The following is a 121,896-nucleotide window of genomic DNA, read 5'->3' on the forward strand; positions in this document are numbered from 1 at the left end:
TCCATCGCTCGACCACGACCACCCATCACTCCAGGGTGGGGCACTCGCCGGCGGAAGGGGGGGGATATTGTCGTGAGACGAGGCTGGACGAGGGGGGAGGGGGGCGGGGGGGGGGGCTGTCGCGACGGAGCTGTTAAACATTTCACGAGGCCGCGACTCATCGTCTTGGGCGCTTAATAATTCACAAACTCCCCTAATATCTCGTTTACAGCCCGGACCCAACCCCGTCTTTTAGAATCATTGTATTAATATTTTATCAGCCCCCCCCTCCCGCCCTCGCTCCGCCCTGCCGCGGCACAGCTTCCATCATCGCCGACTCCCGTGGGCGGAGGTGCGGGCGGGGTGGGGGCGGGGGTGGAGGGCCGAGAGGCGTGTTTTTATCTAACTTGTGTCAAAGTCGATGGAGTAACAAATGAGACTCATTTCATAAATCCCGCCCGCCTTCATATTTAATACCGCGCTTCCGCACGCAGCGCCCGCCGCCAGAGAGCGCTCGACACAGGTTGAGATTACTGATTGCCTGGGCGCGAGGTCACCTCGCCAAGGGTTGCCGCACTGCAACCCTGAGTGCAGGTTTGCAAAATCTCGAGTAATTTTATAAAACGAAATCTCACGTTTCGAAATTTTTTGATGGTAAGGGACCATGCCATGACCTTTTTCAGAATTGGGAAGTTTGAAAATTGAAAAATTTTGAAGAGAAAATACATAGTTACCTACACAAATTTCAACTTTCTTAGACGTATATTCTCAATTGATTGTTGTAGTTTGTACACGGACCCGAAGTTTAGGTCATATGGATCTCTGAAGTTTTCGGATTGAGCATCTGAGCACTTTAAGTCTAGCTGTCGAGGTTCGGATCACACATCTGAAACTTCAGTTCTTACATCTGAAATGCTTCAGATGTGAGAACCGAAGATTTTCGGTTGTGAGAACCGAAGTTTTTCGGTTGTGAAAACCGAAGTACTTCAGATGTAGGAACTGAAGTTTCAGATGCGTGATCCAAACCGCAGCAGCTGGACCAAAAGTGTTCAGACGCTCAATCCGAAAACTTCAGAGATCCATATGACCTAAACTTCGGATCCCACGCACGAAGTTTTTTTCTCCGTGTATGCTTAGCGCCCAAGTATATACTATGAGATTTTAAAAGACTTTTTATGACATAAAGACACGTATTTTTTATCTCTCTCCAACTGATGTTCCTTAGCAGGAAAATAATAGTATTGTCAGGAGCCACTCATCATTGAATCTCGGTTATAAACAGTTTAGCGTATTTCAATTACGTAGAGTCGAGTCGGCGACTGGCGACTTTGCAACGCGACTGGCATTGTAGCCGGAAGAGAGCTAATTTGCCCAATCATGTAGAACCTCTTGACTCCAGGTCTTCCGCTCCACAAGAAACGTATGGCGACATGCTTGTCGCAAATATAATTCACCAATGCTTTTAAGAAATGTAAAAATTTAAAGGAATCAAATTCCGCACTCAATTTTGGAGAACAATACATTCAATTACACTCTGGGAGCGGGCAATAGCTAAATATTCTAAAAAAAAAAAACGATTTGACGTTCCTTTTGGGCGTCAGGGCCGCCCAAAATGGGCGTGGCAAAATGGGCGTTAATGGGGTGGCCACATGGGCCGCGGCGCATGGCGGCAAATTTAGGGGGCGGCAAATTTTGCATTTTTTTTAAAAAGTGGGTATAAAAAAAATCGGATTCAGAAAAAAAAATTATCAATGAGAAAAGGGAATAAAATCTCTCTTTCCTGAGAGTATAGTAATTTCTAATTTTGTCGTTTTTTGGTGATACAAGAGACAGTATCTTCAATTAATCGAGTTAAGAGAGGAATTAAAAACGCAATTTGTCCTGAAGCTCAGCACAGAGAGTAATGATGACGAGGACTTGAGATGAAAAGGACAAGCCCTCGGCGCGGCGTGGCAGTCGGTATGTAACACATATTAGCGCCTACAAGACTGCATGAATACTTTACCCATTGCGCCAAACACAGTGCGGTCAGGAGCGGTTGGCGTGAAACGCATAGCGCCTACAAGACTCCAGGAATACTTCACGCATTGCGCCAAACACAGTGCGATCAGCGCGGCGCAGTGGCTGAAGTTAAAATAACCACATTTATGCTTGTTCGTTCTTTACATAATCTGTTCTTTCATAATTTTTTGGTTCATCTCTTATAAATGGAGGACCTTATCCACACAGAGTTAGGTTTATGGAACTTAACTTTCGTGTCAAGTTCCGTGAAATTTTGCTAGTAGTGTTGAAAAGGCTTTCGCAAAAAATGTATTCAACCCGAGTAGGTAAATGTGTCTTATGCACCCTCCCCCTCCGGCACGTTCACTTGATAGTTTTTATTGATGTTTCAAAACGAATGAGAAGGGGGCGGCAAAATACAGGCGATGGGCGGCAAGTAGGTAAATCCGGCCCTGTTGGGCGTGTGTGAAAATTGTTCGGAGAAAATATAGTTGGTTTTTCGAAAGGAAAAAAAAAAGCTACAGAGAGTCAGAAAAGTTGAAAATGGGAAGCATTTGACTAGGCCAGGTCATTCATTTGCTATGCTTTTATAACACCATTGATTTAAAAATATTTTCAATAGACCCGTGAAAGGAAGCTTGGCAAAATCAAAGTATGTTCTCTTGCGTAATATGTAAAATGTGTTTCTATATTTTTCGTAAGTGCATTCCACATTATCCACAATTTCTTTGAAGGTAATAGAAAAACTGCCACTGCATCGGAGCTGAAGATGCTTAAATCAAAAGCAACTTTTTTCCATTCAAAAGGACGCATCGTTCAAATAAACGAACACTTCCTCCTTTGGTTTGAAAACAGATTTTCTTTCATTGTAGCATTCCTCTACATCCTTAAAAGTTTTTGCGACTGCTTTTATGCCTATCCCAGATAGACGCGTAAAGGGGTACCAGACGACATTTCCAGAAATTCTTGATAACATTTGAACTGAAACAACAGAGCGCACAGACTAAACATAATTACGAAATCATATCAATTCACATTTTATTTCCCGCGTCGAGAGGTGTCACTATCAGTCGGCACAAGTGCACACGTCGCCCTCAACAATTGGACGTATTTCTGCCAAACGGAACCATGTGCATTCAGACATGAGCCCTGAGACTCATAAGACTATATGCATAATAGGGTCCACGTCATAATGCACATAGTTCCGTTCGGCAGGAATACGTCCATTCGTCTGCGTGTGATGAATACCAAGGAACTTCTTCAAGATACGCCTTGAAGTTTGGCCTCTCAAATTTTGATAATATTTGCCGAAAATGCTTGATCCTACCAAGTTCGACAGGAGAGCTTTGTCTCCTGTATCCGTTCCTGGGAGCGGTGCGTTACGACTTCCTGCTTTACGACCACATCCGTCGCGATTCCTTCAGGATATCGAGGTCGGGAGAGAGGTGTCGCTTTGTTCGTGCTCCGAACTCAGTTTACGAGTCGCTGACGTCTCCCGAGAAGTCGTGATAGAACATCCATAGTCGGTGATATGGGAGCCCAAAACGAGCTGAGCGCGGATCACGGATTTGAGTTCATGCTAAGAGCAGGGCTGCTGTATCGGGCGTATTTTGAAATTCAGTTGAAAAAGAGGCGAGTACTCGAACGTTACGGCTGTAATTTGACGTTGATATTCGGTAATCCGTTTCTTCTGATTGCGTATAAGCTTACTCCTATCGAGCTCAGATAGGAAGTTTTTGTTGCAGCTTTGAACTCGTTAAATTGAACCGCGTTAAGCAGAAAGGAACCAAGCCACATCAGGTATTGCCACGTTTAATTGGGCACTTTGGGCACCAGGTAGGCGACGGAGAGGGCGTCCAGCCAAATAGTGGGTAGAGGGCATCCGTGAAGAGATGGAGAGATGCCAGCTTCCGGAGGATCTCTACCATGACAGATTCCTGTGGCGAGTAGGCGCCGCAGAGCGCCCTAGCGCGCCGTAAAAGCGGCTTATACATACATATTCATAATTGGGCACTTTAATTTTTTACGTGAAAACGGCTGTGCGTATTTTGGTGGATTATTTCAATGAATTTTTTGCAGTGTGCGAGGCAGATTCCTCAAAATTTTCAAAAAAATCCGCACCAACATTCTCTTGTAAAAAATTCGATTTCCCGGTTATTTTTGGCAATGACTGATGTGACTTGGTTTCTTTCAGCCCAACGCGGTCCAATGGACCAATAGACAAGGTACGAATTTAAGCATTCTAATACATGTTTCTTGACCAGAATTTCACTTAGAATACGATTCGCGCAACGAAAATTACCAAAATCAACTCCTAACAAAGATATTAACGTTTATATTTCACATTGGTTACGAGGAGTTTGAACTGCCCGCTCACAAGAAACTCAAAGCTTTATGTGAGTCAAATCGTGCACTACAACGGTTTCAGCAAACTTCTCAATCAAGCGATGTTCATTTCCCATCATGTGCTGTTCAAACCATAAACAACTTGCAATAGCTGAGCTAAAGCGTCAAGATTAAGGTTGCCAGATTTTTATATCGCAGAGACTGTCATGATAACGTTTAGCGCGCGATGTGAGTCACGTAGAGCATTGAGTTTTCATGAGCGGGTGGTTTGAATTCACGCATCAAGAAACATTAAATATCTTCATACCGAGTTGATTTCGGTAATTTTCGTTGTGCGCATCGTGTTCTACGTGAAATTTTGGTTATGAAACGTGTATCAGAATGCTGAAATTCGTGCCTTGTCTACTGGTCCAATTGACCTCTACACCTCTTGACAGCACACAGTATATATTAGTACGCGTTAAAATCAGTAGATTTAATTTCATGCTTCGGGGAAGATCAAAATCAACGTAAGTCAAATCGGCCACCAAAAGCAAGCATATCATTTGACAAAACATTAATGCTTGGCAACACGCAAAGTTCATTCCCATACTCTGATAAAAGGCACAAGGAGAATTGTCGAGGAAAAGCATGGTGAGAAAATAATTCCATCGTGATTAAGGACACAGGAGGACACAGGAGGGGAAAGTTTCAATCGACAAACGCACAGTGCTAATTCGTAATTTTTCCAGAGCTGAATGTGGAGCTCGTATTTTTACGTGTATCCACCACCACCTTGTTCTACGTGAAATATTAACTAGAAAGCAAGTCCCTTGATCCTCAATTTCTGACTTCCTTGTCCGGTACCCCATTATGGATAACACAGAGGTTTAATTTTTTGTACGGGCTCATTATGGGGTGACAAAAATTCGGAACCTCTTTAATTTCTGGTATGTCAGTCGTGATTTTTAAAAAGAAGTCTTGTTAGTTCCAAAACGGGTGGTATCTCAATTACAACGCCATCCCTAAAAAAGCGATTCGCATCGTTGCCAAGTTGACTTTGGTTAAAAATGTCCCATTTGCACCGCGTTTACCTTCGCGACTGCGTACCTGTTCAAAATTAAGGGTCTCAGCGACGTTTGGCCACTCCTGAGCGGTGAAATTAAAATGAGAGCCAATTAGAGAGCCCAAAACGGAGGGGTGAGCGGAAAGCAACTTACGAGACAAAAGGATGTACCGAGCTGTGCATCCCTGTGACAAGCTGACAACTCACCCTGACGCCTGTCTCTCACCTCACGCTCGGCCCCAAGTGGGCGTGAACTTTGCGAGCCGAATCGATATGTTCGATACATCGATAGTCTCCACGGCTTTGCTCCGAGCTTCCAGGAATGAGATTCCCTGGAGAAATCGGTTGAAGGTCGCCGAGAATAGGTTATTATCGAACGTGGAGGCGTGGCTCCGGGTTCGAGTGAGTCGGTGCCGTTCGGTTGTGTGGTTACTGTGATATGATGAGAAATTTCTCCTCAGACAGTCACTTGATCTTGTTTGTTGAAAGTGTCTAAAAATTTTCGAGACAGCACGTGGGGTATTCTGGAGAAATTAGCCTCAGTCACCTGGAGACCGCATTACTGCCGTGCTGAGGAAAAACGCCGCGTGAACCTTCAGGCGTTGCCAAGTTTTCTCTCATAAATTCCAAATTTTCTGATAAACTCATGGATATTTTTCGTCCAATTCTTCAGATAATTTTGCTCGCGATTTCACGCAAAGTTCCTGAGAATTTCAAGGAAAAATATTCACAATTTTCCTCATAAATAAACTTTTTATCGAAGGAAATTTGACAACTCTTGAATGCTCATACGGCATTCTTCCTTAGCATGGCAAACTAGGTATTTTACCAAGTCGTTCGCCGTCAGAAGAATCCGAACCGTAACCACAAAAGACACTTAAAATTTAGTGAAAGAGCAGTCGTTCTGAGAATTTTTAGTTTTATCACTATGTTGTAGCATACTGCACAATTTTTCCAACTTTTAATCGGCTCTATGAACACTTCTTCACTATTTGGCACTAATTATGATCAATTTTTGAAAAAAAATTAATTTGTTTAGAAAAAAGTCTTAGTTTTATTTTGAGCTTGAGTGACGCCCATGCATATGATTTACTGTTTATTGAACGGAAAAATTCACTTTTACTGTTCAGAACAATTAATTTTATGGACGAAAGGTGTACCTAAAATTGTTAAAGAAATATTAAAGTAAATTGTTCATTTATTTTTAATTGAGGCATGTAAATGGCCAAAGTGCAAAACCACGTATCTGCGTTTGTAACGTGGCGGACTTCCTGTCATGCTTTCATTTTTCTCTGGAAAACCGATCAAGTTAATGTCTTGAAAACTTCTTTGATTCTTCTTCTCTATTAGCAGAATATTCTGTAAAAATGTCGTTCCATTATTTACTTGCGTCTTTTCAAAAAATAAAATAGGAGCAGAGATTCTGAAACATTGCTATGGAGATACGTGGTGTCGCACTTTAGCCATCGATATATTTTCGTGCCAATCGAAAAAATGTTCTTATAATATGGATTCACGACACTTTTTTTGAGAAATCTTTAAAAAATGGTTTAAAATACACTGGAAAAACAAGTTACGGGCTGTACAGGCATACCGTCCGTTCTGGGCTCAGAGGCCGGAAGTTCCGAGTGCTGGCACCGTAGCTTCAATTGCTCCGAAACTTTCGGCCTCTAAGCCCGGAAGCGGACGGTATGTCTATGTAATCCGTAAGTACGGCTTCCACGGCCGGAGTTTTTTTCTTCTTTTTTTAGGTGTAAGTTGGTCTCAGTGCAGTGCTCCAAGCATCACACATTAAGCATCGTTATGTTTGATATTTGTAGATCTTTGAGATAAACGGGAGAGGCGAACGGAAGGAAATCTTCTTCTAAACCTGGGATAAAACACGACTAAACGAGGACTAATATTTGTCTGATTAATCCGCTCGGAACAGACCTCGGGGGCGGGATTGGAACTGACGAGTGATTTGGATGTTTAGGAAGTGTGAAAAAGTGACAGATATGCCGTCAAGCTGAAAGCAATTACCAACTCAAGTGCATCCGAGGTGACGTGCTCCGTTGTCAAATCATATTCACAAGCTTACTGAAAAAAAACTATGATTTAAATTGCCAGTTTAGTGATTTTTCATACTAACTCTTAAGGCGATTCGTCAAGCTCAAGTGACGTGGTCGAACTGGCATGCGATATATCGCATCTTTTAGGTAAAAAATCTCGACAGATTTTGAATTTTCAGCAAAAAAACGGGCGATAGCCCCTGCGCATGAGCCTGAAGAATCACTCTAAACCCAAAAATCGGCAAAATTCAGAGAAATGAAAGCAGGATAGTGTTTGGAAAAAAACCTCGCATTCGATACAGAAATCGATAGCTGAATCGAATGCGAGGTTTTTCTCCGATCACTATCCTGATTTCATTTCTCTGAATTTTGCCGATTTTTGGGTTTAGAATGATTCTTCAGGCTCATGCGCAGGGGCTATCGTCCTTTTTTTTTGCTGAAAATTCAAAATCTGTCGAGATTTTTAACCTAAAAGATGTGATATATCACATGCCAGTTTGACCACGTCACTTGAGCTTGACGAATCACCTTAATTAATAGCAGCCAGAACCAATAATGGTGGTATTTTCCCAATCAAATAAATACTGTACAATTGTTGTGGTGGAATAGCCAACTCAGTGCTAAAATGATCACTTGAGGATAAAATTGGTTGTAGCCACTACCAACTGAACCGAGTTTATCAGAAAGGAACCGGACCATATTTTCGAAAAAATTGAGTTAAGAATGTTTTTGAGTTTCACTAGACGTAAATTTTCTCCTGCCAAAAACTGAAAGTCTAAAAACAAAAATTTGTTTGTGATAAGAAAATTTAAAGTTTATTTTTTACAATGAGCCTCAGGTATGCAGGAATAAAACTTCTCCCTCCTTTTCTCAATTTCATCTTAATGGGGGTTGGTTTCTTTCTGATGAACTCGGTCTTATTCAGAGTTCGTATGTGACACAACTGATTCGGTGATTTTAATCGTAGTTTTCTTCTCAGTCCATGAGTGTATTGATGTAAAACTACACAAACATATGGTTCAGCTAAAAGTCCTGTCTCCGGAGGAGAAGGATGTAATATAGATTCGATCTCTGTGATACTTCAAATTTTGCCCTCCTAGTCGACGATTAGAGATCAAATTTAAGAAATTTGAAAACCTCTAGGGCTTGGAATAGGATTTTAGAAAGGCGTTAAGTCTGAAATTCAGGGCTCCTGTCAGAATTTTAAGATCAGTTGATCAAAATCAGAGCAACTTTAACGGAAAAGCTAATTTTTACAAACAAAAGGAAGCCTGAAATATATCCTGTCATTTGGATCCATCCCTGATTAAAAAAGCTCTGTTCCCTTGTAGCTCACGAGATATTTTACATATCTATACACCGTGTCACAACGCTGTAAAGAATCGTGATATTGCCATGCTATTTATGTATCTGTAATTTTATTAATATTTTGTGAGGAAGCATTGGTCATCAGGCTGATTAACGTTTATTTGCAATAATATACGCCTTCATTATTTTAATGGGCAAATCCTGTGATTTCTTATGAATACATGCAATTTAAATTGCAGCGATTTCTAGTTGTAAATATCCACGGATTTTCTCGGGAATAGCGACGTTCGGGTTAAATTTCTCACGCTTTTACGGTCACCCTGGCTATCTGGATCAATCTGTGCTCACAACAGCTACTTTATTGTAAAATAATCTTGTAAACTCGAAAGACACTTTTGTTGACATTTTCGTATGGTCCCTTCATATTCACACCCACATAAGGTACAACATTAAAAACAACATTTTCGTTTTCTTTTGCACTATATTTTGAAAGGTAAGCCGCTAACGTCAAATAAAATGTGTTGAAAAACTCCGAGAAGTTGCGAATTTTCAATATGTAGAACGGCAGAGTTGCTATTTATCTTGATTCTTGTACCCACTCTCGTTACGCGTATTTTGTTAGGTACAGGGAAAAAGGAACTTGAAATGCCGCTTATGTCAAAAATTTTCTCGGTCCTCAAACAATTCAAAATAGCGAGCTTTCACCACACTATCTCTTAACCTTGTAAATCATAATTTTTATTAGTTTTCGAGACGAATACGTTTTACGTTACGACGAATACGTTTTACGCTAAACGAATACGTATACCCTATCTACTTGCGTCTGAAGATGAAGGAATCACACCGTATTTTTTAACTTTTCATGTTCGTTGGTCATGGAAAAAGATCATTTGAACACTGGGACTTTGCCAAGCCTCATTCAAGAAAATGCGAGTTTTTGAGAAAAAAACAAAACAAAAACCTTGCACTCAATTTTCTAATTTCTTCATAGATCTTTTAATATTCAAGAATATATACCCGTGAATCGTGAATCAATTCAAAAATGAACTTTTTTTGAGAGAAAGTCAAAGATCTAATGTTTATACTGTGTTCAATTTCCATAGCACGGCGGTATAATACAACTATTTTAACTTCAGAGTAAGGCAAGGCTGCAGCTGACAATAATGCAGGCGATATTTTAAGTTGAAAAGAGTTGCAATCTACCTTTGCCTGAAATGATAGGATACGTTGATCCTGTTGGTAACAATCATATTTGAACGTCCCTTTCTGTATAGGTTAGCCAAAACTTTGAAACTAATGATGCATCTGTCTAATCGCCTTTTGTGACAAGTTGCCGACCGTTGTGTTTTTTTTCAAACGGTGGTTTCTTGGTTAATCTGAGAAAATTATTATTGGAGTTTGATTATTATTCTTGTTCAGAAGTTGATGTCCAAACCTCTCGTTGTTTGAATCACATTCTATTTGGATTTTGAAAAGAAAATATGTCGTCACCCTCCGGCAAAATTATCACAAGCGCCATGCGACGTTTCAAAATTTCCGTCACCATTTTATTTTTTTACAGAGAAATTGTTCGTTGAATCTGATTGAAATTTTCACTAAATTTTATCGACAGCACAAAGAAATTTTAGTACAGCTTCGTCGGACAGCTTCGTAGAACAATTTCTCTGTAGAAAAATAAATTTGCGGCTGAAATTTTTAGACGTCGCATGGTTCTTGTAATAATTTGACCGGAAGATGACGATGTGACGTTATTTCCTAGATCAGACCTTGTCTACTGCCCCATAGTTCGAGTTACTTTTTCAAACTTGGAATGAAATGACGCTCCTTCTTGAGGAGAACGACGAATGAACAACGTTTCATCCGTCGACTTTTTCTGACTTTCATCAGTCCGCTACTTTCGTGAAAATTAGATATAAATCGCTACTACTTTGTTTGCATACGGACACTCTCGAATGTCCGAGCTAAGCTACCTCTGCTGAGGCGGCACTTTAAATTTCGGAAAATACTTGCAAATCTCTTTAGGATGAATAAATTACACCTTTCGGGACTCTTTAACTAATTTTACGAGTCAAAGTGAGCGGGTGATGAGACAGGAGACTCCACGGTCGCGGTCGAGCAGAAGGCGCGCAAGATTAAAAGAAAAGCAAATTAAGCGGGCGATGGAGCCGGCGCGGTGGGGAGGGGGGGGGGGGCACGAGACGACAAAAGACAATTTGTCGCGCAAACCCCGCCTCATAATAAGTTCTCGTTTTATTAGGCATTTCTCAATTGTACATATGTACAGTGATGACAAATTAACGGCGCCCAATTCCGCCCGCGTGTTATCTTTGCCCGCCACTGGCGCGCCGCCAACCTAACCACCGCGCGCAGGATGAGTCCACTGTTGCCAACTGAGCATGTAAATGAGAGAGGAGCGTGAGAGGCAAAATTATAAGTCGAAAAAATGTGTTCGGTGGTTTTAATCGTTGTACAGAGGATACCACGACTCAATATCCCGGGAAACTGAAGTGCTGTGAACGTGAATCGGGAAGATACCAAAAATTATCTGGAAAGTTATTGGCGGAAGGGAGGGGGCTTGTAGAGGGCGTAACCCCCCCCCCTCCCCCCTGTTCGTCCGAAAAAAAGAGGAAGAAAAAGGGAAGAAGAAAAAAGGAAGGAACGGAGGTCCCGCTTCCGCACCCCCCCCCCCCCCTCCGTTCGAATTGTCTGGATCCGCCTATGTGGAAAGTTCTCGGAGGCTGTTAAGAAATAATGTGATTACCATGATGATTGTGCATGGTAACAGGTGGTAGCAGAAAATGACCGATATCAAGTTGCCAAAAAAGTTTTAGGAGTAGGTCCCTCCGGGTATGCGTCGTGGAGGGCGTCCAACAAAAAGGCACATGGATGACACATCCATCTTACAATTAGCAGTACTGTATGATGTATCCCGATTCTTAGTTCATAGTTCTCTAACATTTTTCTATTCCAGGGTCGGACTGGCTTGCATCTGAAGGCGTAGACCCTTGGCTGGTCAAAGGGGCGTATTGTAGTGCTGCGGTTTACACAAGCTTAAAATGTAGTTCTGCAAATTCATCCTAAAAAAGATTCACACATTAACCTGAAAAAAGAAGAAAACAATCTAGTATTAACACAGCCGAAGACAGGAGAGAAGATTGCATACAGCGAAGCACTGAGAGATCTCGCTTCGCGTCATCGCGCCTTCAATTTTTCAAATGCAGCACGGTCGTCCATCAAGTACGAATAGTTGTATCTCTACGCCGTCATAAACGCGCATCCTTTCCCTCGCTCTGTTTCCATAATTATTGTGTTTGTTTCCGATTGTTTTATTCGTAGTGGTGCTTCAAACACTACGTAAGTAACACAGCTGAAGATAGGAGAGACGTATTCGGGCCTCCTTTTTGAATTTTCTCCCGACTCTGAGCGACACCTTATTGACAGTATATAGCGGAGCATTGAGAATTCACGCTTGGCGTCATCGCGCCTTCAATTTTTCAGATGCAGCACGGACGTCCATCAAGTACGAATAGTTGTATCTCTGCGCCGTCGTATACGTGCATCTTTTCCCTCGCTCTATCTCCACATTGTGTTTGCTTCCATTTGTCTTATTCGTAGTGGTACTTTAAACACTACGTGAGTAACATAATAAGATAGGAGAAACGTATTCAGGCCTCGTTTTTCAACTTTTCTCCCAAATTTCACTAGCAGCGCCTTAAATTTTTCATATGCAATGTGAACATCCATTTTGCGCGAATAGTTTTATCGCGTTTAGACGTCTCTTATGTTTTCGAACCCACCGTCGCTTCTAAGGGAATTACACATAGCAGATGCAGGAGGGGGGATAATAAAGCGCCTGTGGGTCAAGAAAAAGGTGGAAATTTCACAGAAAAGTGTTTCCGCTTCAGAAAGTAGTTCCTGAACCTCTGTTTACCACTTTCTTGCGTATGAGTACCTTTCTTTACTCCGTATTCTCTCTTTCTCTCTCTTTCCGTTCATTTAAGAAATTTTCCGCATATTATCTAGGTCCTAATTTTTATTTCTCTTCTTTTTCTGCTGTCTGTCAGGTGGGCTCGTTTTTGGCGCGCCAAGGGGGCTTAGATACCAATGGCAGATTGGCCGTATGGCCAATCCGAGCCTATTCTATTCCATCTGCGTACTGAGACGCGTACGAACAAAGCATTTCACCCTTCTGAGACCAGGAACCCCAGAAAAAAACGAAAAGAAAGAAAATTGGAAAGTCTAACCCTCTCGAGGGCAATTTATCCGGAATTTACTTAGCGTCTGCATTTCCGATGGTTAAGTAGAAAAACAATCAAAACGAGTTTTCCCCAGAAGGAAATTTTCAGATGAGCCCTAGCCCTGAAATATTTCTGCGCAATCCAAGGTTCATCTGAGAAATGGGCTTGCTCCTTTTTGGAGACAATCCGCTCACTCGAGGTCGAACACTCTAAACAGCGTGGCAAATAGGGGAAAGAGAGGGGAAGGGACGCTGAAGCGTGATAAAATTACCTGAAGCTAAATTTAAGCCACTTACAAAACCAATTAAAAAAGCGTCCATAAAAATCCGCGATTAGGCCGGGCGCGGGCGGTGTGAAAATTACCCTGAAAAGCGGGTAGCATCCCGAACGGGGGAAGGAGGGGGGGAGAAGACGTCGGGGGAGAAGGAGGTGGATCGGTGGACACACTAAGAGGGAAACGGGCCGTGCCAGGGGAGACAAAGAGGGCGAGGCGCAAAAAAAAGGCAGAGGAAGGAGGGGGTGGTGTCTTATCATCTGGGTCCGTCTTACAGATGATTGCTTTTTATAGGACACGCTTCAGGGAGAACCCCCGAGCCGGAGGATCTGCCCGTCTGCCCCTTAAGAGTTCGGTGGGAAATCCCGTGGATCGTGTTCGATACAGTTTAACTCGTTTGCTATCGCCTTTTTACGCGGGAAAGTTACTTTACTAAATACTGAAAACTGTGCGTAAATGACGAAAAACACTAAAGAATGACCAGAACTGTATGTAACCTCAGTCTTGTACTATGATGTGCTGCTGCTCATCACATTGGCGGATCCAGAAAATTGGCCGCATCGTTTTTTCTCCATTTAAACCCAATGAAATATATCCAAATTTTCTAATTCTGATCGGTCACACACTGGTAAAAAAAAACCTCTTGGACCAATGCCGTATTGCATTGACTTAAGAGTGCAGTTTCTTGTCGCCGGATTTAAGACTCTTGAACTCTTGTTTCAAGCGGACTTTGCATTGAAACAAGAGTCCAGACTCTTAAATTCGGCGACAAGAAACTGCACTCTTGAACCAAGAGGTTTTTTTTACCAGTGCATTCTCGGGAACCTATCGCAATAGAGTCAGGTTGGGTTAAGTTAGGTCACGCAACTAAATGAACTCTCCGGCAAAGTTGGAAGTATCAATTGAATTGAAGGCGCCCAAATTTTGAATTTATACACACTACTTCTACAACCTCGATCAATATAGCGTGCTAGGCTCTTCATTTTTTGCAGTACATTACAGACAACTGGCAGCCAGCTGCAAAAAAACCGCGTATGGATAATTTGATGTTGCCAAATTTATAATTCAAAATCTCGGATTTGGACCGCAGTCCACTTTCAGATGCGCTACAAAAGATGATTCAAATCAATCTCCACATATTAGAAACAATCATATTTTCCTGTGCTCTTTTCTCACTTGCAGAGAGGATGGTGCACTTCGTATCAATTATCGGGAACTTGCATTTTTGGCAGCTGCATTAAGATCGTTTGCCTACGCATCCTCGATACGCGATCCCGCAATCCTTGCAGAGGAGAAAAAATTGTCTGCTCTCTGATCATCGGCAACATTGTCTATTATCCATGTAAACCTATGGAAATGTGTCTGTTCTTGGAAGGACCTGGTGCTCCGACTAGAATCGATTATTTAACATAGGTTTAAATGGAGGAAATTGCCGGTGTTGCAAAATTGCTGGATCCGCCTCTGACTCAGTAGAGCTCGAAAATTTTGACTCTAATTGGAATTTTTGGAACTTTATGGCTCTGTTCCCCCGCGAGGTGTGGATCCAGCACCATTTTACCACCTTGCCAAAGACTTCACCAAGGTAAAAAATAACTTGTCTTTCTCATCTATTTTGTCACGGGGGAAAAATCCCGAACGTTGGGACAAGACTCCGTTCCGAGATCGCAAAATTGGACGAATTCGGACGAAAATTTAGACGAAATTTGGAATTCTATCAAACGGAACTAAGCGCCATCGGGGGAGGAATAAGGTAGAGGGGAAATTAGATTGATGAGTGTCGTGGAACGCGATACTCGTTCCGTCCTACTCTTTTCTATGGCGCTTAGTTCCGTTTAACAGAACGCGCTATCCGGGATTCTAAAATCCTTAAAAGGAACTAAATTTGGCGCTTAGTTCCGTTTAGCAGAAATACGTCCGATTGACTCAAACAATTTAATTGTTTAAAAAATTACACCTGCACACTTTTTGTCCAAAACTTTGCTGACTTGTGCATTAGATCGGACGAAAAATTGGTGACATTTGCTGTTAATGCATAGGATTCTCCTGGCAGAAATTCAATTTGCGAGGGGTTTGGCAACATTGAAATGCAGATAAGTTCTTTTGTGGCGGAGACAACGAAATGTAAACAAAAAGTGTCCATTACATGCGTTGTATTTTGCGATTTTAAGAATGATTACTGATTCGCCGATTAACGGAAACTGGATTCGCCTTCAATCAACAAAATAGGCAACACACGCTCCGGAGAGCTAGTTTAGTGGTATCTAAAATATCAACAGACTTTCTTCACTTGCGAATACGTTAAGGTGGAAACTTTTTCTCTCCGCAGCGGCAGAATGCTAAAACAAGTACATTAATAACAATTGATAGCTACGAGGAGGGGAATGTAATGACAACAAAACACTCGGAACATTGCAGTCAAATATGACTGCATATTTTTTACTTCCCCGAACAACGTAAACGTCATAGCGGTAATGTGCCATCAGGAATAATATAATGTTAGGCATTATGCATTTTTCCCAGTTGCATACTTCACTGCTGTGCTGAGGAGAAACGCCTGATAAACATTCGAGAGTTGCCGAATTTCCTCAGAAAAAATATTTATTTTTGAGGAATGTTATGAAGATTTCCTCTTAAAGTTTTTCGGTAATTTAGATATATGATTACGCATAAAATTTTCTGAAAATTCGAGGGAAACTATTGCAAATATCCCTAAAAGTCTGTATTTTTTATGGATATTTGGAAAAGTCTAGAGGATCCTATGACGTCCTTACCACGGCAGTTTAATGGTGACATTTTTGGAGTATGGAAAATCTGAAATACTTTCAATTTAGACACTATACAATCTGCAAATGTGCGGGACTCAGAATGCTAATCCAGCCCTGCGAATTGATGATTTTACTGATCTTAGCGATAAACAGAAAGGAGTGTAAGGGTAAAGGAGTCAATGAGAAATTCAGTTTCATGTAAAGGTATAGAATGTCATTGTCGCACATCCGCGATCGGTCAGTGGGTCAGGTGGTGACGAGTGACAGTGTTCAATCGTAAAAAGCCGTGGCGTGGCGTGTGGCGTGTCCTGATTTTGGTCGTTGCAGTTGTTGCAGGTGAAATGCCTTCAATTTTGAGAGTATGCAACCCGCAAATGTGCGTGCCCCTGCCCGCCAGCACTTCGGACCCCTAGGCGCTAATCCAGCCCTGCTTATGATACTTATGACAAATCACGGAGAGTCTGGCCAAATTTGAAAAATCTCTTTCTTATAGTAGGTTTTTTAGATTTGATTACCGAAATTTCAATCAGAGTATGTTTCCATCCAAACTTTTTCGACAAATTTCATTTTACTCTCAGTTTATAAAGACTCGCTGGTTTTCGAAATCTTCTTACCTTTATCAGCGAATATTGCGCCCTTAAATTTTAGAATTTTTCTTAGCCAATCGCCTCCTGTCTCTTCCTTTTTTAAATATCTTGATGATGAGAACATTTTCCATTGTTACTCTAAAATTCTGTTAACCACTGATGACTTCTCTAATGGACCTGCGATAATTCCATAAGCCGGATCTTCAAAAACAGAGAACTGTCGTGACGACACCCGTGAAGTTTCCACCGAACGGCGGCAACAAAACAAAAGCTCGGATGAAATCAGATGAAAATCAAATGGCATTTTGTTGCTGAGGAGGAACGACCTAGAAAATCGTGACAATCGGTGCAAGTGACTCACACCGAGTCGCCTTTTATTTAAATACAAACAGAGTCGGGGGCGCCATGGGAGGGGCGGGAGGGGTGGCGGGAGCTGAAGATGGAATATTGACGAAGGATTTTTGTCTATAGTCTCTCGGATGGAGGCTTTACATTCAGTCACTTTCCATAATTCCCCTTTGTTCAGGCGCTTTTTGTCTCGCGGATTTCGCCGAGCGTAAAAAAGCGAAGAAAAGGGGATTTATACCGCCAACCCCCCTCCTCTGCCCCCTGCCCCCGCCCCCTCTCCCCGGGCGAGAATCGACTTGGAGACTTCGTTTCTCAGGTGTGACTCCGGATTAAAAAACGGGATCGGAATCGAGGAAGTTGGCGGATTTAAAGTTTGCGGAATTAATTTATTTTTAATTTCCGACGGGCGCGACTCTGATCGTAACTAGGCTTATCGGTGCAGCGGAACCGGATCGCTCATTCTCGATATCACAGGGTGCTCAATAATCATATGGGCGGAGTTTTGCCACACTGGAAAAAAAACACATTGGATCTAGAGTCCAGACTCTTAAAAACATCGACAAGAAAAAATACTCTTGATTCGATCGGATTTTTGCCTAAATCAAGAACCAAGCCTCTTAATTTGAGCGGATTTCCTATTGATTTAAACAAAAATCTGATTGAATCAAGGGTATTTTTTCTTGTCAATGTTTTCAAGAGTCTGGACTCTAAGTCCAATGTGTTTTTTTTCCAGTGCACGGTCAGGGAACTAGCGCACTCTCTGGCTAAAGTAGAGAGACCATTCATTACATTTTTTACTCACGCAAAAAAGCAATAAGTGGACGTTCACTTGAAACACGGAAAAATTGGATGGTGCTCTAGCATGTATAATGTTAAAAAAATGTGTGACAAGTATAAATGCTGATTTTACCATAAACAAAATGCTACGTTAACTACGTCCACGGGTAAATGAGAAAATTCATTGTTGAGTTGACTTTTTTTTTAAATGTAAGATCAGCATTTGATACTCTTCGCACTTTTTTAACAGTATGAATGCTAAATCAACATTCAATTTTTTCCGTAAAAGTCTCAAAGGCAGAATGTTTGCGTTGAAAATGCATTCAATCGTGATGACAACGTTAACAAGAACTTAACAAACGTGTCATAAACAAAGAGAGACACTGCCTCTAGCATTTTGGAGATCTAACCCTCTATTGGAGAATTTTTTTCAACTTTAACGGAGCTTTAGAGATTTCAAGAAGTTTTACCCTCCTCTCTCCGGGGCAAAACCGCTTTTCCCTAACAAAATTTGCCCCTCCTTTGAAATAAACACCTCAGTTTTTTACACTTCAGTAGAGCCAATGCATTTTTTTTATGCTATTACAGCATTGGTCGTGACGTCAACATAGAGATTCTTTGGATTATTGAATCGGACCCAAAACAATGAAATTATATCACTTCTTGCTAACAAAAATAAATCTGTGTTGATTATTTACCTGCAAAATAGTCCCTTTTAGCATTAATACAAATCTACGTAAGGTCAAGCATAGTCCAAAAATACCAAACCATATCGAGATGATTTTGGCAGATTGGCGATTTTTTTCAAAGAATGCACAGAAAAATAAAATGTAGAAAATGTAATTTGGGGTACCAGGGTAAGAAATTTTCGGCATCAAATACATTTGTTGGCAAAGTTATGAACCTTGTCGCTTCCATTTTATTCTTGAGGGGACTAGGAAGAACTCTCCTTTGAAAAATCAAGCTAGAATTTTTGGACCCAATTTAACAAAATTGCGCTGAGAGGGTCTCTAGCTGTAGGTCTCTTTTTCCATGAGCGGTCATATTCTGCAAAGACTTGTAGGTCTAGATCCACTTAAAACTCTAGCCAGTTCAAAGAATGACCGTGCAGCCTTCGAGGCGTAAATTTACCCTCTTCCCTTGATCCTCGTCGTATTCTGCCATGCTAAAGAAGATCGCCGTATGAACATTCGAGAATTGTCAAATTTCCTACGATAAAATATTTATTTTTGAAGAAAATTTTGAATATTTGTCCTTGAGGTTTTCAAGAGCTTTAGGTGACATTGCAAACAAAATGATGTAAACAATTATAATAAAAATCATCATATTTTTACTATGAAATTCTTGTTCTATCGGAGGAAATTTGCCAAGGCCTGAAGGTTCATACGGCGTTCTTCCTTAGCACGGCAGTATTGACCCTGGATTTCTGATCCTACGATAAGTTGATCGTTTGCTATCTGTTGGGCTGTATCCTATCGGGAGGTTGACTCGGGGACGGGTTTGGAGGACATCCAGTGGGATCGAAATATCGGATGGTGAATGAAAGTCTAAACCTCTTTGACTCGGCGTCGAACTCTTGGCTCTTCGGGTGCGGGCGAAGGCTGAGTGGAGGCGGAGGGTGGCGGATTAGGGGGAGGTTGTGGAGGGTTAATAGATCTATCAGTGCGGCAATTGGCCGGCACCCGAGCGGAAAATCACTTGAGAGTGTTGCGGCGTTTCCGGGTTCCACTACCGTCCCGCGTTGTCTCATCGCGGCCGCAGTTAGGAATTTTCCGCCGTCCCGTCGGTCCTGTACCTTCTCATCAGTAATTGAACCGATTATTTTCTAAAGAACTTAAGCGCCAAAATGTCGAATGCACTGGAAAAAAAACACGTTGGATCTAGAGTCCAGACTCTTGAAAACATCGACAAGAGAAAATACTCTTGATTCCGGTGAAATTCGCTCAAATTAAGAGGCTTGGTTCTTAATTTAAGCAAAAATCCGATTGAATCAAGAGTATTTTTTCTTGTCGATGTGTTTAAGAATCTGGACTCTAGATGAAGTCATCGACAAGAAAAAATACTCTTGATTCGATCAGATTCTTACTTAAATCAAAAGGAAATCCGCTCAAATTAAGAGGCTTGACTCTTAATTTAAGCTTAAATTTCTTTTTTTCTACAAAAATTCCATAATTTGACCATTAGCCACCCTACTTGTATTTGCCAACGTCTATTCTTCACTGGAATAAAAACACATTGGATCTAGAGTCTAGACTCTTGAAAACATTGACAAGAAAAAATACTCATAATTCAATCGGATTTTTGCTTGAATCAAAACGAAATCCGCTCAAATTAAGAGGCTTCTTGATTTGAGCAAAAATCCGATTGAATCAAGAGTATTTTTTCTTGACGATGTTTTTAAGAGTCTGGACTCTAGATCCAATGTGTTTTTTTTTCCAGTGTGCAAGAAAAACCGTTTTATTAGCTTCGTTGACAATCTTCGAATCCCAAAAAATGTATGTTCCATTTAGGGGCTATTTTGAAATCAGACATGATTGATTAAACCAGAGAAAACAAAGAAAACACAACCCCTAGCAACCTGCATTGGAGAAAAGGTAACTTGGATCTAGAGGCCAGACTCTGAAAAGCATTGGCAAGAAAAAGTACTCTTGATTCAATCGGATTTTTCCTTGAATCGAAGAGCCAAGCCTTTTGATTTAAGCGAATTTCCTCTTAATTCAAGTAAAAATCCGATGAAATCAAGAGTATTTTTTTCTTGTCAATGCTTTTAAGAGTCTAGACTCTAAATTCAAGCGACTTATTATTGATTTGGACACATTGTAGCATATTTTGAACAAACTTAATAACCTTAAATTTTCCTAAATTTCAATAATAAGACACCTCAACGCGCGTTGACGACGGCACAGAGATACAACTATTCGTACACGATGGATGTCCGTGCTGCATCTGCAAAATTGAAGGCGCGATGACACGAGGCGTGAACTAGGAATGCTCCGCTCCCTCTACTACCAAACTAGAGATTAGTGCTTACGTATAATTTGGAAAATAATCGGTTCAATTTATTATGACCATACAGAGGAAAATGGATCAGTGGACCACTATTCCAAGGAAAATTGTCACTATCGGAAAAGAGTAGAGTGAGAACCCATGATAAAATTTCATCACCTAAACAATAACTTGTCTTGTATAGATGATGATAACTTTTTTTTTTTTTTTGACAAGAAAAAGAGTTCTTGAGACGTTTTTTTCCGTGTTACTGCAAAAAATGATTACCCAAAGAAAAATTGTTGTTGAAGTAGTGATATTTTATTACTGGTTCATACGTTATCATGACAAGGACGTTTTTCTTTGCGGTAGTGATTTATTTCATTTCGTGGGAAAAAATTTATTTCATAGATCCCACGATAGCGATTGCAACTAATCGGGTGAGTGGAATATTAAATTTGGGAGTCGACGCTATTTTTCGCCGGATAATGGTTAATGAAAACATAAAGACCATTTAAAAATCGCCTAATCATAAGCGATTACTGTTGGGATGAGCACTTCACTAGGCGAGTTTCTTGAAAATTAGGTTAGGATTGATGATCCATTTGCTCAGCTTTTTCGTTACCAGTCATCCTTATCCAGCGTGAATCCGAGCGTTGACTTCCGAAAGTAACTTGTATACCATAGGCGAATTCTCACGACCGGGTTTGGTTTACTCTCTGATCGACTCCTTGAACCGAATTTTTTTTTCCAAACCAATCTACTAGTCTGTTCAGCAACCGGTGTCCGAACCAAATCAAAAGGCGCATTTTCGAGGGTGGATTTGGCTAATTTTTCTACCTAATACCAACCTTCGTAATAACTAAACAAAACTACCTCCCGACAACGGTATGCCTACAAAATTTAGTTTTCATGCTGGTGGCAATGACAACCACATCCAGAATTCTCGACCCACTCCTGAGGTGCGTCGCAAAGACGATGGATCTCTCCAAACTCTTCATGCAAAGATAGAGAGCAAATACATGGACAGGGCTGGCACTTTATTTGGGGACTCTAAAACTGAAAACACGGCATCACTGCTAATGTATTTGCTCCCTATCTTTGCATGGAGAGTTTGTCTTGATGTAGACGTGGACTCTCAGGATAGTGTGGGATATCCCCTCCATTTTGGCCTCAACTTGAGAGCTTTTTTGAGCTTGGGAGTTGATTTCAGAGAAAACCAGTGGCACCATCGTGTTTCTTGCGAACTTTTGCATAAGAATCAACAGTCAAATCGCAAATTTTTCACACATACAACATCTTCATGGCAGCCTAGATTGGAGCATCGCGAGCTCACGCCTCATGTCATAGCGCCTTCAATTTTGCAGATGCAACACGGACATCCATCAAGCACGAATAGTTGTATCCCTGCACCGCGCGCCATCATCAACGCGCGACCTTCCCTTGCCCCATTACCATATTGTGTTGGTCCCATCTGTCTTATTTGTAGTGTGTAATGCGCTTGTACGTTAAAAAAACAGCCGAAAATAGGAAAGATGTAACCGGGCCTTGATTTTTACCTTCTCTCCTGAATCTAAGCGACTTATCATTGACAGCATAGAGCGGAACATTTCATCAGTTCACGCATCGCGCCTTCAATTTTTTAGATACAACACAAACATCCATCAAGCACGAATAGTTGTATCTCTGCGCCGTCATCAAAGCGAGTCCTTCCTTTTACTCTATTTCCATGTTGTGTCGGCTTCGTTTGCCTCATTTGTAGCGGTGCTTAAAAGGCTACGTGAGCAACACAGCCAAAATATAACTTGGTTTCTTGTTGGCCAAATTACGTATCTGGTAACAAAACTTATAGGTAAAGCGTCTAGCTACTGGAAAAATTCCAGCTCAATCTACAACTACTGTTGCACCGAACAGCAATGTCTCTACGTGAGAAAATTGTGCTCAAATGTGCTTTCAGTTTTAGTACGTACTTACAAAAATAAGTCTGGCCACGACTTCTTCGCTCCTAGCTATACGCATGTAATGTACTCTACTCAAGTGAAAACGATCGTCAAAACGCACTTGTCAAAATATTTTTATAAATTCAGTGGTAAGAAGCCTTTTTGATGGATTTTTTTAAAGTATTTATATCCGGTAAAATATACTGAAAAAGTTCTCTAAAAAAAACTGCTGTTTATCTTAAAGTTGTTAAAAAACTATTTAATTAAAAAACTACCTACTTTACTTTTAAAAATACTCGAAAATAGTTACCTACAAAGCATAAATTTAAAACATTTATTTTAATCTTTTAGAGCTTACGAGTTGTTTTAAGTAAAGTTATGTCTGGTAAAATTTACTTAAAACCTCTCTAAAAAAAACTGCTGTTGATCTAAAATTTGACAAAAAAAAAACCATTTTATTTAAAGACTACTTTACTTTAAAAAATACTTGCAAGGGGTTACCCGTTACCTACCTATATAACATAAATTTTAAAATATTTTGTTAATATTTTTAAAGCTTTCTGGTTGTTTTAAAGTATGTTTCACAGGAGATGAGGAAAAATCTGTGAAATTGATGGGGAAGCGGCAACGGGCGAAGTTTGTCTGGTTGCGGCGGGTCTCACTCGCCCCTCGGGTCCTTTCGTTCCGACTCGTTCCTCCAATTTTCTTATTAACATTTTTATTAAAACCTCTTTACAATACAATAATAGACAGCATAATCGTCCGCTCGTGACTTCAAGGATTCCGCCACCTAATTCCTTGAGCCTTCCTCGTGACAGTGACGAGCTCAGCTCCATTTCGACAGGAGTTCATGGCTCTCGTTCACAGAATCCTTTTTCCCAAAGAATTCCCGTTGAGTATCTGTCACTTTCTTCAAGACTTCTTTACTTCTCTCGAATATACCATAATAACTATGCACTCTTCCAATCGTTACGTCATACAACCAAGAGTACCTATATAAGGGTGCAGTTCTTATTCGACAAATAAGTCATTTTTGGTTCTAAACAAAGATAACCTGATGTACAAAGAGGTTTTTTTTTTTTTTTTTTTTTTTTTTTTTGAAGTGTGTTAGACTTCACGTGGTGTGTCTGAGGATTCCGGAAGGAAATCCCTCTGGGCGAGCTGAAGGGTATACTAAGGCCAATGCTAGACCACGGTAAATACGACTACAATACGGTAAGTACGTCCATAAAACGATAAATTCGACTAAGGCTCGTTAAATTCGACTATAATTCCTAAGTATACTACTTGACAGATGTTAACAACCCCGCAAGACGCCAAAAATTTCTGCGGATATACCCAGGTCTCCCTTAAAACGCTGAAAAGATCACACAGGGCCCGAAACGTCCTAGAATCCTTCCGGACAGTACAAACAGATTGACGTATACGAGTCGTTTGGACAGGCGAGTTGGTGATTTTGCCAACCTTACATTAAAATTCAATATAAAACTAAAATATTCATTGGAAAGGGAAGTAGCTCATTTGAGCATAATTTTCCCACGTAGAGAGATTGCTGTTTGGTGCAACACCAGTTGTTGTAGATTGAGCTGGAATTTTTCCGGTAGCTGGACACTTCACCCATTTTTTTTTACCCGATACCTAATTTTGCCAAAAAAGTTAATCAAAGTTATATTTTGGCTGTGTTGCTCACGTGACCCTTTAAGCAACGCTACAAATCAAGACAAACGGAGCCGACACGACATGGAAATGGAGTGGAAAAATTGACTCACTTTGATGATGGCGCAGAGCTACAACTATTCGTGCTTGATGGATGTTTGTGTTGTATCTGAAAAATTGAAGGCGCGATGCGTGTACTGATGAAATGTTCCGCTCTATGCTGTCAATGATGTGTCGCTTAGATTCAGGAGAGAAGGTAAAAATCAAGGCCCGGTTACATCTTTCCTATCTTCGGCTGTTTTTTTAACGTACAAGCGCATTTCACACTACAAATAAGACAGATGGGACTAACACAATATGGTAATGGGGCAAGAGAAGGTCGCGCGTTGATGATGGCGCGCTGTGCAGGGATACAACTATTCGTGCTTGATGGATGTCCGTGTTGCATCTACAAAATTGAAGGCGCTATGGCGTGAGGCGTGAGCTCGCAATGCTCCACTCTAGGCTGCTATTGATCTGTCGCTCTGGTTCGGGGAAAATTTTAAAAAACCAGACCCAAAAGGTCTCCCCTATCTTTGGCTGTGTTGATATCTAATTTTTTATTTTTTTTTCAATTTGATGTCTTATTCTTTTTTAAAGATGTATTTGTAGACATACATATAAAGTTCGAATGTACCGGCCCCATAGAACCCGCAGGGCGCGTATTTTCAGCTATCCTCGGGTCAGTTTGACCCGAGTTGGGCAATAGGGCATGTAAGGGTTAGTTCCATAATTTGGCGAAATCTCAGCACCCATCTCATTGCTTGAAACTTGACTAAGTAAACTATTGATTCGTAAAACATTGCACAAAAAAACCATTGGACAAACTTTATAAATGGACCATAAAAACTTTGGACCAAACAAAATTGGGTAAAGTGTCTGCGGCTCCCATTTTTCCCTACGCAATGAAAATTTCAGTTTTATACTGAATTTTAACGCACGTTGGAAAAATCATGAACTCTCCTGTCTAACATGCGGGATGATCGTTAAAATTGACATACAAAGCATATAGACAAAGAAGATGAAAGTGATATGGAGGGATCCCATTGGTGAAAGCGAGTGACTGCAATGGACGAAAAAGGTAAGTAATAGATTGACTAAAGGAACCCACGAGAGACCCTATAGTTAGTCCATCGTTTATCCCTTTTTAGTCTATAAAAATTATCCATTTCAACCAATAGGATCTCTCTACAATAGATATGTCTTCGTTGTCTACCGCTTCGTCTGTCAATCATACCGCTGATATCTTTTTTGCTCTCACTTGGGAAAATGAGACCTTAGTCCACTGAGGAATAACTTCCGATATGGCAGTGAACGCATCTCAATAAAAAGGAACTCTATCCATTTTGACAGGAGCTCTGACATACACATACTTTTATGGATCTCAGGGCTCGTATGAGAATGGATATACTCGTAGTTCCTTTTGATTTAAACACGTCCAACTGTGTTGGTCACAGAATCGCGTTTTGATGATTCCAGATATAAATCAGCAAAAAATAATGAGATCCGTCCAAACACCAAGTTTCTAGGTTGAATATACATTAATTGCACACCATGGTTTCTTCCACCTTGGTTTCATCCTCATTTCAAGTCGAGTAACCAGTGCAAATGTGTGTATATTGAGAGGATATAATCTCCAAGGACGGACACATTTCTCTGAGCCATTAATTATAATAAAATTATAAGCGGGAAGAATCGAAAAAAATCACCGTATTACTCGCCACCTGGCAACAAAGGAACTTTTCAGAGCTAAGCGACGGGGAGTTTTCGGGAGTCTTTAAAGGTTCCTTTTCGAGGCGTTTTTAATCTGCTCGCTGTGCTTTTACTCGGGCTCTTCTCACTAATTTGAGGGTGTTTTCCTTATTTCCTTATCTCGCGCTTGGAGCGAACGACTCAAATTGTTCCGCCCGTCTTTGTTCCCCGAAAGCTGGATGCTCAGGCTACAGATTACGCCGATTAAAGGATTAGCTGGCTACATCCCTACACCCGAAACAAGTCGTCAAACTTATGCTCCTGACCCCTGAATTTTCGCAACTTTTTAGCGTAATTGCTCGCCAGACTCCCGAGGCTGAAACTCCCGCAGCAATTCGAGTTTATTCCAGTTTGGAGAAAGCAGCAAACGCTTACGAAAGCTCCTGGAGAGGGTTCAGGATAAAACAGATGAATTCGTGTTTTGTCAGTAAGTTGATTCACTTGTCAGAGTCTCAGAAGTACAGAAAATAAAGAGGAAAGGAATTTTTTTGTAAGGAGTTTTTGTGGCGATTAGGCGTCGCAGAGCGCTATGATAGCGAATCTTATGTATGTATGTGTTAATTTATTTATTTTATTTTAGCTTTTTTATAACTGTTCATACGGGACGGGGCCCTATTTTACGGTGGGGGGGGGGGGGTTCCAGTGGTGGAGTGATTTTCGTTTCGTTAGCTCGAAAAATTTAACTTTGAGATCTCGACGAAAATTTTAAGAACTAGTGAATTAGTTGATTAGCATAAACTAGAGGCATTAAAAAATGAACTGAAGGCTGCATCTAATGGTTGATCTTCCATGGGATTAATTTTTCGTTTTTAATATCGATTTTAATAAGTTTTCATTTACGGAGATTTTTAAAGGTTTTGACCTCCACTTCCCCTTGAGCAAAGTTTCAAAGTTTTGAGCAAAGTTGAGCACTTCTGACAACTTTTACGTTTTACCCAACTTTTACTCTCTTCAGCTACCAATAATGCCCATACATATTCGGCTCCAATGACGCTCTTGCTGAAATTAGACTTCATTTTGCAATAAGGAACCAATATTTTTAGCTCACCCATAAACGCACCTAGGCCAAAAATAGATGCTCTTAATTTTAAAATAGAGTTTCTTTTCAAAGAAAAGCATACACTGGAAAAAAACACATTGTGTCTAGAGTCTAGACTCTCGAAGACATTGACAAGAAAACATACTCTTGATTCAATCAGATTTCAGCTTAAATCAAGAGGAAACCGATGCATTAAATCTTCGGCTGTGTTGTTCGTGTAGTCCTTGAAGCACCACTACAAATAAGACCAACGAAACTGATACAATATGGATTTAGAGCGTTCTTCTCGTTCTAATTCCGGACGCGCGGTGATGACGGCGCAGAGATACAACTATTCGTGCTTCATGGATGCCGTGTGGTATCCGCAAAATTGAAGGCGCGATGGCGCGAGGCATGAATGCGCGCAGTGCTCTGCTTCCTATCTTCGGCTGTGTTGACACTCGATGTTTTTCTTTCTTTTTTTCAATTTAATGTGTGATTCTTTTTCTTATACGTATTTGTAGACATTCTGCACTGGAAAAAAAACACATTGGATCTAGAGACCAGACTCTTGAAAACATTGACAAGAAAACATACTCTTGATTCAATCAGATTTAAGCTTAAATCAAAAGGGAATCCGCTCAAATTCAGAGGCTTGGTTCTTGATTTAAGCAAAAATCCGATTGAATCAAGAGTATTTTTTCTTGTCGATGTTTTTAAGAGTCTGGACTCTAGATCCAATGTGTTTTTTTTCCAGTGCAAATGAATTCAAAGATCACCCACTAAAAATCTTGGCCATGTAATCCAGAGAGGCAAAAGTCTATTCGGATATCAACACCATTTTTCGCTTAATGATGGTTGGTGAGCAATTGTCGAGCAAAAAAATCGAATAAAATTTACGTAATGGTGAGTGTCGAGGTGCAGGCACTTCAACAGACGAGTTTTTGAAAATAAGGGTGGGATTCCTAAACCAATCGCTTAGTCATGAGTCATCGAAAGTCGAATCTGAGCGAAATGCTTCCGGGAGTAACTTGTGCAATGCGCACCGTAAGGAAAATACTCGTAACAGTGGGGAGATCTATAAGATATCAACGGCTAAAGTGCGAGCACACGTATACCACGTTTGCAACGTTTTAGACTTCCAGTCATAGTTCATTTTTCTCCTTGGAAAATTAGTAAACGTAATTTTTTTAAAAAATTCTTGCTTTTTCTGCTCTGTCATTAGAATATTCTGTATAGATTTCAGTCATGAAGTCAACTTGTTCCTCTTTGAAATGTTAACTTAGGAGTGGAGATTTTGAAACACTGCTATAGAGATAGGTGCTTGGTGTTACACTTTAGTCACACTAAAAAAAAAAAAAGAAAAAAAACAAATCCAGCCGAGGAGCCGTACTTCCAGGCTATATAGACATAACGTTCGATTTCCGGGCGGAGAGGCCGAAAGGTTCGGGCGTAGTTCCCGGAGCAGTCAAAGCTACAGCTCCGGCACCCGGAACTTTCGGAGTGGACGTCATATCTGTAAAGTCAGTAACTTCTTGTCTCAGTGATCGGTATATTGGTACATATCGACGGTGTAAGTCGGCAATCACATAACTCGTTTGCGGTGTCTGAAAATCTCCGCCTCTATGTTATTTTTTTAAAGGAGAACAAAATGACATAATCTCTTGAAGTTTTTGCAGAATTTTCTTGGCATGGAGAAGAAACATCATGACAGTTTTAAAGAATTGCCGTTAAGCGGTTTCCCATTTAAAAAATGGAGTATGACAGGAAGTCTGCGACGTCGCAAACCGAGTTATGTGATTGCCGACTTACACCGTCGATATATAGATTATTCAGGAAATGCCGCTTTGCATTTGACATTCGGCAACTCCAAATGCAGATACGACGTTATTTCTGTAGGGAGGCTGAACTCGGGAGAAGAAACCGGGAGCCGGGGAGGCGGGATCTCGAGCGGTGGTTGACCGGTCCGTGAAAATCGGAGTCGACAGACAGGCAATTAAAAGGCACAAAATGCGCATAATTGCGTGAAGCGCGTCGCGTTGCGTCGAGCATCACGCTTCACGGTAGTCGCCTCCCTCATTAATCTTTTCAACCCTTGCTCCGGCTCCTGCGCGCCCATCCCCCCCCCCCCCGCCGCCCTTCCGCTCGACTCGGATCAACCAATGCACAATCCGGGAGTCCTTACTCCGCGTCAACTTGAGCCACACCGAAGCGGCATTCTGCCCCCAGGCAATTACCCGAGGCTGGACAGTAATTGTTTTATTTCGGAACCTATGAAACAGAAGAAAACTGCCGTGCTAAGGAAAAACGCCGTATGAACCTTCTGGCGTTGCCAAATTCCCTTTGATAAAACGCTAATTTCCCGGTAAATTTACGAATATTTACCTTTCGATTTTTCACATTATTTTGTCCGTAATTTTACCCAAGGTTCCTGAAAATTTCGAAGGAACCTATTCATAACTTTCCTAAAAAATAAACGTTTTATAGAGAGAAATGTGGCAACTTTCGAATGTTCATACGGCGTTCCTCCTTATAGCACGGCAGAAAAGTCTACCGCACCAGGGAAGAACGCCGTATGAGCCCTCAGACGTTGTCAAATTTGCTTTGATAAAATACGAATTTTCCGGGCAATCTGGGAGCATCTTTCTTTCAATTTTTCGTAGAGTATCATAAGCGATAAGCCGTAAATCTGGTACACGGACTTTATGTCCACTATTTTTTACGTCCACAGACTTTTCGTCCACAATTTTTACGTCCACAGTTCTAAAGCCCACACTATTATTAAGTCCATTACTTACACGTCCACTAAATTAAGTCCACAAATGTAAAGTCCACTAAAATCAAATTCAAGCGTCATATTTTAGTCCGTGTGTAAAATTATATTGACAATATCGAAATGAGAAAATTAAGAGAGAATGAGGTGTTGTTATCGTAACTCATATTTTAAATGAAATGTTAATTTCTTCTTTTGATTCATCTTTTCAAATTGTCTTTGGTAAATACTTGGTTTCATTTCTATTCTTAAAATTTCCGATATAAAATATGCCTTAAATGTACATTCTTTTTTTTTTAATGAAATTGATTACTTCATTTTAAAAACATTTACATTTTTAAAACTTGGTAGATATTTTTAAAACCTTTTCCAAGCAATGGCATCGATATGAATCTCGCAATGAGCCGTAGTTGTGATGAAAGAAACTATACAAAAATTAATAAAAGAGGAAAAGAACTAAGAAGCACGCAATTTTTTGTTTTTAACTTATTTGTACATCGACCTCCTTGAGTCAAATACGTCTAATTTTGAGGGTTTAGTTGCGCTTGCACCACGCTACAGCACAGTAAAAGCCCAAAACATAAAAGAATAAATTTCAATGCTTTGGAAACCATTAAATTTCACACGGAACCACTACTATATCTACAAAAAAACACATTATATTTTCCAGTAGTACATATTTCTTTTTCATCAGTTTAAAAGGGAATAATCAATGCAGAGAGTGCAAACATTTCAAAATCATGAGTTGAAAAACGCTGACTCTGCGAGTTAAAATATTAGAGCCTAACACAGAGCGGAGCGGCGTGTTGGCAGCGCAGAACGCGCACTGGTGCCTACAAACCTAACGGGATACTTCACGCATTGCGCAACGCGTGAAGTATCCCGTTAGGTTTGTAGGCGCCTATGCGCGTATCACGCTGGCTGCCTGCCACGTCGCAACGCTTTAAGCAACTTTTTCGCGTCAGAGGCCTTGCACAATATCCAACAAGATTGAAGGCGCACGAAATAACTAGTTAAAGAGGACTTTCAATTTTGACTGCATCTGTTACTGGCATTGGAGCGTTTCCTAGGCTCCCGCTTTGGTCTTCATCTTGTCATATCCGTACAGTGTACAACTGAACATACGTTTTTATCTGCTCTTAGAGTCTGTTCTCTTTCATGACTTGATTCATAAATGAAATGTTTTTAAGAATGAAGGTAGTGGTGTATGCATTTATTTTTGAGGTGGTTCCTGTCATTTAAATGAGAAGAAAAAAATGTGGACATAACATTTCCACAATTTTGACAATTTTGGACATATTCATTGTTGGACATTAAATTATGTGGACTTAATAAAGACTGGACTTAACGTTTAGTGAACATTAATAGCGGCGGACATTTATTTAATGGACGAGAGGTCGGTGGACATAAAGTCCTGGAATCGTACATTTTCTTAAAATTTCAATAGAAAATATTCGTAAACTCTCCTTAAAAATGAAGAATTTAGTGAGGGAAATTTGGCAACTCTCGAATGTTCTTACGGCGTTTTCCCTAAGCACGGCAGAAGTGATCAAAGTATTTGCTACGATTTTACGATTTTTTAGTTTAAGTTACTTTGCGTCATAAGTATATACTCTCTCGTTGAGAATAATCATTGAAATCCCAGCACAAACGATCTTGTTGGTAAGTGGTGCATAGTACCTCGTTGACGCCTACATGATACCGACATGGTATCTGCATAGTACCGTTATTCTAATTCTTGAGAGCACATATTGCCTACCCTCTTAAATGAAGGGAAATTTAATGCAAGAAGCTCCATCAGAAACACGATTTTCTAGGGCACTATCCACAGCATTTCATAATCCGAACCGTAAAGAATTGGAATCACCATAATTTGATGGTTAAATTTTTCTTTAAATACATTTTTCTTTTCTACCTCTGTTTTTGAAACTATCCTCCTTTCCCCGAAATAGGCTTCGAATTCAAAGTATGGAAGGCGTAAAGCAGGTACGGTAGTGAATCTTCATCTACCATCTGATTCATATAGATTTCATTTAAATTCACATTCTTTTTGCAAGTTTGCATTTGCTTTTTGTCACGTGCATTTTTATATCAGTTTGCGGTTCAGCTGTATACACTAAGAATGTTTATAGTTAGCATTTCCAAAAAATCAGAGCCTTTTTTTAACATTATAGAAACGGAACGCCCTTTCAACTCAAAACAAGTCAAAGAACAATGGTAGAATACACGAAGTTGGGTTCGGACCCGACATACAACTATTTTAACTCCCCGGTGGGCCGGGTTGCATACGCTAGATTTTGCGGGCGAAATCTAAAATTTGCTCAAGGCGCGTACGCACTTCAGCGAGTTTCGGCTCTCACCGGATGTGTTCCTCTTATGAAATCACTATCTCGTTGACATTTCCTTCAAATTTAAAATTCTAAAGCTCATTTTTAGAGGAAGATTTGCTCAATAATGAATTCCTTAGCCGAACCCTGTTTGCTGCTTGGGCATCGAGACACACAGCTTTGAAAATTTTAACCGCGATCATCTCAAACGCGACATCCGCTGTTTTTACATAAAAGACTTCATACACAATCATCGAAAGGAGCCAGTGGCGTGGCGTGCTTTTCGATTTATCGATTGATCTGTCATTCAAACCTATGGAAAAGGATCGATAAACAGGTTGTTCGCAGCGAACACCTTGATAATCGATTCTTTTCCATATCTTCAAATGGAGAAATATCGATAATCGATCATCCTTGCCACGCCACTGGGAGGAGCACTGTGCATCAGTGAGACTTTAAATAGAAGAAAGTCAAAAGCGAGATGAAGGAAGGTTAAGAGGAATCATCTACGGCAAGATTGTGCTTCCTCTTTCCTCCTCGCTTTTCTTCCGTGTCTGAAAAAAGACACTGACACAGGTCTTTTAAGTGTTGCCATCCACGTCAAAACCAAGATCCAACGATGGGTGCGAGAGAGACGAGAGACGAGAGACGAGACGGCGGAAGGAAGCGTGGAAAGCCGGCAGCCAGGACAGCGGAGAGACGGGAATCGCGGGAAAGAGGGGCTGAAAGAGAGCGAGAGAGAACGGGGTGGGGAGAGGAAGGGATCGCGGTATCGACAATGGAGAAGTGTCAATATTGATACACCAAACCTCTCGTTTAAAAAGCTTTGGTCCTCCCCTCCCTCCCCCGACCCTGTGCACACAATCCGGGAGTCCTGTTCAATGATTTTATAAAACGATAAATGTACCATTTAGCCGTGTTCCAGTTTGTCGAGTAATTTAAAATCACTGTAGAAGGTAAACATGGGAGCGCGAGCGGCTCAGCTTGGGCGGGCGGGGAGGGGCGGGCGGTCGGTCTGTCTGAGCTGCGAGGTGTAGCGTGTGGTATTTTGTTTATCCAAGGGGTAGCAAGTTGAGCACCGGGGTTTAGACTCTTGTATTTAATAAACGGTTCAATTATCATTATTAATTCATTTAGTAATTAGGATTCGACTAACCTGATTGGTTTAGCGCGGATCGCTCCCCCTCCCCCCCTCCCCCCTTTCGCGCCGCCGCACCGACACCGCCCTGGGCCCGGACGATATTACGTCGATGTTTTCGTGTTTGCTCTCGTCCTGGTGAGGTTGCCAATTCCCGATTAAAAATTGGCGGAGTGAGCGTTGTGGAAAAAATCGAGGATTTTACCTCCTCAAGTGACATCGTTTGCTGGATCTCCGCGAGAGGCTGCTGTTCCTCGAGAAGTGCTTCGTGCCGTTTTGGAGTAAGGAGCGATGCCTCTTGGTGGAAGACTGCGTCTAGTCAGCACGCCGAAGAATAAAGATGCTGATTTAACATTCTGGATGTAAAAAAGTGTGTGAGAACTCACGAAACGCTGAATAAACCGTCACTAAATTAGTTTTACATCTTGACATTGCTAAAAGTAACTGTTTTTGCAGTTAATTCAGCGTTTTGTAAGTATCACACACTTTTTTACATTAAAACAGCATCACTTTTTTGTGATATCTACGGATATAGAGGCTTTAATCTACAACGATTCAAAATTGAGTGATTAATGCCAGTGTGCAGAACCGCGTTCTAAGAACACTTTATGACAAAAAAAAAAACTCCCAAGGACATAAAGAAATGCGAAGGAGGCCGGTCTAAGGTTTATTTTGGAAAAAGTACAGTTCAAAAAGGACTACTCGAAGTGATGAGTTATCTTATTTGCGACGAAATTTTCAAATGAATATAGAAAAAACTTTATGCCCTCTGTGGGTATAGATATCGACGAGACTGTTTGAATTTTATTTTTAAGAACACAAGAAACAGTTATTCGTAAACGTCTTAAAATACAAATCGGCAGTGAAACTCCAAAACCACGTATCTATTGAATTCACCGGCTGTTTCTTCCACCACGGAAAAAAGAGGTAGGCAGGGGCAATCCCCTAAAATTGTGGCACTGCCCCATTTTGTTGGATGATATGGTCATTTCCAATTCATTTTGATGGCACCGCAACTTTAAGTTGTGTGTAGTCCCGCAACAGTTGGGTCAGTAACCTAGCTTATTGAGATGCTACCACAATTTTAAGCTCCCCACGCTGAAAAAAATAATACGCTGTCTTAGCATCTAGGATGTAAAAAATGTGTCTGGTGATCCTAATATGCTGCCCTGATTGCCCACGCAGTTGAATTTGCATTTACAAGATGTAAAATTAACTACGGGGGCTGTAAAGGGAGCATCTTGGGACCACTAGACACATTTTTGACATCCTAGGTGCTAAAACAGCATATTATTTTTTTCGGTGCAGTTTGATCTTGACTTCTGCCTCTTTTTTTTGACAGTTGATTTCAGTGAGGAGACGTCCCCAAACCACTTCATTTTTTTTATTCGCGAATAAAAAGCAGGTAAGGTCATGGGAATTTTACGATGAAATGAAAAAGGAAACTGGCAAATCCAAAATGCAACTTCGTCTTAGGACTAAATATTTCATTCAAAGTCCTGTGCTGCCGTGCTAAGGAAGAACGCCGTATGAACCTTTAGGCGTTGCCAAATTTCCATTGATGAAACGCGAATTTCCTGGTAAACTTGTGTATTTTTTTCTTCCAATTTTTCACATTATTTTGTCCGTAATTTTACCTGAAGTTCCTGCAAATGTCAAAGAAAAACATTCATAACTTTCCTCAAAAATGAACATTTTATCGGAAGAAATATGACAACTCTCGAATGTTCATGCGGCGTTCTTCCTTAGCACATCAGAGTGGGTCTCGACGAAAAAGCGACAGGTATGGGCTTACATGCACTAAAAGTGATCAATGCTAGTACTATCTTAAAATTCATTACGATCCGCACAGAGATTTCAGATTGTCATTGTAGATGACTTCATTAACAAGGATGAAAGGGGTGATAAGTAGGAAAATGTTTAAGGATTCACATCAAATAAGTGACGTGGAAAAATGCTCGTGATTTCATATGAAAGAACTTTTCGGGAAAGAAAAAATTGATGCACTTTATCATTGATTTACACCTCTCTTTACTGTAACATTCTTATACTCAACAGTGCATTTTAGAAGAGATTTAAGGAATAAAATGCGCAAAAAATCTTAAAATTAAAAACTAACAACAGTGAAGCATATCGACAGTGTAAGTCCGCAATCACATATCTCGTTTGCGATCCTTGAATATCTCCGCTCCTATTTTGTTTTTTTCAAATTAGAAAAATTCGACATCATTCCAGGAAATTCTAGAAGAATTGTTTTTGCACAAAGTAGAAAATTACGGTAATTTTTAAGAATTGCCGTTGAGTAGTTTCCCATTTGAAAAATAAAGTATAACAGGAAGTCTGCCTAGTCGCAAACCGAGATACGTGGTTGCAAACTTACATGAGAATGGTTGTATGCGCAATCTTATAACGCCACTATTCTTTTTTGTTGAGATCAATGCTGGAGTGCACGAACAAATGCAAGATAAAATTATTTTAACGCCAAAGTAGCATAAATTGCATAGCTGCTAATTTGAAGGACACTCAATTTTTCAGCATCGGAAACAGATTGCATTTCACATCAACACCATTTGCTTTCCTTAAATCCACCCTAAAAAAGAATTAGACATCAAATCCAAAATTGGAAAAAAAAAAAAAATCGATTTTCAGCAGTCGGTAGGTAATAGGAGCAAAGTAACCGGACCATGTTTTTCAAATTTTCTACCGAATCTAAGCGACCCTTCATTGGCAGCACACCATTGAGCGGAGCATTGCGAGTTCACGCCTAGCGCCATCGCGCCTTCAATTTTGCTGATACAACACGGACATCCATCAAGTACGAATAGTTGTATCTCTGCGCCGTCGTCAACGCGCGCCCGTTCCCTAGCTCTGTTTCTATGTTGCATAGGTTCTGTTTGTCTTATGTTTATTTACAATGTTTGACTTTGTATTATTATTATTATTATTATTATTATTATTTTTCATATTCACTGCTGTCACCAGCTTTGCTGGGTTGCTTTAAGCCCTCACACAGGGGCAAACAATGCTCCTAGGTATGAGGGCTGTTTGTGGTTTGGGTGGCCGGGTGGTGGTTATTTCACTCCCCCTTGGGGGGTGGCTCGTCACGGACTAGGATACCTGTTTTAGGAACCGAGGCAGGGTAGGTGTCTGGAGGACGCCTGCCTAAAGATTTCTTTATTATTATTATTATTATTTATTTTTTTTTAATTTTTTTTTACTTCTTTCTCGATCGCCAGGGACATACCCATCAGAAAATACATTGATGAGATTCATCGAACAATTCTTACAAGAATAAGTTGAGTTTTAACAAATTTTTCAGGTAAAATCTTTAAAAATTAACCTAGCGAGGTGATCGAGTTACAAGTTTTTGAACAATCGTTAGAGATAGTAAATACTGATTTCGTTCAACTGTGATGTAGTCGTTTGGTATTTTGGACAAATGGCAATCTGTACTTTTTACTAACGTGCGTAATCACCTTCTAAACATGTTCCTCCCGCGAGTGCTACTAAGTCCTTATTGTGTTATTTTTATAGTATATGAGGACTTATATGTAACAATGGCGGATGTGAAAAATTACCTTTTTGAAACACGCTCAAAAAACTGTTTTGGCATCGAGAAAATCTTGAAAAAATACTTGTGATGTGGTCTTCGAGATCTGTACATCACGCCAGAGGCAAACATATTAAATTTTTGTGTGGCCGAAACAGTTTTTTAAGCGTATTTCAAAAAGGTAATTTTTTACATTCGCCATTGTTACATATACGGCCTCATATACTCCGTGTCCCCAACTTGTTAGGTTTCGAAGAAAATTATTTAAAGATCATAACTTAATGTGCCAATAAAACCGTTTTGGTCACTATACCTCTTCGCAGTGGCGTGAAAAAGGGGCTTCCAAACCTAATTTGTATCCCGCAACCTCTTTCCTTCTCGATTGTATTAATATTTTATCCATCCCGCTCTCTGTCGACTCTTGTGCATTATTCAGAGTGGACGGTTCCTTCAATATCAATCACCCTTTGTGTTTGCTCGCTCCTTCCTCGTGGGCTAATAATCAACTCTTAGGCAAATAACCCGATGATGAGCTCTTCAAGGATGATTATTTAATCACTGGAAAACGCGTCGTGGAGTTATTGAAAAGCCAGAGACGCAATACACGCGGGTCAGAACTTGCATCGTTTCAGCCAAAATGTTGAATCGAAATTTCACTCTCTAGAGCCCCCCTTTGAAATTCCAACAATGTTGCTGGTTTTGAAACTGAAAGTACCAAAATCATTATTCCTAATCCTCGACAAAATTTCGCTAAAACTGGTCCGGCTGACGTGTCCAAAATTTTACACCCAAGTTCAAAAAGTGATCCTTAAATGAAACCATCCGTGTCACCATGCGTTTTCCATGCAGAGTTCCATTTTACTAAGAGTTGGTTGCGCCTACCTTTGTTGTTATAAGGCTCACAGGACTGGTTATAATAATAAGATATGTACACATATCAAGTTTCTTTTTCTTCATTTTCTTTGACGACACGCGGGCGACTCGTGGGTTTTCGTCGACGTGTGACTGAAATGAAACCGTGCAATAATAAATGTCTTGGTAAAAGCTTTAGCTTGAGTTCAAACTCGAAACACCACTACAACAAATAAGACAAATGAAACCAACATAATAAGGAAATAAAGCAAGGAAAGGGAAGCATGTTGCGGACGGCGCAGAGATACAACTATTCGTGCTTGATGGATGTCCGTGTTGCATCTGAAAAATTGAAGGCGCGATAGCGCAAGGCATTAACTAGATTTTATAGTGGCACAGTATTGCAAATTTTACACTATTCAGCATTAACATATACTTGAACCGATGTCCATAAATTTGTATTAAAGGCATTTACACTACGAGTTTTCATTCTAATCACATTTCAACTTCTCAAACTCAGAAGAATAGCAAATTTCTGGAAGGTTCTTAATCGAAGAAATGATATCAAAGCAGAAAAAGAAATAATAAGCCACTGGAGAGGGTCTGAACAAGGAAAATATTTACATGTTTCATCTTAAGGCGAAAAATATTCACTGAACAGGGAGTACGGAAATCAACTCCTGAACGAAATAATAACATTTATTTTTAACAGGAATCAAATGGAGGTTAGATGGTATGAAAAAAGCGTAATTAGTATTTTTTCCGTTTGTCCAATGTTAATATTAAACGCTTTTACCTTGTTTAAGGGTTAAATTCTAGACGTATCGATACAGAATTTGTTCTTCTCCTGAAATTCTCAACAGAAAATATGTTGCTTATGGTGCTTAAAGCCCATGAATTAATAAAGTGCCATTACTTATTTCAAGATAGATTCTCAGACGAATTTAGCTCAGACCATAATTTAGGCTGTGCATAATGGTCTGATAACACCAGCAGATATGCTCCCTAAACATAAATATAACAGTAGAAAAAATAACATTGACAACATAAAAATTTCGTTAAAAATTTCAGAATCCAGTATTACATATTCAAGTATTCAAACTACCTATTAAAAACTTGTTTAGTTAGTGAAGTTTTTTTAGTTAGTTTAGAAGTTTAGTGCTAAACTGAAATTCATGTCATCGTACACTCCTATTTGTATTGCTCAACTCGACCTGTACCGCATAGGCGGAGCCTTTCGACTACCTGTGTATCAATATTGAAATACTAGGGGGCTACGCCCCCTGGCCGCTACGCGGCCCAACCCCCTGAAGGCGCTCCGCGCCATCAATGGGCCGCTTCGCGGCCCTATTTTTACCCTCCTATCAGTGTTAGTTTTATTTTTCCCCTAAAAAAATATGATATGAGGTATACTTTAATTTTAAACTTTACTTAAAATTACTTTAAAATTAGAAGGACGCGTTTTGGAATGACTGCTTGATGAAATATTGCATTTAAAACAGTGAACAATGATAGTCAGGTAATAATTAAGGTTTCATGAGTCGGGGATCGAACCCACACTGTGATCAATGCGGACGCATTAGACGTCTTAGACAACTCGGCCACCTCTCGACATGAAGTTGCAGGTGCGAATCTTGTGTAGATAAGTGTAGAGCTGATGCGCAGGCTACCCAGCTACTGCGCAACCTCCTCGACCATTGCGCATCCTCCCGCGCATAGCGGTAGCAGTACCGGAGCATTCTGTAAACTCACTCACTTTTATAACGTGATTTTAAAAAAACCTGGGTCCTTTTTCCAAAATCTGATTGCAGCGGGCTCATCTAGGGCCAATTACCTGTCGATTTACGCAAAAATAATGGAAATCGGCCCGATAGAACGCTCAAACGAACTATGACAAAAAGTATAAATTTACATTGTTTAAATGGGAGAATTCGCAACTTTACCACGTAATATAAAAAAACCTGGGCCATATTTTGAAAATCTGAAAAGAGTTGGCTTATCTAGAGGCAATTGCCCGTCGATAGCCGCAAAAATCATGAAAATCGGCCCGGTAGAACGCTGGAACTAAGCGTCACCAGTTTCGCAAAATTAGGAGGTCTTGGAGCTTATAGTATAGAAAGTAGAAGTAGAATAAATTTCCTAATTTTTCCCGATGTACCTCCCAGGCTTTCCAGATCCTAGACACCACGGTCGCCGCCCCCTGCGCGGCGGGAAAAAAGTATCAGAAAAAGGAGGCGAGCTAAATGAAAGTTTTAATTAAGTGATAAGCAAGGTAAATATCGAGGGATCCAACCCCTTGCCACCGGGGCTGGGATCTTGACGCGGTAATTAAGCGGGAAGATTATTTTTTCCACTCGGAGGAAACATAAAGAAAACAAACAGAGGGATGGCCGGGGGGTGGGGTCGGGGAGGCGAACGTAAGTGATGGATGATCGAGGTTGCCGAACGGACCGCATCGATGCCGCAGCGTGAACCATCAGCTCTCGATATATTCTCATTTAAATTTGTGATAAATAATCGATTATTAAAGCATACTTTGAAAATCGATAATTTATCGTAGATTTAATTGGAGTTCAATCGATTCATCGCAAAGCACAATCGCCGCTGCCGCGGAGGATGCGTTCGGCCATCTCGCGAGGAAGCGAGCGCCGTGAATTGGCGTGGCGGCAACCCGCGTCTCATCGCTGCTCTCGCCGCGGCGAGATAGGGATTGAGTGGAGACGCACTGTGCTGTGGTCCTCGCAGATATGATTGATTTTGAATGTGGCCTTTTTATTGCAATGCTGGGAGTTACCTCATTTAGGAAGTGGCTTGGGGACGAAGCGTTCATGGGGCCGTAATCGCAGTCGCCCTTAAACAATTTAACGTCTCATCAAAATCCAGTATTTATCGCCGTTTCTGAATCACACAGAAAAAGAAGAATCTTTGTTCTTACACGATATCTTTTAGACTCCTGGTTCTACCTACTTCTCTAGTAACGATATTGATTTTGTGATAGAAGGTAGTTTTGACGATCCGATAAAGACTTATTCTGCAAAGGTAATACAATAACTACGACTTAAAAAGGAGGTGGGGGTCTGTTGACTACAAGGACAATGATCCTTTTTTCTCCGTTGAGCTCCTGTCTATGATCAAGCTTAACCTGCGGTGTTACCAAAGAGAGCAGTGCGAAGGAAAAACATTTTTTGAGGAAATGGACCAAAGGCCTAGGTCTTTTTAAGAGAAAAATTTCATAAATTAGATTTTCCATTTTTCGTGAAAATTTCAATACCTATCCACATGCCTCTATGTGATTGAAAATCTGCGAATTTCACCTGTGACTATAAAGTGGATCGCATTTAGCAAAAAGGAACCAGCGCAATTACCAGATTGTTAAAATGTTGCTTCTTCATAATTATCCAGAAAAATTTCCCAAAGTAGCAAATAGCTTTTACATCCCACCAAAAAAATGAGTAAATTCAAAGGGAAATAATGGTGTAAATTTTAATACATATATTTAGTATTTTTAAAAGAAAAAAAGAATTCGCAAAATTTTGAAAACACTGTAATCATGCTGGTTCCTTCTTGCTAAATGCGATCCAAATGATAAGAGCTTATTCATTTCTTGTTAGGCAAGGCGGACGTATGCCGTATGTGCAATATTCTGCATGAGCATAGTATCATTTTACTCAAGACATAACGCTAAATGCAGCGCTCACTCGACGTAAAATGTTGACTTGCTGCTGTTTCTCCGGAAAGACGTCAATTTTTGGCAACTTACTGCTAATCAACAATACTCTCGTATTCCGCAAGTAGAGAGCATTTTACTCTTCCGTTTAAATTATTCACTGGAAAAAAAACACATTGGATCTAGAGTCCAGACTCTTGAAAACATTGACAAGAAAAATACTCTTGAATCAATCAAATTTTTGCTTAAATCAAAAGGAAATCCGCTTAAATTAAGAGGCTTGGTTCTTGATTTAAGCAAAAATCAGATTGAATCAAGAGTATTTTTTCTTGTCGATGTTTTTAAGAGTCTGGACTCTAGATCCAATGTGGTTTTTTTTTTTTTTTTTTCTTTCTTTCTTTTCCAGTGTTCAGTTCAGTTAAATTAGATTGGCAGAATATCGAAAAAAAAACTTCCCGAATAATCCTCATATTCTCATATCGAATTTTGCGCGGTTAGCGGTAAAGATGAGGGGGCAAAGGGTGACAAATGATTTAGGCGATTAGGAATAGGAAATGCTAGGAATGACTAATGACTCCTAATGAGCGACGGATCGGCAAGGATCAAAGCCCGGAGCTGCTAATTGAATGACGGCTAATTAACGCCCAGTTTTGCACGAGTGGATCATGGAGCGATCCCCGAAATTAATTGACACCGCGTCGGCTTAATCACTTAGAATTTGCAACCGCAGCTCGCCCAACCGGCCGTCCAAACATCCCTCCATTCCGTAATCCCCCTCCTCCTTTGCAAGCGGACTATGGGCTAGGATCCCTGAAACCGTGAAACCTCTCGGGAACTGTCGCAGGGGCCAGGTGCCTGAAGTGGCTGAATGATGCGCTGCAATCTAAAAGAGTGTTTTTACATATTTAACTTGTCGACATTTTTTCCCCCTTCATACTATGATCAACTCATTATTCAAATTAACATGTTTAGTCAAAAAATAAAAACTCCAAAACTATGACCCGATTACTGGTAAAGTAACGGAAACTTGTGTGGTGCACTGCCGTGCTAAGGAAGACCGCCGTAAAAACAATCGAGAGTTGCCAAATTTCCTTCAATAAAATTTTTATTTTTTAAGAGAGATGTGAATATTATTCCTTGAAATTTTCAGGAACTTTAGGTTACATTACGAACCAAATTATCTGAATAATTGGAAGGAAAATATTCATAATTTTACCAAGAAATTCGTTTTTTACCAAAGGCAATTTGTGCAATGCCTGAAGGTTCATACGGCGTTCTTCCTTAGCACGATTGTGCAGGGCTAACGCGTCAAGCCACAATTTCAGGTGTTACCCCCAGACCCAGACACCTTAAAACTACATTTTCAGTATTTTTTTTAACTAAAAATAGGTTTAAGTACTCAAAAACAAGCACACAATTCATCGTCTTTTGGACGAAGTAAACAGCATTTCAACGTTGCCAATGTTATCCTCGCAAACATTTTTACCTGCAGAAACTTGAATACGTAGGTATGACTGAAAATGTCACTAATTTTTTTCACAATCTCGCGCAAAAATCAGACAAATTTTAGACAAAATTGCACAGGTATACTCTCGAAAAAAATGTAATTGTTTGAGTCAATTTTAGGAATAGAGTTACGTTCCTTCGTGCGGGAACCGTCGAAATAAATGAGAGGATTTTTTTTCCAAAGCCTAAAATTGTATCTTCCTTTTTTCCTCCAAGAGATCGATTCATTCAAAAAAGGTACATTTTTGGTGAGCATTATTTCAAAGAGTACAGTGTTACTTAATCAGCTGCTGATTGTTTAAATTAATTTAGCAGTTAGCTGTTAGCTAAATGATACAACGGCATGTAAGTATTGCTTGAAAAAAATAAATCTCACGACTTGAGGAAACCACGGCACAGACGCACAGCGCTGAGAATGAAGAGGAATGAGCGGAAAACGAGGTAGAAATTAGCGATGAAATTGAAAAAAAAATTGAAATAATAAGATTTTCAAATCTCAGCCGATACGGAGCAGAGAAGAATAAAGAAAGAGGGGTGTTGAAAACAAGTTGCGAGATCAAAGGGGCGTGAGCATTCGTTGGCTGATGGAAGATGGATGCGCGGCGGTGAGCTGTGAGCGTGAATGGTGCGAAGCTGACCACACCTCCGGTGCTTTGTTAATCGCTCATTAGCGTCACCGGTGCCTCGTGGGGTTGGGAAAATTCAAGAACGATTCTATTATCAAAAGGCAACTTGCCCACAACGAGGCCTGTTCTGAAACAGAAAACCTCGACGACCTGAAATTAAGTTGCAGAGGGCTGTATAACTTGTGGTTGGTTCGAATATAGTCGAGCAGCATTAACAGGAATCGCAAGTTACAATACCTAGACTTATTGGGACGTGGATAATAAGTTTTTTCCCCCATGATTCGAAAGATCATTCAACGATAATAAACGGGGACAAGGTGATTTAAGAACCATTGATCCTAAATTTCTAAAGCAATTTCATGAAATTTTAGAAAAAGCAAAAATTTTGTTTTGTGACATTCTTCAATTCGACAAAAATGATACTACCCTAGTAACAACGACAGTTCAAAAAAAAATTGTGTAAAAAAATTATTAAATTTCAAAAAGACGAATCTTAAAAATACTGTCGAAATGTTCGTATTAGGAAACCCTTTTTGGCTATTTATTTTAAGTAAAATATACGAGAAGTAAAATTTAAGTAAAAAACGGTTCGAAAAAATTCTTCAAATATCAACTGCAGTCTTTCAACACTAAAAATGTTTGAAAAAATGTTAAAAAACTCCAAATATATTTTTAAGAGTTATTAACACTTTTTCCCTCTTTAACTAAATACTTTACAAAATAGCGGAAAAGAGTTTCCTGATACGAACATTTTAACAGTTTTTGAAAAACGTTTTAAGAGGTCATTGCTTCCAAGGTAGAAATGCGTGACACCAGAGAGAGGACTGAGAGGCGGAATATAGGAATTTAAAACAAAAACTTAGTACAAGTAAAATTTTCAATCATTCTCTGTATTTGTACGCAAGTTATTATCAAACAGTGCCACAAAAATTCATGAAAATATGTCTTCCATTTTTAGTTTAAAGTATCACGTAATTTATGAGTTCATTGCAAAAATGAACAGGAACTATATATTTTGGGACGCTTTCAGATGCCAGCTCTCAGACATCCCCCAAAACATTTCAACCGAAAACCACCTTCATCGCCAATATATCAAGCCACATTTTGCCTGACCCAATCACAATTAGACGTATTTCTGCCAAACGAAACTATGTGCATTATGACGTGAGCCCTCTTACGCATATATGCTTATGAGTCTCAGGGCTCATGTCTTAATGCACATAGTTCCGTTTGGCAGAAATACGTCTAATACTTCATCGTCCTCAACTACTTAATCTCGTCACGGCTACACCCACGGTTCACAAATAAGCTTAACATTATTACAGTAGCACTTGTCAGGATAATTCTCGCAATTGACCTTGGCCTTTTGCTCGTCAGTGCATTCGCAAGTTTCAGGGATGTGGCCATCGTTGTCGCGCTTGCACTGGCACTCGCCCCTCGGCCGTCTGGGGGGTGGGGCTGGTCGGGATGGTGGTCGTGGAAAGAAGTGTGCGGACCGGGAGCTGGTTCTGGGCTCGCAATATCCGTAACAGATCCCTGTACATGGGCGCCCGTTCCCTCCTCGCTCGGCCCCATCCGCCGCTAGTATTAGACAAGCCACGCTTATCGAGACGAACAGACGTAAGTTGAAGACCTCCATGGCATAAGCTGATCCGTTACGGCGCGTGGATGACCCTGAAATAAAGGGATAAAAGCTCCACTCAAGGTGGCTTGAAACGAAAAAAGCGCATGAACGATTAGGAATTGAATAGAGAATTTTCAAGTGTCTGAAATTTGATGAATTTCGTATTTAAGTGGAAACTGCTGAGTGAACTGAACACGAGGATACCTACATAAACATATAAGTCGCTCTACAGCACTCCCTCGCGCTCTACGACTCCTAACCTCCACTGCTCTCTTTCGAACCACAAATCTTGGGGCATTGCGCACCTTAACATTTCCGCTTCAATCCCTCCCTCCCTCCCTCCAACTTTTCATTGGGCGCCCTCTGCGTCTTCTCCCAGGAGGAACCCAATCAAGGACCTTCTTTGGCAACCTGTCTCCTGCCATTCTCTGGACATGACCATACCAAATGAGTTGTTTCGTCATAATGTCATGCACGATGGACTCGAAGATACCCTTGGTTCATGAATTGTACCACTATTGAAGAAGAGATGACAAAATGGTCTATTCTGCTTAAATACATTTGTTTAAATGGGAAATGCCGCCAGATGACGTCACTAGGCGGTGCATTTTCTCACTTTTAAATCTATTTTTATAATACATATGTATTTCCCATTTCAGAAAAAAATTATAAAAAATACTGTGAAATCAACTCTTTAAGCACTTTCAGGTGAAGCAATAAAAAATTTGCATGCAAATTCTCTATTCGTCAGTTACAAAAGGGCTCAAGCGCCAAAAATGAGCGATGAATTATTTAATCACATTATTAATTAATATGCTATTTAAAACGGGTCGGTTCATACGGCTTCTGCTGATTATTTCGGATTTGCACAACTGACGCTTGAGCCTTTTTGTAACTGACCGATTCAATCCGCGTGAAATATATTTCACAAAATTTCACGAGGATTTGAGTTTGTCAAAAACCAGAGGTATACATCCCTGGCTGCAAAGCAACCCAAGCCAAAAGGTCCAGTTACACGATCAAATTGAGCCATCCAACTGAAGCTCTGATTGGTGGAAAAAGACCTGAGGTGAGGATGCGACCAATGAGAGGCCCAATTTGATGGTTCAATTTGATCGTGTGACCAGGCCATTAGAGGACGCTTTGCACCCTCAAAGGGTCGCTTCCAGCCTCATTTTCCAAGAAAAATCACTATCTGTCGATAGCCTCAAAAATAAGATAATTCGACACAACAAATCTCTAGAACGAATTATGACAAAAAATGAAAATTTAGGAGGTCTGAGAACTCACATAAACGATACCTGTATTGCTTTGTACTGAAACCTTCGAGGTTGATTATCTAAAAAATGTGTCTTTTTACAAGTGTGCGAGACTCCTAATAAAATAGAAACTCTAGAAAGACAATATCGTACTTCCGCCCACATGAACACAGAATGTTGCTACTTTTTCTTACATTGTGGAAGATCTTTATTATGCAACATTTATTCCATCTGGACCTATTTATCGGTGAAGGGCGAATGTCAGATCTGGGCACTCATCCCTATTTTATTGGATGGTGAAAAGTTTACTCACCGATGGTATAGTCGATGCGAATGGATGAGCAGCGGTTTTGACGGAACAGCGAATATCGCCTCCTTAGCTCTGGCCAACATAATTACTGAACCACACTCATTGTTAAGCGCTCCCGTTTTCCGGCATGTTAATTCATTTCTTTGTTTTTCCTATTCTTACATGGATCGCGGGAGACTTCCGATAAGATAACACGGACTGTATTTTCGTGTGGTTCCTAAGCCTTCAAATTTTGCACTCCGTGCACTTGCAAGACCAATATTGTGGCCTCATTCCTGTTGTTGAAATCTTAGAGACGCTTGCCATGCAGCACATTATTAGAGGTTTCTATGCAGGCAATTAATCTCATCAGACATTTTGTGAAATAAGTTGACAGATAGTTAAAATTTGAAAGTAGATAGTATATTTTGGCGTGATTTTGACAGGGTTCTCAATTTTTCAGTATCTTGAATCTTCAAATTAACTCACCTCCCAAAATTCCCCAGTTACATTTTATATGTGAGAATTTTCAAAGACTCCATTTTACAAAACTCTGCAAGTTTTGAGGCGCATATTCGTTTAAAGGCTTGGCATATTCAGACCAACCCTATTATTATGGTTTTTTACAGATGGCTCTTTCCTACAAACGCCCTTTCATCCATTTTCCATTTTTTTTTACAGTATCCCGAAGGACATGTAGTTCATTTAATATTCTCAAAATTACATCAAAATTTGTAAAATTAGTTAAGTATTTTCTTATACAGTTCAATTAAGCTTTTCATGCACATACTATACGTCTAAAAGTTTATTATGTACGTTTAATTGTGTGGACAAAAAAAATTAAAAATAAAAAACAAAAAAAAACAACGTAATTTTCTCATCATTCTTGGAAATATGGCGGAAATTTTAAATTTCAGATTCAAAGATTAGAGAGTAGAACCGGTACTACGTATGACAATAAATCCACGGCAATAAGTCCTGATGCCGGTTTTGGAAGGGTGGAGAGCAAGGGGTGGTTAATGAATCAGGGTAAGGAGTCAAGTTCAGAAAGAGATGGGGGGGGGGGGGGGTTGCGCAAGAGGGAGAGAGAGAAACGAGAAATGAGGAAGCCCAAACAATATAAACAATAAGCAGTTCAATCATCATTAAATGACAATCAAAGACACGTGTCGCTATCACCCGAGTACCGGCCGCACTAACCAATATCGATATCCAATGGACCCAGATGAGGCACTATGTGGCGGCGCGCCCCTTGATTAGCCAGGCGTTGTCAAGTTTCTTTCAATTTTTACTCAATTACACGTCCACGATTACTTACGAGTAACTAGGGCGAAACAAGGAAAATATGGATCTCGATCAAGGTGTTTCAAAATTTCAAAAAATTATAAAAAATATTGTGCTATCAGATCTTTAAGCGCTTTCAGATGAAGCAATACAAAATTTGCATGCAAATTCTCCACCTCTTTGACATTAATAGTTGCTCTACAAATCACGCTCAGCCGCGCCGCGCGGTTGGTGAGTGCCTGGACAGCCGAAACGCCTTCAACTTCGTGTGTATGCAACATGGACATCCATCGAGTTCGAATAGTTGCATCCAGGAGTTGAAATAAAATTTGTGTGGTGTTCGTCGCATTCGAAACTATCGAAGGGCGGTTTGCTTGTTTCTCGCACACCCCAACTTTATTCCTAAGTTGCCTCTTGTGACGCTGAAGTAAACTTTTACTGATTTTCATCGTGACATTGTCAATTTTCCGAATGATGCTTTGAATGCTTAAATTCATAACAACATTGCCGTCTTAAGATGTGGGCTTCGCCCAAACCGTCTTTGCTTTAGTAACGACGATTATTGCGGCAAAGCCATTTCACCGTCACTTCAAGAATAATGTATGCATCGCAACATATTTGGACGTTTTTCCTCTGAAGAGTTATAAAAAAGTCCAGTAAAACATGCGAACGGATCTGAGAGACTTAAGAAATTATGCAAGCAATCGTAGTATATCTTTAATTATTTTTAAAAAAAAAGAAGTTATTAATAGTTTTCTAACTAAATATATAAATATAACAGACTTTTGATCATTCTAAATCATTCCCGATGATTTAAAGAAATTTCCAAATAAGAAATCACGAATTACTAGCTAAAGTTCTAGCTAAAGTACTAGCTTCAAGTTTGTCATTCCACCGTACTCCCCCACCCCATTGTTTTTCTTGAAACAGTACTCTCTATTCCAATCGTTTTCCTATATAAACGTCAGTGGCGTGCATTTCCTGCAAAGAGTGATACAACTTTTTTAACTTGTGTGCAGTGCGTGCGGTGATGCCTACGGGAAAAATTGAAGGAGCTTGAATTGATTTTGATCCCCGACAAGAATAACTCCCGTTAAAAACTTGAAATCGCTGACTCGAAGGCCACTTACGTCCCATCTCGGCGCGCGGAAACTTTCAAGGAAAGTCAGATTTTGCCCAAATGAGTTACTTAGCTGCAATATATTGGCTAAAACGATGCATTTTTGAAAAATAATACCGAAATTAGCGTCAACGGGAATTCAATATGCTTAATGTTCCATCTGCTCATTCCGTTTGAGCGAAGAATTTCACAGTCAGCCAAGTTAAACGTGAAAGGGAATGAAAGAGCATCCCCAACTCTGGGGGATTCTGGTGAGAACTGTAGCAACTCGGAACGGGACATGCAGACAAATTAAAGCAATTAACAGACAAAGGTAGGAAGAAAACGGAATTGGCCATTAATTGAGTGGTCCAAGTTTAAAAGCCATTTATAATTGGGCCCAAGGAAACCCCGCTCCAGGGGCGCACTGAATAAGGGTGCCCAGCTACTTAATCTTAAGCGAAGGTTTCGCTAAGTTCTGCATCGGGAGTTGAGGGATGGGGGAACATCACCTCCTTACCACCTCCCTCGCCCGCCACCCCTTCTCCTGATAATCAAAGAGTCGTTCGTTTCACGATCTTCTCACACTGCCTTGCTTAAGTGAGCAATTTGCTGAATAAACCTCGATAATTAATCGTAGGAAAAAAGGAGTTTCAAGCTTTAGCGAGACATCGATTCTCGATTCTATACTCCACATTCGGCAACCTACACTCCGTTTGACCTCGCCTCAAATTCCCCTTCCTCGCGCGAAAATCAAATAAATATTCCCAAGAATAAACGTTGACGATTACAAGTAATGGTCGAATGATGGAATTTTTGTAAAAAAAAAATAAAGAAAGTCAAAATTGATGTTTTAGGGAACCCGTATTTTGGAGTTTATTACAAAAAAAAAATTACAAGATGTAAAATTTAGGTATTCAAGAAATATCTTGAAAAAGTCTCAAAAAACCTACAAGAGCTTTGTAACACTTGAAATGTTTGGCAAAAAGGGGGGAAAAAAATCTAAAAAATTGTGTTTGTTTACAAAAAGACTTTTCATCTAAATATTACCGGGCATAGATTTTACTTTACAAAATATCAAGAACAGAAGTTTTCCTAGAACACAATTTTCAACTCATCTTTTAAAGTTTTCGAGGAGTGTTTTTAATGGATTTCTTATCCAGGGTCTCTCTTTTGTACAGAGAACGAGGCAACCAGAATTCGCCTCGATTCTTTTTTCTTTTAACATATCGATTACCAAAATCCGTAGAATATCATGCCTCCCAAAGGACGGGTCACGGTCTATTCAGGTCTAGTCTGCTGGATCACTCTGTATCTTCGAAGGACCATCCGTAGGTACAATCATTGCAGGCGATGGCGCAATACCCACTTCACCAGGACATGACGTGAAAAGAGAGTGAGGTAGGTCATTGCTCCAGCCGGCGCACAGTGGATCGAGTCAATAGGAGAGTTCGGACAAAATTAGGAAACTTTAAACGCTTATAACTCCGTTTATGCAAAAATTTTAGGTTCTAAAAGTGGTTTTATTGGTTTCCTCGTAAAATTTTCTTCTAGAGTCACCTCTTGAACTTTAAAATGTGACGGAATAAACATAAAATTTTGCAGTTTTAGTCAAAAATTTCATGTCCGACCTTTCCCATTGACTCGATCCACTGTGCGGCGTAACATCCCGGGATGGAGGGGGCGAGGGGGCCAGAGGGCTATGACGTAGGCGTGCGCAGTCTTGTTGCGAAACCGTGCAAAACTTCGCGAAACAAGCGCATGTAGAAAAAAAGCTGTCCCTTTCAATCTAGTTACCCAAATTCACCCTTTGAATTTCTGCGAATTTTTGAAATTGAGCTTTGTTTTCAAGCAAAAATCACGTACTTCCGAATTTTGGATCCTATATATTTTTCAGGTCAATAATGTGAGCCTCAGCATTAAATGGAAGTCTTATGATACTTCTGGATGTCTTTGTATGTGATTCACACAGATTTGATTTGCGACGTTGCCAATTCTACATAACTTTTTAGAGTGTGCCACTGTACTACATTGAAAAATTTGTCCATAATTTAGGCTCTTTTCAGACTAAATATGGATCCTTCCTGACACTATGAACCCTTCAGAAACCCTTCCCCACTCCAGAAGTGTCATAAGACTTCCATTTAATGCTGAGGCTCACATTATTGACCTGAAAAATATATAGGATCCAAAATTCGGAAGTACGTGATTTTTGCTTGAAAACAAAGCTCAATTTCAAAAATTCGCAGAAATTCAAAGGGTGAATTTGGGTAAAAAATTTTTGCTGGAGACTCTTGCGGTTGGGTTTTAGTTTACGAAAATCCTTCATTTTTAGCCCGACACAGCCCGGCACATATTCAGAAACTACTTCGTTTACGAATTTTCCAGCGTAATATAGTGGCACACTCTATAAAAATTGACGTAAATTTGGCAACGTCTCATATCAAATCTGTGTGAATCACATACAAAGAACTCCAGGAGTGTCATGAGACTTCCATTTAATGCTGAGGCTCACATTATTGACCTGAAAAACATGTAGGATCCAAAATTCGGAAGTACGTGATTTTTGCTTGAAAACAAAGCTCAATTTCAAAAATTCGCAGAAATTCAAAGGGTGAATATGGGTAAAAAATTTTTGCTGGAGACTCTTGCGGTTGGGTTTTAGTTTACGAAAATCCTTCATTTTTAGCCCGACACAGCCCGGCACATATTCAGAAACTACTTCGTTTACGAATTTTCCAGCGTAATATAGTGGCACACTCTATAAAAATTGACGTAAATTTGGCAACGTCGCATATCAAATCTGTGTGAATCACATACAAAGAACTCCAGGAGTGTCATGAGACTTCCATTTAATGCTGAGGCTCACATTATTGACCTGAAAAACATGTAGGGTCCAAAATTCGAAAGTACGTGATTTTTGCTTGAAAACAAAGCTCAATTTCAAAAATTCGCAGAAATTCAAAGGGTGAATATGGGTAAAAAATTTTTGCGGGAAAATCTTGCGGTTGGGTTTTAGTTTACGAAAATCCTTCATTTTCAGCCCGACACAGCCCGGCACATATTCAGAAACTATCTTATTTAAGCATCTTCATGGAAAATGCGCATTTTACTGAACGATTTGGCAACAGCATATACATGCCACACAATCAAATTTCTAATTATAGTAATATACGTGTAAAAAGGGACTACTTACCATGAATAATGGCTGCCAATAAGCCTGCAGATGTAGCTTGTACCTGTCACTGCATACACACTTTGATTGAAAAGCTGAACGTAAACAATACTGAACTAGAGCTAAGATGCGCGCGAAACCGCTGGGTTTACCCTTTTTTCCTCGACCATCCAGTAATATTAAGCGGATTCTGTTGTCACAATGTCATGCAGTAGATATCAGAGAATCATTATTTACCTGTTTTACCAAACTTTTACCAAATTTTTTTTTTGGACTTTTCGCCAGCTTTTCGGGTATAATACTCCACTGTGCGCCGACTCCGCGAGATTAAATATTAGTGCCTAACACAAAGTGGAGCGGCGACGCACTGGCGCCTACAAACCTAGCAGGGATACTTCACGCATTGCGCAATGCGTGAAGGGGGTATCCCTGTTAGGTTTGTAGGCGCCAATGCGCGTCTCGCGCTGGCTGCCCGCCCGCCGTGCCTCAGCGTGCCACAGTGCTTGAAGCTAGAGTCCCTTTATACCCAGAGTTAAGACAACTCACTTCTGGTTGGGCCAGGGTGGGGCTGAAAGTGGCCTAAAAAAAATCCAATTCTGATTGGTTCTCGCTCATGGAGGCCGAAACGAGTGCCCCAAGATGGCGGTACCTCGAATGTGAACAAGAATAATGAAAACATTACCTAATTGTGGTTTTTCAAGAGTAAATTGTTATTTCCATCGGTCCAAAATGAAAATAGATTAAGAAATTATTCACAAACCAATCTCATTTTCTTTTTAACTGATCAATTTGTTGATGTTGTTGTTTTTGTGTGACAGACATCGGAGGATTCCTGATCCTTATACCTCAATATCGTTCGTTTGGGTGCACTCGTTTCGGCCTCCATGGCCAGCCAAGGCCGGCTGCCAGTCAGCTGATAATCGAGTTGTCTTAACTCTGGGTATAAAGGGACTCTACTTGAAGCAACTATTTCACACCAGAGATATTGCACAGTATCATACGAAATTGAAGGCGCTCCAACATGTAAGGAATGGCAGGCATCTTTCAAAAGTACGGAGCTTTCCTCGCAAAATAAATCAAGATACTACGGCCCAGAAAGAGAGCGGTAGTCCAAAAACTTACTAAATCCTAGCATCCGTAATTAGTAACGTTTAGCATACACTTTATTGCCCGGCTGCAGCTTTATCGCCATCGGCTATAAAAGGCTATAAGAAATTGTATAGCCAACTATAGTAGCTATAGGAAATCTTACAGCCGGCTGTAGGTCTATAGTATTTTGGAGCACAGACCCCACTGCCAATTTTTACCAGGGAGATACAAAGTAAAAATTCAAGAGGGAGATTCTGTTGGTCAGAGTGAATTTCCTTATTGTGGAGTGACATTTTTCCTTATCGCAGAGGGGAAACTACATTCACACCCCCAATTTCGAAGGAGTAAATCCCCCCCGCTCCCATGAGCATTCCCCTCGTGAGATCAAAAATGTATATTATTGAGGAATTTAAAGTTACATCTCAACTATTCGTTTTCAGCTACGTTGAGTTACAGACGTCGTCGCAACAAAACAAAATTGAGTCTCTCCTCTCAAAAATTAGGAGAGAGCAATGAACCAGGGGGTTTACAGCTTCAGTTGTAAACGGCTTGTGAGAAGTATATCCCTACAAAAAAAGAAGCCTTATTTTGGCCGTCAGAATTCACTCCTGAAAATTTTGCTGCTATATTTAGAATCGCTTTGAATGCCTGCTCAAAAAAGTATATTTTTGCCAGTTTCCTTTTAAACGCGTAAGTAATCGGAGATTTTTAAACGCTGCAATAAAGAAACGTACATTTCTACTGTAACCATCAATATAATATATATCTTCGCACTGTAGACTGAAAGTAATAACCTGAATTATTGACGATGATGATAGTATAAAGTTATCTCCATGGTATTTCACTAATGATTGTTTCGTATCGTTTACGTTTTTTGTTTTTTTTTTCGTGAAATTAGAAGAAAAAGTTTTACTCTGTGTTTGCACTTAAATTAAGAAACAAGTTGGTTTTTGCAATCGCTAGCGATAGCAATATTCGTCATGGGAACTTTTGCTTCTGGGATATGAAAATTTTAAGGTACAGTTCGTTTGTAGTGTCTTCAGAATTGAAGGGGCTATGTAATTTTGTGTCGACATCTCTTTTTTAACATTTTTAATTTTTTTTCTTTGCATACAAGAAAGCTGTTATTTACCAATTATTTATTTTCGTTGGATTATGTATGGTTTTTGGAAGTTGGCGCATTTAACTTTCAGTTTCGTTTTTTCGGCGTAAAGTATGATATTTTTACTCTACGCATATGCCCGAATACGCATCATAACGACGGTGAAACTACCAAACCACGTATCTCGTTTGCGGTGTTTAAAAATCTCCGCTCACATTTTATTTTTTTGAAGTAGACCAAATCAATATCATTCCTTGAAATTTTCACAGAATTTTCTCCGCACGAAGAGGAAAAATCACGGAAATTTTCAAGACTGGACGTTAAGTAGCTTTTCATTTAAAAAATAAAGTATGACAGGAAGTCTGCGACGTCGCAAACCGAGATACGTGGTTTGGTAGTTTCACCGTCGATAAGTGACCTATGTGCTTCCTAAGTTGCCATTTTTTTCATTCAAATAGATGTAACCGAAATGTTAGATGTGTACTACCTATACTACTTTCATGTCATTGCTTTATTTATTTATTTACTTTTTGCGTAGGTATAAATTGTTATTTTTTGCTGAATTTTGGAGAAAATATTGCTTTAAGAACGTGGAATGTAATTTAATTTTATTGAAAAAAGAAAATACCATCATTAATTTGGGCGAACAGAGAAAATATACATCAATATTTGGGTCAACATCTCCCTGATTATATAAAGGATGAATATATTAGTATTTCTGTATCAAAAAACTTAGCTTTTGTCTTCAGAGATACGATGATTCTAGTCCCAGTCAATTTGTTTTATTGAAAAAACAAAAAAAAAAAATAAATAAAAAAAAAAAAAAATAACTGAAATGTTAGACATACTATTTTCATGTCTTTCTATTTGTATCAATAGGTACTTTTTGCTTAACTTACGAGCGTTGAATGCAAATTAACTTTATTGAAAATAGAAAATAACGTCATTAATTTGGGGGAACATGTGGCTGATTATATGAAGGAGGTATATTCCAGTATTTTTGTTTAACATATTAACTCACGAGAAAATGTTCGTACATTTATCATCTACTATTAATTATTTTTTGATGATTAGTCTAACAATAAGACATTCAATACGACCGTTAAAAAGTATTACCTATCGTCGGGTATCGAACTCACGATCGCCGGGTGCCCGCATGTAATAACAAATACGAGGCGGTTTAGTCACCTAGGCTATGACGGATCCACGTGAGCGGGAGTAAAAATAGCATACAAAAGACTCGGGCAATGGGCGGGACTTATCACAAGAGATTGTTGCTATTGGGATATGAGAGAAAGCGAATTGCTGTAGGAGCCATGGTTCGCACTGTTTTAATGCGTCTTGAGGTTCATTTCAGCACGCATTCCGATCGCGGCAGTTGAGCTAAGGTAATATTTGCGTATCCGTGAATTAAATCAATCAATCGAGCTCTGATTTTGACTTCTTTATCCGTAACGAGTCCTCCAGAACAATTTTCCACCTTGTACGATGGTTATTATTTCTTTACTTCTATTTTTCAAATTTGAGGTGGGATAATGGCGGCTTCTCAAGAAAACCGAGGTAGGCGATCTTTTGCACCAACGAACAGAAAACTGATGGCAAAAAATAACCAATCAGAACCTCCCAAAAAAAAGAATTTGCCTAAAAACGGAACTTCGTGGTTCTGCGCAGATTTACCAGTCAGACACGACATCTCAAGGTGGAAAAAAACTCGCTGAAAGCGAATTTTAGCAATTAACACAACTTGACGTAGAGACATGATTGGCTAAAAAATACAACGGTTTTTGATACATCGGAAAATCAACCAAAAATCGGAGACTGGGCGAAACGCTCAAGGTCGCAGAGGTATAGGGAATCCCATAGCGAAAGCAACGGAACGATTGTAATATCATGGGGAACTCCGTTCCCATGACAAAAAAGAGGGAAGGGAGTTTCATGATAATCCTATTTTGCACTGTGCCTTATTATTGTATGTGCACCATGTAGAGGCTTGTACAACCTTTAAGCTCATTTTTTCCAGGTCATTAGCACGCTGTTTCAAGACTCGCGCACCTCAAACACTCCGATACCCAATCTCAACCTGAATCCCTCGTCCAACACACAAAATCACAGTATCACATCGACGGCCATGTTTTCCCTCAACAAAATAGAACTAACAGCAGTTTTGGTGTTCATCTTGAGCAGCGCCCTAGCCTACATCATCCTAGCCTTCAACAACTGGAAACGGAAGTACGAGTTCTGGACGGACCGCAACGTCCGGCAAGTGGGATTCTGGTGGGACTGGTCCATCGATTTCTTCCGGCATAAATTGTGCAACTTTCAGGACATCTACGATGAGTTCGGCGAGGCACCCTACGGTGGCTACTACCAGGGTGCGAAGCCCTTCCTCATGATCAAGGATCCGGAGCTAGTTCGACGTGTCCTCATCAAGGACTTCGCTCATTTCGCCGACCGGAATCCAGTAGTCCCCACCACGAACCCTCTGCAGCGCGACATGATCTTAAACCTGAGTAGGGAGAGGTGGAAGGGAGTTCGCGCCAGGCTCACGCCGGTCTTTACCTCCGGGAAACTCCGACGTATGAGTTTACTTATAAATGAATGCACGAGGCTTTTGGACGAGTACCTCCAGCGGACTGTGGGTGAGTAAGGAGAGGTTTTCCGCATAACTACTTTTGGGGAGGGATGCTGACAGAGATCATGATTTCTTGTCAGGTATGGACAGAAAAATCGGGAAGGAAATTTCCTACCAGAGGGCTGATTGTTGAAACTGATGGACAAAGCTATAGACAAAGAAGACATAGGGAGTATAGAGCGATCCTATTGATTGACATAGTTGGCTCCTATAGACTAAGGAAGAAAATGATAGACTAACTTTCGGGTCTACAACGTACGTCACAAAAGCGTTACAAGAGTGGGGAGGGTCAAAACTGCCGAAAAAGTGCGTTACGCAGGGTTACTACAAAATTTAGAAAATGAAATTCCCTGGAATTTCCCTGATTTTCCTGACACAATTGGGTGAAACTCCCGGACAATTGAAAGTACGGTCAAAAAGACATAATTTGAAATAGTTTCCAGGCAAAATTTGTCGCTCTAAACGTCAAATCCGTTCTAGAGGGCTATTAAAGATGAATTAACAACTTTTCCCTGACTTTTTCGTCATGCCCCTGACATTTCCAGGTCTTCCCTGCTGACTTCCTAAAATTCCCTGACATTTTCCGGTTTTCCGGTATTCCCTGACTGAGGCAACCCTGTCATTGGCGTTGCGTATAATTCAATGACCACTAACTTCGGCTTTGCAAGTATATGAATATAGAGATATTCTTCCCTGCTAAGGAAAAACACCGTATGAACCTTCAGGTGTTGCCAAATTTCCCTTGATAAAACACTAATTTCCTGGTAAACTTGTGAATATTTTTCTTCCAATTTTTCAGATAATTTTGCTCGCAATTTTACCGAAAAGTCCTGAAAATTTCAAGAGAGAATATTCCTAACTTTCCTCAAAAATGAACATTTTATCGATGGAAATTTGGCAACTCTCGAATGTTCATACGGCGTTCTTCCTCAGCACGGCAGTATTATTGTGTTATTATTATTGCAGGTGATGAGGCGACTGAAATAGAGGTGCGCGGCCTATTTCAAAAATTCACATTGGACACGATCGGGATCTGCGCGTTCGGCATCAACTGCAGCGCCATCGAGGACGAAAACTCCGAGTTTCGGCGGCTCCTCCAAAAACTCAACGGGCCCGGTGGATTTCGCAGGCACAAATTATTGATGATCATCGGCGCTGTGTGCCCGAGAATCCTGACGATTTTCAACCTGAAGGAAAAGGAAGACACCTTCGTGGAGGATTTTTTCAGATCATTGGTCGCCGACACCATTAAAAATCGAGAGGAGCAAAAAGCCAAAAGAGAGGACTTCATGCAGCTCCTCATCAACGTTCGGGCTGAGGAGCTGAAGATGCTTCAGGAAAATAACGATGACTCTGGTTAGTGCACCTATTACGTGTCTCTGAATAATGGCCCCCTTCAGTGGCGAATTTGCAAGTTGGCAATACTAGAAGGTATTCCTCGTCAATTAAAACCATCAAAAATATCGATTCTTTCTTGGCGACCAAGAATCGATTGTTTTACATACATTTAAATGGAGAGAAAACAATGTTGGCAACTTTCAAGAATCGACATTGCCCTTTTCTTCGGCTTCTCTATCCTCTCCTCAGTTTATTTCAGGTTTAGAGGTGATTTTTCGGACGTTTAAGAATGACTGTAAAGAACTATTTTTAAAAAAAAAAAAAAAAACCTTTACAGGGTTACCACATAATTTAAAAAATGAATTTCCCTGGCATTTCCCTTATTTTCCTATATTTTGGTAAAATTCCCTGACAATTGAAGTCATATCAGAGGGTCAAAAAGACATAATTCGGAGTAGGTAGGTTTCAGGCAAAGTTTGTTGTTCGAAACGTCAAACCCATTTTAGAATGCAAATAAAGGTTTCTTTACAATTTTTCCCTGACTCTCTTAAATTCCCTGACATTTCCCGGTTTTCCCGGTATACTCCCTGGACTGTGGCAACCCTGCTTGTAACTTTATGAAGTGATAATTTGTATAATAAGGCTATCTAACTAGCTACTCTACCTTTTGGTTTTCTCGTTTGCTTCCAGAGCCTCTCTTTACCGAAGGTGTTTGTATGGCGAATGCGTTCCTGTTTTTCGTCGCGGGATTTGAAACTACCTCCACAGCTCTGAGCTACTGCTTGTACGAGCTCGCTGTCAATCCGGAAGTAATGGAAAAACTTTACGCAGAAATCACACGAGTATTAGATGCCCATGACGGACGTGTTGATTATGACATTCTGAAAGAAATGGAGTATTTGGACACTGTCATTTCTGGTAAATAAACCAAGCGTATCCCTGTTTATGAAAGTTAGGAATATTTGTGCTGAAAGCAGTGGCGTGGCGTGCTTTGCGATATATCGCTCGATGCGCCATTTAAACCTATGGAAAAGGATCGATTAACAGGGTGTTCGCAGCGAACACCTTAATAATCGATTCTCTACCATGGCTACAAATGAGGAAATATCGATAATCGATCATTCACGCCACGCCACTGGCTGAAAGAGCTAGATGCATGATCATATTTAATCGAACTTCAATGATTCTGAGAAAAACAGTTACTTACTAATTCAAGAGTTATGTGCGATCATCTGTCCGGAGAAAAGTTCAAACTGGTCTTGTTCAGGGCCGGATTTACCTACTCACCGCCCATGGGCCGCCTGTATTTTGCCGCCCCCTTCTCATTCGTTTTGAAACATCAATAAAAACCATCAAGTGAACGTGCCAGGGGGGAGGGGTGCATAAGATGCGTTTACACGTGTTGGAAACATTTTTTGGGAAAGCCCCGTCAACACTACTAGCAAAAATTCACCGAACTTTGCGCCAACGTTAAGTTTTGTAAACCTATCTCTGCGTGGACAAGGCCTTCCATTCATCAGAAATGAACGAAAAAATTATGAAAGAACAAACATAAATGTGGTTTAATGGTTTTAACTTCCGCCGCCGCGCCGCGCAGACCGCACCGTGTTTGACGCAATGCGTGAAGTATTCGCGCAGTCTTGTAGGCACTATGCGTTTCACGCTGACCGCACTGTGTTTGGCGCAATGCGTGAAGTATTAATGCATTCTTGTAGGCGCTATCCGTTTCACGCTGACTGCAGTGACCGTACTGTGTTTGATGCAATCCGTGAAGTATTCGTGCAGTCTTGTAGGAATGTAGGCGCTAATATGTGTTACATGCCGACCGCCGCGCCGAGGGCTTCTCCTTTTCATCTCAAGTCCTCGTCATTATTTCTCTCTCAGTCGCGCCGTCCCTGGCCAAATTGCGTGTTTGGTCTCTCTCTTAACTTGATTAGTTAAAGGCGTTGTCTCTTGTATCACCGAAAGAAGACAATATTAGAAATTACTATACTCTCAGGAAATGAGAGATTTTGTTTGTAATTTTTTTTTAAATCCGATTTTTTTTTATACCTACATTTAAAAAAATTGCAAAATTTGCCGCCTCCTAGATTTGCCGCCATGGGCCGAGACCCATGTGGCAACCCCCTTAATCCGGCCCTGGTCTTCTTTGACTTACTATTAAGTTGTAGTATTCCATTTTTCACATTTATTACTAGCTGTCCTTTAATTTGACGTATTTATGCTAAAAGTAGGTAATTATTTGTAAATTAATTATATCAAAATGAACTATCTACGTAGGATTTTCGTGCATCCTGCTTCATGGTTCATTCTGATCTAATGCAATTGTACATAGCAATTGTACCCAAAAAAGGTTTGCAGCGGGGTCATTCGATTATATGGTACGTGTGGACTTAAAATCGCGAAAAATCAAAATCTTGGCTGATCCTAGGTGCGAGTTATCACAATTTGAATTTTCATAGTAAATGCAAGTTTTCTACTGACTGTGATCCGCTATTTTATCTATTTGTCCATTGTATCGGAATTGATCAGTTCACGTTTTCATTTTTCGTTCGATTCATGTCGATCGGGTACACACCCTCTCGTTACATGCAGACTTCCTGTATTACACTTGTTTTTCTGAACAATTCGCCTTCTGCTACGTCTGCAGCAATTGTTGTTACGAATATGTTGTGCGTGCTGATTTCATCTCATTACATACTTGACTCTCTGAAGGCGTTTTATTGCGCAAGTAGCGCGATCTGTCGGAGAACGAACGGAGTAGGAAATGAATGAATCTCTTAATTCCTACTTCGTTAGTTCTCCGACAGATCGCGCTACTTGCGCTCATGAAGCGCCTTCAGAGAGTCAAGTATGTAATGAGATGAAATCAGCACGCACAACATATTCGTAACAACAATTGCTACAGACGTAGCAGAAGGCGAATTGTTCAGTTAAAAAAAAAGAGTATTACAGGAAGTCCGCATATAACGAGAGGGTATGTATTCGATCGACATGAATCGAACGAAAAATAAAAACGTGAACTGATCAATTTTGATACAATGGACAAATAAATAAAATAGCGGATCACAGTCAGTAGAAAACTTGCATTACTGAAAATTCAAATTGCGATAACTCGAAACTAGGATCAGCCAAGATTTTGATTTTCCGCGATTTTAAGTCCACACATACCATAGAATCACCCCGCTGCAACCTGTTTTTGGGCGCATTTTTGTCGCTTTTTTTTTTTTTTTTTTGTGCTTCAAGACCACTGTGTTGTCTAGTCCATCAAGGCATAAAGTTTTCCCAAAAAGCTCCTCTGTACGCTCAAAACAGATGCAAGCGATGCATTTTGAGGTAATAAATGAGCCCCTTGCAAACCTTCAGTTGGACATGAGGAAAAACCGCAGCAATTTACTCTCTACAAAACGGCGCATCGTAGTAATCGTAAGCACAGCCGACGCGCCTTCATTCCGTCGCTTATGCAACACGTACATTAGTCAAGGACGAATAGTTGCATCCAAGAATTGATTATAGCCTCTCCGGACTTAAACTTCCTTTAATGGAATTGTAAAATTTTTACACAGTAGAACTCTTTCGAAAAAAGTTGTGAGCCTCAAAAATGTTTTTTTTTTTTTTTCAGAGACTTTGCGGTTGCACCCACCGGGTGCATGGGTGGATCGTCTGTGCACAAAAGCGTATCAACTCCCAGACTCGACTGTGGTGCTTGCCGAAAACACTCAAATTAATATCCCAATTGCGTGCCTTCATAACGACCCTCGGAATTTCCCTAACCCTCAAAAATTCGACCCGGATAGGTTCAGTCCGGAAAACAAACATAACATCGTCCCAGGGTCATATCTACCTTTCGGCGAAGGACCGAAAGCGTGCATAGGTAAGTGGATTCACATTGTCGTTATTCTGTACACATGGCAAGAGTCTGAAAAAACGTATGAAATTCTGGAAAAACTGCTTTGCAAAGAAAGAGGTCAAAATAATCTTGCAGAAATTAAATTATCATTGTGACGGATATCTTCAGTGTCAACGCTCCTAGAGAGGGAACTGACGCATCTAAGTTTGTTTAAATTTTGAAGATATTTAATTTTGTGAAGTTTTCAAATGAAATTCAGACTAAAGTTGTCGTTAAAAATGAACAGGCCTGAAAAATATCGACGTCTACAGGAAGATTTAGGGGGTCCAATTGGAAGACGAACAAGTCCTTGATTCCAAAAAATCGAAGCCTCCTTAAACACCCTTTGCTATGAGATTTACATATTGGCACATTGTCTAGAAGAGTGTTTTTCCGTATATATAACTGTGACCAATTTCAGAAGAAACGAAGTTTTTTTAAAAAATTGGGGGCCCTCCCCGCAGTTCTACTGGGGGCACATTCATAGAGTACATAGGGTCATAATGGAAGTGGGTGAGCTGGCGCCACTTTTGAGCATTTTCCAAGTCCCGAATACCGAGACTCCTGTGTGACGCCGGGTCACTTTTTCGATGCATGATCGATTATTCGCGATACTCGGGTACCCGGCCATCCGCTGTAAACAAAGAAGATAGGAATCACCTCGTATTCCACACCGCCATTTTGGATCGAACATGTATCGCAAAAGTGACCCGAACTCGACGCACACCGGGCTCGGAACTCGTCGAGCAGAACATGGCGCCAGCTCTCCCATTTACATTACGACTCTATGTACTCTATGGGCACATTTAGGGAAAAAACTTAGATGAAGAGTATTAAAAAACTCTCCTGCGAGCTAGCGGTTTGCTCCTGGGACACTCTATTTTAATGTTATTAATTTAATTAATGCTGTTATCCGCACAATGTTTGACTCTGTATTCTGTAAATACTAAAAAATCCCTGATGAAAAACACCTCTGTACTGAACCTGTGAACATATTTGTTTGTTATAGCCGAGAGATTCGCTTTGACGGAGATGAAGGCTGCTATAGCGCTCATCGTCAGCAAATACACCGTTCACGCATGCGCAAAGACGGAGATCCCGCCGAAACTGAACCCTCAGACTTTCATGAATACGCCAAAAACGATCTACCTGAAAATATGTCAACGATAACAGTAACGACTTCGGACCTTGATGGCTTTTGATTTACGACCAAGTTTGATCTTTCACGCTGACGGAGCGAACGGAGACTAACGCGAGTATTTAACTGATTTTGAACGTTAAATACAAATTGAGGCGGCATCCTGAACGGAACTGCCCCGTTGATTGGAGATGAAATACGGAACATTCCCTAAAAATGGTATTTTTGCGGAACAATAATTGAGCGTTAATAATTATTTTTCCTACAAAATGTATGTTAAATACAAATTGAGGCGGCATCCTGAACGGAGCTGCCTCCGTTGATTGGAAATGGAATACGGAACATTCCCTGAAAATGGTATTTTTGCGGAACAATAATTGAGCGTTAATAATTATTTTTCCTACAAAATGTATGTTAAATACAAATTGAGGCGGCATCCTGAACGGAGCTGCCTCCGTTGATTGGAGATGAAATACGGAACATTCCCTAAAAATGGTATTTTTTCGGAACAATAATTGAACGTCAATAATAATTGTTCCTACAAAATGTATGTTAAATACAAATTGAGGCAGTATCCTGAACGGAACTGCCTCTGTTGATTGGAGATGGAATACGGAACATTCCCTAAAAATGGAATTTTTGGGGAACAGTAATAGATTGATGATGAACGTCAATAATTATTGTTTCTACAAAATGTATGTGTGAATATTTTCGAGGAATTAAGGGCAAAGAAAAGTGGGACAGAATCCCCTTCAAATGATGACTTCTGCAATTTCCGTGTCATGTGACGGATTGAGGGAAATTGACATCTGATCGAGGCTCGGTTTCAAGCCTCCGCAAGAACGGATTGTTTTTAAAAAGGAATGTGTCAATTTTTAGATACGCTCTATAAAACCACATGTGAAATCATGCAGCTCAGGGCTCATTGGAAGATGAACATATTCCCTTTCAGAAACAATTCATTCGTATCAGCCAACATATTCTTCTCTCTTTGACATGTTCAATTGAAGAACTCTATATTGTGCAAGTTTCATTAAATTTTACAAACCGTGAGATTTATAAAGGTTGTTTTTGAGCAATTTTAACGAATTATTTTTTTAAATGTCTCAGTTTTATGCTCATTGTCTAAGGTGACTTTTTCACAAACCAAGATGCAGGCACGCATTTTGCGGAATTTTCATAAAGTATCATGACCACAGAAAAAACTAAAAATACTTCCAGAGGTGTACATTTGTACGATAGGTATTCATTGGAAATGCAGTTATTACAGATTTTTAAAAAAAAAAAAAAAAAAAAAAAAAAAAAAAAAAAAAAAAAAAAAAATCGACAAAAATTAACATACATATGTGCAAAAATAAAATAAATGAAAAAAGAGAATACCAAAAGTTAATACTTGTAGTTTTTTCCTTTAAGCTCCTTAAAATCCAAAAATCAGTCATGCGCAACCGTTATTTTGCTGATGATTCATCTGGAATCCTGGATTGTCAATATACGATAAATGGTAATTACATTTTCATGGAGTTGAAGTACACAGTACTGCCGTGCTAAGGAAAAACACCGTATGAACCTGCTGGCATCGCCAAATTTCCTTTGATAAAACACGAATTTTCCCGAAAGCTTATAAAGATTTTCCTCCCAATTTTTCAGATAATTTCGTTCGTAATTTCACCTAAAGCACCTGAGAATTTCAAGGAAAAATACGTATAGCTTCCCGCGAAAATAAGCATTTATTCAAAGGAAATTTGGCAACTCTCGGATGTTTGTACGGCGTTCTTCCTTAGCACAATAGAGTAATAGGAAATCGTGGATCTAATGCCTGACGTGACGTTATACATGCTCATAATTGGACTGCATTTTGCAATTGGGAACTATAAATTCTGGCTCTTCTGCAAAAACACCTCCGTGCATGAGGAAACTAATGGCACATACGTCGTTTTTAAACCGGGCTAGAATTTATAGTTCCAAATTGCAAAAGTACTCCAATGATCTGTCCTAAGAAAGGTGTGAAGTTACATCTCTCAATTTCATGTTCTGAACATGGCGCACAAGCAGCTTTTCTCTCGAGACTACGTTTGTTAAACTTGCGAAACCTCTAAATGCCATTGCTTAGATTTGGTTTGATATTTTTGAGCATTTTTCTACTCTTAAATATTTGTGGAACACTCCTCCATGCTGTGGTATCAATACATCAATTTTGCATGTTTGTTAACTGAGGCTTCTTCCCAAGTAGCACAGATTGTAATAAGTATTATCTACATAGTAATAATAGTGCAGTTCCGCTGAGTGTTATGAATGTTGCCTAGCTCCTATTTGAAGGGGCTCCATTTATTGAAATGTATTGCAATCTAATTTAAATAAGTTGCAATTTTTCATTTCATTGCATATTGCCTCTCTTTCTAACACATGAAGCTCTATTTTTTGATTGCTTACATTCGGCATAAATCGACTTAATGATGTAAAAGAGTTGCAATTTAATGCTAAAAAAAAGTACAATTTCATTAAAATCAAATTACAATTAAATTTCAATAATTTCGTCGCACTACGCTACTGGGATTTCTACCCAAACGATCACATATACATAAGTATTTTGCGTAAATATGTCTCACCGAGCTAAAAACATAAACATAAACAAGCAGGCAGGCTAGTGCGCGACGCGGTAATTTGCTTGAGCTGAGCGAAAACATTGAACGAATTCAAAAACTCGTATTTATCCTTGAGAATATGTGATAGTAAGGCGCAAAGTTAATTTCAAGGAGGCCTGCTCTTTCACGTTCATAACTGAAAGCACCATTAACCGACCAGAGAAGGAACTATACCTACTTTAACGCCACTTATCCCCATTAATCGCATCGGCGATGAATGTCTGAACACAAAGACGCATTCTTTGTCATTGTCAGGCCCCCGCTTGTATATTTTTACCGCGCATGATCGAGATTATTTTGCAGGGCTATAATGGCGAGCAAAATGATGGTTACTCAAAATTAATAAACACTTATACGTATGCATCATTATGTGCGCACTCAATATAAATAGAATGACCCTTGAAAGCCGAAAATATTTCTAAATTAGTTTTCCAGCCGCGTTTCAACTTGTGTGCGGGGCGGTCACTCGTTTGATCGCTCCCGCTTCAGGTTTCTCATTTTTGCTGTTCCGAAAGTGTTTTCTCGGCTCCATCGTGCTATAATCTAGTAGAAAAGTGATTCCAACCCCCTGCTTTTAGAAACATTCGCGTGCAACCGACGGTACTCAAGATAACTATCGTTAAAGATCAAAATCCTTGTGATTTTAGTGCACCATCTTGAGTTTTGCCAACTATGCATAGTGATAAGAAAGAGATAAGTTGCACCCGAACAGCTTTATCGAAGTTAAATCTCTTTCAATTAACTTGATAAGAACATACGCGACTCGAGTGAGAGCTGCGAGGCTCTGGCGCGGCTGGAAGGAGTGAGAGGGGAAAGGCGCCGCTTATACGTTAGTGGAGCGGTTGGGGACCCGTCTCTAGGCGTACCTATTAGAAATATAACTGGATACCATCTCTAGTGCTGCGGATTTGGATCTGGTTTGGCGTTCGGACTCATCAAGCTCTCAAAGGCCAAGACGGGGATTAGCGGATCTCATGAGAGGGACGTTTCTACTTAGGAGTCGGGAGGCATGGACGGACGGTCCCAACATCAACGCAAGGCCAATACCGGACGGCGGGATTAGCCCGTGTGCGCCGGTCGGCGAACTTTAGAGACATTGACTCTTGTTGCCTGCTTTCTGCTGGGGGGGTGGCCTCTTTGCGTGCGGGTGCGGTGCCCCTCCCGTCGGGCGGGGGTCTTCCTCCTCCCTTTACCTGGTGGCAGTCAGTGTAGGTGATTTGCGCCTACCGAGCAAAAGTAGTTGTCATGAACGGCCGGCTGTCTCTCTGGCATTGGGGGTGGGGGGTCCCTGGCTGTATGGGGCGGGGGCTCGTCTCTTCTCGTGCGTGGGGGGCTGCTTCTCCGGGGGGGGGGGTGGGCTTCAAGAGTTATTTTTTGAGAGACTTCGGTCTCAATATTATTTGAATAATTTTCTACTCTGTTGTTAATTTTTTCCTTTGTAATTTTTATTAGAAACAATGTTTATAATTTCCTTTGTGAAAGTTAACAATAAAGCATATTATAAAAAAAAAAAAAAAAAAAATTAGTTTTAAAAAAATAGCGCGCGATGGGCTGCTTATATGCAAAAATCGACAGTTTTTTTTTAAATTTTCTTTTTTTAGAAGTCTATTGTATTGTTATCAAATGTTTAAGAAGTTTACAAATGTTTCATCCTCAGATGCCCAGTCAGGCATTGGATCAAATTTACTCGAGTCTTGCTGAAAACAAGTGGCCCGCGGGTTGTATGGGGCCGGTATCTACGAACTTCAGATACAAAGATCTATAGATACGTCCTGGGAAAAAATCAGACATCAAATTTAAAAAAAAAAGAGAAAAAAATCAAATGTCAACACAGCCGAAAATAGGAAAGACGTATTCGTGCCTACTTTTTTCTTTTCTTTTCTGCCGAATTTAATTGAGCGACACCTCATTGGCAGCATAATGCGAATCATTACAAGTTCACTCCTCGCGCCATCGCGCCTTCAATTTTGCAGATGCAACACGGACATCCATCAAGCACGAATAGTTGTATCTCTGCGCCGTAATCCCAATCAAGCGCGTGTCTTTTTCGCTGCTGTATTTCCATATTATACTTGTTTTCGTTGGTCTAATTTGTAATGACACTTAAAGGGTCACGTAAGCAACATGACCGAAGAAAGGAGAGACGTATTCTCTACAGAAACTCGGGACACAAGACCGCGCAAAGAAGCTGAATTTGAGCGACACCTCATTGCCATCAGAGTGCGAAGCATTACGAGTTCACACCTTGCACCATTGCACCTTCAATTTTGCAGATGCAAACGGACATCCATCAAGCACGAATAGTGGTATCTCAGCGCTGTCATCAATGCGCGTCTCATTCCTTGCTCAATTTCCATATTATTATGTTCGTTTCCGTATGTCTTATTTGCAATGACACTTCATGGGACACGTAGGCAACTCAGCCGAGGATAAGAAAAACATATTCGACCCTATAGTTGTTTTTAACTTCTCTGCGCCGGATCGGAGCGATACCTCATTGGCAGCACAGAGCGGAGCATTGCGTGTTCACGCCTCGTGCCATCGCGCCTTCGATTTTGCAGATACAACACGGGCATCCATCAAGCACGAATAGTTGTATCTCTGCGCCGTAAACCTAATCAAACACGGTCCGTTTCCTCGCTCTATTTCCCATATTATGTTTGTTTCCGTGTGTCTATTTCGCAATGACACTTCTAGGGCCACGTAAGCGACATAGCAGAAAAAAAGAGAGACGTATTTTCTACAGAAACTCGGGAAACAAGACCACGAGAGGAAGCTCGTAGAGGACCTTTCACAGCACGCACATTTGATGCGGTTGCATGGACGGCTGTCGCGTGAAAAAATGGGAAAGCTGTGAAAAATAGGTGAACCGGCGCGCGTTTGCGCAAAAAGGGCGTGCTTATTGTAAATCACGGTAGTTTTTAGAAAGATAGTAAAAAAACTTGTTACCTTAAAAATTTGGGAGGAAATGTGTTAAAAGTAGGCTTTTTCTGCGTCTTTGAAGGAAAGTTTTTGGTCACACACTGGAAAAAAAACACATTAGATCTAGACTCCAGACTCTTGAAAACATCGACAAGAAAAAATACTCTTGATTCAATCAGATTTAAGCTTAAATCAAGAACGCAGCCTCTTAATTTGAGCGGATTTCCTCTTAATTTTACTTACTCTCCTATCTTTGTTACAATCTTTAAAATTTATTATCAGCTATATTATTGTGAGCAATCCGATCGGATTCAACTGCAGCGCATCGAACATGCGGCGTGATACTTGGCAACATGGATGGAATACTGGAAACGAAATAAGCGTTTTCTCATCAAAACAAAGAGCAGACGAGGAGGAGCAGTTGGAAAGCTTTTAGAAAGTACACGATAAGCTTGGAGATGGAGACAAGAGAAAAAAGTTTGATCCTATACAGCTCGTCCTGCGATGAATAATGCAAGGAGCAAAAAAAAAATGCTGTAGGCTAAAATAACGAAGACAGTATTCACGCAAAGGGATGGGGAAAATTACGGGCATCGACGCGACGTTAAGACCAGATTCAAGCGTCATTTCAGTTTACATCTGGCGTGGGATCGGCGTAAATGCTCCGCACGAGTCGAGAGGAGATGGCAGGAGGAATAAAACTCTCGGTGAAATAAAATGAAACATTAAAATATGGTCAGCAGTTCTATCCCACTTGTACATTTTTGAACCTTAACTATTCTCAATTAAAAGCATCGATTGCAAAAAAATTTGAATTGCCTGGTCAAAAGAAAACAAATACTCAACGTGAGTTAAATCAAGCATCACAGCGGTTTTGGCAGGCCTCTCGATCGAGAGTTGTTATCTTTTCCTACCCTGCGTCGTTCTTTCAACAACTTGCTATAGCTTGGCTAAAGCGTCAAAATTAAAGTCGCCATATTTTCAAATCGCTAAGACAGTCACGGCAACGTTTACCTAGTGTGTGATTTGACTTCAGCAGGTTTTTCCCAGGTTTTTTCACGAGCGGGAAGTTTAATTTATGCATACAAAAAGTCATTATCTTAATTAGGAGTCCCTGTCGGTGATTTTCATTGAGCGAATCGTGTTTTACATGAAATTTTATTTTAGAAACATGGATCAGAATGCTGATCCGTGCGCTGTCTACGGATCCATTACACTGAAAAAAAAACCACATTGGATCTGGAGTCCATACTCTTGAAAACATTGACAAGAAAAAATAATCTTGATTCAATCGGATTTTTGCTTCGAATCAAAACGAAATTCCGCTTAAAGTAAGATCGCTTAGTTCTCGATTTAAGTTAGATTCTCAGATTGAATCAAAGACGTACATTTTTCTTGTCGATGTTTTTAAGAGTCCTGGACTCAAGATCCATGTGTCATTTTTCCAGTGTAGAAATTATTTCAAGACATTACATGGTTACCCTTAACACCTGTCACCTAATCACTTGGCAATATACTTTCCTTTATCCCCCCCCCCCCCCCCGGTTCTTTATGTACCCACTGAGTTTCACTTGACAGAGCTCTCCGATAAAAACTGATTCTGCAACATGGAAAAAAGTCTCATCGAGGATTTGGAATCCGAGGACCCGATCTAAGGGATTTCGATGGCAGTTACGACGGGGAGGATGGGCGCGCAGTGGGGGAGGGTAAAAGTGGGCGCCCAGTCACAGAGATCGTTTGCATAAGCTGTGTCTAGCACATGCAAATGCTGTTATTCTTAACCTAATGGAAATAAATATTTAATAGCCATTTCCTTTTACCGGCTTAAATCCCGAGAGTGATACCTACTCCGATTTTTACCACTTTCCTCCGCCATCCTGGAGCGGCGCCCTTTTCTATGACATAATTTATCTCCGACTCGTGACTCACTCCTAAACTCTCCTTTTTTCCGGCCAATCGAATTCATTCCATGCATCCCAATACCTCCCGGTCTGCGGAAAAGTAAAACTCGCTCATCTTCCCCGCAAGAAAATTATTTTTGATCAAGGCAGGCAAAATCAGGGCGTCTACTAAAACAGGCTGGCCGAAAATCAGTACTTTTACAGTACTTTTTCAGTACACTCCCGAGAAATTCAGTACCGTCACAACAGAAAAATTCAGTACATTTTCAGTTCCTCCAATTGACAAAATTCGAAAAATGTTAAATAATTTGCGCTTAAATAGCGAAAAAAATGTCAACAAATGAAAAAATTCCGGACCCTCTTGCGGAATTTCCACACTTTTTCAGTACTTCCGGACCAACCTTAAAAAATAAGTACTATCTCCGGACTTGTAGACACCCTGAAAATGTACTACAGTTTTGCCTTTTTTGCGATCAATCACTGTTTATATTGATTCCTTTTTAGAAACAAAGTCACTTTCCGTCTAAAGATGTACTACATTTTGCATTTTTTTCGATCAATCACTATTTGTATTGGTTCCATCTTAGAGACAACGTCACCTTCCGGCCAAAGTATCACAAGCGCCATGCGACGTTTAAAAATTTCCGTCGGCTTTTTATTTTTTTACGGAGAAATTTTTGGTTGAATCTGAATGAAAATTTCACCGTATTTTGTCGGCAGCACAAAGAAAATTCAGTGAAATTTTCGGACAGCTTCGTTGAACAATTTCTCTCTAAAAAAATAAAATTGCAGCGAAAATTTTTAAAAGTCGCATGGCGCTTGCGACAAATATTGGCAGATATTAGAATGAACATAATGGTTTACGCACTTAAAATGGCCAGTAAAAAACTTGCAACGTAGCAAATTGAGGTATGAGTGTTTGCATTGATGAGAAAAGTGCCTCGACCTATGCAAGCGTCAGAGTGATTCATAGGAAATCGTGATCTTCTGCCATCAAGTTGAAGCGACACTCTATTATGGAAGGCGCTCTGAGCAACTATTCCGCCACCGCAGTGTTGCACAGTATCAGCTGAAAATGAAGGCGCGCCAAAGTATGCAAATTTGTACAGTCCTGCTGATCGTGCGATGTGGCTCCAGCTCAATCGATTTTTGTGAAACTTGGTATAAGGTGGCATGTATTGCCGGGAATCTTGAATTTCAACTCAAATTTTCGAAATTCAAAATTCCGAGACGGCGCAAGTCAGTTTGTTTTGGCGCTTTTCTAACTCTCCGGCCCGTTTACTTCAAGTGCTATAGATTTCGGGTCCGCTTTCATTCGCTCAAAAGTTCCTCTCATACCTCTATTCCCTTTTTGTAGCGAAAGCATACAAATAGACTTAAATGAAACATTATAATAATATTTTTTATTACCTCGGAAAAATATCGGAAGATATAAAATTGTTCGTAATCGGTTTTCCACCTTAAATATGGGCAAAGAAAAAGTTGCAACGTCACAAATTGAGGTATAAATTACTTGTACCAAACCGTCGGTGTTGAGAAAATTTGCACTTAACTGCGGGCACGCGCTAGAGTGTTATGTCAGCTAGCGGCAATTGATTGTAATCCTCTGCCGTCAAGTCTACGTGATACCTCGAAGGCGCTCTGAGCAACTATTCCGCCACCGAAGTATTGCACAGTATCAGACGAAAGTGAAGGCGCACTAACTTATGCAAATTGAACTGGTATCGTTTACTGCTGTATAGTCGATTCCTACTAATCCTACGATATGCGGCTCCTGTTCGATCGATTTTTGTAAAACTTGTTGCTGAGGGTAATACTTGTTCTTGACGTACTTACTAGCCTTTAGCCAATGCTTTAGCGCTCGAGTCTTATTGAGAATATCTGAAATTTTCTTATGTTTTTAGGCAATAAAAATTGAAGCGCGATGGCGCAAGGCGTGGACTCTCTATGCATCCGCTCTATATAGGTACAGCTAATGATTTGTCGCTCAAATTCAGGGAAAACATTAAAAAACGAGGCCCGAACACGCCTCTCCTATCTTCGACTGTGTTGCGACAGTCGATTATTTTCTCCTTTTTTTTGCATTTTGATGTCTGGTTCTTTTTTAGGATGTATTTATAAACCTACATCAAAACCTCGTACGTAGGTACAGGCACCATACGATGGTGAAAGTGCAGAAGTGCGTAGCTCGGAAAACACGATTTTCCAGGAGAGTAAAAACACTGTCTGCATTCCTCTTTATTGTTAGTAGAAGGGTAATAATTCTTGAGCATAGCAAGAATAAGATGCTTTTTCAGACGCCTTCAGCATTTTGAATAATTTCTCGAACCGTTAGAAAATACGGCAGAAATGCCGAGATTCGCGTTTTCGGCACTAAGAATTGACACTTCATCACGAGATACGCATTTTTGCAATTTGTGTTTTAAACCTGTTGTTGGCGGATTTGGATCATTTAAAGACTGAAAAAAGAGTTTCATGCTTACAATTCCTTATCAGATAAGCTTTAGTTTGATCTCATATGGCCAGATCAAGCATTGTAGGATTGGAAAATGACATTTCATCACGAGATGCGCATTTCCGTAATTAGCGTTTTGAACCTTCTCTTGATCATTAAGATCAAAAATAGAGTTTATTCATCCTTAAAACTTGTTTAGAAGCTTCAGTTGATCCAGTGCGATGAGTCGCCAGAGAATAAGAAAAGAATCAGAGAATTGGCTTCCTTGAGTAACTTTTAAACCGTAGGTACCTGAGAAGATAGTGCATAGTCTCCAGAATATATCGTCTCTGCGAGGACTCTCAAAAAATTATGTAGGTAATACTTTTTTTTCTAATTTTCCCCCAACACTTTAGCATATACCGTTTGGAACCTACAGCCATCTAATGCCCGTAGAAACCCGACAGACATCCATGCTCCATCCATCCACACTCTATGCCTTTCAAATGGACCAGTGGACAAAGTACCTTTTCTTCAATTCTGATTATTCACAGTTCAACAAAATGAGCTCCATGTGCCAGAATGATAGGCAATATGCAATGCAATGAAAAATTGCAACTTATCTCAATTTTATTGCATTTAGTTTCAACAAATGGGGCCCCTTCAAATAGGAGATAGGCAACAAACTCAACACTTAGTGGAATTGCAATATTTTTACTAGGTATGCAATTGCTACTTGTTGCAATCTGTGCTACTTGGGCTCACGAGACGAGCGAGACTTAGCAATTAAACAGCTTTAATCAGAGTCAGCCTAACCTCATTGCATGTTACCTAATTTCCCCTCACGTATCACTCTTTTAATAGAAAACCAAACATTGCTCCACCCTTAAACTTTAAGCATACATTCTTTGAAATCTGGAAGTAATTCGTAGAGAATATTAAGGTAGGTATTGTAGTTTTTCCGTAACAGAAGATAAGGTAGGGGGAAAAATATGTATAGAATGCAGTTAGGTTGATTTTAGTTCATGCCACCCTCTTGGATCAGATGCTCTGAAAAGTTTACTTTTGGAAGAGGACTAACACAAAACTAGGCAAAGTAAGTGAATATCTACAGTGTAAGTCGGCAATCACATAACTCGGTTTGCAACGTCGCAGACTTCCTGTCCTACTTTATTTTTTAAATGGAAAACTACTCGACGGAGCCAAAAAATTTTTGTAAACATTTTTAACACATCTTAGAGGATTACTTCCATTCGGAGATGAACTGAGGGCATGGTCCTATTCATTAACTGCCTACAGCCATCCATGTGTTTGGCAAGAACTCAAGCTTAACATTACAGTGAAAATCGGATACAATGACCCTCTAGGGACCGGCCGGATTTGGTCGTTGTATCTGATTGTCGTTATAGTTTATGCACGAATACACTGAGTCAATGGGAAGTCAATTATGGGTACGACCAAATTGCATGTTGTTATGACCGATATGTTCTAAAAAGCGAAGTCGTAATATCCGATTCCCACTGTACTAGAATACTTAGGTTGGAAGAGTATGAACACATCGTTTCATAAAAACCATTGGGGCAGCCAACCTCACCACCTAAAATGAAGGACCGTGGCTGTTTTCAACCTCCACATTCACAGAGAGGTAGGCTGGCCACTAGCTATGCTGGCCGCCATCAGAATTAAAATTTAATTGTTTCAAAAATTATCCCAGAGCATAATCTAAATAGACCCCATACATCAAAATTAATCGAAAGCATTGAACACCGTATGCATTTAAGCTTTCATTGATTGACATTAGAGCAAGAATTTGCTTGAAATGAGAACAGGTTATTGGTAATAATAGGTTGACTGCCCTCATTGCCCTTAAATTCGTTCGTAGAGGCATCAATGCAGGTGTAATAGATTTTCGAAACTATAGATCTGTTCCAACTCTCCCAATCTGGGTACTCTACACGTTATGTATCCTACTAAAGGAACGTTGTGCAAGCGATGCTCATTATTAATCAGAAAACAAATACAATTATTAAACATTTATTTTATAAGTTACAAAATTACACTGGGCGAAGGTACATGATGTGAAAAAGTATAGTGGATTCAGGATGTAACATCAACAATTACATCAAAGAAATACAATTAAGTTATGACCAACCTGATTGAGGCATTTACATTTGTAGGTCTCCAAGGGCGAGTAGAACAAATTAGGTAGATTTTCCTGCACCACGTAAGAGAGTTCGTCCACATGTTTCATCGTCTTCCGATGCACCGCAGGCATGATGCAGTCTTTGAGGAGAATGTTCTATGTACAACCTGAGATTACTTTTTTCCGGATTTCTTTATACCACCACCTACGAGGGGTCCTTTCTGTGCTGCCTTAGCTTTGGCTTCTTGCAGAGCCTTTTGGGTCTCTTTCTGCTTTTGTTTCAGCGCGATCTCGTCGTCGTCCATCTCTTTGGGACCTTTCTTCGGTGCCTTCAACGGTTTTTTCTTTCCTCCTTCGCGACCAGACATACTGATGAGTCACTAATAAACTTAAAATTGATGATCGAGAGTTTGAGCTCTGAAAAACTGGCGATATCACTAAAAACTTTGCTGTGAAAACGTGCTTAGGCGGCTTAGGAGAACAAACAAAAATAACGGCTGTCAAAACATTTGAGGTTAGAAGTTTGTTGACAAATTTCATAGAGTGTAATGAGTGGGAAACTTCTGTATCGTAACCATCTCTGATTGGTGGGTAGTTCCCGCGCCCATTTTTTAGACCCATTTATTCAAAATTCAAAAGCAGAAATGAGATTCGAAAATCAGAATAAAAAAAGCAGTTGTAGTTCCCATCAAACGATGAAATGACATTCGTCATGAATATTTTGAAGTAAAAACGAAATCGAAAAACTGGAGTAAGAACAAGACTTCTAACTTTTTTTTCCAACTTTCAGCAAAAGATAAATGCAGTCAGTCAGCAATCACAGCCGACTTGGTATTTCCCGCCAGAAGAAAAGTAAGCAACACATTTTTGTATCTCACTCCTTGGTCTCACATACTCCTTGGTCCAAAAAGTTAGGTTATTAAAATATTTGTTATTTTGTGATGTGCCATTGTGTCAATGAAGTTCAAGTTAATTTAATAAAGTTCACTGACAGTATTTTATATTTGAATCTCTAAGTTCTTGAAGTTCTACTGCTTTAAAGTGTTCAGTCAACTGACCGTGTTGTGTCACCGTTACAATCATGAGCAAGCGAAAAATTTCTCAAGAAGAACTTCGACAACTTATGAAAAAAGTTTCAACCGGAACGAAAAGGAAGATTGACTCACCTCTTGCCAAATATCCTTTTAACACACTCTCTATTATATTACAATATCTTCTTGTTACTTCATCTTCTAGCTATTTCTTTTACCATAAGGTCAGAGATAAAGTATAAGAGGTTGTATCTAACTAAAACATTGCAATTCAAGGAGGCGCTGTCATTTAAGATTTATCCACCTTGCAATACAGTGCTACTCTTTACTCATGAAGCTGCCAATAACTTGGCATTGTACCTACTCCTATTGAGACATGTATTTCCAGAACTATACAACCATCTTTGAATTCAGCTCTGAGCTCGAATAAGTGAACTCAATTTCACCATTTAAAGAGAAGCCTTTGTAAGGTAAAGGTATCCAATTAATTTTTGTTAATCTAACAAAAGAGTTCCGATATGGATCACAGGGACCCTGAGAGGACTCTGACCAAAGTTTTTGGAGCTGGTGTGAATCAGCGTTTGCCATCTTTATTAGTTTTTTAAGTGAAACAACCTATTAGACACAGGCCAGACAAGAAGGGCAACCATCCTTTGCCTTGGAACTCAAGTAGTTCTGTTATTGCAAGGGACTGTTTGCACCAGACGAGAGTACCCTCATTGAGAGATTTGTTATTCTGGAAGAAGCCATACTGATAGTGTATAAACAATTTTTTTTTTACACCTGTAGGTTCTTTAACAGATCATAGAGTTTCAAACTCACTCAACTCTGAAAAACAAAACTTTTCTACGATATAAAAGACGCTGCAAAACAGTCCTTCAAGTGAAGACAGGAAAGATTCATTTAAAGTCAAGGTAAATCTATCAAAAGATTTTGCAATTGACTTTAGTTTTGAGTCAGAAATCCTTTAAAAGAGAAAAATCATACCATTTACTTAGGTACAGTTATAAAATTGGGTCTTTTCAACCGTTTCTAGCTCCTGTTCCCATACCATCCAAAATCCATCAGACTGTTGATTCACTTATCTCTAGGTTTCCTGTAATGATTAAATTTTCTATTTTTGGACTGATTTCCTTAATGCCTCTGCACATATTCCAATGACGGAACTCTAACATGCATTCTGTGCAACTCAGTAGTAAGGAGTGAAAATGTCTGGAGTGTGCACATCAATGGGAAGGAGCACCGTGGCAACATTGCGAAGAAGAAACAGCAACTTGCTGGCATTGGAAGTAGTACAGCTGACACGAATAGAGGGCTTCGCTTAAATAGTGAGTTGGTGTCAAACCCACTGAAACGGCCTTTGCCTGGAATGCCAGACCATCCTCCCAAGAAAATTAAAGGTACCTAATCTATATTGTTTTGTAAAAAGATCTGTAAATCTTTCCTTGTAGGGGTATGATGCTTTCAGGTTATATAAATTAATACGCATTAATTTTGTGCCTGAACTTATCCTGCAATGCTTAAGACAAAAAATCATGTAGGCGATGAAACAAGAACTGGCATCCTGATTTTGCAATCTGCAAAATTCTTGTCCTGCTTTAGATTTATAATGAAAATTTGCACCGTATCTTTTTTTGAAAACCTTCACGATTCTTCTCTGTATGAAGATCATTCTGTGAGAAGAAAGAAGGAGAGACAGAGAAAAAACAAGTCACTCTGCCATCTTGATTCTTCAGGGTTACCGGCAGTCTTGGAAACCTGGGAAGTCAGAAAACGTAGGTACCAAGAGACAGAATGATATTTCAACAGCTTGTGGGTCTAACCACAACCAGTTTGTATTAATGCACAAAGACCTGGAAAAGTCATAGACTTTCAGGATCCTTCAAGGAAGTGGAAAAAAGTTCATTTTTCCATAATGTAAAATTATATACTTTAGTGAACATACTTTCTATAGTTAAGTAAAGTCTGTGTACTCTAAGAAAAAGAAGTGTCAGAGGAATTTTTGTCATTCTTGTCTTTCTTGAAAATTTATAGATTTACTCTTGATTTTAAAATAAATAATATTAATTAAATTTACCAATAGAATCACTGCGTATATTGTTGTGGTTAAAATTTGTCTTATTTAATTTATAATCCTTTTAATTGGAAGTTAAAAATACTTTTTGTATACTTTTCAATGGTCATGAAAAGTTAAGGAATTTGGAAATTTTGGAGTAAGAGAAATGCAAAAAAAAGTCAGGGAATTGGAAATTCAAGAAATTCTAGAAACTTCGTTTCTTCTCTGAGTTTTCATCCAAAACTTAGATGTCACATTTTCTATCTTGCTCTAAAAGTGTGTAAATTACTTTGTGTGTTACCTTGTGTGTGAATTAAATTCATTTTCTTTTTTTTTCCAGGCATCCTAAAAAATGCTCCAAAACCAGCGGCTTCAGCATCCTTACCCACAGATTTCTTTGACATGAATTCATCAAGTAGTAAAGTTAGCGTTAATAACATACCTGTAACCAATGGTACACCGTCTGCAAATCAAGATAAAATGATGGACATCGATTCGGACGGTGTAAATGATAAAGGAGAGCCTGAAACACTACCTGAAGGCTTTTTTGATGATCCTGTTGCAGATGCTAAGGTGGGTTTTTTATTTTTATTTATTTTTTTTTTTTTCAAATTCCTCCAGTTTGGATTATTTTTGATATCTATATAAATGCCTTGCTCCCTCAGCACACTGCCGTGCGCTGCAACACCTGAACGTTATTTTTGTTGATATCCAGTCATCTTGTTATCTTATCCATTTATCTTATCCGGATATCTTGTTTCACAGGATACCCCTGCTGCTTGCTTTCAAGAGTAAACCAATCCATAACTTGTTTGAGCAACCTCTTCTCAGACACTCTTTACACATATCCATACTATGCTTACTAACTGGACTTATGTTATTAAGTACCTTCAACTTCCAAATTATTTCATTTAAGGTCTCAAAGGAGCCTGTGATCTTTATAGAGCAGGTCTCCAGGGTGACGGATAAGGCAAGGCCTGAATATGATGGGTAGGTAACTTCTTACCAGCAAGCCAAACAGGTAGGGCAGACACAGCACTTAGTTCTAAGAAACAGCCTGTTTAGGTGAAAGAACTCCATAATCAAAGGCTTGTCCTCCAGGTTGAGGGTCCACAGTCAAGTCACTATGTTGACTCCCAAATGTTCGTAAAATTCTGTGATCTTAATGTTTAAAAAACTAAAAGATAACATTGTTGCTCATGCCTAAAATCTTATTCTCAAACTTCTGTCCTTCATTTCTAGGCACGTAATGTAGAGTACAAGGACCCCATAGAAGAGGAGCTAGAACGATTCCAGCGTGAAATTCAGCAAGAAGAACTTCTTTCAACTAAAATTATAGAGGAAGACAATGAAGAAGCAACAACACAACGTCAAATAGAAGAAATTGATGAGCAAAGTAGAATATGGTCTAGGTAAGTCAAGAGTCATTTTTTTATTCTTTTCCTCTTCATAGCATAGTGTTGTTTTTCATCCTCTTTCTTTCATCGTTTCTGAGCATTTCTTAGTGCCTCACAGAACTTGCTAACAGAGTTGAGCCTCAACCAAAAAAGAAGAAAAAAGATCCATCCAAGAAACCAACTACAAGTTACATGGTTTGATCAACAATATTAGGAGTCTGCAGATCTGCCTCGCACTTAAGGGCCCACACCACTGAAAGTTTTTTTCTAAAATTTAAATTTTTCTGAACCTGTTTTTTTCTTCTTTTAGGTATTTTTTTTTTTTTTTTTTTTTTTTTTTTTTTTTTTTTTTTTTTTTTTTTTTTTTTTTTTTTTTTTTTTTTTTTTCACCTCTTGTCTCCCATAGTTTACTAGTCAAGAGTCTAAATTCTAAAAGTAATCCTAGCAAAAATTATTAACATCTATGGATGAATACTTGGTGAATAAAACAGGTTGAAATAGTCTGAATTTTTTCTTTCAGGCCTCTCCTAAATTGAAAACATTTTCCCTCGTGGCTTGAAGGGAGACCAATGCTGTCATTGTACTCAATGAAATTTAGCTTGAATTTTTGCCTCCCCCATAATTGTATGAACAAATGCCTAACATTCAACAATAAACTTGGAACAATTTTAGTTGCAGATTTCTATAGAGAGATGAGTTTCCTCGGAGAAGTTTATTCTACAGAAATCCCCCCTGCCCTCCGAACAAAGGGGAAAAAATTATGAAATGGCACAAGATTAAAATAGTACCCTCCTAGCCAGAAACTACCAATGTTGAAATCAAACACTAGCTTTTTAAGTAAAAAAGTATGCTAAAGTGCTCTTTCCCCCTCATTAAAAGTTATCTGCCTCAAGATACTTCTTGACAAAAGGATGGAGCATCAACACTAACTAAAAGAAGTAAAACTTAATTGTAAACTATGAATTTCCATTCTCTGACCCTAATACTTTTTTTATACACATTTCTAGAATGTTGGAGCTAGAGATTAAAAAAGAAAAGGTGGCTGCTCATGCAAAACCGAAATCAAGTCAAAACGCAAGTGATTCATCAACTGATGAAGAAGATTTTGATGAGTTTCTGGATTGGCGGTCGAAGAAGTCGTTCAAGTAACTAGTCCTCTGTTTTTTAATTTTTAGCCAATATTTCTCACCCATTAATATTTGAATGTGTGTGTTGAAAATATAAAATGTCAGTGCTACCAAAAACACGTCAGAATTTTAGGGGCATATGTTCATGAAACTACAAAACAGGAGTACAATTATTATGGCACTTTTCATTTATTAGAGATCAAAAAACAATACTCTTAAGATTTATTACAGAAGTTTTGGTGCCCTGAAAATCTTCTCTTTTTTAACCTGAGAAATACACAAATATAGATACATACCAAGAATGAAAAAAATTATTCAAAATCGATAACTGAAGATTATTTTTAGAACTTTCTACAATTCAGTTTTAATATCTAAACTTTACCCTCGCAAATGGACAGAAAAAACTTATGTGAGTTTTTCTTGAGAAACAAGCATCTCTTAGGTAACATGTTTCATATATTTTGCTGACAATTAATCAATTAAAATTCTCCCCTACTTTTTCGATTTCAATATGTGCCCTAAATACTTCAGCCTGACCTTTTTGTACTCTTTTCTTCAGTCCCATCTGATGGTAAGATGAAAAAATGAAGGCAAATCAAATATATCAACTTTCAGTTTACAATTTAATATTTTTTACTTCATCATTAATATGAACGACTGTCCTTCTTAAAGAGGATGCCTCAACAAGCCTCATGTATATTCCAAATTCTACTTTTCCTTTCAAATTGGTCGAAAGTGTGGCAAAAGGCTCGTCAAAGCTTTTCTCTGCAGTTTGCTGGTCTATATTAATTTTTGGACACCGCGTACATGGACGGTCAACCTGTAAAAAAGATCAAGACATTTTAGCATTGCGTTTTTAAATAGCGTTTCTGTCACAATTTCTTCCCTCTAGATTAGTGCGTAGCTTACAAAACTTTATCTGTGATATTATGTATTGAACTCTTCATTTGCTTAAATTTGGCAATATACGTTGTCAACTATTGGCTTCTAATTCTTAGGAGTCCCCTTGTACATTCTTTTGTTCAATTACGTTTGTACGCTAAAAGAATGAATAAATTCCTAAAAGGTCTACCAGCTTTGGTTTTGTATGTTTGGGTTTATTTTTTTCCACAGCAATACAAATTAAACCTGTTGCAAAAAAATAGTTTTTACTAGATTTTGCCGATATTTATGCTTTACTGTTGAATTCTTAGAGTCCAGTTACCTTGAATTTTAAGTTTCCGATCTGCAGCTGGGTCCAATTCAGCTCCTCCAGAGGCTCTGGGGTTGGTGACATCAGAAAATTACATCGAAATCGGTGTATAAGACTCTCCTGAAATCAAATGCAAAAATGACTTGGTTTACAAACAAGTTCTACTTTCGTTTTGAATCATTCTTCTTTACTTCTTATGAGACTCCCAGTTGGAAGTATCTGCGTACAAATGTTGACAATTGTGAGATCATTTAAAATTTCTTCTCCAAAGAATTTCTCAAAAGACAACTTGGTCGGTGAAATCCATTGTTATGAAAAATTTGTTCAAGCCAAGACTTAACTATCACAATAATTGGCTTCTACGGCCTTTTATAGGTATCCCAAGATTTGTTAACGCTCCTTGCTGTATTGCATATGCATTACACACAGACCCTACTTACAATTATTTTAACTAGTTGTTGCAAATGAACGCATAAAAGATTACTCACCTCGGTTATGTCTATACCCTCCGCTGCCAGTTTCTCTCGTAACCATGTAACTGTGGCTTCATTAACCAATAAATACTGGCATGCATCTGTTAATGTCAGTGGTAGTTTTTCTGGACCTGCAATGAATGATACTTTTCATTATATGGTTATCAGAGTCAGTTATTGGGAGCTGTCTGCAAAGCAAAAAAAGGAATTATTAGAAATGCCTTTCCTTCCGTCAAGTATTGATCAAACTTAACCAATCTCCAACCCTCAAGTATATTCTGATATTAAAAGAACAACATTCTTCGCCTTTTGGCGAAGGTTTGCAGGGATCTCGCGGAGAGAGCGCGTTAGTAATGAACGAGTGCGTGAGATAATGGGAGTTGAGAACGATATTGTGCACGATATCAAAACCAGGCAGCTGGTTTGGTATGGACACGTGCGGAGAATGGCAGATAGTCGGTTGCCCAGAAAGGTATTTGATTGGGTTCCTCCCGGAAGAAGGCGGCGTGGACGTCCAGTAAAAGGTTGGCGGGAGGGAGTGGAGGGGGAGATCAGACGGTGTAATCTGCCCGATGATTTGTGGGAGGATCGATTCTGATGGCGATTTGGAGTCGCAGAGCGCTCTAGTGCGCTGAGTTAGCGGCTTGATATGTATGTAAAAGAACAAAATGCATATTGAAATTGATTTGATGAAAGCTCTTTACCTTTCTTGGCGTATCTATCAACGTGCCTAACAAGCCTAACGTCATCAGTCATGAGAGCCATCTCCAGCCAGGAGGCTACGTTGTCCCCGCAATCTCTCACTGTGACATTATCATTGTACACCTTGGCCTTGGAGAAACTTTCAGATTCTTCCACAGAGTCATACTTGTCTTCCTCTGGTGGGTCCAAAGGAACATAGCAAACCTCATCAAGATCTGAAATCAAGAATATATTACCCTAAAATTAACTTTGTTTACTGGGTAGGGTAAAGCAATTGTCTGCGCAATGAATCACGGAAATATTACTTGTTCACTTGAGTCGGTGTAGAAAACTGCCAGTATAAGAAAGGAGCAATATTGCCTATCATCTGAGTTTCCTATTTTGCTCGGTATTCTAGTTTTTCAACATTACTTCTCTGTGAGGCTTAAGAGGGGGATAAAAGTTGGATCTACATATAACAAATATATCTACATACGTGGGAGCAAATGAAGTGCAACAAGAAGGAAGGAAGTAAGTCATGTCAGCCAATGCCAAATTTCATTGATTGATTAATTTTATTCTCACAGGTATACGGTGGTGTAGATTCTTTTGAAAATTTCAAGGAATTATTTCTGTGATGTGAAGCAAATCCCTTAATATATGTTAAGGAATATCTGTACAACCATTCTCGTGTAAAAAATTAAGTTGTTTGATGAAATTTGGCAATGGTTGTTATGACTTAGTTCCTATCTGCTTAACAAGGTCCAAATAACACATGAGACAATTCTACAATTAAACAATTTGAAGATCGTTAAAACTTCTCCCACTTGCCGAAAATTCCAAGAACAAAATGTTTACGTGACATTTTTTGCAATTCTCTTACTCTTGTGAGTGATAAGAGATAACGGAGACAGTAATACTTGTGGTAGAACACCACGCAAATTTTCACCTGGAAATCGAAGCTCCAAATTTCCTGTCTCGAAGTTCAGTTTTGGTTGAATGAGGCAAATCTTGGGCTCTCTCAACTGGGATAGCATAACTCCCTGTTTATTAACTATCATCCACTTGCGGTCAAATCGAAGTCCTGTTGATTCAATAATCCACGACTTATTGACCTCAATAAAGCCACATGATTTGATTGGATAAATGAACATTCTCGTCACGCGATACTGTGGTCCTTCCGGTGATTGTACATAGAGCATGATTCTAGGAGCAAATAAGTTATTAATCAGCAGAAATTTTTCCTTGAAAACGGATTGCCAACAGAATTTAAAAAAGTGAGCACAGCTTTTTTTTATGTCACACGCTAAAAAATTAAAATTATGGAGCTCGGAGACTTCTCTTCTCTTTCTTTCTTTTATTTTCTCTGCAGCATATGACACAGATACAGAGAATTTTCCTATCGTCAAATGGAGCCAAGAGAGGATACTAAGTCTATTCAGTCATGATAAATTAATGATAAATACGAAGTAAAAAATTATGCTCTAAAATAAATTTGACCCAGAAATGTGTGGAATGGACATCATAACCATTAGATTTGGGTTGTTTCAAGTTAACTCATTCAACTCTTTTTCTTTCCTTAGCGCTCGAAATGTATTTCTGTTTATTAAATTTATAGAACAAAATATTTAAATTTTATGCTAGTTTAATAAAAAAAATCCGTACTTAAGATTAAGTATTAGTTTGTAATCTGAAATACCTGAAAAACAGTCCTGTCAGGAAATTAAGAAATCTCTTACACCACTCATAACTTGCCAAAAGTGGGAGATGCAAATTGTCTATAACTGATTCATTCGCCATTCTGGAAATAAGTGAGGTTGTTGTGACTGGAACTGATCAATGCAGACTAGTAATAGATAAGGGAGAAGATAGGGTAAGATAAACTTTGCACCTCAGATAGTAAATGCATTCTACCAATTAAAATCCATTACATTAGCATCGCCAAAAAATAATTTTTTCTCTTGTCAAATTCATTGGAATGTTTTTAAGTACGAATATAAAAATGCCAGGTCGAAATTATCTTTTTACTGTCTAAATGCTCTGAATTTTCAGGTAAAAGAGCAAATTTTTGTACCTATTTTCAGCTTCAGGTAATTCAGTTACTTAAATTGCGGCAAGGTGATAATTTTTGTCATTGATGTTTGAGCTGCATATTACAGCAAACGAAGCTGTTATAAAAGCTCATCGATGAATACAAGGACCCATTTCCTAGAGCCGTTTTTGATAATGAAAAATGGTTCTGCACCTGACACCAGATTATGCTCTCTAACCTCACTTTTTTTCTTTGACATCTAAGATCGTTACGGAAATTAACATTGGTCCGACATTTTCAAAGTGTAGGTACTTAAGCACAATTTCATGGCACCACAAAAATTGGTTCCCTAACCTTTCAACCCAGTTATGCATGGAGAAATGTAAAATCTGTATTGACTCTGGTGTCCATGTGGTGTAAATACAATGTAAAAGCTATCCCACCTCCCCGTAATTTAAAGCTCATTTTTTCCAACTGAGTGCATCAGCACTTAGCAGAAAACTGGTGTTGCCACCACACAATTGATGGCAATTTTAAGCTCTGCGCGTTTGTGAAGTCTGATTATTAACTTTGTTTACCTTTTTTTGACATTAGATCTCATGAATAAAGAGGAAGTTAACTCAGTGTCTTTACTTATCTATCTACCTACAAATGAGATGTAAAAATCGTCGAAGTGTTCGTTTTATGATTCTCTAACTGTACATGATCTAAAAAAGTCTACTTTAACTTATTCTTACCTTATCATCAGAAACTAACTTTCTACTTCACAGCAGACCAGGAGAAATCATGGTGGATTACATAATATGCAAATCAGACTGGGGGCTCTATTATGAATGAATAAATTACAAACCGGTTGGCAGCATTGCAATGTTAGATTATCACTTGATGAGACTGGCAGGAAACAAACAATTGCTCTGCTGATTATCAGTTAAGAGTTTCTGATCGTAATCTTTTAACTCACTGATGGTATTATCAAATATGTACCTGCATCAAATCTATTTCTTATTGTTGCGTCAAATGAGGTAGCTCTAACAAGGCGTGAAACTTAACTGGTCAAAAATTTGAGTATGATTATAACTATTTTTACCACTTTATTTGATGCATCACTTTTTTAATTCCCTCAACTATTTGAATGGGTATAATTTTATGTAACTATCAGTTCATTTTTATCTCTACACTGAAAAAATTAAATTGCTGATTTAACAATTCAATTGCTAAAGAAAGTGACTGCAACATTTCAACGTAGATTTTGCAACAAAAAAATGCTACATAAACCACTATTGTAAGCTAATTTAACCAAGGGGGTGGTTTAAGTAGCATTTTTGTGTTGTAAAATCTACAGTGAAACATTGCAGTCACTTTTTTAAGCAATTGAATTGTTGTGTCAGCAATTTAATTTTTTCCGTGTAGGACTATTTAGATGGATTTGACTAAAACATAGTGCAGCCCAAATTACGCAGTTAATGAAGATTGAATGGGAAAGCGAAATTACAAATCTGACAAAAGGGCCTACCTGGAAACTGTAGGCAGGGCTTGTTGTGGCATTTTCAAACTCAGCAAGTATTTGATTGTACATATTATCTAGCAAATTTTAATAATGATGACGATGCACAATAACTCTAAAAATGCATGATCAGCAACTCTGTACAGTTGAGATGTCAGGGACAGGAAACAAAAAGCAATTAATAAGCAGATAAATCGGTTCCCTCCATAAATATTACGACCAGAATAAGGTGAACAATGTTTTTATGTTTCTTAATCAGTCCTTACAGGACCTTAATGAAATTGAAGACTAATGCTTAGTGAGTTGTTCAAAGTGTATTTCTGACTCTATTTCGATTTTTTTGTCATAATAAGATCAGTTCTGTAACTATGTCAAAACTTTTTGAAAAGAGACTTTATCATATTTTTAAAGGTTATGTATAGCGTTTAAACGTTGAAAATAGGATAGTTTTTTTAAGTAAGAAAAAAGTAGAGTAAAAATTTTAAAATCACGGTTTTATATTTTCCACAGTATCATTAACATAAATTATTTTCTGGGATATCAACGAGTCCTCTATCAGCCTGAGGTAAATTCCAAACTGTACTTTTCCTTTTAAGTTTGCTGCTAACGTTGTAAACGGCTCATTAATTTTTTCTCCGGTTTTTTGATCTACACAAATGACAGGACATCGTGTGCATGGACTGTCCACCTAAAACAAGATTGAGAGAATGGATTCAAATAAAAAAGTATTTAGTTCATCAAATTCTGTTTCTCAAACTCATGAGCTTTTTTTTCTTAAAATTTCTCATGAAGACGTACGCATGTTATTACCATTGATCTCTGCGATAGGATTGAGTGAATTTAGTGTTAAATTAAGAAAAGACTCTAAAAGATATTGAGAAATGATATACTAAGTAATAAGTAATAGCTTCTCTTGACAAAAATGAATGTAAAAATTTTTAAATTTGCGCCTTTGAAAGTTTAAAACTGGAAATTTGTTACCGAGAGGTCCTTGAGTCCCTAGCTCTACTGAGTAATGCCTCACTCTCAAATCTTGCTTTGTTAAGTCCATTAAAATAGAGCTGAAGAATACTCCAGCTGCATTAAATGCAGGAAATAAAGATAATAAACACCTTGAATTTTAAGTTTCCAATCTTTAACTCTGTCCACTTTAGTTCTTCCATAGGCTTTTCCGTTGGTGAAATGACAAAATTACATCGAAATCGGTGCATGAGATTTTCCTGAAACAAAAAATTGGACATAAATTGAAATTAGGGTTTGTGAGATAATGTCATACTTCATAAAATATTTTCCCTTACCCTTCTTTTGATAAGAAATAGCTTTTATCACTCAGAGAGGTGAAATTTGATCAAAGTTAACGAACTAGGAGGGGCAAAAAACCAAGTCTTTTAATCAACTCTATAGCCGACAAAAGCGAAAATATAATTAAGAAGTGCCCAGTCACTTGCTCTGAGCCTGGAGGAATTGTGAGAAGCATGTGTGGTTTGGGACGGATCTGGAAATGGACTAAAGTCCAGGATTCCTTCGGGCAAATTTGAATGAAGTTCTACTCTTTTCAAATAAAAGGCATAGATACTTCATTGTTAATTAATGGCATATTTTCTCATGTTTGAAATGCTGAAGAATACTTTGATGCTTGATCTTCGAGAGGAGGAAAACAATTGATGACTTCATGTACTCAAAAATTTGGACTGCTCTGAGATATTCCCTCCTTCAGCATTGAACAGAATGACAAGTTCTCGAAAACCTAGGGGAGACCTGAAAAAGTCAGAGAACACTGCTGCAGAACCTTGAAATTTTTCTTCTAGCCAGAACATTGCATTTTTCCGATTTCAAAACACTTCGAGCTTCAAATTTTTTATGAGAAGATTTAAATGAAAAACCACTCAAAAAAAAAAAGAAAAAAGAAAAAAATTGAAGTCAGAAAATGTTTTGTTTCAGCTCTGGAAAAGTCAGGGAATCTTACAATTCCAACAAAGTTTCTTGCCCTATTAAAATTTATATGAACTTGAATACTTTCCGATTGAAAATATAACTACAAGAATTCTTCAAATCAGTGCTTACCTCTGTTAAATCTATGCTTTCTGCTACAAGCTCTCTTAGCCATTGCACACTTGCCATGTTTATTAGCAGGTACTGACCTTGGTTTGATAGTGTGAGCGGGAGTTTGTTAATACCTGAAATGAAAAAGTCCTAATATTCAAAGTATTCTGGCGAAATTATTTTTTTCTGGTCATTCCACTTAATTTACCGCTAAATTAAAATTCTTACTTCAAATTAGATGAGAAATCCTCCCAAGGCCCAAGTCTGCAGAAATAAAAGGGTGTTTAAACAGGAGGTTTTCAATTTCCTTGCAGTGTGGTTAAGATCAGTAAGCATTATGAAATTATCAGTTTACAAGAAAAAAAGTGCCAATTTTTAGGTTGTCAAAAAGTTTGGATGATTGGAGGATGATAAAAATCCAAAGAAAATGGAAATGCTCATTTTGGCATTCAAAAATTTGAATCAGAATATTTTTTGCAGGAGGATGATTTCAAAATTATCAGGACAATCGAGTAAAGTTCTATAATTTTCTAACATTTTAAGTTTGCTATTTAACACTTCATAATTAAATCTAGGAGATCAGTAACTATAAAATACTATTCTTACCTGAATTATTTTTAGAGTGTCTTTGGATATGCCTAACAAGCCTGATGTTGTCTCTATCTAGGAGTTTTGCCAACCAAAGGGCTACATCTTCGCCACAGTCTCTGATGGTGATATTGTCACCACATACTTTGCTCTGACATAATGATACATTATTTCCTCCTGAGTTAATACTGTTATCCTCTGCCAAATTCAGAGGCACACGGCAAAATCCATGGTGATCTGTAAAGAGAGGATATTCATTCACTTGATGTTGAATTGTCAAGGAATTCAAATGAAAAGTTTCACAAATGAGGAGGCTCTGAATAGATTGTAGAGAATAAATGTGAAATAATAAAAAATGTTTTACCTTAGAAATGCTCGGATTTCAGTTTATAAGCTTTTTTCTGGTGTGAATTAAGTAAAGGAGAAGTTGTATTGGAGCTCCCTTAATTTTTTTGTTCCTTTCGGCTTATATAATATTTATCCATCTCAAGAAAATAGTCTAATTTACTATCATGAATAACGGTTAAGTCAATGACGAAAATTTTGCTCGGTACTGATTTGATAATGGTACGAATCCCTTCATTCTTGAGACAAAAAAAAAAAAAAAAAAAAAAAAAAACATACACACACAGAAAGGGCAAATTAATCATGTCTTTCCTGCAAGGTTTTTGTTTGATTCAGGATATCTATTGCAAGGTAGAAGTTTAAGAGGTTGCAATATAATTTTTGAAACCGAAAATTATGACTTTCAGAAAGCTCACCTTTATAATGAAGTTCTAGGTGTTGAGTCCTCAAGTTCACTCGTGGTTGTATAAAACACAGTCTCGGCTCATACTTTTGGGTCAGTGCAACCCCACGTTCATCAATAATCATCCATTCACGATCAAACTGAAGCCCAGTTTCATTGATGATCCATGAACTTTCAACCTCAAAATAGGCACATGATTTGATTGGATAAAGAAAAATTCTTTTGATATGAAGTTGAGGTCCCTCTCCTGACCGTGAGCGAGAAACCATTCTATGGAATAATGAAAAACTTTATCAGACTGAATAAAAAAGAAAAAACAAGACAACAACAAATTGACGTTTATCGCTTCATTTTTAAATATTACTCTGCTTAAAAATTCGAAAGAATATCACTCAGTTGAGGCTCTAATATACAGGGTGATCCAGACCACCCGTCCACCATATTTTTTTCGAAAACGGCGGAGAATTGAGCTTCGGGACCAAAACTTTCATAGGGTAAATCGACCCCAAAGAATCGAATGAAAATATTTTCAGCCCCCCAAAATGGCCCCTTGGGGGGGTTTTGGGGGGAGCCCCCCCGTTTCTCGCAATTTTCAAATGGGAAGGGTATGTTTTGACTTCGGATTCGGAATCTACGGTAAAAAATAAGAACATTTTGTTCTTTGCACTTTTTCCCTAAGCCCCCATTTTTTGGAGTTATGGGGCATTTTTGGGGCAATTTTCAATTCGACGCTGTAAGCGGCCAAATCATCCAAATTTCAAAATCTAAAAATCTCCTGAGAGGAGAGGTCAATACCTTTTTATTGATGTGCCACATGACCCCTGTTGCTCCAAAATTTTGGGGGCCACGACCCCCCAAAAATTTTGGGGCTTTGGAGGGCCATGAGTCGAAAATTTCGAAAGGCAAGGGTATGTTTTGACTTCAGATTTGGATTCTACGCGAAAAGTTACGTAGAATTGATATGGCGCATGGCCTGTTTGCTCCAAATTACTGAAGAACCCCATTTCCCCATAAGAAGCCGTGTATTTTTGGACAAAATAAGGGGTAAAAAAAAATTTGAGCAAACAGGCCATGCGCCATATCAATTCTACGTAACTTTTCGCGTAGAATCCAAATCTGAAGTCAAAACATACCCTTGCCTTTCGAAATTTTCGACTCATGGCCCTCCAAAGCCCCAAAATTTTTGGGGGGTCGTGGCCCCCAAAATTTTGGAGCAACAGGGGTCATGTGGCACATCAATAAAAAGGTATTGACCTCTCCTCTCAGGAGATTTTTAGATTTTGAAATTTGGATGATTTGGCCGCTTACAGCGTCGAATTGAAAATTGCCCCAAAAATGCCCTATAACTCCAAAAAATGGGGGTTTAGGGAAAAAGTGCAAAGAACAAAATGTTCTTATTTTTTACCGTAGATTCCGAATCCAAAGTCAAAACATACCCTTCCCATTTGAAAATTGCGAGAAACGGGGGGGCTCCCCCCCAAAACCCCCCAAGGGGCCATTTTGGGGGGCTGAAATTATTTTCATTCGATTCTTTGGGGTCGATTTACCCTAGGAAAGTTTTGGTCCCGAAGCTCAATTCTCCGCCGTTTTCGAGAAAAATATGGTGGACGGGTGGTCTGGATCACCCTGTATATTTCTTGAGCATTTCTTGTTACATACAGTTCACGCCACTCTTTAGTGTTTTTTTTTTTTTTTTTTTTTCTCATTTCTTGAGAAATCTATAAGGTTAAATCTTCATCAAAATCCTTTAGAATATTTGAACCGATAAAGTGTATCCATGTCTCTATGTTTCAAATGAGGCGAAAGATTCAATAAAGTCAGTGTAACAAGCTAAGTGTTGAAAGGAATACAATTTCTATGCAATTCGGTTATATTTTTGTAATGATCAAAGAAGTCAAACTCTACAACCTTTACATCATATTCATCAACTTAAGAGACATCTGAGATCAACTTTCATTTTGCTTTTATCAAGGAGGTTTGCATGTTGCTTGATAACCATACTACTTTGCCAAAAAATTGATGATTAAGAAAAGCTAGAACTGAAAACCCATCAGTTACTCATGAATATTTTATATTCATTTTCGAGACTTTTTCATGGAAATATCAGGGTAAAATTGCCTTACTCTCTTTCAAAAAAAAAAAAAAAAAAAAAAAAAAAAAAATCTCGAGTTTAAACTTCACCATTCACAATGAAATATACAATTTAAGAATGGAATAAGCTTTGAAATTACTATGAGGTAATGACACTTCACACTGGTTGTGAAATTAATTAAAAATAGCTTTATTGAGAAGCAGCTTCTTGTATTAGTTAAGCTTTGAAGGAGGATTGGTGCAACCAAAGAAAATTTGTCTTCTTACCTGGGAAAAGATGATACAAAAGATTTGTCGGACAAGCAATTTGCTTCCTCATTCTTTTGATCCTTTTTCTCTGAGACTCCATTCTGTGGGAGATTGATTTTTTCTTTGTTTTGTAAACCAGGCACAAATCGATTCAGTTTTTTTAACCTCAAGCCCCAGTCATCAGGTAATTTTTCTATAATTGGTTTAGTGACAAAGCAACGAATTATCAAATCTAAAAGTTTATCTGCATCGCATTGCGTTGAGGAATAGCCAAAAGACACACGCACTGCACCAGTTGGGTGTCCGTTCAATAGATCTCTGCTGTCCCCGCATACATGACCTGCCTGAGAGACCACAATAATTTGAATTTATTTCATTGGAAAGGAAAACTTTAAGGATGGATTGAAGCACTTTTTAAATCGGCCTGTTGCAAACTTTTGCTAGAGCAAAAATAAGAGTTGTTTGAGAGAGTTTGTTAGAGGAGTCGCTCCATCGTCGGTGATATTCATCATGGCCGACGCTTGCGCGCAGTTGCGCGTAATTCGAGGAGAGTTGGTCAATCAATTCGGGCGTGGAAAACATCAACGTTAAAACACGCCGATTGTTATCTGGTCTAATCCAGTTCAGGTATTATCTCGTCCCATCACACGTGTTTTGGCGGATTGGCGTCGGCCATGATGAGTATTGCCGACGATGGAACGACTCCTTTTACAAAATGTTCACCTGTGCCGTAGTATCGCTTTTGAAGCGGGAAGCTCAAAAAACCGCAAATTTCTTACGCAGACTGTGAAGTTATGAGTGCATTTCAGACTTTGCCGATGCGCTCATCGTGATTTTTGAGGCATTATCTATAAGAAACAACTCTTATTTTTGCTCTAGCAAAAGTTTGCAACAGGCCCATTGTTTGCCTGCTGAGATCTAAAATATACAAGTAAACATTAAATACCCGGAAGAACTGGTTTTAAAATTCATTTTAAAAAAAATGGGAGTTGCCTATGGTCTGCAGTAGTATACAGGATGATTAGTCCAGAGTTTAACTCAGAATAATGTTACAAAATTAAAGTGCATAAACGTGACTTTTTTGACTCCAAATAGACTTGATAAAACTTTCGACTAGTTTTCATCAAAATTGCTGTTCTCTTACCCTCAAAATTGAATTTTACCATGTTTCCAAAGTTTTGTATTTCAGACCTTTCTAGGTAGCAAGCAAGACCTTCATTCATATCTGGGAAATTGAAGGGTGTTCTATCAAAAGTCCTTTCGTGGACAAGTCCAAGTTTCTTTTCAAGTCCATTTTTTGGAAAATTTTAAAAAGAATTGTTGAAATAATTCTAACTTTATCCCTCAGTAGTATAAGATGTACTGTATGTTTTAAGAATCTGAATTTGAACTTCCACTAATGTTCCTAGAGTGGTTTGTTCCAGATTTTTGACATGGTCTACCTGGTGAGTATCTTATCACATCAATTAAGTAAAAAATTTTGGCAAGTCTTAACTTTTAAACCTACAAGAGGAAAACAACCCTTGCATATGGGTAAAAAATTATTCACAAGAAACAAACAGCAAATTTCAAAGAAATGAAAATAGGATTTGACAGAGGAAAAAAAACTCTGCATTTGATGAAGAGATCGATTGCTGTGTCAGATGCAAGATTTTTTTTCGTAGCCAAATCCTGTGGTCATTTCTACAAACTTTGCAGTTTTAAGTTGTTTAATGCAAACGATTCGTCAGACTTATACACAGGGGCTATAGTCAATTCTTGACTGAAAAGTCAAAGTCTGCTAAGATTTTTTACTAAATTGATGCAATATTTTGCTTGCCAGTTAAATGACGCCCAAAACCCAGGACGAATCACCTTAACATGAACTGGGTTAGGTAAGATTCTCATTGTCATTAAGATCATAATAAGGACAGGAGAGGAAAAATTATGTTAGGAAAATTGAGCCACCTCTCACCTCAAAGTTTGCAAGTAATTGCTCATTGGTTAGTTTTAAGTGCCTCTGACATGCCCCTGGATTGCAGAAGCATCCAGTCCTCAATTGAATGTTGTGAAGGTTTGCCAGATTCAGGACCTGAAATGAGATTTTGCCTTGATTAAACGTTTACTTGCTCAAGAAAATTTCCTCTACAGAGAATACTTGACTCTCTTACTTGCAAAAATGACAGATGAATACTTTTAAAGATGGTAAATATAAAATACAAGTTTGGGTAAAAATGTTATTCCATTGTAAGTAAAGAGACATGTTCAACTTCATTAGAGATTAACTCACTCACTTTGCATAATTTGCATGAAACCAGTTTTCTGCTTGCTAAGTTCTACTTTTACTCTGGTCCCATATTTTTTAGTAATGTGTAAACAATTTATGCACTGCCTCTGGTCATGAAGCAAAACATCTGATGCTCGAATCAGCAATTCTTGACTTTCTTTGAATTTTATCTCAGTTTTTTCCTCAGTATGCACTACTGGTTGTCCTTTTCAGAAAAAACTATAAACAGGAAAGACAGAAGTTGAACTGAAATAATCATTCAACATAAATTCTGCATTGATGAACAAAATACACCTTGTATGATAAGGCCAAATTTAGTGGCATACCATACAATCACTTTTGTTCTTCATAGTTTTGAGAACTAAGGTCTTCCAACAGTCAAATCTTGCATAAATCCTTTTAAATAGTCTTACCTCCATAAAACCAATGTATTCTCCATTGTCTCGTAGCAAATTAAAAGTGACGATGCCACCTTGATGCAAATGACTAGAGTAATCTGTGTCCGTGTATAATTCTACAGCTCGCTTTCCGTTAGAATGATGCAATTTTAGAAGTTTTATGTAAGTGTATTGGGCTAAATTGAAAGTGGTTTGGGCGACATTTCTCATTCCTCCTGTTACCTCATTTATGGAGGAGAAACCATGTATCAATGATAGTATTGCCAAATAGTTCACTGTACCATCTTCAAATCTGCAAGAAAATATGAAAAATAATCAACCTGGAGTCCAAAATAACGAAGGTTCAAAGTAAAATTTTGAGAATATTGGAGCAAAATTTCGTTTTTTAGGTACATACAAGAGCAAACTTTTCCCTGGAAAATTTCTTCTGAGCCTCAACTAAATTTTTCTTAACTTGGCGATTTCTCACACTCGAACGTAGAAAAACTCCGTAAATCAAAAAGTCAATTTTTGGACTTGTTGCCCGAATGATGCGTGGTTACTTCTTCTATGCAGTGGTATAGATTATCTCATTTCCCTGCTCCTGTTCCATCTTCAACTTTTTATTCAATTCCCTTTTTTTTCTTAAAAAATCCTTTGTTCTTTTGCCATAGAGGTGCAGATGGCCAAAGTTGCTACACCACCCCTTACAAATAAATATATTTTACTACTGTCACCCTCTTTCGTGACTAAGTCACAAATATGGTAGGAACCAGAATCATTATTTCAGTTTTGATTCCTCCTTGCTCTGACTTCAAAATAAAACAGATTTCCTAAGATTTCAGTATTTTTATTCAAATATTTTGAGTAATATAAAAGGTTAATTTTAGAGTTTTCAGATTCCAGATGACATTCCAAATAATCGGGAAAAATATTTATTCCACAAGGTTAATTTAAAATTAATTTGGTGGCTTTGGGCTGTGAAGGTACGTTGCAAGTTCAATGTTTTCTGCAAGACAAACTGAAATCCAGACATACACACCTTGATCACACAAAGTGGATCAATTTTGCCTTTGTAGGTCAAATACCACCAATCTCCAAAATGCCAATATTATCGTTCTTTAACATTTTATTTAGGTAGTGCAGTAATTATATTAGAATTCCTTTTTGGTTTGTATACATTAGAACCTTCATGCAAGCTATGATACTTGTCATTCACTAAATAACACATTTTTTGTTTTATCAATGGACTGAAATTTGCCTGGAACAGCTCATCTTACCTCTCATGCATGGAGTCTCGTAACTCATGAAAGGAGCCATCGCTCAATGCTATCTTCACTGTGCCTCCTCCAAAATACCTTCTTTTCAGTGCTCCGCTGGATGTATTTCGAATTAGGAGGGCTCCGAGCCCAGTCGGGTACCCAAAGATCTTATAGAATGAAACGCAAACAAAATCAGGCTTATACTCTGTTAGGTCCAATTCGTTGGTTGAGAGATAGGTTGCTGCATCTAATAAACAGAGCCATTTGACACTGCAAAGAAAAATTCATGATGAATATTAAATTTCTGTAAAAATACATATATTAAAATTTAAAAAAATTGAATGTTAATTTTTGAATATTGAAATTCTGGAGAAAAATTAAGAGTACATCTACAGTTAAAATAGATACCTTCTGTTTTTCTAACTCTAATTTTCTAATCCAGCTTATTTTGTCAGGGACTTTACATGTACGTACTACATGAAAGCAAGAGTCGTTATCCTCATTTCCATGAAAACTTTTTTTTACAGATGACTCATTTTGTCAGAAATTTATTTAAAAAGAATTCCTTAGCTTTTCTCTTCCTCTTGTTATGTGTTTTAACCTTTTAAAACCATTCAGGAAAAATTTGTGGAGTTTTCAAATAATGTTACATAAAATCAAATAAATTAAAAGTCACGATGGAAAATAAGTAGGGGGCTGTTCTTAGAATACCTAAGTAAGGCTTTAGGAAGAGAGGGGGGTCAAGGAGAGTGTTCTGCCATCTTCTTTTTACATGTTGAAGGATAAGAACCAACATGATGAAAGCGTTTCAAGAGGAAACGGGATCAAGATAAAATATATATCTTAATACGAGCCAACGCTAGCAGAGATTACTGACTTGGATAAAAAAAAAAGGACAGTAATTGTCCCAATTTTTTTTTTGGTAAGAACGATAAATTACTAAGCATTCTTATAAGTAAAGTAAAATGGTTGAATAGGTGTTGGAGATAATCAAATAAATATTTACCAACCCTCGGTGTTTCCTTTCTAGGCCGCAGTATTCATTCAAGTAGCCTTCATGACTTTTTCTAATCCAGTCCAGAGGATATTTAACACCTGAGAAATTACATTCTGCAGAATATACAAACAATGAATTTGCTAAATTACACGGATCAGAGATTTCTGATTGAGCTTCCAAAGTCTCTTGCGTAAATATGTCTATCAGATTATCATGATGTAAACTCTTGACTATCACAGGTTTGTCTCGGAATGACTCTGCAAGGCCCAATACTGAGGTGTGGTTGTCCTGCGCATATACAAAATGACTCCTTGTAGTTGCGGATGAGTCGGCCCAATCGAAACTATCAGCAACCATTTTCATGGCAGCAGTAGCACCAGAGGTAAAGATTACGCTATACTCATCTGCAGTTGTGTTGAAGTGTTTCAGGACTCTGAAAACGTTTTGCAAAAATGGATTAGTGACGTTTGGAGGAGAGCTTGAGCATAAAGTATGACAAAATGATAATGTGTGCCTTACTAAAGCCATAAAAAATGTTGGATAAAAACTGAATAGGTACTTATGTGCACATTGCTATTCTGCTGACGTAAGAGCATCACTCTATTTCCTTGTAAGCCCTGGAAAGCCTATAATGAATCTCGAGTCAATACGTAAGATTTTGTAAGCTTCTTTCCAAAAAAAAAAACCTCAGGAAAATAATTTTGACTCATAGAACAATGGTGAACTTACTACGAAAAAAAGAGTGATTCATTGCTATAAATCACTTACTCATGCTAAATTACAATGAATACTAGGTATCAACTGATTCCAATTATTGTTGGATCTAATTTTAGAAGAAAAGCGTTTGAATTTCAAGAGGAAATAATTTATGCTTCGTAATTAAATCACTTATTTATTTGTTTACTTATTTTCATGTTAGGTCAAAATGTTTTTTTACGACATTACTTATCATTTTTTATCATAAATGTTTATTCTCTTGATTATAATGCTTACAGAATTTACTTTTTCAAGTAGTAATTGAGAATCTAGCCAGCAACGCATAGTTGCACTTCTGAAATATATAATAATAAATAATAATCCTATAATATTCTAAAAGAATAACATGATTTGAGTTACCTATTTCGGACTTGATCAACACTGTCTCTACAACGAAGACTTACAGAATTGGCTGAGTGGGGATTTCCGAAAACATTGTAAATTAAATCCTTCCGAACTGCATCAATTTGGTTATCAGAATATAATCCTGCACCTGCATGATCCAAGTAGCAAGTTCCTGTCACTGTGATTCAAGAAAAAAAAGGAGAGAAAAAATCAATGATCGATGGAAGTAACTGGTGAAAAGAGATAACAGAATAGTTAAATAATGAACACCTAGGATAATCACCTTAAAATTTGAAACATGCAGTTTTTTATTCAAATTAGAGAACAAATTAGGAACAGGCGAGTAAAAAAATGTTGAACTACTTGCTGAAATTACTACCTAGATATAGTTAAAAAAAAGTAAGGAAATTCTGAATCAATTTCTCCAAAAAAGTACCTAAAGAGAGTCGAACAGATCATCAATTTTAAAATTTGCTCAGTTGCCAAGACACTGATAATTAATTTTTATATGTTAATTTACAAATTCCTGAAAAAGGAAACAGAGATCCTGCTAATAAATGGATGAAGATATTTTTTTTTTTTTTTTTTTTTTTTTTTTCAAATTTTAATTTGCAAAATAAAATAAAAGGAAACATGCAAAAAAGGAAAAGTAGGTACTCAAATATTTGGGGGAAAATTTTGTCATGTAGGTCATGGGTGCGATCTGTCAGAAAAATATTTGTAAGCACAGCACTCCGCTATACCTACAATGAAAGCAAGTCAGAAAAACATTGATGTTACATAACTGCTGTAGAGCAAAATATGCAGCTATTTCTCACGAGCCTGTGTACAATACTTACACATGACACATTTCTTTTCATATTAAATTCGCTAGTATTTTGAAGGAGGGAGGGGGGGGGGGGGTGTCATTCTAAAAAAGTGCTTTCCAGCACTCAAGATAAAAACACTCTGTACCTATTTTTTCTCCGATGACGCAATCTGACGAGCTTGAAGCCCAAAAACAAGACGCCGGTTATCGAAGCCATAATAAATTACGCAATAATAAACGAGAAAAGGAGACAAACGAACCTTGGAGCCTTTTGAAATACTTGTCTCTGCGCTCCTGCAGCGGGTCCATGGCGCGTTTCGGGGGTCGGGTGTCCCTCCTTCGTTTACGCCGGGCTTCGAAGCAACGTGCGACGCCCTCGCTGAGCCGAGGTGATGTCAACTCTGCTACGTCAAGTTCCGATCCAACGCCTTCGGTCGCTCCTCCTGCTATCCGCGGGTGTGTGCACTGAACCGCGTCGGACGAACACCGGCAAAATGGAAGTGGCTCCCAACTTCAGCGGCGCGACGCGCACCGCAGTCGACGAAGTTTATGACGTAATAGGGTTCCCTGATAGTGATCGACGAAAGACTGCACCGTTCACCGTTGAGGCCAGAGACAAGTTGAGGCAAACATATTTACCACTTCTAGACGATATTCGGCAACATTACGTTGAAGATAACGCGAGGCTGCTCTTCCGTCTCCGATGACGAAAACCGGTTTCTAATATCCTATTGGCTGCTGTCGAGCTGATAGGCGATACTCGCGCGCGCTTCCACGCACATTTTAACCCGGGGGGGGGGGGGGGGGGGCGGCGGGGCAACAATGTACGCTCACAAGTCTCACAAGTCGACCCATATCCGTGTTGGATCGTCGATTTTGGGCGCCGTTTTTGATTTGGAATGTCCTGATCTAATCATGATCTAATCATAATGTCGAGTTCATAATTAATTTTCACTCTAGTGGCATCATTTCAGAGAGACTCTGAAGGGGCCGGGAGGGGGGGGGGGGTGTGGGTTTACTCAGAGTTGTAACATATGAGAGAGAAAAATAAGCTATTCACGATTTAAAAAAACTGTTTGTTATTGATCTTATGCTATTTTGATGGCGACGGAGGAATTCATCTATTATTGCTATCCACGGTAAGTATGTTAGACTTTTGCTTCAATCACAAGGATTAGATCATTCGCTGTAATAATCATTCTGTCGGCTTGAATCACTGATGAGAGGTGGGGGGAGGGGGGCACAGTCCCACTCGCATCCATGAGTGAAGTTCGTTTTTGGCCTAAGCAGCTCTGCTTAGATATCGCGATTTCCGCGCTCAAATCCCTTATGATGCCAAACCAGTTTATCAGTTCATTAACTTTAAAGGGATGGCAAGTTGATGAAACATTCAAGAGCTTCTTAAGCAATTAAGAATTGGCTGAGGGCGCAAGTAAAAACTTCTTAGCTTATTGAATTGACCGATTTATTTAAAGGGAAAATTTTGATCATTCTCTTCACACATTTGTAATATTGCAAAATTTAACAAAATAATTTCAGAATTATGAATGTCAAAAAATTAATTAACTGGGTACTGAAAGAGCCAAATTCATGTAAGTAAAGCAGGTTGTTCATTCATTCCCCGCAATTTTTCTCAACTATTTTTTGGCTTGCAAATGGAGAGGGATGAGGAATGATTTTTCGGTGGATTTCAACATAATTTTGAGATGAACGATTACCTAGATAATCATTCAGTTTATGTTGTCACAGTAATATTTACTATCTAACTTTTATTGGCTTGCAATAAAGAAATTCTTGGACATTTGACTTTGCAACTTTGAATATTTTCCTATAGATGAAAATTGATTGTTAAGTACGACCATAGAGACTCAAAACAGCACTTTTAGGCATGTGCAAATGATAACACAATATTTATGGACTATCTAGACGAGTAAAATTAGCCTTAAAATTTGTTCCAACTATATTTAAAAATCCCAAGAAAGATTAAAGGAAGTCCCATAAAAGATGAAAAGAAGCTTTTCTCCTAAAATCAGAGGTTTAAGGTGATTCTAAATCATCTAAAGACGAAATCTGCCACTATGTTGCACCATTACACGGTCTACGTCTTTGAGAATAAAAAAGTATCGAAAAGTAAAAGTTAATGCAAGATTCTGATCTATAACATGTAGCAGCATTAATACTGATTGGAAGAAGTACGACATCAAATTTGTGAAGATTCATGGAGAAATATTTGAAACTACCATAACAGACGTTGTTCGTCCATTGAATCCATGTGTGAGAGAGAGATAGCATTAATATATCTCTCACTTACACATTGAGTCAATGAGCAACGACCGTTATGGTGGTTTCCAAATGCAATTTTCAATTAATCCTCACAAATTTGATGTCATAGTACTCGGTTGCCACAAGTTGTGGATCAGTTTCTTGCATTAACTAGTACATTACTATAATTATTGCTTCTCAAAGACACAGATGATGGAGCAGGACAACGTAGTGGCAAAACTCGTCCTGCTATCACTTAAAATCACCAAAAGTTTTGGTGAGAAAAAAATGTAAAAATGTAAAGATCGTGAGATGAGTTTTTTATTCTTACGTTTCAGCAGGATGGAATAATGAACAAAACAACCACTTTTCATCGTCAAGAAGGTAGTACAGTAATTAGATTTCCGTGATGCCATTCATTGGGTTCCATATTGAGGAATCAAGGTAATTAACTGGTAAAAGATTCACCAAAATCAGATAAATAAAACATACATAACTAGTAGAAAAATACTCAAAATCTGCCATTTTCAATTTTAGAGATGTGTGCAGAATTTACATACGTTGCCGAACTCATCAGTGAGTTCAACAGCATTGCTCAGTGAAATCACTCACCTATCTGCTCACCAGCTCTCCAGCCTTGAGATGGGAAACTTGATGAGCAGCGCAGCGAATGATGTCACTGGACAATGCCTGCAAGCTTACTGATGAGTTTAGCAATGCATCTGTTATCAGGCCTCATAATTAGCCCTTAAACAGGTTATAACTCACCTAGACTCAATCCAAACCGATTTGATCTTATTGACAAAATTAATGCTCGTAATAAAAAAAAAACCGAAAAGAAAACTGTGCGAAGAACTTCTTTTATGTTCGAAATACCATTTACACAAATCAAATTTTAAATTTTTTCCCAAAGAATTTAAAATATTCATTTTTTAAAAAAAATTTGCAGTGAGACTAGGAGGTTTAATTGCGGAAGGCACAACAACATTCTGCAACTTTCCTTTTTCTATCTAAAACCAAAAGTATCATGACAGATCAAACAAGCAGAAAAGGAGTCGATTGATTATGGAAAAAAGAGCCTTATCATGTCTCATTTTTTTGACCAAATAATATCCTGCATACCATACATTTCCCAAGTCTTAAAATTAAACAAGAAAAAAAAATAACTTACAGTTTAATTGGTCTACTTCTAGGTTAAATGAAAATAGTTGGATCGCCTGTTCTAAGAAGTTATCAGCTGATTTTTAGAGTATTTTCATATCAAGTGCAATTTTAAGTTCAATTTTGTCTGACTTGATGCAACTATTTCAATGCAATTGCGCACTACAAAACTGAAAATCATGCGTAGTGTCTAAATCCTGCTCAAGAATAGAATTGATAATGTGCCAACTTTTCCAAAGAAATCTACAAGCTGGTCATTTGATTTGTGGATTCAGGACTGGACAATGTCAATGGATGACAGCAGATTATGGTATGAAAAGGCTGAGATTGGGCAGGAGGTACTGATTGGTTATTTCAGACGAATTCCTTACTTGATGCTTGAATAAACTCTTCCCAGCTTCAGCTGCCTCTAATAACCAATCTTATCCTATATTAATGTAGGACATCATGAGATCCAACCAACCAACTCAATTTCAACCTTGTCTTATTGAAGTCTCTCACTCAAGACAGCAAAAATTTCAAGAACCAGCCAGCACAAAGGGACAACGCAATCAGAAATGTTTCTGTTATGCACATTATAATGTTTTCTTACAGAAAATGAGAGAAAGTCTCAAATGACCGTGCTTTTTCATGCATCCCATCCACTGTGTTTATAAATAACAACAAAGATCTTTCACTAGTTTCTTTTGCTTTATCTGCTGCTGAAAATATCACTGGTTGACTTTAGTCAGCTATGGCCCTTAGCTCAATGATAGTGCAACACGAGTAAGGGTAAAAAAAAAGTGAGGTACAAAAGATTAGAAAAGATGAAAGTTAAAACTAAGAAAAATACATATTGTACACGTCCAGGAGTGCATTTAGTTCCTTCCACCGCCACCACCAGTATTTGTCCGTTGTTGAGGTTGCCATCCTTGTCGCCCGCCTCTTTGCTGCATTGCACCTCTTTGCGCTCGCCCTCGTGCCGCTGAAATAGGAATTAAATACTTTGAATTATAGAGTGACATTGGATCCTTTTGATGAAAGACAAAGGCTTAAAAGTGAGCAATTGTAACTGAGAAAAAGGTGCCTTAGAATTTCCTCCGCGGAAAAATGATAGGGTAGGTACAGTGGAGCTTACATTATAAAGACACTAGATTACCTGTATAAATTTTTCTCACTTTCTTGCATAAATATTATATCACAACACTGTGATTCCACCGATTAACTTGTCTATGCTACTACAAGATCCACGGAACAGAGAAACACATGTAAAAGATGGGTTGGTCGCACAGGCAAGCTTTATCAATACAATTTTTAGGGCAAATGCAGTTTGAATCTGACTTAGAAAATAAAGAGGCAGGAATTTTTAAGATTTTCAGTTACAGATTTTTCTTCATCTCACCCAGATGCTCACCATATGGTGTCAGATAATCCAAATTTCACTATACCTTGTCAAAATTTCACTTCAAAAGGGGGGAAAAAAAAGAAAAAGTAAATAACAATCCCCTGATCTAGTTAGCTTTCATTTAAGTTCAGAGTCACCTCTCCCCACTCTTAGATTGCGAAATTCCCCTGAGGGGCATATCTTTAGATCAATTCATGGGCTAGCGGCTAACAAACTCATACATTTTGCTGAAAAAAACTTGGGTGCACTTCTCTTATAAACTGAAATTTTATATTGGCAATGAGAACTTGTGTACCTATTAAAAATATTCACATTGGAAGTTTTTTACTGGTTTATCTAGGAACCACAATTTTGATCATATCATAATGTGCAAGTATTGCTAACAGTTCTGCTCTGCACAAACGTTAGCTTTACTTGTCAAATTAAATGAAGGGATTCATAATATTTTAATTTATTTACTCATTTTCAAAAAGCCACTACATTGTTTTCGGATCTTATGCGAATACTGAATACATTTTGACGGATCTGGTTCACCCTCTATTTACTACTCTGCACAAGTTCTTGTATACTCTTTGGGTAAATCAATTTTTTCCATGAAAACAGGTTCAAAAAATTTAGGCGCACCCCAAAATCACTTGACGCGTATAAGAGGACAATAGATATGGTCTTCCATGCAAATTTTGAATTGAACGGATAAATTCTGAGATATGGCTGTACATAGATTTGGGGGAACGCCTGATGGACAGACACACATTTTTTCAAGTATGATTATTTTGACTCCAGGCATTTTAAAACGCCTAGAAATGATGAAATTTCAACTTTTTTTTTCTTGAACAACAATACTTCCTCTACCCGCAAAGGGAGCGAGAAAGTAAAACTCAGGATTCAAAATACGGACCATATATTGGGCAGCGAGGCAAAGAGAAAGTTAATAACAGTTAATAATTACCTTGTGCTCTGAGAATGGCAGATTTTCCTCGACCAGCGCCACCAGTGTTTCCTTTAGTTCCTTGCTTTTTGAACATAGGAGCATTCTTTAACATGTCTGGCAAAATTAGGAACTTTAGTTTAGAGCCTCGGATGTAGACGTTTTCTAACTGGGCAGTGCGTCCATCGCGGAAAGTGACATTAATATTAGTCATATGGCAATTCATGTTGTCTTCGGCTTCAACAAGCTTACCTGAAACATGAAGAAACAGATAATTGACTACTTACTGCGAGCAAAAAACACCTTGTTCACAAGTAATTAAGTTTTTTTTTTTTAGTCGAAGCCATTGAAAATTTTTCGGGGGCCAAATTGACTTTTTTCCTGGCTCATTTAGTGAGAAGTCAGAATCTGATACCATGCGTCGAAATTTCAAAAAATCACCCGACAGAAAAATTAGGATTTTTTTGAGCAAATTTTTACAGGATATGTCACAGGCGCGTTGGCGCCTGTGAGTTTCGAACACTGCACTTCATCAAACCCGAAGTTGGCTTACCTCTCCTGTCAAGGGGCAGGCCTTGAACGTGCTTTGGATAGTAATAAAGGTCTGTATTCTGTAAAGTTGGGTGATCATTGCTGATCGTTAGCGAGACGCTTGGGGTGAAATGACTGGTCGAGCAGTGATCCTGGGTAGCCTGATTTTGATTGCTTAGGTTCCAAGAGGGATCGTCTACAAGATGCTTTAGCCGGACAAACATGCACGCTATGGACCAGCGATTGCAGAGATTCCATCTGGTCTTCTCAAATACTGTCCATATCGGGAAAAAGCATACCTACCTTACTCATATGAATTGACCGATATGTACACGTTTGAGCATTCACAGCATAGGGGATGAAACAGCAGATGCAAATGCTAAAAATCATCGTTTAATGATAAAATTGGTTCCAGCTGTGAGTTCTAAGATTAGAGGCATGTCCAAAATCATAAGGATATTAAAATCATTGAATGAATGGATGAAAAAAGTGATTTACCTCGGTAAACCTCGCCGGTAATGGTCTCGCAGGTTACGATGTGGCCTTCTGCTTCGTGCAGGACTTTTATTGGCACTCCGATTGACATTTTGAATTTATATTGATAACTAGAGAAATTTCTGAAAGAATTACAGAAAAGTTTAGGATTCAAAAGAGCCAAATACTGATGAGAAAATTGGGAAATTAAAACACGCTGACAGGAAGAAAACAAAACGATTTTCGCCGCACGCACGATTTGATCACAGAGAGAAGATAGTTGATGTTGAAGAGTGGCAGTCCGCCGTATTCTTCTTGAGCCCTGGGCCTAGAAGGTGCTACCGTCCTACTCACGTGTATACTAAGTTGCAGTATGACCAGGAGCACTTTGTACTCAAACCACATGATACATGATGCGTAGTGCCCAGTCTAGAAGTCTCCATTCAGTTGCGAAGTTGATTTGTTTTGCTTCTTATCATCGCAAGAAATGGCAACCAACAGACCATTAGATATTCGGTGGATTAGAAGATATAAAGCGTTTTACATCGCTGGTGTGATTATTTTTTGTATACAGATTTTATTAGCGTATTTCTTCCTAGCAAGTCATGATGAAAGTCGGAAAAACGATCGAGATTTCCAGTCTGGAAAAGGCAGATGGAACTTGGAGGTTAGTGTATGCCCCTCCATTTTTACAGTTCATTTTGTCAGAAAACTCAGTTTCAATTATTGTCAAGCACTAATTTTCCTCATACTTCCATCTCCTTTGATTTGGAAGACACACTATTCATTGTAATGACACTGCTCGAGACATCATGAGCTCCAACGGACCGTAGAGTTTCTCATCTTGGCAGGGAGCGCCGAGTAAGATCATCACAAGGCAAGGCGGCCATCTGGGGTCCTGGAGTATGTATGGTGGTTTTTCTACCACCAGCCCGTCCTCCTTTGCTATCTTCAAAGAGGAAAGGAAAAAATTGCTTATTTCAGGCGTATATACAAAATGCCTTTCAACATTGCATCCATGCCACTCTGCTAGTCGTGAGCAGCTGTAAGAATTTCATGCGATAAAAACTTTTCTCCTCTTATGCAAGCCCTATCGTTGCATAACGTATGTTGACTGTTGCCCCAAGTAGTCTCCTACACAGGGTTCCGAAAATGATGGAAACACATCATTTGGGATCCTGAGCATGGCGGCCAGCAGTCGAAATGTCAGCCCCTATGTTTACCATATAGTTAGTATCCCTATTTACCAGCGATATTTGACTTTTTAAGCTGTTGTTACAGCCCCAACTGATTCAAGAGCACACTGTATAAGAGGAATTTTCTCCAGCTCCGTGGAGATGCAATGGGTTTGGTTAATTCTTAGCCACGTTTAAAAAAGAAATACTGTAAATCTACCAATGTACATGGAATATTTTATTCGATTGTTTGTAGGTTGCTGATGACAAGCGGAGAAAAGAGTTCCGTGGTGACAGGGACAACGTCCTGGGAGTTGATGATGAAGATAATCCTGCCAATAGTAACTCAATAATTAGCGAACTCACCCGGAACAAGGTGCTGCCAGACAAGTTGGAAGACAGGCGAATTGATAACAAAGTGCCTCAAATTAGTAAATTATCAAATGTCTCCCATTTGCGGCTGGAAGAACTAGACTTTGTCCCGCTATGTGATATTACCGGCAAAGAAGCCATCTCTGCCATTCACCGTGCCAAAACGCAGTATTGTAAACAAGAAATATCCAATATCTCGTGCCTTATCGCAGAAGGTTTGCTTTATCCCAAGAAGTTACCACACCTATGCGCCATCTCAGGTTAGTATCCTATCAAGGGCTCTCCACAGATTCAGATTTTCGTACAAAAAATTCTGCTGGTATCATATTTGAAACAATCCTCTTGGAAAATAAAGCATCGTTATAATAATACCTAATTATTTGTGATAGCTGTGTTCTGTTACAACCTTGGGAATAAAAAATCTGTGAATAACAATACCTTACTCCAATAAGAAAATGGGGGTTGGTGCTTGTGGTGGAATAAATCCACCAATGTACTTAAGCAATATTACATTACCCATTCTGACTTTGAAAAGAAACTATGCAGGACTAGCTACTCTAGATGCCTCCACATTTTCTGCCTGTAGCTCAAAATCTGGTGCCAAAGTTTGAGTCAGGTCTCTTTAAATGTGGACAAGGTTTGGGAATATTTCAAGAAGAAATTTGATCAACCTCAGGACTTAGAGTATCCGCTGACTATATATTTCTAAATAGAAAAAAGTTAATATAGTTTTCAATAAATATCTTAAACTCCCCATCATTGAATCTATATTTTAAGTTTTCTCGCTTGATTATTGACTTTTGGCTCCTCAGATAATTTTGTTTTCGTTCTTTTTGCTTCTGTCATAGAAACTGGGAAGTCTCTTGGTTGTTTTCAAGATGGTAAGTCCAAGCGTCTCCTGTCCAGTTACTATGTCAGCTTAAAGTTCAACAACTCACCTAGCAATTGTGTCAATTTGTGCCTTCAATCCGGCTTCTCGTACGCTGGAGTTCAACTAAGGTGAGTTCTTAAGTTTTTCAGTGAATGTTGCTCTCATGGAGGGGAGAGGCTAAGATAGAAACTTTGTTATTAAAGTGAATCTAAGTGATCTAGAGGTGAAAAGTACCACTATACTGCTTACGATGCAACTTTCTCCTTGTTTATAAGAAGGAATTAATATTGTGAATTTAAATTCAACCTCTACGTTCTCTACTCACCCCCATTAAAGTTTGATTTTCTTTTTTCTTTTTTTCCAAGTTACACAAAGACAATTTTAAAAAAAAAATTAATCAGTAAAAGTAGAAGTTGAATAAAGTCACCTTGCAAAGACCCTATGTAATTGAATGAATTCAGGAAAGTAAATGGGCTGCTGTTGGAATTCTATTATTGTTACAGATATTACAGAATAATATGATTCCCCTAAATTTTTAGGTAAGTTTCTGTTTTGTTTGTCTTTTTAGGCCCCTGCATTTGAATTTTGAATAATTTAATTTGTTTGCATACTAGCATACTTTTTGAGTGAGCATATTTCCACTTTCCAACAGACTTATTCAAAATCTGTTTACTCTTTCAGCACGGAATGTTTCTGTGGTAATGAAAAACCGCCGTCTTCATTCCAACTTCCAGACTCATCTTGCAACATGAAATGCCCTGCTGACACCCACCAGATGTGCGGAGGATATCTCACCTCTAACATCTATCAAACTGGTATCGCAAGTAAGTTTCCTAGACAATCAATATCTCAACTGACATAAGACCTTTTCCTCTGCATTGAACCCGAGCTTATGAGCTCCAAACCTCTTTGATTACTTCTGCCATGCAATGAAGAATTGATAAGGGGCAGTCATAAAATTCATAAAGCTACATATTAGATTTTGAAACCCCCCTCCCCTCCTCATAACATGTTTGTGACAGAAGTCCCCATCCTTTCATATGTACATAAAAACAAAATGGCGTGCTGCTCTTCTCAGCCCCCTTCCTTTTTGAAACATTACTTATTTTATGATCAGCCCCTAACTCTGATGGTCCACCCATCTCAGGCCCAGATTTACGCATGTGCATCACAAGTGGGCACAGACATTAGCAAATTTTGATTAGACCTCAGCATTACATCACTTTCTTTGATTGGATTTTGTTAATAATTTGATTGTGTATTCTCATAGCCTAACATAACATAACCTCTGGGATTCTTCAAACGAGTGGTTAAAAACATGAAACTACTTAAAGTTTTCTTTTTTTCCAACATCACTGACGGAGAGACAAAGAGTATTGGTGCAGGGGGGGACACCAAGACGGCAAACAGTGTACACACAGATGGCAGAACGGTAAATCCAGCCCTAAAAAGAAATCATGAAAGAATACAAATACAGATAATTTAATACTTTATTAGTTTTGTGTATTATATTTTGCTCTATCTGTTTTCCTGCAGAGTTTTCCGCCAGAAGTGTAAAGGACTCATTTGAGGAAAGAGAACATGACTCCTCTCCACTTAGAATAGCATTTTTACTAACTTTGAATGGTCGAGCAGTACGACAAGTTCACAGACTGATAAAAACCCTGTTCCACAGGAATCATTTCTTTTTCATCCACGTAGATGCTGTAAGTAAACTGATTTCATTTATACTGTACATGCACAATTATATCTGTACATGTGATGTTAAGTGTTTACACATCCAATAGTATAATTTTTAGTGAAAATTTGTTCAGGTAAGGGAAAGCCTATGTATAAATCTCCCAAAGAAAAAACCTCATGGATGAACTGAATTTTTTTTAAAAAAATTAATCTTACTGTTGCAAAAGTCCAATTTTGAATAAATTATCCTTCGATAAATCTGTGTTTGTCTAAGAATTTAAGAGAACCTCCAATTTTTTGGTATTTCTCCAAACCATTAAAATAGAAGCTGTTAAAAATTATTAACTCTTTTGGGTTAAAGTTTTGTTGAAAATATAACCATAATTTAACATGAGGCAATGATTGAAGGAAGCAACTGTATAGAGGAAGAGAGATCCTCTTGTTTGATTAAAAAGCTTGTGCAGTGATCCACTGCTTCTCTATCTACCTTATCATTGATTAAGTTTCCTTTATTCATGTCTGTATGTATGTTTCAGCGTCAAGACTACTTATTTCGAGAGCTCTTGGCCTTGGAGCTTCATTTGCCAAATGTACGCCTCTCTAGGCGGCGACATGCAACCATTTGGGGTGGTGCATCCCTGTTAACGATGCTCCTTGAGTCCATGTCGGAACTGGTCAATTCTGCATGGGACTGGGACTTCGTCATCAATTTGAGTGAATCTGATTTCCCAGTCAAGTGAGTTTCTCTGACATCTTTTCTTACCATCTTTAGTTCTGTTTGTCTGTATTTTTTACTTCCAGTATACCAGTGTTGTCATTTCAAATATTGCATTTTCAATGGAAGTAATTATGTACTAATTTATTATGCTTGTATGCTCTCATGCTCTTAAAAAACAGGAAGCAAGATGGAGCCGAAATTCTTTAAAACCATGAATAAACAGCAAAAGCTCAGAAATACAGGAAGGAGGAAAAACGAACACTAAAAGCTTTCAATGGGAATATAAAAGTGAGGATTAAAGAAAAAGATGTATTCATCAATCATATGAAATTGGCAAATAATGAAAGAAACGAAAATTAACTTCAATGAACTTTTTGATAAATTTGTTTTACTATAGCCATGCCTTCTCTGCTTATCATGGAAAGCCTATACCTAGTCTGCTATGCAATTTCAGAACAAATGCTCAGCTGGTTTCATTCCTTTCGGCAAACCGGAATGTCAATTTTGTCAAATCGCATGGGCGAGAAGTGCAGCGATTCATTCAGAAACAAGGGCTAGACAAGACATTTGTTGAATGTGAAGCACACATGTGGCGAGTTGGTGACCGGGTCTTGCCAACAGGTATTGTCATGGATGGGGGCAGCGACTGGATTGCTCTCTCAAGGTCATTTGTAAACTACATCGCCGCATCAGAACAGGATGAACTCATCAAGGGACTCATAGTCTTATTCAAGTACACACTTTTACCTGCTGAGGTGAGGAAGTGTTCTTATGCAATAATTTAGAACTTCATATGTGATCCAATCTGGTTCCTCTGCATACCTCAGTAGATATCGCCGGTGTAAGTCGGCAATCACATAACTCGGTTTGCGATGTCGCAGACTTTCTGTCATACTTTATTTTTAAGACCGAAAACTGCTCAACAGCAATTCTTTAAAACTGCCGTGATTTTTCTTCTCTGTGCGAAGAAAATTCTTCATAAACTTCAAGGAATGATGTTAATTTGTTCTCCTTTAAAATAATATAATAGAGGCGGAGATTTTCAGACTCCGCCAACAAGTTATGTGATTGCTGACTTAAACCATCGATATGTAAATTCGAAGATATGAAATCATTTAAAAAGAGAAAGTGCTAAAATTATTGGAAGTCTATGCTTATGTTCTGTAAGAGTGAATTTGTTCGTTTTTCTCCCTAAAATTTATTGTTGTCGATAACAGCCCTTTCATACTTAGATGCTCAATTTTATTGTGTTATCCGTGTTGATCATTTCCCCAACTTTTTGCCATGGAACCATGCAGGAGTTCAGCGGAACTACTCAAGGCCTTCCACAGAATTGAAGAGTCTTTTTTCTGGAAATCTAAATTAAACCCTTCCTTTGCCTTATGATCCTTTCAAGTTGATGTAACGAAAGAAATACAAATGGAAGAAATTTAGAAGCTCACTGAGAGTATAGTAAAAGCCTTTTTCTATGTTCAAAATAAGAATGTTGAAATAACAGAGCATTGGTCATGACCACCAGTCAAATATTCTGACCTTATCTCTCAAGGCTGTCTTCTCTCTCTTTTGCTTGTTTTTTATTCTCTCTTCGTTCATCGACTTTGATCTTCACTTTGTCTCCTTTCTACTGTTCCCATTTGCATGTGCCAGAACCCATTTGAGGTCTCAGTGGGCATTCAAAGGTCTGTAGACCATTGTTTGGGAATTGCAGGTGTGTAAATAAATATCCAAAAGCGCATGCTATCCGTTTCTTTTCCTGCTTGAGAAAAAAAGATGGAAAAAATAGGATTTAACTCTGTAATGAAATTCAACCAACATTTTCAGCCATGTTTCACAAACAATATATACATATTTATCGAAGCACTATATTTTATGGAGTTTTCTAATCATGGTTTTTTTCTTTCAGTCATTTTTCCACACTGCCTTGCGGAATTCCATTTTCTGTGACTCCTATGTTGATAACAATTTGCATGTAACCAACTGGAAGCGGCGTCTTGGTTGCAAGTGTCAGTACAAACATGTCGTAGACTGGTGTGGTTGTAGTCCTAACAATTTCAGACCAGAAGATTGGTCTAGAATACAGGTAAATAAAACGATTATGATATCATAAAAATCTCCCTGTGTTTTTTTGTAAGGCATAAGTTACCTTGCTCTCACCTTTTATGGCTATATTTAGTATTTAGCCACATAAGTATCGAAAGAGGTTAGCTTACACATTTATTTACTAACTCATTTTTAAAAACATCCAAAATGCTAGTCAAAAGTTCTTCTAACAGTGTGCACAATTTCCATCAATATTATGGTTTTTCTGTTTTTTGTACTCAGCTTTCTCTGTTATTTTTCATCTATTAACAATGTTTCCCAAAATAAAATTTCTACAATGCAATTTTATCAAATGAAAGAATTTTATTTTCAGTATCATTATAAATGCTTTATTCTTTCCCCCATAAGATGAGTAATTTTGTGAAATTTTTAGCTTTGTATCAACATCTTGAGCTTTTTGTCATGTTGCTTTTCTAGTTCATTTTTGATCGGCATTTCAAATTTTGGAAATGAAAATTCCAATTGGCTTAACTTTATTTGTAATGCTTCATTGTAATTTATCATTTTCATTATACTCATATCCTACATTTATGTTGTTTTTCTTTCATTTCATTCAGGGTACAGAAGAGAAGAACATTTTTTTTGCTCGGAAATTTGAACCAATTGTCAGCCAAACTGTCATCAGCCAGGTTGAAGAGTGGTTGTATGGTCCATATCCCCAAGGTAGCGAATGTTACTTTTTTCATTCTATCTTTTATCATTTCAATAGTTTTAAAAACGTTGTTGATTGCATGAAAATAGTAATTAGAATGGGAATCAACTTCCTTCTATGTATGTTCTTTGTGATTGTAAAATCTGAAGAGAAGATTTAACCTTTTCTTCCAGTCAAAATGTATTTATTTGACATTGAATTATTTTAAAGAAAGTAATACTCGCATATGAGTTTAAAACAGTTTGTTTTCATAGCCTGTTGTATTTCAAGGTTTCTTAAAGGTGTACGATTGTAGGAATGTCATAAACTATGACCATAATTTGATTTTAGCCATTTAATGGATCACCAGACAAGGCTCATCAATGAAATCTTACAAAGACTTTTTTAGATGAAGCAAAAATGTAGCTTTACACCCATTTCATTAGGACTTTTTATTGTTTTTTCAGGGATACCAAATTTGTTGAGCTACTGGCAAAGCACGTACCACTACGCTGATTTAAGTCCACAGACAAATGATGCTTTGGTCACCATCGCAAATAGCCTTGCTCGCATTGCAAGTAAACAACTATCCAACCCTTTATGCACAGCCATACCTGTGAAACTGCTACAAATTCATACTTATTTGCACAACGATCAGTTTGAGGTGAGTACCTATCTTATGTACAGAAGCAATTTTGTGGGAAATGGTCATACTTACTTTCTCTTAGGAATCTTACTTTCTTTCCTTTCATGCTCAAAACAGAACTCCATGCCCTAATTTCGTGCCTACCGTTTAAGGAGCAAGAACTCTAATTCATTACTAAGGAAATTGCATTTTTTATTTTCAGGGATCATTAATCCTGTATGAAGTGTTGTACAAAAGCTCCGCAATCAACAGTTCCCAGCTTGAGACCATGATCAAGCCCAAAAATTTCTTCAAGAAGCTGACTTCAAGCGGACCAATTTCAAGACTGAAAGTAAGGTTTTGTCAACAATTTTCAATAGATAATAACAAAATGAAATAACTTTTTCAGCTTTAGTTTATGGATTCAATTTGATGATTTCAAAGGTTGGGTGTTATCAGTAAAAACTCACCTCACCTAGATTTTAGGAGGTCCTTCCTAAAATGTAAAAATGTCAAATGTAAATTTATCTCAGTATGTATGAGTTATATGTAAATGCAATAGTGACCTTTAACAAACAAGGGCAACACTAGTCAACTTGCATTATTCTATGATAGTTGGATGGGGGTAAAAAAGAATTTTAACATAGGATTTTGATTTAGCCATGCATGTGCGGACATTAAACATAATAAAGTTTTAAGGAGGTCCATGGCTTAGGTCTAGCATCTTGATAGATTGCAATATTGTATTTCCATTCGGGAAATGCTCCAAAATTAGATGAAAAATTCCATGTAAAACCCATTAATATACATCTGTTCATCTAATATTTTCTATTATCAATTCTCAGGTGTTGTCTATAAGCTCTGACTACGACCAGAAGGAGCAGATGTCACGTGATTTTATGCAAGTGATTGGCCCGTTCTCTGAGCCTCACGCCATCTACCAGTGGATCTCTGGTAAAGATCATGCCAACTTGACTTTTCTTTGGCTAGATCCCACAAACACACTTGCTGAGGCTTCTTATGTCTACATGGATGAGTCGGCTTCGGTATGTTTTAATATTTCATTATCATTCACCTCTAATGTTGAAGGAGTATCACAAAGATACTGATGATTCCCGAATTAAAGGTCATTCAGTAATTTTGATTCTTGCATTCTCAGAAAGTAGAGGGTGCACCTAGTCCCAGGAATTACCCCGCATTGTTTGGAATGATATTACCCCATAAAGAACAAGTTCAAAGTTGCGTATTTTGAACTCCCATTTAAACAGGCATCACTGAAAAAGCCTAGAAGGGGTCTGGGAATATCTCTCCCCCTTTCGCTACTGTCTTGATCAAGAGGGGTCTTTGCCGCAATACATGATCTGTACAGCCGTGCAATGATAAAAACTGCACGGACCATGAACCGCAGCAGATGGACATGGACAAAGACATGGCTAGAGCACTGATATGTATGTAGAAGTAGAAGGAAGGAGAAAAACCACTCTTTGTATCAATGTGAGAGCATTAATTTCAACTGCTGTCATGAAATGTTCACGAATATAGGACAACCTTGATTTTTAAATAGAAGCAGAAGTTGATTACTAGGTTTCCACTTATATAGTTCTCACAAACTCATTAACACATGTAGATTTTTCAGAACTCATATTATTCTTCTGAAAGACACAACTGTAACTGACAATATTTTAATTGTTGATTATTTTATCCCTGCCATGTAATGCATATATGCATGATCAAAACTAGAACAAATAGAGGAACTAAAATTCTATTCGCACTGAAATGTGAATGTTGCTAAAAATTATTGAGATCAGCCTTTTTGTTTGTGATGATCAATTAACGCTGTAAAAATTATTTTTCCATTTTTAGATAAGCTTCACAAAACCAGTACTAAAAACTCCATTGCTGCCTGGTGTTTGGCAAGTGAAAGTTGTTCTGAATAGTCAGATTGTCGCTCAAACTGAATTTTTTGTCACTCCATTGGAATTTGTGGGCGGACAAATCATCTCCCAGCAGCAAACGAGGTATGGATTTCATGAACATCGTAGTTATTGGCTTGAAAACAATTGCACCAAAATAGTCTAAAATACCATATTTTATACTTTTTTCTCAGATCATGATTAATCCAAGCAAAATGTTTACCTTTAAACATAGGTGCAGGGTTCTCAATGAACAATGTGCCAATGAGTGTCCTTGTTTCAATTCTTTCATTTGTGGAAGAAAGGGCTACTTCATAACAAAACGTCATGATTTAAGGTGTAAGATGTAAATGAAAATTATTTTGTCTGCCAGCGTGTGTCAGAAACTTTCAAACAAGACCAGTATAATACCTCCAGCGGGCCGATTATTGAAATTTAGTGTTTGTCGGGCGGACATAGATGACATGGGTTAAATGGCGAGGCGTGATTGGTCGGCTATGTCTTATCGCTGCTTTGTCGTGCCTTTGTCGGGTGGAATGGACGACATCCTATCGGAAACTTAAGAGGTACCGATAGCTTGTCGTGAGTTCAACCCGACATGGGCACGACAAAGCAGCGATAAGACATAGCTGACCAATCACACTCCACCTTTTAACCTATGTCATCTATGTCCGCCTGACAAATACAAAATTTCAATAATCGGCCCGCAGGTCTGTTAAAAAATTTTTGCTTGTGTCTTCAAATAGTGGCCTACTGGGCAGTAATCCTCTTACACAGTCCATGTTTAATTTATGGATTTGAGGGCTGTGCTCATGGAGAAGTGGTTGCCCTGAAAAGGGCTGTTTTCGTAAGTGAGGAGCAAGTGCTCGGAGATGATGAGCAGAAGGGCTGAGCTAGAAGGAGCGCTGATGAAGGCCTGTAGAAGAATGATGCTGAGAACCCGCAACCGCATTGTATTTATAGGTGCAGGTGCGCGGACAGCACAGAGGGCATCATCCTGATTAGCCGGTGGTGATGTCCCCACAGATTCATATCAAAATGAGCTATCCCTAATAATTTCAATTTTTTTTGTGCAGTTTTTTGCATAATGGTCCGAGTCAAAGTTACAAAGTTAAGCATGAGGACTGGAAACATATACTCGGTGACAAGGACTCAGATTCTGCCAATACTCTAGACCGCAAAGCTGTGATAAATTCCCGTAGATTTGGTCTGGACCTTCGACAGTGGATTGATAGTCTTGTTACTAGGTATGTATTGATGTGCTCCATTTTTTATAATTTTTTTTTTATAACCAAGGGTGTGAAGGTGTCAGGGTTTGTAGGGGACCAGTTTTCTGAGGTGATTCAACTTGTCAAGTATAAGAGGCCAAATCTACTCCCAAGATTCATATTTAAACTGTGGTTTATTATTCTCCTGGCCATTGTTCAATACTATACAAAAATTAACCATATAGCATTTTGTGACCTCTGTAAGCTAATGATTCGGTCACATTTTTAAGGGACCCTTGTGTGCAGGGGTGCAAAAACTTCCCAACTACGCGACCGGCCGTTCGCATGAAATGGGGGAACCCATGTGAAGATGAGAAAATGGGGAACCCATGTGAAAAAAAAATTGGGGAACCTTGGGAGCTTTTTTTTTTAGGGTTTAGGGGAAACTTGACTGTTGAGTGCGCTACTTTGGGGGAACCAAACTGTTGACCGCGCTGTTTTAAGGGAACCCATCTGTTGACTGCGCTACTTTTTGTGTTGGGCAACATTCTGCAAAAACTTAAAATAGGGGAACTTAAATTTAATTCGGGGGAAGCCTTGGAAGTTCCTGCACCCCTGCCTGTGTGTAGGTTGTCAGAAAGCATGTTCATGGCTATGCTGAGTGATTTAAATTACACCCTCCTAAAAAAAGATTCAGATCTGATAAAAAAAATGTTTAATTTTACAAAGTACCCTACTAAAGAACGGAAACAAGGAAAACAGTGGAAACAAAGCTAAAATACATACAACTATTTGGGACTTTTTGGTGTCTCACGACACCATTTTCAACCACTAAAAACAGTAAAGTACAAAAAATAAAAAATAAATGTATTTTAGACTTGTTTCCGCTATTTTCCTTGTTTTCATCCTACTGTTTTCGTTTTGGGCTGCCTGTGTATGTCTTTGTTCTACTGTACTCTACTGATTCATAACCATGGCATACAAGTCTGATAAAGACTCATTTTTAATGTCATTTACCTCTTTTCATTAAATAAATAACAGACTAAAATGAATTGCTACAAAAATTTAAAAACAAGTAACGAATGCATTTCTATTCATGTTTTTCTTTACTATTCTCATCTTTGACAGATTTTACTCTGTGATCAAATCGTGTTCTGTAAACTTGTTAAATGTAAGCAACTGCGAGCCAAAAGAGGTTTGTTCTGCCACACTTTGGAGCACTTTTGCTGTGGATCCAAAATCACAAATCACTAGTATTAACAAAACATCTGGTGGTTTAAATAGGTTAGTATCTTATCATCAGTCATTTTTTACTTTTTGATTATAATTTATTATAGGTAAGTATAATTCAAGGGAGACTCCTAAAGTCTAATGGTACACTAATATCCTATAATTTGCCCATTGTCTTGTAAAAACATTTTTTAACTGGAAATAGTTAAAGTCGATTAAATTTAAAAACAATTTTTTCTCCAGAATGAGAGTTTTGATGTTTCAAGTTTTTGTAAAAAAAATGTCTTGAAGAAACAAGATTGGAATAAAAATAAACACTGCGGCATTAAAATGAATGGAAAAAGTCAAAAACTTAAAAAACTCAATCTTGAAAGCAAGTTTCAGTTTTTTAAAGGTTTTACCTGATTTCATGCATGGAGGAAGAGTGCTAAAAGAATGTAAACATGTAGTTTACATTTAACTCTCATTCAAAACATGGTTCTCTCTCCACCACCTTCTAAATTTCATTTCCTTATTTCTCTGCAAGAATACACTATTCTATTATAATTATTTTCCTTGCACTTTTTTTCAGGTGGTGAAGAAGAAATCTCTGCTCAGAACTGTATTTTTTTGTAATATTGAAGACTAATATCGAATGCCATAACCTTAATTTAAGAAAGGAATACTTATTTCTTAAGAACGTTTTACTTACTGAAATAAGTATGAAAACCTACATAATTTTTTTAATTTGTTGTTGAGACTGTCATTTTTTTTCAGCTAGTCTAGCTCCATAGTCCACTGAAGTTTTTGATTACTTAAGGGCATATTACTGTCAATCAATTTCTTGTTTTACCTTTAAGTATTAAAATTTTACTTTAAACTTGAGTTTTCCCTCGGAATGTTTCCCACCGGTGGAGATCCAAAAATCTAAAAACAAAGAGAAACATTCAAAAGTCTTAGAATTTTGAAAACCATGAAAACTTGTCACTCTCCAAGCGATTCTTTGGACAAATGACCTGCAAAATTATGATCAAGTCAAAAATTTCAAGCTGATAAACAGCGTCCAACTGGGAATTTACTCGCCTTTACGCCATTAGCTTTCTAGATACGCCGGTGCAGGGGACTTCCAGAAGAATCAAACTTGATTTCTAGTTGTTAATTTGTTCCTCTTTTTTTAAAGTACCTCCTACTTAATTTTAACAGGCCATGATTTTTATCCCTAATTATCAAGCTCCTAGGAATGCAGCATTCATTCAATAATGAACTCATTCTTTGTCTGCTGATTATTATTTTGAAAATCATTTCAAGTTCTCTTTGAATTTTCTTATTATCAATCTTAATGAACCAGTAGATGTGATGTTAATTGAAGTTGGGTGAATCAATCTCATTAACCAATCATTAAAAAGCTTTTTGGCATGGAGTTGATTCGGAAAAATTTTCCGTGGTAGAATTGTTATGAAAGCACTCAAAACATCTGTGCAGGAACGAATCATTTGAAAATTATTCTCATTAAGTAACTTTCCGGAGAGTATCACATACTCTACTGGTTCATTGTATCATGATACTTGCATCCCTGATTTTAGGAAACTTCAAATGTGCTAGTCCTTTTTGGTATTATTTTACTTTATCTACTCTTCTATCGAATGACTCAACTGTGTTTTGTTGTTACAAGCCCCGGTACCTTCTTTTTCCTAGCCTACTTAGCTCTCAGCCGTTGCTTTAATCAAGAAACCTGAGTGTGAAAATGTCCAAAAAATATGTTATCTGAAACACAATCAATTTTCAGATGAACTTTTTAGAACCATAAAAATTATGGTTAATTAACTTTAATTTAGCGAAATTACATTTTAGGATTCATTTCAGTTAGAAATGAAATTAAGATTGTTAGAAATAAGCCAGATTTGTTCTTGTGTAATATGTTTTCATTTTTAAGGAGATTCATTTTATTTTTGTACGAGCAAAATTAATTTTAAAATCATGAATAATATCACCCCTCCCCCCTTCCTTTCTGTGGTTCTATTTCTATGGAGTCTACATGTATGTATTCTATAGCTTGCTGAAAACATCAGGTCATACTGAATGCAGGCAAAGCACCTAGCAATTAGACGAAATTTTGCCATAAATAAGTCACAAGTCCTGTCCACAGCTGAAAAACAAAACTAAACTGAGTTTGACAAATTATGAGACTAATGCTGCTTCTGTATGTATGAAATGATTTTCACATCTTAATATTTCTGATGGCTTGAAGCCACCTTTTCAATTTCTTGTATGATGTAATCATTCAGATACTTTGTGTGGCGCTGTTGAACTTATTTCCTAATTACCAACTCAAAATTAAACAGATGAAACCACCATTTCACTGAGCTTTCATCTATAATAAATTCAGAATCAGTAGAATCGGCATCGTAGTTAATGAGATTGCCATGGGACCAACCCTTGTAAATACCCTGTATGTACATTTTTTTAAACTGTGAATGTGAATCTATTCATTTTTTGTTTCATTTTATCTAACAAAATGCTTAAACTAACACTCTGCTGCCAGTGTGTAAATCAAGCGGTCCCCCTCTTGTTCTTAAATGCAGCTAGTAAATCCCAAGCCACTAACGAGAATGGAACAGTAACTCAATTATACTCAATAATATGTATTAATGATTTCTTTTAAGTACTTGTCATACTCGTAAGTTCTGAGTGGCACTGTAAGTATTATCTCTGCTAACTGTGTAGGCCTATTCTAAAACCTCTCACTAGGTTTTAACTACAATTTAATATTTTCCAGAAACTCAGAGTTCCTGTAACATTTGCACTAAGGTTTAAGTTTATTAGTTCCGAAATGTTCCATCAAATCTGGATTTGTCTCTTGACCTTGACAAATAACATAATTACATAATTTTAAATCTTGAAATTTCTGAGAAGAATATATTAAGTTTTATGCAACCTAGAGGTTTACATGATGTCGCAGAACTATAGTGAAATAAACTCATCTTTGAAAGTCAGATCGTTGTCTCTAGCACAAGAGGACATAGCATCTTCTATGCACTATTTCAGTACTTCTATGAACGTTTTATTTTTTCATGTGAGAACCATCTCTTGAACTTATCTGAAAATGTTAGTGTCTTATTTCAC

General features: G+C 38.6%; 6 protein-coding genes across 6 annotated transcripts; 3 read left to right on the forward strand and 3 right to left on the reverse strand.

Moving 5' to 3' along the window:
• Window positions 1-55,529: 55,529 nt before the first annotated feature.
• On the forward strand, window positions 55,530-64,778 carry LOC109033533 (cytochrome P450 9e2). The gene is made up of 5 exons (XM_072299342.1): window positions 55,530-57,108; window positions 58,068-58,457; window positions 59,130-59,357; window positions 62,062-62,313; window positions 63,338-64,778. The coding sequence occupies exons 1-5, from the start codon at window positions 56,598-56,600 to the stop codon at window positions 63,496-63,498; spliced, it is 1,542 nt and encodes a 513-aa protein (XP_072155443.1). The 5' UTR covers window positions 55,530-56,597; the 3' UTR covers window positions 63,499-64,778.
• A 10,605-nt stretch (window positions 64,779-75,383) lies between these two features.
• Window positions 75,384-75,995, reverse strand: LOC109033543 (translation machinery-associated protein 7). The gene has a single exon (XM_019046213.2). It carries the CDS (start codon window positions 75,874-75,876, stop codon window positions 75,682-75,684), a length of 195 nt encoding a protein of 64 aa, XP_018901758.1. The 5' UTR covers window positions 75,877-75,995; the 3' UTR covers window positions 75,384-75,681.
• Window positions 75,996-76,422: 427 nt separating this feature from the next.
• On the forward strand, window positions 76,423-82,195 carry LOC109033498 (zinc finger protein 830). Its single transcript, XM_072299344.1, has 5 exons — window positions 76,423-76,684; window positions 77,689-77,939; window positions 78,936-79,168; window positions 79,838-80,007; window positions 81,000-82,195. Exons 1-5 carry the CDS (start codon window positions 76,590-76,592, stop codon window positions 81,139-81,141), a joined length of 891 nt encoding a protein of 296 aa, XP_072155445.1. The 5' UTR covers window positions 76,423-76,589; the 3' UTR covers window positions 81,142-82,195.
• On the reverse strand, window positions 81,285-100,242 carry mal (molybdenum cofactor sulfurase). Its single transcript, XM_019046146.2, has 18 exons — window positions 99,792-100,242; window positions 98,739-98,901; window positions 97,636-98,055; window positions 96,644-96,895; window positions 95,400-95,676; window positions 94,675-94,791; window positions 92,739-93,064; window positions 90,394-90,650; window positions 89,651-89,869; window positions 89,066-89,178; window positions 88,114-88,221; window positions 87,491-87,689; window positions 85,165-85,297; window positions 84,415-84,671; window positions 83,489-83,701; window positions 82,800-82,915; window positions 82,324-82,431; window positions 81,285-81,939 (listed from the first exon to the last, which is right to left on the reverse strand). The coding sequence occupies exons 1-18, from the start codon at window positions 99,838-99,840 to the stop codon at window positions 81,736-81,738; spliced, it is 3,531 nt and encodes a 1,176-aa protein (XP_018901691.2). The 5' UTR covers window positions 99,841-100,242; the 3' UTR covers window positions 81,285-81,735.
• Window positions 100,243-102,092: 1,850 nt separating this feature from the next.
• SmD3 (small ribonucleoprotein particle protein SmD3) lies at window positions 102,093-106,540 on the reverse strand. Its single transcript, XM_019046108.2, has 3 exons — window positions 106,296-106,540; window positions 105,288-105,518; window positions 102,093-103,918 (listed from the first exon to the last, which is right to left on the reverse strand). The coding sequence occupies exons 1-3, from the start codon at window positions 106,381-106,383 to the stop codon at window positions 103,812-103,814; spliced, it is 426 nt and encodes a 141-aa protein (XP_018901653.1). The 5' UTR covers window positions 106,384-106,540; the 3' UTR covers window positions 102,093-103,811.
• Window positions 106,541-106,694: 154 nt separating this feature from the next.
• oxt (Xylosyltransferase oxt) lies at window positions 106,695-119,815 on the forward strand. The gene is made up of 16 exons (XM_019046105.2): window positions 106,695-106,938; window positions 107,703-108,078; window positions 108,667-108,817; window positions 109,371-109,513; window positions 110,226-110,395; window positions 110,906-111,105; window positions 111,542-111,842; window positions 112,991-113,167; window positions 113,745-113,850; window positions 114,286-114,482; window positions 114,667-114,795; window positions 115,289-115,489; window positions 116,307-116,461; window positions 117,433-117,603; window positions 118,693-118,848; window positions 119,366-119,815. Exons 1-16 carry the CDS (start codon window positions 106,759-106,761, stop codon window positions 119,370-119,372), a joined length of 2,820 nt encoding a protein of 939 aa, XP_018901650.2. The 5' UTR covers window positions 106,695-106,758; the 3' UTR covers window positions 119,373-119,815.
• Window positions 119,816-121,896: the final 2,081 nt, after the last annotated feature.

The sequence above is a fragment of the Bemisia tabaci genome, chromosome 4, assembly GCF_918797505.1.
Source record: "Bemisia tabaci chromosome 4, PGI_BMITA_v3".
NCBI lineage: Eukaryota > Metazoa > Arthropoda > Insecta > Hemiptera > Aleyrodidae > Bemisia > Bemisia tabaci.

What these genes read in the sequence shown, in the direction of transcription:
- LOC109033533 (XM_072299342.1), top strand. Translation starts at nt 56,598, where the DNA reads ATGTTTTCCCTCAACAAAATAGAACTAACAGCAGTTTTGGTGTTCATC. An exon ending in GGAAAATAACGATGACTCTG is followed by an intron (nt 58,458 to 59,129) that starts GTTAGTGCACCT and finishes GTTTGCTTCCAG; the next exon opens with AGCCTCTCTTTACCGAAGGT. An exon ending in AGGACCGAAAGCGTGCATAG is followed by an intron (nt 62,314 to 63,337) that starts GTAAGTGGATTC and finishes TGTTTGTTATAG; the next exon opens with CCGAGAGATTCGCTTTGACG.
- LOC109033543 (XM_019046213.2), bottom strand. Translation starts at nt 75,876, where the DNA reads ATGTCTGGTCGCGAAGGAGGAAAGAAAAAACCGTTGAAGGCACCGAAG.
- LOC109033498 (XM_072299344.1), top strand. Translation starts at nt 76,590, where the DNA reads ATGAGCAAGCGAAAAATTTCTCAAGAAGAACTTCGACAACTTATGAAA. An exon ending in TCCTCCCAAGAAAATTAAAG is followed by an intron (nt 77,940 to 78,935) that starts GTACCTAATCTA and finishes TTTTTTTTCCAG; the next exon opens with GCATCCTAAAAAATGCTCCA. An exon ending in CAAAGTAGAATATGGTCTAG is followed by an intron (nt 80,008 to 80,999) that starts GTAAGTCAAGAG and finishes ACACATTTCTAG; the next exon opens with AATGTTGGAGCTAGAGATTA.
- mal (XM_019046146.2), bottom strand. Translation starts at nt 99,840, where the DNA reads ATGGACCCGCTGCAGGAGCGCAGAGACAAGTATTTCAAAAGGCTCCAA. An exon ending in AATTACTTGCAAACTTTGAG is followed by an intron (nt 93,065 to 94,674) that starts GTGAGAGGTGGC and finishes GTGGTCTCTCAG; the next exon opens with GCAGGTCATGTATGCGGGGA. An exon ending in ACACTCTAAAAATAATTCAG is followed by an intron (nt 89,179 to 89,650) that starts GTAAGAATAGTA and finishes TTTTCATTTCAG; the next exon opens with GTATTAACAAACTCCCGCTC.
- SmD3 (XM_019046108.2), bottom strand. Translation starts at nt 106,383, where the DNA reads ATGTCAATCGGAGTGCCAATAAAAGTCCTGCACGAAGCAGAAGGCCAC. An exon ending in TACCGGCGAGGTTTACCGAG is followed by an intron (nt 105,519 to 106,295) that starts GTAAATCACTTT and finishes TTCATGTTTCAG; the next exon opens with GTAAGCTTGTTGAAGCCGAA. An exon ending in TGCCATTCTCAGAGCACAAG is followed by an intron (nt 103,919 to 105,287) that starts GTAATTATTAAC and finishes TTCCTATTTCAG; the next exon opens with CGGCACGAGGGCGAGCGCAA.
- oxt (XM_019046105.2), top strand. Translation starts at nt 106,759, where the DNA reads ATGGCAACCAACAGACCATTAGATATTCGGTGGATTAGAAGATATAAA. An exon ending in AAGATTGGTCTAGAATACAG is followed by an intron (nt 113,168 to 113,744) that starts GTAAATAAAACG and finishes CATTTCATTCAG; the next exon opens with GGTACAGAAGAGAAGAACAT. An exon ending in ATTGATAGTCTTGTTACTAG is followed by an intron (nt 117,604 to 118,692) that starts GTATGTATTGAT and finishes CATCTTTGACAG; the next exon opens with ATTTTACTCTGTGATCAAAT.